The sequence below is a fragment of the Vombatus ursinus genome, unplaced genomic scaffold, assembly GCF_900497805.2.
Source record: "Vombatus ursinus unplaced genomic scaffold, bare-nosed wombat genome assembly UNPS02009173.1, whole genome shotgun sequence".
Taxonomy (NCBI): Eukaryota; Metazoa; Chordata; class Mammalia; order Diprotodontia; family Vombatidae; genus Vombatus; species Vombatus ursinus.
The window spans coordinates 3,918,617-4,061,040 of record NW_020948951.1 but is presented as its reverse complement, the minus strand read 5'-3'; the positions used below and the strand labels follow the sequence as shown (position 1 = coordinate 4,061,040).

Here is a 142,424-nt window from a genome sequence, read left to right as displayed (position 1 = left end):
TTACCACTTTCCTTCTTATTCTAGGGAAGCTAAGTGACACAGTGGATAGAGTTCGGGGCCTGCAGTCAGGAAGACCTGAGTTCAAATCTAGCCTCAGATACTTACTAGCTGTGTGGCCCTGGGCAAGTCATTTAACCCTGTTTGCTTCATTCTTCTTCTGTAAAATGAGATGGAAAAAGAAATGGGAAACCACTCTAATATCTTTGCCAAGAAAATTCCAAGTGGGGTCACGAAGAGTCAGACATGACTGAAACAACTGAACAACAGCAACTTTTTATCCTAGGTGCATTAATTTTGTTTGTTAAATAAACTCTGAAGTGCACAGTTTATGTAATATATAGAAGGCTAAAAAATGATGTTAAGAAGTATCAAAAAACGTTTTTTAAATTTGCTGAAGGCAAAATAAGGAAATTCAGAAGAAATCATAGACAAGCAGGACAATTTTGAAAGTAATATGTTCAATTCATTATATATATTATATATATATATGCACATATATATCAAAGAGCAAATTGTACACAATCTAGATTCTCATTTTCACATATAATTCTCTTTTTCTATTCTATTCTACTTTGTATGTGGAAATGTTCTCTCTTTGGAGATGTTCATTATATTCAGAATAAACATTTCTTTTTTTAAAAGAGGTAAGAATTTCCCCAGATACAGGGTGTGTGGGTAGTCTAAGAGCTTTGCCTAGTTTTATACTCAGGAGCAATATATACATATACACACACACATATGTATATATACATATATGTATGTATATATGTGTATATGTGTACATACACATATGCATATATGTATGTATGTGTGTACATATATATCAGCTTTTAGGCTAAAATTCAGAAACTGGTCCTTGAGAATTTTTTTCTTGCCTAGTCATTTGAAGCAATGCAGTATAGGCTTATGTTAAGAAGCCTATAAACTAGGCGGCAGCTAGGTGGTGCAGTGGATAGAGCACTGGCCCTGAAGTCAGGAGGACCTGAGCTCAAATCTGGCCTCAGACCAAACACTTGACACTTACTAGCTGTGTGACCCTGGGCAAGTCACTTAACCCCAATTGCCTAAAAAAAAAAAAAAAAAGAAGAAGAAGAAGAAGAAGCCTATAAACCAGGATGGGCTGCTGCTAATACAGCACCTCAAGTGCCAGATGGTTGTTGTTGTTCAGTCATTTCAGCTGTGTTCAGTTCTTTGTGACCACATTTGGGGTTTTCTTTGCAAAGATATTAGAGTGGTTTGCCATTTCCTTCTCCAGCTCATTTTACAGATGAGGAAACTGAGGGAAACAGGGTTAAGTGACTTGCCCAGAATCACACAGTTAGAAGTATCTGAGGCTGGATTTTTGGACCTAGGAAGATGAGTCTTTCTGACTCCAGTCTTGGCACTTGGCACTATGGCACCACCTACCTGTCAGTGCCAGATAAGGTTCCAGCTAAATGCATACACAGCCCATGTCAGGGGAACTGAAGTAATAATCATACACCCAATGTCTGAATTTTCAGACATTTTGAGGCAGACAGTTTTGCCCATGAAGCATCAATCAGATTTTTGTGTGGAGTAATGTGAAGTTTTACAACTGTATTTTATTTTTACAAGTACAAGATGACAAATGCGTGGCTAGACAGTGATTCAATTGAAAAAGAACTAGGGGTTTTAATGGACTCAAGATGAATCAACAGTATAATATGGTGACCAGGAAAACTAAGACAATCTTAGATTTCATTAGAAGAATTGCATCCAGGACTAGGCTGGTGATTCTGCCCTGTCAGAACATTCTTCTGCCCTAGTCAGAACACATCAGGAATGTAATGGTTAATTTGAAGAACCACATACTAGTAGTGACATTGATAAGCTAGAGAGCATCTAGAGGAGGGCATCAAGGATGCTGAAGATCCTAAAATTCATGCTATCTGAGATAAGCTGAAAGAATGGAGGATATTGACAATCTTAGTAAAATGGATGGATATTTACAAAAATATAAATTGCTCAGATTAACAGAAGAGGAGGTAAAATACTTAAATAACCGTATCTCAGAAAAAAAAATTGAAGAAGTCTTCAATGAACTCCTGAAGAAAAAATCTCCAGGGCCAGATGGATTTTCAAGCAAATTCTATCAAACACTTAAAGAACAATTAATCCCAATACTATATAGACCATTTGGGAAAATAGGCGAAGAAGGAGTTCTAATAAATTCTTTTTTATGATACAAATATGGTGCTGATACCTAAACCAGAAAGAGTCAAAACAGAGAAAGAAAATTATAGACCAATTTCCCTAATGAATATAGATGCAAAAATTTTAAATAAAATATTAGCAAAAAGATTACAGCAACTTATTATGAGAATAATACACTATGACCAGGTAGGATTTATACCAGGAATGTAAGGCTGGTTCAATATTAGGAAAACTATCAGCATAGTTGATCATATCAACAACAAAACTAACAGAAACCACATGATTATCTCAATAGATGCAGAAAAAGCTTTTGACAAAATACAACACCCATTCCTATTAAAAACTAGAGAACATAGGAATAAATCGATTCTTCCTGAAAATGATAGGTAGCATCTACCTAAAACCTTCAGCAAGCATTATATGTAATGGGGATAAGCTAGAAGCAATTCCATTAAGATCGGGGTGAAACAAGGATGTTCATTATCACCATTGTTATTCAATATGGTACTAGAAATGTTAGCTTTAACAATAAGAAAAGAAAAAGAAATTGAAGATATTAGAATAGGCAAAGAAGAAACAAAGTTATCACTCCTCACATATGATATGATGATATACTTAGAGAATCAAGTAAAAAACTACTTAAAATAATAAAGTTGTAGGATATAAAATAAACCCACACAAATCATTGGCATTTCTATATATTACTAACAAAACCCAACAGCAAGAAATAGAAAGAGAAATTCCGTTTAAAGTTACTGTAGACATTATAAAATATTTAGGAGTCTTCCTGCTGAAACAAAACCAGGGACTATATGAACACAATTACAAAATGCTTTTCACACAAATAAAGTCAGATCTAAATAGTTGGAAAAACATCAGTTGCTCATGGATAGGCTGAGCTAATATAATAAAAATGACAATTCTATCTAAATTAATTTACTTATTCAGTGCCATTACCAATATGAATCAAACTATCAAAAATTATTTTATAAAACTAGAAAAAACAATAACAAGATTCATCTGGAAGAACAAAAGGTGCAGAATTTCAAGGGAACTAATGAAAAGAAATGCTAGGAAAGGTGGCTTAGCCATACCAGATCTTAAATTGTATTATAAAGCAGCAATCATCAAAACTACTTGGTACTAGCTAAGAAATAGAGTGGTGGATCAGTGGAATAGGTTAGGTACACAAGACACAGTAGTCAATGGCTATAATAATCTACTATTTGATAAACCCAAAGACCCCAGCTTCTGAGATAAGAACTCACTATTTAACAAAAACTGCTGGGGAAACTGGAAAAGAGTATGGCAGAAACCAGGCATTGACCAAAATCTTATACCCTATACCAAAATAAAGTCAAAATGGGTACACAATTTAGATATAAGGGCTGATACTATAAACAAACTGGGAGAGCAAGGAATAGTTTACCTGTCAGATTTATGGAGAATAGAAGAATTTATGACCAAACAAAAGATGGAGAACATTATAAAATGCAAAACGGATAATTTTGATTACATTAAATTGAAAAGTTTTTGCACAAACAAAGCCAATGCAACCAAAATTAGGAGGGAAGCAGAAAACTGGGAAAGAATTTTTACAATCAGTGTCTTTGATAAGCGCCTAATATCTAAAATATATAGAGAACTGAATCAAATTTATAAGAATACAAGTCATTCCCCAGTAGATAAATAGTCAAAGGATATGAACAGGCAGTTTTCAGATGAAGAAATTAAATCCATCTATAGTTATATGAAAAAATGCTCTAAATCACTACTGATTAGAGAAATGCAAATCAAAACAACTCTGAAGTACCATAGCACACTGATCAGATTGGCTAACATGACAAAACAGGAAAATGATAAATGTTGGAGAAGATGTGGGAAAAATGAAACACTAATGCATTGTTGGTGGAATTGTGAACTGATTTAACCATTTTGGAGAGCAATTTGGAACTATGCCCAAAGGGCTATAAAACTGTGCATACCCTTTGACCCAGCACTTCTAGGTATATAGCACTTCTAGAGCTATATACCAAAGAGATCATAAAAATGGGAAAAAGGACACATGTACAGACATGTACAAAAAATATTTGTAGGTCCTCTTTCTGTGGTAGCAAAGAATTGGAAATTGAGGGGATGTCCATCAATTGCGGAATGGCTGAACAAGCTGTGGTATATGAATGTAATGGAATACTATTGTGCTATAAGAAATGATGAGCAGGTGGACTTCAGAAAAATCTGGAAAGACTTGTATGGACAGATGTGGAGTAAAGTGAACAGAACCAGGAGAACATTGTACACAGTAACAGCTGCATTGTGTAATGACTAACTTTGATAGAATTGGCTCTTCTCAGCAATGCAAGGATCTAAGACATCTCCAAAAGTCTCATGATGGAAAATGCTATCCACATCCAGAGAAAGAACTATGGAGTCTGAATACAGATCGAAGCATACTATTTGCTCTTCTTTTTTTTTCCTTCTGTTTTGTTTTGTTTCTTCTTTCTTGTGGTTCCTTCTATTGGTTCTAATTCTTCTTTAAAACATGACTAATGTGAAAATACATTTAATAGAAATGTATAAATAGAGCCTATATCAGATTGCAAGGAGGGAGGGAGCAAAAATTTAAAATTCAAAAGCTAATGGAAGTGAATGGAAAAAACTAAAAATTAATTAATTAAAAATTTTAAACAAAAAGAATAGGGGATATTTAACTTGTAGAAAAGAAGACTGAGAAGGGAAGGGAAGAGAAGGGAAGGGAAGGGAAGGGAAGGGAAGGGAAGAAGCATTTACATAGTACTTACCATGTGCTAGGCACTGTGTTAAGAACTTTTTACAAATATCTGACTTAGAGGGACAGAATTCCTGTTTTCAAGTATTGAATGACTGTCATATGGAAAGAGGGATTAAATTTGTTTTTCTTGGCCCTCAAGGAAAGAACCAGAAGTGGTGGGGTGGCATGGAGGTGATCCTGAGTCTCAAAGGCTACACTGTGGAAGCTATGATAAGGTTCTATTATTCTGGTAAGTTCTATAAGGTACGGTAGGCTCTATTATTCTGGAAAGACTTCCCAGTAGGGTCCCAACAACAACCTGTGTCTGCTTTCCAACAGTTGTTTAGCCTAATTAAATTCTAAGAGCTCATCTCTAAGGTGGTGCCTTGGGGAATGAATTCTTTGACCATGGCAACCCATGAAACAAAGAAAAGTACTAAATGGTCCCATGGGCCCCTCTTCTATTCCTATAGTGGCAGAGTGCAGAAAGCAAGACAGAGTGTGCTAAGAATCACTAAGTTATCTTAAAGTAAATTTTTATTTATATCTTTTGTTTTTACTTTGCTTAAAGTTCCCTTGGTATCAGAGAGGCATTCTCTTTTTTTTTTTTTTTAGGAAGAAGAGGAGGGAAAAATCAGCAAAACTGATGAAGACATTTTAAAAAAATCTGAAAATATATGTGATATTCCATAGCATTGAATCTCCTGCCTTGGCAAAAGAGTGTGAGTGAGTGAGTGTGTGTGTGTGTGTGTGTGTGTGTGTGTGTGTGATATCTCTACTTTGGGGCTTGTTCATAATTATGTAACACTTTAGATTGTTTTATGGTTGTTCTTTTTACTTACATCATTATAATTGTGTGTGTTGTTCCTTGGCTCTGCCTACTTCCCCTTGTATCAGTTCATGTCTTCTCATGCTTCTTTGTGTTCATCGTATTTATTGTTTCTTATAATACAGTAATATTCCATTACATGTACCATAATTAAGCCAGTTGATGGTCGTCTACTTTGTTTCTAGGTCTCTGCTACCACAAAAAAAAATTGTGGCTGTAAATATTTTGGAGTCCATGGGAATTTCTTATCAATGACCTCTTTGGGATATATGCCTATACAACATATACAGCATGTCCCAAACTGAACTAGTTATTTCCCCCCAAAAAAACACTTTCCCTTCTTCCTAACTTCCTTATTATGATTACTACCACTGTCCTCCCAGTCACCTGGGTTCACAACATAGGTGTCATCCTTGACTCTTTGTTATCTCTCATTCTGCATAGCGAATCACTCACCAATTCCTGTGGATTCTACCTTCATAACATCTCTCACATACATCCCCTTCTCTCCTCTGACACTGCCATGATCCGGGACTATTGCAACAGCCTGCATTCGATCTCCCTGTTTCAAGTCTCTCCTTACTCCAGTTCATCCTCTACTCAGCTGTCAGACTGATTTTTAAAATTTATTCATTCTTAACATTCATTTTTTTAAAAAAAAATTGAGTTACAAGTTCTTTCTCTTCCTCCAGTTCATTTCCTATCCGTTGAGAAGGCAAGCAATAGTATATCAATTATATACATGCCATCACGCAAAACATATCTCCATGTTGCAAAAAAACAAACAATAAAAAGCAAGAAACATAAAGTGAAAAAATATGTGCTTCAATCTGCACTCAGAGTTCATCAGTTTTCTCTCTGGGGGTAGATAACCATTTTTCTTCATGAGTCCTTTGGAACTGTCTTGGATCACCATATTGATCAGAGTAACTAAGTCTTTCACATTTGGTCACTACAATGTTGCTGTTACTATGTACAATGTTTTCCTGGTTCTGCTCACTTCACCACTGGTTTTCCTAAAGCACAGGTCTGACCGTGTCACACACACTTCCCTTCAATAAATTCCAATGGCTCCTGTTAATTCTAGGAGCAAATATAAAATCCTCTCCTTTATTTTTAAAGCTTTTCATAACCTGACCCTTTCCTGCCTTTCCAGTCTTTTTATACCTTATTCCCTTTGTGCAATTTGCAACTCAGAGACACTGGCCTCCTTGCTGCTCCTAGCATGACCATCCATCTCCTGACTCTGGTCATTTTTCTGGCTGTCCCCCATACCCGGAATGCTCTGCCTCTTCATCTCTGCGATTGGCCTACCTGGCTTCTTTCAAGTCCCAGCTAAAATCCCTTCATCAACAGCCTTTCCTGATCCCCTTTAATTCTAGTGTTGATGATCACTGTTGATTATCTGCAATTTATTCTGTCTATAGCTTGTTTGTAACATAGTTGTTTGTATGTTGTCTCTTCCATTAGACTGAGAACTCCTTGAGAGCAGGGACTAGTTTTTGCCTTTCTTTATCCCAGAGCCAGTACAATGACTGGTTGTAGGTGCTTAATAAATGCTTGTTGCCTTGACAATGGTAGAGCTAGGCTTCTAACTCAGATATTCTGTCTCCAAATCTAGCAACCTTTCCACTGCACCAAATTCTTCCCCACCTTCCCCACCACCACCACCACGACCACCACGGCAAAAAAAAAAAAAAAAAAAAAAAAAAAAAAAAAGAAAGTTTCTGGAAAGATCCATTTCATTTTTGTTGTTTTTGCATCTCCAGTGCCTAGAACATAATAGGCACTTAATAAATGCTTATTGTGTATTAGTGCCTGTAACCTTTATCTCTAATAGATTGTGAGATCCTTGAGGGCAGGAACCCTATCTTATCTATACTTTGTTTCTCCTCCATTGTTAACTCAGTATTCTCTACACAGTAATGGACTAATAAAAGTTTCTCATTGCTGACAAGGGTCGGGTTGGGGGGAAGAAAGTAGACCACAGGAGGTGATACAAAGCACTAGTTTCCTAACTTTCTTTTTCTTTTCTTTCTTTCTTTTTCTTTTCTTTTCTTTTCTTTTCTTTTCTTTTCTTTTCTTTTCTTTCTTTCTTTCTTTCTTTCTTTTTTTTTTTTTAAAGAAAAACAGCTCTTGTGGCTTCTCTGAGGCTGCCCTAGGAGGAAAATTTGCCCAACCAGCTGCATATGGCAAGAAGTCAAGATAGTTTCTTTCTGGAGGTACCCAGTTATCCCCAGGGAAGGGCCTAACTGTGCCAAGCTCAGTGTTGGGGGGCAGATCACTGGCAAAGGGCCAGCATTGGACCTTTGGCCCCAGCAATATGTCCTGATGTAAAATGTTGCCAGATGTGGTAGCTTTGAGGTTTCTTTGGTTTTGTGTTTTTCTGCAGACACTTCAGGCCTCTCACCTAACTCACAGAGGCAGAAGCAAAATCGTTTCTACTCACCCACCCACCCCAGAGACAAACGCATAACCTTCTTGAACTGGTCATCCGAGGGCTCAGGATGGTTCAGCAGGATCACGGGGTCTGATTAACTCCTGCCTCTATTGTTTTTTTTTAATTGAAGAGAAAGTCAATCACCCTTCTATTTGTCCATCAGAATCCCCTACACACATCTCAAGCTCACCTCCCTCCATCCCCCTCCCAGTGTATTCAGTTTTGTATTGCTGATGAGCGTAGGAAAGGAGCTCCCAGTCTTGGGAAGAGACAGAGGAGGAACACCCACACTTTGACTCCCCATCTCCTGGTGTGGCTGGGGAAACAGGACTCCCATGTGTAAATGGATGATTATTATGAGAATGTTATACATTGTGCACCGCAAGTAGCATGGGGGAGGATTTAAGAGAAGAGAGTTGAAGCAGCCAGACAAGACTTTCTGGAGAAGGGGAGCTTCTGGGAAGCTAGGTCTTAAAAAATGCCCTGGGCCAGAGTAGGAATCAACAAGTTATGTCGGGGAGAAGCAGCGGAGGAGAGGTGGAAGAGCCCAGGACCCCTCAGGCACAGAGAACATCGTCACATGTGGTTCAGACAGAATTACATGATTACTTTGCCTCTTCAGAATCTGGGGTAGAGGAGATGGTAGGAGGGGCTGTGAAAAAGACTTGGAACAGAGCCTGTGTGAACAGTCTCTAGTCTCTGAATGCATGTGGAACCTGACAATGTTAGAGTTGAAAGGGCCCTTAAGAGTGCAATAGAATCAAACACCTTGAAGACAGATACTGTTTCATTTTTTTTTGTCTTTGTATCCCCAGCATCTACTGCAGTAACACACAGTAGGCAACTAATAAATGTTAAATTGAATTGAACCTAGCCTAAAGCCTTCATTTTATAGAAGAGGAAACTAAAGACAGAGAGGAGGAAAAGCTTGCCGAAATTCACACAGCTGATAAGCGTCAGGGCTGAGATGCCAGCTCAGGAATTCTGACCATGCCAAAACTTTGATTCAATTATAAATAGCAGATATTTTATCCACTTAGCCAATAGTTCACAGGACATTACATACATAAAAAAAAATACCAGGATATTTATTTGTCCCAAGATTATTTCTATCTGGATCCCACAGGAAAAAAAAAAAGTGAGAGCAAGAGGAATAATGATAAAAGAACAGACAAGAGATGCCCATACTACAAATTCAGACCTCAAAATATCCATGATAATTGAACTCATCAACTATATTACAACAGGAGAATGATCACAAATAATGCTGCTGTCCTCAGTCATCAAGATGGAGCACTGTTCCATAAACATTTTAGACTAACATTTTAATTGATTTTGACAACCTATGTGAAATGAAAAGCTTTCAAAATAGAGACATAGCAAAAGAATCAAAACCATGTGGGAATGGGATAAGGTGCATATTACCCTTGTCATCCTATCTGCTCCTGGAGTTGTCCCACAGATGCTTTCAGCAAGCTCCTAGAAGAGTACCAATACCATTATTCAGTTACAAAAAGCAGTTACTTTATCCTTCTTTTCAATAGTCTGAAGAACATTTAATATAAAAGAATATTGTTCAGTCGTGTCCGATTCTTTGTGACCCTATTTGGGTTTTCTTGGCAAAGATGCTGGAGTGGTTTTACCATTTCCTTTTCCAACTTATTTTGCAGATGAGGAACTGAGGCAAACAGGGTTGAGTGACTGGCCCAGAGTCTCATAATGATTAAGTATCTGAGGCCAGATTTGAACTCAGAAAGAGCGCCACCCCGCTGCCCTTTAGTGAATAAGACAAGATTTTAAAATTGAGTAAATATTCATAGGCTGAGGAAACAAAATGATCACTTTTTGCCGATGACGTGTTTTATTGAGATAAGCCTAAAGATTCAGTTAAAACTCACTGAAACAATTCATAACTTCAATAAAATTATCACCTTTTCTGTATGTCACCAATAAAATCCAGTGACAAGCACCAGAAAAAGAAATTATTTTAAAAATAACTATGGAATCTATAATATAGTTGTCTCTCTACCAAGATACACACAAGAATTATATGAACACAAACACAAAACACTTCTTACAGAAATCAAGTCAGAGCTAAATAATTGGAGCTATATTAATTATTCATTATTAGGCTATGCTAATATAAAAATTATAATCTGAAGTTAACTTGCTTATTCAGTGCTAAAGCAATCAAACTACTCAATAGTTACTCCACAGAACAAGAAAAAATTATAACAAAATTCATCTGGAGGAACAAGTGGTCAAAGAATATAGCAATATACATATACTCTTTGGGTGTCCTTATTCCAAGTCTCACTGATAAGCTGAGTCCCCAGAGGGCTGGTTCACTATATCTCTCTTAAGGTTTTAGGGGTACCTTCTGAGGAATTATAGAGGGTCTTTCTGATGCTATCAGCTTAAGCCTCCATTCTGGTATACTCATTATCTTTCCCACTAAGCCCTCCCCTTTCTTTGACCTTTCTTATTATTGTAGAGGACAACATCATTCTCCCAGTCCCTTAGCTCACAATCTAGGGGTCATCCTGGACTCTTCACTATCTCTTACCTCTCCCCCACATTCAATCTGTTGCAAAGGCCTGTTGATTTCACCTTTGCAACATCTCTTAAATATATGTCCTTCTCTCCTTTGACACAACCACCACTCTAGTGCAGGCATCTCATTCCTGGGTTATTGCCATAGCCTACTGGTGGGTCTGCCTGCCTCAAATCTCTTTCCACTCTAAGCCAACCTCTATTCAGATACTAAAGTGGTTTTCCTAAAGCACAGGTCCAATACCGTCACTCACCTACTTAATAGACTCCAGTGGCTTCCTATTGCCTCAAAGATCAAACAAAAAATGATTTATTTGGCATTCAAAATGCTTCATAATGTAGCACCCTCCTACCTTTCCAATCTTCTTATACCTTACTCCCAACATATACTCTTCCATAGAGTGATATTGGCCTCCTGGCTTTTCCACAAACAAAACATTCCCCAAAACCCTTCATAACCTAGCCTCCTTCTACGTTTTCAGTCTCTCTCTCTCTCTCTCTTTTTTTTTTTTTTTTTGGTAAGGCATTTGAGGTTAAGTGACTTGCCCAGGGTCACACAGCTAGTAAGTGTCAAGTGTCTGAGGCTGGATTTGAACTCAGGTCTTCCTGACTCCAAGGCCAGAGCTCTATCCACTGTGCCACTTAGCTGCCCCAACATTTTTACTCTCTTAAACTTTACTCCCTGACATGTACTCTTCCATCCAATGACACTGGCCTACTAAATATTCTAGGAACAAGGCACTCCATTTCTTGGCTCTGGTCATTTTCTCTGGCTGTTCCCCATGCCTGGAGTTTCCTCTCCTCTGCTCAGACTGCCTTACTCCTAACTCAAATCTCATCTTCTATAGGAAGGCTTCCTCAATCTGTCTTCATCCTAGTGCTACCTCCTGTTTGTACCTTCCTCCTTTGGTAGAGGACCTTGTGAGATCAAGAATGGCTAGAAACCAGTAACAAGTCCAAGTCAAATAAAGTGCCAGCATAGGCCTAAGGATTGACCTTCAGGAGCTAGTCCAGTGTCCACAAGGCACTGTGTCCTACAGCAAGGGAACAACTCATCCAGAACCCGTGGTACATCTGGAGGAGAACCTGGTGACATGAATTCTTTCTAGCAGTCCCTTTAACTTTGAGTCCATTCCCACCAGGGACTACAGTGGTAGAAAGAATAGTGGGCTCCTGATGTTGAGGTCTGATAATTATTTCCTATTAATCTTGTGTGTCCATAATTAGCTTTGTATTTATTTGTTTGCATGTTATCTCTCTTACTAGACTGTAGGCTCTTGAGAACAGGGCATTGTCTTTTGCCTCTTTTTGCATCCCCAGTACTTAGCACAGTGCCTGACATATATAAATGTTTATTGATTGATTAATTGGTGTGTTCCCCCAATATCAACCACCAGTTACAGTTAGTATCTTTCTCATTGCATTAATTGATCCAATGACTAGTTTCCCTACTACCAAAATAACCAATTAACAGTTATCTTTCATAAAGGCATATTTGCTGAAAAGATATAGCAAAAACAGAAGTTATAAAGTACTTCCCTCAACATCAGGAGTCCACTATTCTTTCTACCACCGTAGTCCCTGGTGGGAATGGACTAAAAGTTAAAGGGACTGCTAGAAAGAATTCATGTCACCAGGTTCTCCTCCAGATGTACCACGGGTTCTGGATGAGTTGTTCCCTTGCTGTAGGACACAGTGCCTTGTGGACACTGGACTAGCTCCTGAAGATCAATCCTTAGGCCTATGCTGGCACTTTATTTGACTTGGACTTGTTACTGGTTTCTAGCCATTCTTGATCTCACAAGGTCCTCTACCAAAAGAGGAAGGTACAAACAGGAGGTAGCCTCATTACAGACAAAGGCTTACCTAAAAAGCTGTGTGCTTACTAGCTTCCAGGATACTCTAGGAGAGAATGGTCCCAAATCCCCTCTGCCACCTCAAGGCCCAAAGCTGTTCATCCTCCTCACTCAGATGCAACCAGAGAGGAAAAAAGATAGTTTTTCCTTTGGAATCTTTTGTATGCATCTTCATTTGAAGCTTAGCAACCAACAAAAAGGACCCCTCCACACAGAAAGCGGAGAGGAAACAGTCATAGAATACATGTGCATGCTCTGAAGTGGAGAGCAGAGCCCTCCACTACACATGCCTGGATGTCAGCTCATCAAACTTCCATAAAGATTGACTGTACATGTTCCCATGACTGGGCTGGCATTGGTCTTTTCAAAGTCCTCATTGCGAGAATAGCTGGTCAGTAGGTGACTCATCCCCGGACTGGTTTTTTTTCTTTCTGAACTCCATCAAATGAAATAAGAACAGAATACAGTTTAATAATAATAATAGTAATAGCAGTTTATATTTATATAGCGCTTTAAAATTTATAAAGCGCACCACCACACGTGTGTTCTTGAATTTGTGTGTAAATGATGCTGTAGGTCAACACTGATGTGAGTGTGTGAGCTCACGTATGACATCTGGAAGAAAGTGAATGTAGGGGTCATTTGGGGAAGACCTGTGGTGGGCGTGTGTTTTCTGTATTCTTTAGAGGGTAAGCTCCTAGAGGGCAGGGACCACTTTTTTGCCTTTCTTTGTATCTCCAGTGCTTAGCATAGTGCCTGGCACAAAGTAAGAGCTTAATAATGGGCAGCTGGGTGGCGTAATGGAGAGAATGCTGGGCCTGGAGTCAGGAAGACTCTTCTTCCTGAGTTCAAAGTCACTTAACCATGTTTGCCTTGGTTTCCTCATCTGTAAAATGAGTTGAGAAGGAAATAGCAATCCACCCCAGTATCTTTGCCACGAAAACCCCAAATGGGGTCACAAAGAGTTGGATACAACTGAACAACAGTACAAAATGCTTAATAAATGCTTATGGAAGGACTGACTATCTGATAGAGTACAGCTGTGGGAGTTGGGATGCAGGACACTTTCCCTAGACTGCTTTCTCAGAGGACATATGGCTACAGAGCTGAATTGATGGCGCCAAGAGGTTTGGGTTGGTATTGCATATAGATTCTACTCCTAGCTTTGACATGGACTGGCTTTTTGATGTTAAGGGAGTCTCCTCCCCTCTCTGGGCCTCAGGTTTCCTCCTGTATAAAATAAAGGGATTGGATAAAATGGCCTCCAAGGTACACTTCATTTCTGATATTCTGAGAAGCTAAGACAGTTCTCTTTGGAATTTTCACTCCCAGGCTATGCAAAGGAAGTTCCATTTAGGCCAGGGGAAGGTCAGACTCTCAGAGTTGCTGCAGCTGCCACCTTGTGGCTGTAAAATACTCAACACAACTGGCCAGTAGGAAGCATGTAGGATAATAGCATCATAGATGTAAAGTTTTAGAAGGGACCTTAAAGACCATTTTATTCCAGCTCCCTCTTTTTACAGATAAGGAAGCTGAGGATCAATGAGGTTAAGTGACTTGTCCAAGACTCCACAGTTATTAAGTATCTGAGAGGAAAATTGAACCCATGTACTTTTGAAGCCAAGTTGAACATTCTCTCTACTAAACTAGGCTGCCTTTTTTATTCTATATGCCTCATGAAGGTAGGGCTTTTGGAGCATCAAATTGGAACTACCTCTTCTAATTTCTGTATTATTTCATGTCTAGATCTCATCCTACCACCCTCCCTTCCTCTTGTATGTATGCATTGTGTATGTATATATATATATACATATATGTATATGTGTATATATACATATATACTTATATATGTATATGCGTATGTGTGTGTCTGTGTGTGTATACATATATCCATTTGTGGTAGAGCCTTTTTCCTGCTGTTGCTCACTCTTAAAAATATACATATATATGTAATTTCAAATGGAAACCATGCGGTATGGTGGAAATCACTCTGTATTCCTGGGCATTCCCTCCTCTCTATTACTTTTTTTCCTATTTTTCCACAGCCTTCCCATTCATATTGAGAAATTAAAGAAATTATTATTCCTTCTTTGGCCACTCATGGATGGGATAAGGGTACATCTGTTGTGTAACAGAGTTAAAGTTGTAGTGATTACATTATTTTCCAAACAAACACACAAAATGCAAGTTATAACTGATTAGTGGTCAAGTCTGCTGACAGGTCTTAACAAGCAAATGTTGGTGGGATAGTTAGCACAGTGAACAGAGCACTAGCCCTGGATTCAGGAACACCTGAGTTCAAATCTGACCTCAGACACTTGACATTTACTAGCTGTGTGACCCTGGGCAAGTCACTTCTCCTCATTGCCTTGAGCAAAAATAAATAAATAAATAAATAAATGAATAAATAAATAAAATAAGCAAGTGATGGCAGGTGAGCATGTTGCACATTGGTGGTAAGTCCAGCATGCATCAGCAAAAATATGTCTATATAATGACTTGTTTATAATACGATACTGTACGGTTACATAACGCAATATTATGTCATCACAACTTGAATTCAGGAAAGAAACCCACAAATTTACAAAATATTAAATTTAAGATGTGTTATTTTAAAAATATTTTATGTTTTGAAATTATGCAAAATTTTTAAAAACATCAAAAAGTTAAAGAAAGTAGATTTGGGCGGCGGGGGGAGCCTGAGTAATTTCTTTTTTGAAAAGGGGGCAGTAGGCCAAATAAGTTTTGGAACCTCTGGTCTGAGTAGTTTTTTTTTTTAATTTACTGCAACGTGGAATTGTTTTAAAAAGTTATCCTTCCCCCCCCCACCCAGGAGACCTAATATTTTTATCTCTCTGTATTCTGTCTTCAAGGCTAATATAAAATCCATGTTTTATCTAAAGTTATTGACTTTTGCTTCTCTTCTGTCAAATTTTCTTCCACTTCTGTATTTTTTTGAGTTTCAGATCTGTTGTTTTCTTTTTCAGAGTTTCTGCTTCCTTGGAGAGATTCTCCAATGTTTATTTTAAGTTCTCTACCCTGTTGTTTATTTCATTAATTCAAATTTCTGACCTAATTTGTATCAGACTGTCCTCTTTTAAATTTTTTATTTGTCTTTTGAACAATTCTTGAGTTTTTGCTGTTGCTCCATGACCATTTGGGGATTTACAGAATTTTTTTTCATTAATTTTTTACTTTATTTTCAATTCCAGATTTTCAATTTGTGTAAGGTCTTTTCAGGTAAATTTCCATTCAATTAACTTCATGAGCTTATAGAACAGGAAACCTTTGTCTGGGACTTCTAAAAAAGATCTCCTCCCCCATCCTTGATATGCGGGTGAGGTATAGACATAACTATTAGCACCTTGTTAAGAAGACAAAAGAGAACCCCAGGTTAAGTCTCAGTGACTGGGAGTTCTTTCAGTGACTGGGAGTTCTTTCAGTGACTGGCACTTACCCCAAGTTGAATTGAGTCTAAATGACTCTCTGGAAGACAAACTTCCTGCAAAGTCCTATAAAAGGAATCTTCATTGAGAACTCTGGGTTCCTTTTCCCCTTTCCCTTCTATTTTTCTTTTGCAGAGGGTGATGCAAGAATTTAAGAAACATTAATAGATATTTTGGTACTGTACAACATTGGAGTTAAATAAATATTCTTGAGCAAGCATATTTAACCCCAATGTTGTTGATAGCCAGGTCAACCATGCTGGAGTTAAATATGCTTGCCCAGTCTACCAGAGAGGAGAGCTCCTGGCTGATTTTTATCTTTCTTTTTCCCTTTCTGGATACAGGTAAAAAACATGAGGACCTGATATAGATTATCTTAGCTCAAGAGTTAGCAACAGCTGGAGTGAGTCAAGTCAACAAGCATTTATTAAGCACTTACTATGTGCCAGACATCATGCTACAAGCTAGGAATATAAAAACAAGCAGAAAGAAAGACAATCTCTTTCCTCAAGTTGCTTACACTTTAATGAGGGAAGGCAAAACATAAAAAAGGAAGCTGAAAAGCTTCAGGGTAGGTGGAATCCCTGGGTGGAATAAGTAGATTAAAAAAGCAATAACAAATAGTAGGAAAGTCCTCAGGAGTGTGTCTAGAACAGGAATAAAGAGCTATGACTGCCCTGGGCATCTTCTTCAGAATAGAGGTTCTGGGAAGAGCCATCTAGCTTGTGGAAGAGGTCTTAGAGACAGATGGTACTTCCAGTATAAGAAGTCCAAAGTGAACTTACAGGATGAAAAGATTTCTTTTTTAAAAATTTTATTTATTTTTAGTTTTCAACATTTATTTTTAAAAGATTTTGAATTTAAATTTTTCCCTCCCTTCCCTCCCCTCTCTCCAAGAGGGCATGCAACCTAATATAGGCTATACATGTAACAATCATATTACACATATTTGTACATTAGTCATGTTGTGAAAAAAGAATCAGAATAAAAGAAAAAAAACACAAGAAAGAAAAAAAAAAGAGCAAATAGTATGCTTTGATCTGCATTCAGACTCCATAGTTTTTTCTCTGGATGTGGATAGAATTTTCCATCATGAGTCTTTTGGAATTGTCTTAGATCATTGCATTGCTGAGAAGAGCTAATTCTATCAAAGTCAGTCATTGCATAATATTGCTGTTACTGTGTATAATGTTCTCCTGGTGCTTCTCACTTTACTTCGTATCAGTTCATGTAAGTTTTTCTAGGTTTTCCTTAGAGCATCCTATTCATTATTTCTTATACTACAATAGTATTCCATCACAATCATATACCACAACTTGTTCAGTCATTCTCCAATTGATGGACATCCCCTCAATTTTCAATTCTTTGCCAGCACAAAAAAAAAGCTGCTATAAATATTTTTGTACATATGGGTCCTTTTCCCATTTTTATGATCTCTTTGGGATACAGCCCTAGAAGTGGTATTGCTGGATCGAAGGTTATGCACAGTTTTATAGCCCTTTAGGCATAGTTCCAAATTGTTCTCCAGAAAGGTTGGATCAGTTCACAACTCCACCAACAATACATTAGTTTTCCAATCTTCCCACATCTTTTCCAACATATATCATTTTCTTGTTTTGTCTGTCATGTTGGCCAATCGGATAGGTGTGATGTGGTAGGATGAAGAGACTTCTGTGGCATAGTAGATGAAGTCTGGGGAGTCAAGAGGACAACCTGGAGGGGAGCAGCGCTAGGGTATACTGGAAAAGCATACAGTGGCTACCAGTGCTCACTCACATAGCCTGAAATGAGAAGTTGATGGTCAATATCTTCCTGAATCTTTGCCTCCTAGCTGGAGGAGGAGATACTGGGAATATCCAAGTCTACACAATCCCAGAATCTAGCCTTTCCTCCTGAGGAGGGAAATTTCCTAAGCAGATGTCTTAAAGAAGGAAAGATCACCCACACAGACCCCAAAGTTGGAGGATTAGTAAGGGATGAAAGTCACAACACTAAAATACAAAAGGCCTTGGCTTTGCCCTCCTCTATTTTCCCAAGTTAGTCAGGAAACAGATTGACTATCAGTTCCAAACTATGCTTCTTTTCTGAAGGAGGTCTAAACTATGGACTGGAATTGCATCTGGAGATTTATAAAACCCTGTGGAAAAGTAAGACTTGCCAGAAAAAGAGTACAATTGCGTTGATTGTTTGTGAGCTATTATTAATCTTCATATGATGTTTTTGTTGTTGTTTTACATTTGTTTATGGTCTACTGTTTGTGAGTTCTTTATGTTTTGTGCACTTTCTGGGAGATGAAATCCTGTCTATCATATGCATTTGTTACCTTGAGTCCTTGTATGAGAGTTGGATGACATCTACATTTATGGAAATCCAGGTAAGGACTATATAGATAATCTATAGGGGAAATAATGGATAGAGGCATAATGAGTCAAAGAGATGTAGACAATCCTCAACATTTGTGCATTTAACTTTCATGACTTTAAGAATTCACATGATTAAAATACTGAAGAAAATAACACTTCAAAAAATAGAATAGGCTAAATGGTAAAAGAGGCACAAAAATCAACTGAAGAGAACTCCTTAAAAAGCAGAATTGACCAAATGGAAAAAAGAAGTTAAAAAAAAAAGAATTCTTTAAAAAATAGAATTGGCCAAATAGTAAAGTAGGTACAAAAGCTCATTGAAGAAAATAATTCCTTAAATGAGGTAAAATATCTCACATGAAACAAACAAGAAAAGGCTTTTACAATGGAGGGGAAATGGGGGAAGGTGAGAGGGAATGAGTCAATCTTATTCTCATAGGATTTGGCTTAAGGAGGGAGTAACATACACAATGGGGTATGTAAATCTATCTTACTCTACAGGAAAATAAGGTGGGAAAGGGACAAGAGAACAGGGGGTTGATAGAGGGGAGGGCAGATTGAGGGAGGGGATAATCAAAAGCAAACACTTCTGAGGAAGGACAGGGTCAAAAGAGAGAATAGAATAAATGGGGGGTGGGATAGGATGAAGGGAAATATACTTAGTTTTTCACAACAGGACTACTATGAAAGTGTTTTGCGTGACTACACATCTATAACCTGTATTGAGATGTTTGCCTTTTCAATGAGGGTGGATGGGGAGGGAGAAAGGGAGAAAATTTGTAACCCAAACTTTTAAAAACACTTGTTAAAAATTAAAAAAAATTTAAATAAAGAAAATAATTCCTTAAAAATTAGAATTAGGCAAGTAGGAGCTAATGACTCCATGAGACGTCAAGAAACAATAAAACAAAGTCAAAAGAATAAAAAAAAATAGAAGAAAATATCTCCTTGGAAAGACAACTGAACTGGAAAATAAATTGAGGAGACATAATTTAAGAATTATTGAACTACCTGAAAGCCATAGTCAAAAAAAGAGCCTAGACAACATCTTTCAAGAAACTATCAAGAAAACTATGCCGATACTCTAGAACCAGAGGGTAATATAGAGATTAAATGAATCCACTAATCACCCCCTGAAAGAGATCCCAAAATGAAAACTCCCAGGAATATGATAGCCAGATTCCAGAGCTCCCAGGTCAAGGGGCAAATATTGCAAGCAGCCAGAAAGAAACAATTCAAATATCATGGAGCCACAGTATGAATAACACAAGATTTAGCAGTTCGTATGTTAATGGATTGAAGGGCTTGAAATATGATATTCCAGAGGGCAAAGGAGCTAAGATTACAACCAAGAATCATCTACCCAGCAAAAGTGAGTATAATCTTTCAAGAGAAAAAAAAGACATTCAGTGAAATAGAGGACTTTCAAGCATTCTTGATGAAAAGACCAGAGCTGAATAGAAAATTTGACTTTCAAATGCAAGACTCAAGAGAAGCATAAAAAGGTAAACAGGAAATAGAAATCACAAAGGATTCAATAAGGTTAAAATGTTTACATTCTTACATGGGAAGATATTACATCTAACTTCTAATAACTTTTCACTATTAGGGCAGTTAGGAGGACATGAGACAGAGGACGTGGCTGTGAGTTGAAGATGATGGGATGATATCTAAAAAAATGAAATTAAGGGGTGAGAAAGAAGAATGCATTGGGAGAAAGGGAAAGGGAAAGGTAGAATGGGGTAAAGTATCTCACACAAAAGAGGTGTGAAAGAGTTTTTACAATGGAGGGGAAGATGAGAGACATGGTGGAGAGGGGTGAGTGCTTGAATCTTACTCTCATCAGAACTGGCTTCTAAAGTTGGACAGGGTGAAAGGAGAGAGAATGCGATAAAAGTGGGGGATGGGATGGAGAGAAGCACACAGTAAATCATAACTGAAAAAAATTTTTACAGCAAGTTTCTCTGTTAAAGGCCTCATTTCTCAAATATATAGAGAACCAAGCCAAAATTATAAAAATAAGAGCCAATTCCCAACTGATAATGTGTCAAATGATATGAAGAGGTAGTTTTCAGACAAAGTAATCAAAGTTATCTATAATCATATGAAAAAGTGCTCTAAATCACTATTGATTAGAGAAATGCAAATTAAAATAAGTCTGAGGTACCCCTCCTCCCACCCATCAGATTGACTTATATGACAGAAAAGGAAAATGACAAATGTTGGAGGGGATGTGGGAAAATTGGGACACTAATGCACAGTTGGTGGAGTTGTGAACTGATTCAACCATTCTGGAGAGCAATTTGGAACCATGCCAAAGGGTTATAAAGGCATGCACTTTTAACTCAGCAATACCACTAGTAGGTCTGTATCCCAAACAGATAAAAAATAAAAAGAGAAAGGATCTATATGTACACAAATATTTATAGCAGGTCTTTTAATAATGGCAAAGAATTGGAAATGGAGGGGATGCCCATCAACTGGGGAATGGCTGAACAAGTTGTGGTGTATGAGTGTGATGGAACACTATTGTAATGTACAAAATGATGCGCAGGATGCTCTCAGAAAAACCTAGAAAGGCTTAGAGGAACCGATGCAAAGTGAACTGAGCAGAACCAGGAGAACATTGTATATAGAAACATCAATATTGTACAATGCTCACCTGTGAATAATATAGCTATTCTCAGTAATACAATGATGCAAAACAATTCTAAAGGACTTACAATGGAAAATGTTATCCACCTTCAGAGAAAGAACTGATGGAGTCTGAATGCAGATCAAAGCACACTTTAAAATTATTTCTTTATTTTTCTCATATTTTTTTTGGTCTGTGTTTCTTTTCCACAACATGACTAATATGGAAATATGTTTTGCATGACTGCACATGTATAGCCTACACTAAATTGTGTGTCTTTGCAATGAGGGAGGAGGGAAAGAAGGAAAGAATTTGGAATTCAAAATTTTTTTCAAAAAATGAATGTTAAAACTTATTTTTATATGTAATTGGGGGAAAATAAAATATCAAATAAAAATTCACATGATTTTATTAGTAACCTCATTTTCACATTTGTGTTGGCAACCAAGGACATTCATGGCTCTATGCAGTAGAGAAAAAAATGAGAGGCATGATATGTGTACATTTGTGTAGTGACTGGTGTCCTACTAGACACTTCACTGGTCTTGTACCATTTTAAAGAGCTCCCTGTGCATTCATTGCATATTTTCTTTGGTTGCCTTTAAAACTCAAGTTTTGTGTTTCGATTATGCTCCCAAAACATACTGCAAATTCTTTGGCCTCTGAGCCCAAATGTGCCAAGTCAGTGATGCAGCTTAGTGAGAAAATAAAGGTAAGAGACAAAGTTTGTACTAGAATGTCTGTGGCCACAAGTTTTGTATTAACTAGTCTGTGCATGAAGCAGATAGCTCTGAGGGATTATTTCAAGTTGGTACATCCTTCACAGTCTCCAACGGCATCCATCAGCTGTGAAGGACAGTGTCAGAGCTGATGTTGATTCCTCTCTAGTCTACACTCTTCCAACAGGAGTGACTAAAACCCCAGCAACTTCTCCCTTGGTTTTCAGAGGGCAGCCAAGGTACAGAGGTTTATAGGAGTATAGTATACACTACAGTGGCCTCACACCATCATATGACACAGTGGAAGGTAAGATTCAGGTTAAAAAATGTTTAGTTTGAAGAATTTTATTTGCTGTATAGTATTTATGATACTGTAGTTTACATGTGTTATGAAAAGTAAATATTTATTGCCTGAAATAAACTTTTAAAAATTGAGGTATTGGCACAAAAGATTACAAAATTCTAGCAAATTACTAGTGAGAAAAAATGTTTTGCTTGTTACTAAGTTTTGCATTTTAAGGGTTATTTCACAGTTACTGTGTTAGGAAAAGTGCATATTATCAGAATAAATGTTTTGTTATAAAGAATTATATGCGGGGAAGTGTATTTTCAGCAATTTCCAACAAAAGATTACAGTTTTCAGTGGTCACCAAAACCTAACCCCCTATTTCCCATAGGTTCAATGTATCAGCATTAGCATTTTGACTTCCACTCCATTTTCTAGGAACATTACCCCTACAAAAGTCAAAGGTTGATTATACTTATCTCTTAGGGCCGCTCTCAAGATTGGATGAGCCTGTATAAGCTCAGAGCTTGAGACCCATGGGACACAGGTTACAGTTGCATATTACCGAGGCTACACATTGCATAAAATGAGGTCATATTTGTAAAACACTTGGCAAAACTTAAAATGCTATTTTTAAAGACAAGCAATTATGATGATGATCATGATGTCAGCTTTACTTAGTTGATTCTGGTTATAAAAAAAATTCAATCGGTGGTGCAAGTGGAGAGCTTATATCATATTTTAGAAAAGGACTACAGGGTTTAGAACTAAACACATGAATAAAACTTTAAAAATAACAAATATAAATAACCGACATTTACATATCACTTAACACTTTGCAAAGCACTTTACATACATCATCTCCTTCCCTATTAAGTACCTTCTGCAGATAGTACTACTCTCCTTCCGTCTCCCATGTTCTAGACCTTGGAGTCACGTCTGACTCATTCCTCTTCTTCAGCCCTCATCTCCACAGCCTGTTGCACTACCTTATTGATCATACCTTTGTCTCTGACTTTGTCCCCTTTCTCCTCATAGATTGTCTATATTAGTTTGGGGTCTCATTCTCTACCTCCTACCTGGACAATAGACTCCGACTTGATCACTCTTTCTCTAATCTTTTCTCTCTCTCCAATCTATCTTCCACACAGCTACCACATTGCTATTTCTAAAATACAAGTTGGCGTGTCAACCACACCCTCAAAAATCTTCAATGGTCCCTGTGGCTTCTAGGCTAAAAGGCAAAATCCTCAGCCTGGCATCTGCAGTCCGGCTCACACCTACCTGTCCATTCTTGTTCCATCAATCAATCAGGTAGCACTTACTAAGCACTTATGAGCCAGGCATTGTACTATGTGCCGGGGATACAATGAAAAAAGTTCCTGCTCTCAAGGAGGTTACAATTTAGTGGAGGGGAATAACACATACATATCTAAAATACACACCAAGTTGACATGAGATGACCCTTTACAGGAACATGCTAGTAGCTGGGAGGACCTAGAAAGGCTTAATGCAGAAGGTGGCATTTGAGCTGAATCTGAAAGGAAGCTAGGATGAGGTGAGGAGGAGAGCATTCTAAGCATGGGGACTAGCCATTGCAAAGGTACAGAAATAGTAAATGGAGGCTTATATGTGATAAACAACAAGTACAACTGGATTGCAGAATATGTAGAGGGAAGTAATGCAAAAGATGACTGGAAAAATAGGAAAGGACCAGTTTGTAAAGAACTTTAAACACAAAACAGGAGTTTGTATTGATGCTAGTAGAAATAGGAAGTCATTGGAGTTTATTGAGTAGGGGAGGTGACATGGACCAGTGCTTAAGGAAAATTATTTTGACAGCTGTGTGGAGAAGATATGAAAGCAAAATGCATGGTTTTATAGCCCTTTGGGCATAGTTCCAAATTGCTCTCCAGAAAGATTGGATCAGTTCACAACTCCACCAACAATGCGTTAAGTGTGTCAATTTTCCCACATCCATTCCAACATTTGTCATTTTCCTTTTCTGTCACATTAGCCAATCTGATAGGTGTGTGTGTTGGGGACAGGGGGAGTCCTCAGAATTGTTTTAATTTGCATTCCTCTAATCAATAGTGATTTAGAGCATTATTATATGACTATAGATAGTTTTGATTACTTTGTCTGAAAACTGCCTGTTCATATCCTTTGATCATTTGTCATTTGGGGAATGGATCTTATTTTTATAAATTTGACTTAGTTTTTTTATATATTTGAGAAATGAGGCCTTCATCAGAGAAACTTGCTGTAAAAATTTTTTTTCACAATTTTGATTACTGTGTATTTCCCTCCATCCCATTTCTCCTCACCCCATTTATCCAATTCTCTCTCCTTTTTCCCTATACAACCTCAAAAGTGTTTTGCTTCTGACTACCACCTCACCCAATCCTCCCTTCCTTCTATCAGCCCACCCTTCTTCTCTTATCCCTTTTCCCTCCTACTTTCCTGTAGGGTAAGACAGATATCTATACTGAACTGACTATGTATATTATTCCCCCTTTGAGCCAATTTCAATGAAAATAAGGTTCAGGTACTCACCCCTGCCACCTTCCCCATCTTCTCCTCCACTATAAAAGCTCTTTCACACCTCTTTTATGTGAGATAATTTACCCCATTCTACCTTTCCCTTTCCCCTTCTCCCAGTGCATTCCTTTTTCTCACCCCTTCCTTAATTTTATTTTTTTAGATATCATCCCATCAAATTCAACTCACACCCATGTCCTCTATGTATACTCCTTCTAATTGCTCTAAAAATGAGAAAGTTATTAGAAGTTAGATGTATCATCTTCCCACGTCAAAGAACTCTTAATGATCTTTTAAAATTAGGTTTTTTTGGGGGGGTGGCTAGGCAATGGGGTTAAGTCACACATCTAGCGAGTGTTATGTATCTGAGGCCAAATTTGAACTCAGGTCCTCCTGACTCCAAGGCCGGTGCTCTATCTACTGTGCCACCTAGCTGGTTTGTTTTAAAGAATATGCCAGGGATTGTTCATCACAGTCTTTAGTTCGGCTTCTTTTTTCTTTTCCTTTTTTGGTAATTTTAACCTACCTCAGAGCTCCACCTAGGGAGTACACAAAAATAATCCTCAGACAATTACTGGGGAATACTTCCTTACCTCTCACCACAGAGGATCTCGAGCCCTGACTCCTAACTAGGTTGGGGTAAATAACTATCTCAGAGGCAGGCAATGCACCTTTCTAATTTATGTGAGCCTCTAGCTATGCCTTTCTGAGGCTAAGGATAAACTCTCTCTCTCCCCCTCTCTGTCTCTCTCTTACACACACACACACACACACAGACACATAGACACACACACACACACACACACACACACACATACTACCCCTTTGCTGAACCTTTTAACTCCCATGTTGTGGTTGACATATTTTGACCTTTTAATAAGCCTCCAGGAGGTGCCATAATGTTAATGAGGTGGGAGTAAGAGGCACCAGAAAACAGCCTTTTACTGATATCTTGTCATTCTTGGCAAGCCCTTATCTTTGTTTACTCAAAAAAGTACATAACATAGTCTGTACCTTCAGGGAAATTATAGTCAATTGGGAAGATGACATATACTGGTAAAAAGTTGATTTTTTTTTTTGGAGGGGCAGACAGCAGAGGGAAAAAGGGACCTAAACTGGGAACCATGACCTCTGGGTTCATATCTCAATCCCCAGTTCTGGCCTGTTTCTACTATACTCTCTACCCATCCAAAAAGATACATTTTAATAAATGAAAAAAATGTCTAGAAATATGATAAATCAACATCTGTTTTTAAATGAATGTACTGTTCTTTAATGGATGTAAGCAGGGCTTTGGTGCATGCTCAGATCACCTAAGATAGAGATGCCAATGTGGGAGATGCCACGGATCTTCTAGAGGACATTCTCCATTTGCCTCCCTGGAAGCCTCTTTCCACTGGCTGCACAGTCAGACCTGGGTGGTCTATTTGAAGACTAGCTGGTCTTTGAATCTCTCTGAAAGAGGCACAGTCATTCTCTCTTTGTAACTAGTGTGCAAGGGTGAAGGTCTCATTGACCCATAGCATGGGCACCATGCAGAAAGCTGTGTGGGGGAAGGGCCATCTTCCCTTTCCCCTTAAGCCCTGGAGCGCTGAGAAAAAGCTTGGGATTTTGTCTTTGTTCTGGTTCTCTTTTTCAGTTCCAAGTGAAGGGAATAGAGTCCCAGACCTGGAGTTCCAGCTACGGGAATCTTGGACCTCAAGATTCTAGTAGGGCAGAGATGTGGCAGAGAAAGAAGAGTTCAAAGAGGGCCACTGGAGCATCTTGGAGTTGAAGACTCAGGCTGAAGCTACCTGTTGTACCTACCTACCTCTTAATAATAGCTAGTAGCATTTAAGTACCGGGCACTGTACTAAGCACTTAACAAATATAATTTCATTTGATCCTCACAATCCTGGAAGAGAGGAGCTATTATTATCCTCAGTTGATACAGTCAAGGAAACTGAGGCACACAGAGGTTAAATGACTTGCCCAGGGTCACATAGCTAGTAAGTGTCTGAGACTAGACTGGAACTCAAGTCTCCTTACTTTAGATAGAGCTCATAGTCCACTGTACAACCTAGCAGCCTAGCTCTCCTCTTCAAGGACTGGGGAAGGTTCCAAGAAAAGGTCTGCTCCTCCCCCAGTCCCACCCCCCAGTCTATTAACAGATACTGTTTATTAACAGATATTGTAACAGATTTTACTTGTTTCTTTGCCCCAATGTTTCTTGTAACCCGATTTTTTTTTTTTTTGCCTTAACCACAAAGGAGTCAGAAGTTAGCTAGAGATAAATGTAAATTCAAATTAGAGCAGAGGTCAAGCCTCTGCCTAAATGTTAAGAATTTTCCTACCTGGGAGCTGTGATCATATTCCTAACTTTTCATTTAATACAAACTCCATGAAGCAGCTGAGAAGGGGGCAAATGTGGATTTGAGGGGCCATTTTACTGCCCCAGGTTGAAAAATGAACTAATTGTTGTTAACAAGATGTAGCCGATTACAATGCAATGATCTAAGACATTTCCAAAAGACTAATGATGGAAAATGCTATCCACACCCAGAGAAAGAATTATGGAGTCTGAATGTGATCGAAGCATACTATTTTCTTTCTTTCTTTTTTCTTTTCTCATAGTTTTTCCTTTTTGTTCTGATTCTTCTTTCACAAAATAACTAATGTGAAAATATGTTTAATATGATTGTACATGTATAGCCTATATCAGATTGCACACCGTCTTGGGGAGGGGAAAATTTTAGAATTCAAAATCTTATAAAAGTGAATGCTGAAAACTGAAACTAAATAAATAAATAAAGATTAAAAAAAGAAAAATATTGAAAAGTTAAAAAAAAGATGTAGTTATTCTTGGTTCTTCTCTGTCCCTGTCTCTCTCTCTGTCTGTCTTCCTTTCTCTCTGTCTCTGTCTGTCTCTCTGTTGCTCTCTCCCTTACTCTGTCTCTGTCTGTTTTTCTCCCTTTCTCTCTATCTCTGTCTGCCTCTCTGTTGCTCTCTCCCTTTCTCTGTCTCTGTCTCCATCTCTTTCTCCCTTTCTCTGTCTCTCTGTCTCTGTCTGTCTTTCTCCCTTTCTCTGTCTCTGTGTCTCTGTTGTTCTCTCTCTCTCTCTCTCTCTCTCTCTCTCTCATTCTCTCTCGGGCCACACCCAATCACTTGCCAACTCCCATTAATCTACCTCCACAGTATCTTCCTCATCAGACCCCTCCTCTCCTTACCCACTGCCAGCATCCTACTTTAAATCCTCATCATCACTCATCTGCATTATTATTATAATAGCCTTCAAAATGATCATCCTGCCCGCAGCTCCAGTGGATGACTATGTAAATAAATGTCACCTATCTACAAAGATCCCTTCTCTGTGTTGTCTTCCAACTAAAGTACAGACTCCCCATTTTGTCATTTGAAACCCTCTCCCATTTGGCTCCAATTGACCTTAACTCCAGTGCCCTCTCTCTGCTGATTGTTCCAATTTATCCTATATATAGTTTGCCTGTACATAGTTTGTTGTTTCACGTTGTGAACCATTTGGGGCCTCCCATCACCTGAGAAAGGCCTAAAACCTGGATTGGCCAATCAGGAGAAAGTCACTTTGGCCCACTCTGAGCTTAAACTACCATAATGCTTCATGTGCTCTGTCATAACAGACATGCTTTGCTTTGCTCTCTGACTTAACCCAAAATGCCCCTTCCTGTGTCATCAACTACAAGACCAGATGAAGCTGACCAGGAACATTCCTCTGTTTATGACTACCAAGCTCAAGGTGCCTCAAACCAGACACAATTTTGAATAATGGGACTTTTCTTATGTTATATTATGTCATGTTAATGATAAAAGAAACACAGCCATCCTGGATCTATAATTTCGATTGACACCTTGACATTCTCTTATCTTATTGTATTTACAACCTATCCCATTAAGAAATTCCTTTCTCAAATTATGGTTAAACACATATGGAGACTGTAATTTTAAGTTGGTGGAGGCATCCTGAGTTAGGATTGTTCTAAGGATATAAAGGGTCTCCTTCAACTTGTTTACCTCTGAGTTTAGAATTATTTTCTGACTCCATCGTGCATGATTCTCTCGCCTAGTGAGAATAAATAAACATGTTATAATACATGTACAGCACAATTCTGTTTGTTCCTTGTTCAAACCTTTGGTAAGGTGAACTCCATTCTGTTTGTTCTCGAACAAACCTTTGGTAAAGGGGGAACCTCATTGTGTTTTTCTTTGGACAAACCATCGGTTAAGGCGGAAACTGATTCTGTTTGTTTCTTTGGACCAAACCTTTCATAAGTGGTTGACAATGTTGTCTTATCCATTGAGCTCCTTGAGGGTGGGATCTGTCTTTTGCCTTTCTTGGATTTCCAATACTTAGCATAGTGCATAGCACATAGTAGGTGCTTAGCAAATGTTTACTGACTTCTTAGCTTTATCTCACATGATCTCCCTTGACTTCCCTCCATCAGCTGCACTCTTCCCCACCCCCAGTTCTTGTTCTGCCCTCTCCTAACTCTGTGCCTTCACTTACTCTGTCTTCCAGACTCAGAATGAACTTGACTCATCTGACAATGGAAGTCCCTTGCCCTTCCTTCAAAGCCTCATTACATGCTGCCTGCTCTGTGAAACCTTCTTTGGCCTTTCCCATCTTCGGTGAAAGTGGTCTCTCCTTCCTCAGATTTCCCATAGTGCTTTGCCTGGGCCTCTCCTTAGCTCCTATGCTAGTCTCCTTCGTATCATGCTCATTTGCATACATTTTTTAAAGCAAGCATTGTTATTTTTTATTTCTTTTTGTGCACAGCACTAGGCACAGAGCCTTGCTTAGTAAGTATTTGTTGAATTGAACTGAGAGGAGATATTGGGGAGCAAAGGGAGACATCAGAGAAAGGAGGGCACTGATGGAGAGAAGGGACACTGGGGATGGATGGAAACACTGAAGAGAGGGGGAAACTAAAGGAGATGGGGAACACTGGAGTGAGGCGGAACTCTGCATTAGACAGGAAAACTGAAGTGAACAGGACATTAAAGAGAGAGGAGACACTGGAAAAGGGAAGGGGAAACCTTAGGGAGATAAGAGTAGGAACATTTAGGAGAGGCCTAGTAGTTAATGAGTTGATGTCATCTTGGAGTGAGGTCTCTAGAAAAGTAGCCCAGGAGTTGTTCCTTGGCCATGAGCTGCTAATTATTTTTATTGACAGCTTGGATGGAGCACTTTACACAATGCTGGAACAGGTAGCTAATGTGCTGGACTGTAGAATCGGGCTCCAAGAAGATCTCAGAAGCCCAGAAGGCAGAATCAAATAAGATGAAAATGACTATGATATTCCAGAAGATCTGTCCATTCATTCATGCCAGGACTCCCTCCACGGAGGCAGGTTGCAACCATCCCTTAGTGGATGGTTTCTTTCACTAGTGTTCGTGACCAACATATTTGTTACCTGGTGGCCAACCTTTCAATGACCATATACGTTGCACTCTACTAGGCAGGTGCTCAGATATTAGGCTTGTACTTTCCAGCTTGGAATAGCCACCAGAGCTTGTACTCTACTGGCATGGCCTTAGAGGACCCGAGGTTCATATCACAACAAAGCATTGAAAGGGTTCTTTAGTAGGGGAACATAATATTTAACAAGGATAAATGTAAAGTTTGACATGGGTTGAAAAAGAAATATCATCTGTATAATCACTTGTTGGAGAGGCATTAATGAATGAATGGGTGGATGGATGAATGAATGAATGAACAATTTGTATAGAGGTTTTAATGCATTTTAAGTTCATGCAGCTGAAAAAACAAAGAAAGTTAAGGCAATATTTAACTTTAGTACAGTACTACTTCCAGAACAGGTATTTTTTGGGGGCAGGGAATGCTCCCACAAGGTAATGTATTGCAAGTCTTCTGTAACATAGTAGATAGTACTTAAGGTTTTTTGTGAACAAAACATGCATCACCTTACCACCCGGTTGGTGGTACCTTTTCCACACTCAGCCAAATTGGGTTCTCCAGACACATGTCCATTATTCCTGGGTCTGTCCAGGAAGCCTTCTTAGCTTGATAGGAACTGAGAGAACTTGTACTGTCCTGCCTTTGAGAGCCTAAGGATGCCTCTACATCATGAGGAGGCACCATAGGGTGACCAGGAGGAAGGAGTGCAACCTTATGCTGTCTTCATTGAAGAGCAGTATCCAGAGCAAGGGACAGCCACCTTGCTGAGCTCTCCCATCTGTTACATGGGATGCTAGATTGAAGGCTGATCATGACCTCAGGAGTCATCTAATTTAACTCCTTCATTTTATAGAAAGGAAACAAAGAAAAAAAAAGAAAGGAAACAAAGACCCAAGAGGGAAATGACTTGCCCAAGGTCACACAGATAAGACAGAGCCAGAATTTGAATCCAGGTCCTTTGCCTCCAAATCTCAGAACTCTTTCCACTGTTGTGTTCAATTCTGGGGCCTTCTTTTCTAAAGGACATTGACAAACTGGGCTAGGTCCTGAGGAGGGACCTAGGATGATAAAAGGACTGGAGACTCTGTCATAGGAGAATCATTTGAAGGAACTGAAGATGCTTAGCCTGGAGATAGGGAAGCTTTAGGAGGCACATGAGAGCCATCTTCAAGTATGAGATTGCTCCACTTGACCATTTACAGAGGAAGTAGGAGCAAAGCAGGGCCATCATTTCAAGGGAAAATTTCCATTCATTGAAGAGAAAAATTCCCAATACCCTGGGCTATCCCAAACTGATTCAGAAAAAGCTGGGTTCCTCATCTGAGGGGGTCTTCGAGTGGAGATGAATGGCCACTTCTGGGAACAATGGAGAGAGAATTCCTGCTCAGGTAGATGACCTTCTGAAGTTTGTTCCGGTTCCAAGACTCAAGGATTCCTGTGATGCTATGGTCAGGTACACTGAGGAGAGGTAGATGCTGAGGAGAGAAAACTGGATGAGGGACACAGGAGTCAACAAGAGAATGCTAGGAAGACAGCTAAGGGCCATTGAAGTTAAGGAACATCAGCCAGGGCCACCGGCTGAGTGGCAACTTGTTAGGGATGGCTTTCTTGCTCAGATGGCCTCATTCTAACTCTAAGATTCTGCAATCTTGTTAATCTGGGAGGGAGGGACATTGTGGGGGAGAAAGAGAGAGGAAGCCTGGAGGTCACTTCAGGGAGAGTGATGAGGAACACAGACATAGGTCTCAGAAACATAGAAGTAACTGAATGTTGATATGGAGGCCATGAAGCCCTCCGAATGACTGATCCTTGACCAACTCAAATACAGATGGATCCTCATCCAACTTCAGGCAAGGATCTTCTTGGAACTTGCAATTTCTCTTGTCCAGCCCCCTTCCCAGACTGCCCTCACCATCCAACATCTACCAGAATTAAAGGCTAAACAGTTGGAGAGAAGTATTAGGTCTGGAGGAGGGAACTGTATTGGGTAAATCTGAGAGGAGTGGGAGAATAGAAGAGAAAAGGGAGAGAGAGGAGATGGAGAGCTGGAACCATAAGGATCATTTCCCTGTTTTTAGTCAGGACCACAGGTAAGACCTCTGTAGGTACAAGGTGAGGATTTCATGAAACTGAGACTTCCAAGGGGGCTAAGAGATTTAGCCCAATCTACTTGTTTGACAGATAGGGATTCTGAGGCCCAGATAGGAGAAGGGACTTGCCTAGGGTCACACGGGTAATCAGTAATAGAACCGAAACTAGAACTCAGAGTCACCTGACTCCAAATCCAGTGCTTCTTTTCATTATCCCTATTTTGTCCCCTTCTCCTTTTGTCTCTGCCACATCTCAGAGAGATGAGGCTTTCCTCCCTAGACATTGTCTTCATATCACAGAAGGAGGAGGAAGATTTAAAGCTGGAAGGACCATTAGGGATCATTGAGTCTAACATTCATTTTATAGGTGGAGAAACTAAAACTTGGTGAGGGGAAGGGACTGGGCCAAGGTCACACAGTGAGTTGATGTCAGGGTTGAGACTCAACATTCATTTATGTGCATGCATATACAAGGCCTCAGGCTGGCTTATGTGTATGCATGTGTGTTTGTGTGTGTATGTAAGTTAGAGAAACATATGAAGCCAAGTAGAGAAAGAGCCTAGGGTCAGAAGGATGGTAATATTTGGCAGTGGAAGGAACCTAAGAGATACAACCTTTCTGAGGATCAGAGAGAGAAATCGACTTACCCAGGATGAGATGGTAAGTTAGCAACTGAGCCAGGATTCAGACCCAGGTCCTGTGAACTCAAGCCCATTTTCCTTTACGCTATACCCATAGACATCAGGGACACCACTGCTAGGGGACCCTTCCCATCTACAGCCTCCCCAGTTGTTTCCTTTCTGGAGGGGCTGGTTCCTGTAACACGGGAACAAAGTACTCCGAACCTCAATCCCGTTTCTTTCAGTGCCAGGTTCCTCACCCCTGAACTAGACCAAAAGCAGCCTGAGGTCTCTGTCTACTGGTAGAGGGTTCCTTCCCTAGCCCAGATGCTCCTACCTGGTCCCATTGGCCCCACAGACCTGCTGTTCCAAGCCCTGGAGCCATCAGCAGTTCTTGCCCCCTCTGTTGGCCTTCTTGCCCTTTAGGGTCACATAGGGCAGCCCCACAAGCCACTCGTCCTGAGGCCAGTAGTGGATTTCCAGAGAGTTATCCTGCATCTCATACTGGTCATCCAAAAGAACTAAGATAACCACTATATACGGGAACACCAGGCTGATAAAGATGTGCCTAGAGGAACAGGTAAAGGAAGTGAGGGCATTCCCAAACCTCTATGAATTCATCCCTTCCTGAAGATGACCCATCCCATAGGACTCCCTCCAAACTACCATAATCCCAGATCCTCCTAATTTCTCCTGAAACCCCTGAAACCTCACAAACTCACCCTTCTCCCAGCCTCTCCAGGAGACCCCCATCCCCGCCTATTTCTAGGGACTCTTCCATATTTGCCACCTCTCAGATTGCTGAGGCCTCTTAAGGGACTGCCCAACCCATGACCTTAGCCCCAGTTTGGCCCTTACCAGAAGCTGTGCAAATAGGTGAAATTGATTTGTTGCCAGAAGGTGCAGAATACCCGGTCACATATCCAGATGGACAGAGCCAATGACCACCAGGTCACAGACACCACGATCATATGATTCACTTGGGCGTTTTTCCTGGGGATCATATGGAGACTAGGCTATGTAGTATCAATTCCTAGAATGTAACCTCCCCCAACCAAAGGTAAAGGAGTGGGGTAGGGGGACCCACAGTGGGAGAACAGAACTCCTAGGTGCAGGAGGATGACTTCCTTAGGAGCATGGGTCAGCATTTGTGTATCTGCACAGATTTGTTTCTTTATGTGTCTGGAGGGGTGGTGGGAGAGGGGCATATGCATGTGTTTGTCTTTTTACCCTATCTGTAAAATGAGGGGTTTAGGTAAAATGACCTCTTGGACCCTTCCAACTTAAAATCCTTTGATCCTCCTGGTGGTTCTGTGCTTTGACAAGGTTAGTGTCTCCGTGTTGGTATATTGACAAGGTGGGGGGATTTCTGGGGTTGGGGTCTCAGTGGACACAGTGGTGACCACTCCCTTCCTTCCTTCCTTCCTTCCTTCCTTCCTTCCTTCCTTCTTTACTTCCTTCCTTTCTTCTTCCCTCCCTCCCTCCCTCCTTTCTATCCCTCCCCTAGTTATCTGGCTGGACCAGGCCTCACTCACTTTTTGTACTCCATCCTCACAAAGTAGCAAATGTGCAGCGCAATGGAGTTGAGCACATAGGCGTTGACAGTTGGCTTTACGAAGGCCAGGAAGGTGGTTATGATTGAGATGAGCAGGACCAGGCAAGTGAATTGGGACCTGTAGCCCAGAGGAGGAGGGATGAGGTCAGGCAGGGCAGAGGGCAAAGGCCCAGGCTGGCCATCTCCCTTTATACCTGTCCTTCTTCAACAAGGCGGGAAAGTAGCAGCAAGGAAACCAGATACAGTAGCATGTTGACAGCAGCCAGAGGATGGCCAGCTCATCCAGGATTTGTCCCAAGAAACTCAGCGTCATGTGGAAGTACACAGAGAACAGGCCTAGAACCAACAAGATTCAGAATTCTGGACTTAGGCACTTCTTAGTCCTCAAAGAAGTCTTTCTTGATTCCCATTCTTTTCCCCTACCAGGAAAGAATCAATAATTCCTATTCACTGGGAGGGTGGCATGGGGGAATGCTTTCAGACTTGCCAGATCCATAATATGGTTAGGATTTTAGGACTTAGAGCTTAAAGCTAGAAGGAACCTTAGAAATCCAAACTCCTTTTACAAATTAGGAAAAGAGGTCCAGAAAAGGGAAAAGTCATCAAGGCAATAAATGGCAAAGCTGAGATTTGAAAATAGGTCTTCTACTCCAGTTCCAGGTTTGTTTCCATCACAAATAACCAAGCATCACCTGTCTGGTTCCAGAGACCCAAGAAAATGAGAAACATTGACCAGTTGACTCCATATCCTGGGAAATTCTGATCTATGGAGAAAGAAGCATTGGAGTGATACTGACTAGGGGATGCCAGAGCCAGGGAGATATGGGCTGGGGACCTCAGGGTCAGGGAGATACTCACCATGGGACCCCAGGATAAAGGAGATGCTGACCAGAGGATCCTAGAGCCAGGGAGATACTGATCAGAACTAGAAGGATAATAGCCAGAGGCCCCTGTGTCAGGGAAACCTTAAGAAGGGGCTCCCTGGACTATGGAGACACTGATCAAAAGATCCTATAACCAGGGAGATGGCCAGAGTATCCAGGGGTGGGGGAGAACTGACATACCTACTAAAATGTAGAGGACCCAGGGTAGATGCATGATGAGGGAGCGTTTCTGGGCATAAGGATGCATAAGGTATATCATGAGGGGCCCAATGATGAAGAAGGAGACATTGCTGACCTGTGAAATAACAACCATGTCCAAGGTCAAGCTGGGAGGCCCAACTCAAAAATCCTTCCACTCACCTGACACAAAAAACAGAAATCTGTCTATCAAGCTGTCAGTTATGTCCCAAATCATGAGTCGCAAGCCCATCCATCAATCTATTAACAGGCCTGTCACTCCGTTCCATCTTGTTTGCAAGAGTAGTTAGCAATGGTTTGAGGTCAATGTGGCAGGAAACTTCCATGGAGGGCCTCAGGGACCTGCGCTTGGCCCTGCCCTGTTTAAAAAAATTTTTTTAATGCAATTGGGGTTAAGTGACTTGCCCAGAGTCACACAGCTAGTAAGTGTTCTGTATCTGAGGCCGGATTTGAACCCAGGTCCTCCTGACTCCAGGGCCGGTACTCTATCCATTGCGCCACCTAGCTGCCCCCCTGTTTAACATTTTTAACAGGGTAAGAATCCCCTCTTTTTGACTTGGAAGAACCAAGCTGCCCTGTCCCATTTCCAAGGTCCACTGCAAGGAGTTTGCAGCCTAACTGTCCTTCATTGCAATCTCTTTATGCTAACGAGAAATGACTTGCAATCAGAGCCTACTTGACCGACGGAGGAAATGGTCAAAAACATATTGTCAGAGAAAACTATCAGCCACCTGTTACCTCTCCCTGCTGTGGTTTGTAATAACAATAAAGCTTTTTTTTTTTTTCACCTGATCTGTACTCTAAAACTGTGAGCCAGGAGGAGCTGCTCTTTTTGTTGTTGTGATAGTTAATTGGCACAGTAGATAGAGGACCAGATCTGAAGTCACGAAGTCCTGAGTTCAAATCCAGCCTCAGACAATAAACTAGCTCTGTGATCCTGGGCAAGTTCTGTTTGCCTCAGTTTCCTCATTGGTAAAATGGGTATAATTACAGCACCTATCTCACAGGGCTATTATGGGGATCAAATAAGATAATAATTGTAAAGCATTTAGCACAAAACCTGGTACATAGTGAAACTATATAAATATTATCTGTTATTGTTGTTTTCCCCATGAAGGGATATCACTTAATGTCAGGCTAGAGCAGTGGGCTGAATTTAAATGGATGAAACTGAATAGAGTTAAATGTCAAGTCTTACATTTGGGTACAAAATACCAAATTGACAAGTATAGGATTTGGTAGATATGGTTAGAGAATAGTTTGTCTGAACAAAAAATCTGAGTTTTAGTGGAACACAAACTTAATATGAATCAACAGCATGATGTGGAATCCCAAAAGACCAGTGTGACCCTGGGCTGCATTGAGAGGCATTGGATGTCCAGGAATTAAGATGTAATAGTCTCTCTGTCTTTTGTCCTCCTCTTGTGTTTGGTTTGGGGCACACCGCGAAGCTGGGGAGCTTCTAGAGGAGAGCACCCAAGATGGCGAAGGGCCTTTAGTCACATTATATGAAGATCAGCTGTAACACTTGGACTCGCTTGGCCTGGGGAAGAGAAGACTCCGGGGGGCCACAGTGGTTCTGTATGAGTACCTGTAGGCTTGTTGTGAGGAGGAAAGATTCCACTTGCTCTCTTTGGCCCCAGAGGGCAGAACCCAGAGCCACAGGTGAAAGTTGAAGTGATGCAAATTTAGACTTACCATGAGGAAACATTTTCTCATCGTTCTAGCTGACTAAGAGTGGAATGAGTTGCCCCGAGAAGTCATGGGTTCTCCTTTTTGGAGGTCTTCAAGCAGAGGCCAGATGGTCACTCACTGTTATTGTTGTTTAGTTGTTTTTGAATAGTGTCTGACTTTCTGTGACTCCCTTTCTGGTTTTCTTGGCAAAGATACTGGAGTGGTTTGCCATTTCCCTCTCCAGCTCATTTTACAGATGAGGAAACTGAGACAAACAGGGTTAAATGACTTGCCCTGGGTCACATAGCTATAATAAGTGTCTGAGGCCAAATTTGAACTCAGGGAGATAAATATTCTCCTGCCTCTTGGCAGAGAGCTAATGTGCCAGAGATGCCAAATGACTCAGGCTTTCTGACATGGCCAAGTGTGTAAATTTGTGTTTGTTTGACCACAATTATTTGTGATATGGGAGGGAATTTTATTTTTTGGGTGGAAGGTCAGTTACAGGGGAAGAGAAAAAGAGGAGTGATGGTGATGACTAAAAAAAGTGAAGAAAGAAAAGAAATAAATGAATCAAACGTTTAAAAAACTATAACAAAGAGAACAGTGGAAGTTCAGAGATGTAGACAAGTAGAACCTTTTCGGAACTACTGTGTTAAGTTTACCAAGTTAAAAAAAAGAACTATGGCATAAGATACCAGATTTCTTATATAATCCTTTTTCAGCTCTTCTTTGTTTGAGAAATGATCATAATTGTTTTTATCTGTCAAGTTCATAATAATAAAAAAGAAAAGTTGTTTAGATATATTTCATGACAGGTGTGACCACAAAGATAGTTTTCTTCAATGTCCATTGAATTCCAACATCAAATGAGGTATAAAATAATTATATCCACAAAAAGTATTTCTCAGTGTCATGGAGAATGTTTTGCTCTGAGTCTAAATAAAAGAAATACTGTCTTTTGATAACAAGAGTCTCCAAGTACTGCTATTTGGTGATGACATTGGATGAATTGAGCCGGGCCCTGGAATAGCATGAAGCTTTACCAAGAAATTCATAATCATTTGAATGGCATTGCTCTAACCATTCACAGCGGAAAAACAAAGTGGATGAAAATACATATTTCCCATTTTATGACATGAAACCTACTGAGTTAGTCCATTAGGACACAGATCTCAAAGAGGCATTACCAATGGAAAATATGCTGGGTCTAGATTGAATAGAAAGAGATCAGGTTGGATGGGATGGCCCAGCACTTTCAGTGATCTCAAGGTGCTTGCTGCCACAAAAGCTCATCTCCTTAACCACGATATCTTCTGGTGATGCCATGTGACTGCAAGTAGTGGAATGCCATGATCTCAGAAGGATCATATTTACAAATTTTACAAGGGGCAATAAAAAGATGCATAGTGAGTTTAAGCAGGCTGCATCATGTTTCAAATGAAGACGTGTCATTGAGAACACATCTGTAGGATCAAAGCAGATGAAAACTGAGGAAACATACTTTCCTCCTTTCTTTTTCATTTCCTTGAAGAGGTCTATGAGTACAGAATATTGCATATATTGTCACGTTTGGTCACTATGTGGGCTGTTTTTACTGTAACTGGCTTTCTTTAGGTGGTAGGGAAGGGTGAGTGAGTGGAAAGGCAGGTATATTTGGAAATGAAAAAACAAAAGATAAAATATTAATTTAAATAGAATAATTAAATTCTAATATTTGTAACCAGAAAAAGAGGTGGGTTGGTTATTTAGTGAGACCAAGAGATAACAGATGGACTGCCTGAGCACTGCATTAGTATCCACAGAATTTGAAAGAACAGCAGGAAGCCCTGTAATGCATTGGGTAAATCCTCAATTAAGTATTTATGGGGAGATACAGACAAGAATCCCACATGATGAGATGTGGATGGGTTGGGATCTAAATCAGTAGAAGAAGCAGAGGCATCCATTGGATCCTAGGTCTGACAGAGTATTATGTGCTAGGCTCTGTGGGGACCCATATCTGTTCAGAGATGAACAATCCAGTTTCCTGCCTCTGGAATTTCATAGTTCTGGGATCCCACAGGAGGCCTGGGTACAGTCAGTGTTGGGGAAGGCCAAAGGACAGGCTCCCCAGAGGAGGGAGTGTGCTCAGAAAGGTTTCCTAGAGGACTGGACAAACCTAGCCATCTTTAGAGGCCCAGCTCAAGTTCCACTCTGGTCAGAACCTCATCTGCGGTCCTGTTTTGAATTCTGAGGGCACAATTTAAGAAGAATATTGAAAATCTGAAGTGTATAAAGAGAAAAGAATAGAGTGAAAAGAATAGAGACTATGACAAACAAGGATTCATTGAAGGAACTGGAAATAATATTAGCCAACATTCATACTGCACCTACTATGTGCTAAAAATTTCATAAATATTTTCTCATTTGATCTTCATAACAACCTGAGAGACAGGTACCATTATTATCCACATTTTACAGTTGAGGAAACTGAGCAGACAAAATTAATTGACTTGCCCAGGGTCACACAGTTAGTATGTGTCAGTGGCTGGATTTGAATGCATGTCTTTGTGACCCCAGGGCCAGCACTCTATCCACCGAGCCACCTAGCTACCCCCTTGGTAGCAGTATTCATCCTGGACTGGATTGGAGAGCCGTCACACAGCACGATAAGACTTATTCTACTTAGTCCCAGAGGATAGAATTGGCTGCAATGTTTCAGAGTGGAAGATTTAACTTCCTAGCAGGGCTGTCCAAAAAGGGAATAGGTGTCCTTAGGAGGTTGAGAGCTCTCTCTCACTGGAAGCATTCCAATGGCAGCTGGGTGAGTACTTGGGAATATTGCCAGGGCATTCCTGCATGAGTAAGAGGTAGACTGGACACAGTTCAAGGTTCCCTTGTCTTTTGTCTTTCCTTGTAATTCTAGCTTGGCAGACAGCTCCTGGCATATGATAAGCACTTAATCAATGCTTGTCGACTGACTGATCTGAGCACCAACTGCCCTGGGCATCTCTCCCTCACCTGCCTTCTCTGATCTTGTCCATGTGATCACAGATAATCATAGATGCCGAAAGACACCTTAGAGGTCATCTGGTTAATCTCATTTTGCAAATGAAGAAGCTGATGCCCAGAAGTTAAGTGACTTCCTCAAAGTCACACAGCTAGGAAGTGGCAGGGTTAAGACTGAAACTCTAGTCTTTCCACTGAACCAACACTGCTTCTAGTTGTCTAGTAGGACCCCTGGTTAGAATTAATCTAGCATCTGATTGAATAGGTTCTTGTTTTTTTTTTTTTGAAGCTATCCCAAAGTATTCCCAGTGGGTCATGTCTCCCTATCATGCTGGTGACTCCCAGACTCAGCACCCTCTTCTCTGCCTTCCCTTGTCTGTCCTGACTCAAGGCTGAAGGTGGGACTGGAGCAGCAGAACTGCCTCAAAGTGGAATAACCTATCTGGAACCCCCCCATCTTAGATGACCACTGAATGGGAATATAGTAGAGGGAATTGCTGCATGGGTGTGGGTTAGACAGCTAGGTGGCACAGCAGATAGAGCACTGGGCATGGAGTTAAAGATCTGAGTTCAAATCTGGCCTCAGACACTTAATAGCTATCTGAACCTGGGTGAGTCACTTCACCCTGTTTGCCTCAGTTTTCTCATCTGTCAAATGAGCTGGAGAAGGAAATGGCAAACCACTTCAGTATCTTTGCCAAGAAAACCCTGAATGGGGTCATGAAAAGTCAATCATGTCTGAAACAACTGAACCACAACAATGAGTTGAACCTGGATCCTGGTCCTATCTCTCTGCCATTAATTTGCTGTGTGATCTTGGGCAATCCCCTTTCCTTCTCTAGATGGAAATTCCTCAGACTGAGCAGGGCTGGGCTTCTCTCTTCCCAGTATGAGACGTGTCTGAGCCACTGAGAAACAAGGGTAGGAGAGCAGCTGGGCAGGGAGGCCCATCCTGGGATCTCACATCTGTGATGCTAACAGGCTTCACTGGGCCATATCCTAAGCCAGAGTTTCAGATCTAGGTCTGGGGTGGGCCATATCCTGATGCTCAAGGTATGTTCAAGTGGTTTATGGGCAGACATTTCATAAGATTGTCATTTAAAGTCCTGTCACCCTAGCCCTACCATCTTCTAACTCTTCTCTCACCCAGTCCCTCTATACACTCTAGGTTTAGCCATGCTTCCTCCCCACCTTTTCTCAGGTTCTATCTCCCATCTAGCACACCTCTATTCTCACTGATTTATAAGATCATAAGATTTAATGCTGGAAAGAATCTTAGAGACTATCTGGCCCAAGTTTTTCATTTTAGAAATAGGTAAACTGAGACCCAGAATGGAGAAATGACTTATCCAAGGTCACACTGATAATAAGAAGAAAATTGGGATTCGAATCCAGGTCCTCTACCTCAATATCTACTCTCCTTTCTATTAAGCAATGCTGCCTCTAAGAGCTAAAAGAGAATGACCTCAAGTGAGCAAGGTCAACCTTCTATTGCAGGCAGAATCTCCTCCACAGTCTTCTTGAGAAGGCAGTCAGCACTAGGTTCCTCAATGAGAGAGACAGCCCAGTCCACTGTAAGGCATCTCTGATTGGTAGAAATTTCCCCATAACTGTCATCATCCATGCCCCTCTACTCCTAGTTCTGTCTTGTGGCTGCACAGAATGGCACATCTTCTCCTCTCCAGCTTTCACCAGTTTTTCAAGTCTTTCCTCCTCCAGGAAGGCTTTTGTGACCACTCCAGCTTCCTGTGACCTACCACTCCCTATTTGAGCCCTTTCTGAGCCCTGCCCCTGGCCACTAGCCCAAGAAACACATATACATGGTCTCCAGGTTGCCTGGATGGCTGCTTCTCCAGGATGGAGAGAACCATTGGCTTCATTCTACCCATTCTCACTCTTGGGGATGTAGCTCATGCTATCACCAAGCTCAGTCCTATCATCTGGAACTTTGAGGACAAGGGAAGAACTGACAGGTGGAAGGAGAGAGACAAGAGGAAAGACAGCAAGAGGCCACAGAGGAGAGCTAATTCATAACTGCTCCCTTACTCTCAAACTTTAAATTTTAAAAGCCCTTGCTTCAACAACTCTGTAAAAGTTATGTAAAGTGATATTTTGTCCTCAGTTTACAGAGAAGGAAAATGAAGCCCAGAGAGGTAGTGATGTGTCCAAGATCCCACAGCTAGACTACATTCAGGAGTCAGGTCCTAGTATCAGGACCCCAACCCAAGTTTCCTGACATCCACCAGCCCTAAAGTGTCTCTGCTGCAACCACCAGGAACAAGGAGGACTGAGATGAGAAGCTGAAAGTTTTGGAGGTTTTCCCAAAGACCAGATAATAATGACAGACCCTTCTCAGGGCATCCCTGTGCACTGCCAATGGATGGAAAGGGATTTTGCTGGCTCCAAGTGGGGCTAACAGAGGTCCATGGTAAACACTAGGCCTAAGGGGCCATCATCTATCCTGGCCCAAAAGACTGGAAAAGAAATTTCTCCAGATATAACTGATCCTCTCTGAGTGGCTAGCTCAACTCCATCCCAGCCCAAGCCCCTGGTGTGCTCTGGTCTCAACAACCCTCACCCCACCCCTATTTCTCCCTTTCTGAACTGATAAAACTTATAAGGGCCATTCTAATGGTCCTTACATAAAATCATGTTTTATGATTTTATGAGGCCTGACTTGAGAGAGAGGAAGGGATTTCCCCAAGGTTACACAGCCAACAAATGGAAGAACTGGGATTAGGCTTCCTCATCCCATTTTGAGTTTTTCCCATATAACCCTCCCCCACACCCAGCTCAGTGTCCCCCTTACACTCAAATCATCCCCTCTCTGGTAAGGTACCCAAGAAATCCAGGTCAGATTGGGATGTCCCAGAGTCTCACCCAGACTTTCTATGTGGGTAGCATCCCCTATGTGGGTCCTATGCTGTGGCCTAGCACCAGAATGATTCATCATCCCCACCCGGCCTCACCGTGTTGTAGAACTCAGCCACCAGACTTGAGTGCAGGAAGTTGCTTTCACACCAGTCGACCTCGGAGCTCTGATACGAGAATATGCTGGCCATGTCTCTGCTGGGTTGCCTTTGGCCATGGAGGCAGGAGCAGGTGAGTATCTTACAGGTGAGCAGTCAGGGAGGAACCCATTGGGAGGGACCAAGGGAGGCGGGCAAGGATGGAAATCTGGGCTTGACAGACATTAAGAAGAAAAACCTGATCTTCTGGCTCCATCCTGAGTATACCAATATCTTAGAACCTAGCAGCTCTGGAACTATGGGATCTCACTATGGGATCAGTCAGGAAGCAGGACCAGGCAGTCACACTAGCAGCAAGGGGAGGTGCAAAGGGCAAATCACTGTGAAGACCCCTCAGATAGAGTCATAGAATTGGAGGTTTTATTAGAGCTGGAAGGGATCTTAAATATCTTCTAGTGCAATTCTTCTCACTTTATAGAGAAGGATACTGAAGCCCAGAGGAGTGACTTTCTCTCCATAGTCTTTGTTTTGTATGAATGTTTTGTATATATTTGTCTGTGATCATTTGTCTGTTATTTCTCCCCAATAGAATGTAAGCTCCTTGAGGGAAGAGACTTGGTTTTGTCTCAGTATTTCCAGTGCCCAGCATAGTGCCTGGCACATAATAGACCTTAAATAAATACTTTTTAAAAACAAGAGCGGTCAAAACAAACAAACCGCTAAACAGAATACTGCAAAATAATACTGTTATTATTATATATAATTATATATATATATAAATACATATATTATATATAACGCTGTTTCTTTATTCTTTGTTATAAGGAATAGCTCTTTATAGGAGGGAGAGATTTGGAGAGGGGGAAAGCCTAAAGGAAGGGAATGAGTTGCAACAATGCCCTATTCCCACAGAAGGGTTCAGAATGCAGAATGAAGTAGACATTTTTCACTGTGGATGATGTCAAAACTTGTATTGCTTGGCCACACATATTTTACACAAGGTTTTGTTTTCATAAGTGAGAGGGGGAAGAAAAAAATTAAAATAAATTTTATTGAGAAAAAAAAAAGGGAATGAATTAGCTGAGGCCACTGGGGTAGTAAGTGACAGATCAAGGATTCAAACCCAGGTCTCTCTGACTTAAAATGCAATTCTCCTTGCTCCAACCCTTGCTTAATAATACTCCCCCATAACTGGTGGCTGTGGTCATGGACTGGCTCTTCTACAATCTGTCTTCTCTGTTCTTTCTTCCCCAATGTTCTCCACCCTCAAAGAATAAACCCTCAGTCTCATTTCCTGGGAACCCTCCCCAGGAATGTAATCCTAGTTGGACAACTCATGGTTGCTTCTGGAGATAAAAGTGCTTTGAGGTTTATGTATTAAGCCCTTTGAGATCTTTCAATATATTAAAGTCCTAAGTTACCTTGAAATCCTAGGATCATAGGATTTTGAATTGGATAGGACCTTAGAAATCATTTCCCCTACCACCCTTATTTTACAGAGGAAGAAACTTAGGCTCAAGGAGTTTACCGAGAGTGTTCTAAGAGTATAGAGGTTCTTTTAAGGAGAGAAGGTCCAATGCTAGGCCCTCTTCCCCTCCTAGTCCCAGATGTCCCTTGTTCCTTGAAGGAAGAAGGTACTTCTCCCCCTTTTCCATAGTACTGCTGGCCTGAGTGATCTCCTGCCAGGCCAGACTCCCAACTTGGAGAGGAGAGACTGCAGAACCTATTACACCAGATGGTTTGGCCTTAAGGGTCGCCACTGCTTTGGGGTCTTTGATGACTTTGGTGTGGGTGCCATTCTTGTCAATCTCAAAGTCTAGTTTAAGAATTTTTGTTCATCTCAGTTCTAGCCCGGGGATCTCCAAGCACTTCCAGGACTTCTAGAAGGGGAGATTTCAAAGAATTTAGAACACTAGAGGATTATTTCATCTTAGGGCACTGAAGAAGACTTCTCTTAACTTCAGGAAACTTCTCTGCAAAATGATCCTGTGGGGCTACATAATTTCTAAGATCCCTTTCAGTTGTATATCCTATGATCTCAAGCCATCAGAATAGGATCTTAGAATCACTGTGACATCTCAAAGCACTTAAAGCTGTAAAGATCTCAGAGCTCTTTCTAGGGCTGGCATTGGGCACAGCCTGTTGCACAAGGTGCTGTATCTGCTTGGCAGAGAGGGGGTGTAGGTGAGAGGTATCTTTCCTTGCCCCAGGTGCCAGCTATTTGCCAATCTGCTTGGTAAGTGATTTCTTCCCTGGGATGGGAGCCCCACCCTGGACATGATAGGAGCAGAGAAAGGCATCTCCTAATTCCTAGATTTCAGGTGGGATTTTTTTCCATTGATCCAGTTGGCCTCCCTTGTCCCATTCTAGGAGCCGCTAAGGTTTCCTGGGTTCTTCCTCCAAAGCCCAACTCTACCTACCCTGAGACTTGGAGCTCCATCCTTTGCTGAAGGGGATGCTAAGGACTTTCCTAAAGCACTGTGGAGCAGTAGGAAGAGAATTGACATTAGGTTCATGAAATTAGGAGTCTTGGCTTTGTCAGCTACCTTTAGGACCCTGAGCAAATCACTTTTCTCTGGGCCTCAAGTTTCCTTCTTAGAAAAAATGAGTAAGATATAATGGAAACGGCTTGGAATTTGGCACTGAAAGACCTGAATTCAAGTAGTAACTCTTCAAATTACTAGCTCTGTGACCTTTGAAAAGTCTTCACTCTAGGCTTGAGTTGACCATTTGCAAAATGGGTTGGATGTGATCTCGAAGGCTCTGACACTATGAGATTCTTTGTTGCTCTTGGGAAGGAACTAGACTTTGAGACTAACAAGAAATCCTTCTGCACTGCCCTCCAAAGGAGGCACCAAAGGAACCCTTAACAGTGATCCCTTTGGTTAACTTTATGTTGGAGCAGGCTCCCCAACCTCTCCCTCCTTCTTAAGAAGCTGGATCTCTGACCTGGCAGGAGCTGGGCTTGCCAGAAGAGATCACCCAAACCAACAGCGGTAGGGAGGGATAGGGAAAGGCACCTCCTTCCTTCCAAGAAGAGACAAGAGACATGGAGCTAGAATGGGAGGAAGACCTCGAGATTGACCTTTTTCTCTTGCTTGGACATTGGCACCATTGTCGGGATCTCAGTGCCTGAAAAAAAAAAAAGCACTTCTATGTGCATGACCTCTAACCCCCTTTGCCTATGAATAATCCTCCTGGGGACACTGCACCCAGACTCAGTCAGGAAAGCAACACAAGCAGGATAAAGGACAGGCGGTCTCAGGCTCAAATTTGACCTATAAGAAAGGCAGGAAAGGTAGAAATATGCTGGACTAGAGGTATGGAGTGAAGCACATATTCTTAGACATGATCAATGTATGGGTTTGTTTTGCTTGATTATCCTTTCTTATTACTAGGGAGCATTTTATTGCAAGGTGGAGAGGAGAGAGGAAGTCACTGAGGAAGGAAGGAAGGAAGGAAGGAAGGAAGGAAGGAAGGAAGGAAGGAGAAGGGAAAGAAAAGAGGGAGGGGGAGGAAGGGAGGAATAGGAAGGAGGGATGGGAGAGAAAGAAGAGAGGGAAAGAAGGAAGGGAGGGAGGAAGGAAGGGAAGATATGGACATCTGCTTACCAGTGACCTTGAGTTGGACTCTCCCACTTCCTCAACTCAGAACTCTGTGCAAAACAACTTGCCAGCCCTTTGTCAGAGCATTTCTGGAAGGTCACCTCTTGGCCACCTGAACCTTTGGTAGCTACCAAGCCTTTCTACCCCTGTCCACTCCTGAGAGGGTGAAAAGATCTCTGATTTGATAGTTATAAAACCTGGTTCTTATTTCTGTCTCTGCTGCTTAACTTGGAAAACTTTGGGCAAGTTACTTCCCCTCTCTGGGCCTCAATTTCCTCACTTGTGTTGGGAGTGGGGTAGACCAGATGACCCCTAAGGTCTTTTCCAGGTCTGATCTTTGTTCTGAATTCCCTTCCAGCTCTAGCATTCCCTGATTCCACAGTGCTGTGATTCTCTAGCTTGATATACTAAAATTTGATTTTCATGCATTTCAATCAATCAAGAAGTATTTACTTTGTGCCAAGCACCTGCTAAAATACTGGGCATACAAATAAAAGAGAGGGAAAGGCCCTGCCTCTAAGGAGCTCACATTCTAATCACGGAAATAATTTAGAAATAACTAAGTGTACATAAGATATTAGCAAAGTAAGTGAAAGGTAATCTCAGTCTAACAGCTGAGAGGACTGAGAAGAAACTCCTGCAGAAAGTAAGCTTTGAGCTGAGCCATGAAGGAATTCAGGAAAACTGAGAAGCAAGGATGAGGGGCACCATGTTTGGCGGGGTTGGAGGGAGTGGAGTTCACCCAGTGCTAAGGCATGGCGATGGGAGATGGGGGATCATGTGTGAACCATAAGTAACCTAGTGCAGCTCTATGGTAGCATATGTCTGAGAAGACCAGAAGGGTAGAAAGGGGATGGTTTGGGAAAATCTTTAAATGCCTAGCAAAGGCATTTGCATTTGATTCTGAAGGTAAAAGGGAGCCGCTGGAACTGAGTAATGAAGCTATTATGTGGAAATGCTCTCTCTCTATACACATGTATCGTGATCCTTTCTAACTCAAGTCAGAATCATAGAATCTCCAAATGGGAAGGGATCTCAGAAGGCATCTACTCTAACCCATACTGATTAGGAAGCCCTAACAAGCAGTCATTTGGCCTCCACTTAAAGGCCTCCATTGATGAAATCACTACCTTCCTTGGGCAGCCCATTCCATTCTTGGACAGCTTTCATTGTTAGACAATTCTGCTGTATAGTTAGTCTATAACTTATTCTAATTCCCCCCCTCCCAATTATTGGGAGTGGTGGCTGGGGAGGGGAGGTTATTTCTGCCTTTGGGGACAAGCAGGACAATCCTTCTTCTATGGGATAGTGTTCAAATATTGGAAGACAACCACTGTGTCTTCCTTAAGTCTTCTCCAAGCCTCCCTTTGATCAATCCTTGCATGACCATCCCAGTCTACCCTCTTCTGGACACTGCCCAGTCTATCAATGCCCTTCCTCAAGTGTGGCACCTGAACTGAACAGAATATATCGGTGACCTGAGCAGGGCACAGCACAGCGGGAATTGATCGCCTCTTTTGTTTTGGACATTCTATTTCTCTTAGTTTAGCCCAAGAATGCATTAGCTTCTATGGCAATCATACATCAGCTGAGTTATCAGTCAATTAAAACTTCTAGGGTCTTTTTCCCAGGGCCCGTCATTTAACCACTGTTCTTATCCTATCCTGTTCTTATATGATTTTTTTTTAAAGTGAAGGACTTTACATTTTTCCATATTAAATTTTGAAGACAAAGGATGAACAACAATTAAATTTCATTTGTTAGATTTGGTCTACTCTCCTGGCCTATTGAGATGTTTTTTGAATTGCAGTTCTGTCTTCTAGCATGGTAGCTATCCTTTTAGGTTTCATGACATCTTCAAATTTGATATAGTTGCCTTCTATGCTTTCATCCAAGTCAATGAAAAAAAAATTGATTATCAAAGGGCTAAAGATAGATCCCTGGGGCATTCCACTTTAGGAAGAGATCCTCTTCCTACATTGATGCTGACCATTATGACCACTCTATGAATATGATCACTCAGCCAGTTGCTCTGAGAGCAACTTGCTCTCAGAAAAACCTGGAAAGACTTATATGAATTGATGCAAAGTGAAGTGAGCAGAACTAGGAGAACAATGTACACAGTAATAGCAACATTGTACTATGATCAATTGTGATTGACTTAGCTATTCTCAGCAATACAACAATTCAAGAAAATTCTGAAGGACTTACGATGAGAAATCCTATTTACCTCTAGAGAAAGAATTGATGCAATTTGAATATAGATCAAAGCATACTTTTTTTAAACTTTATTTTTCTTATTTGTGGGGTTTTTTTTAGTCTGTGTTTTCTTTCACAACATAACTAACGTGGAAATATGTTTTGCATGACTGTACATGTATAACCTATTAACAAATTGTCTGCCTTCTCAATGAAGGAGAAAGGCAGGGAGAGATTTTGGAATTCAAAATCTTAAAAAGCAAATGTTAAAGTTGTTTTTACATGTAATTGGGGGGAAAATAAAATATTAAATAAATTACTTGTGTTTTCTGCTGAAATTTGAGGGATCTGTCATTATAGAGCTCAGCACTTTGTGCAGATCTGGACAAATTTGGGAAATAATAGGGAGAATTATTTTTTCTGAGTGATGGAAAGAAGAGTGTATAACAATATGGAAAAATTATGTTCTGCCCCTTGAAAGCAAAGAAGGAAGGAAATAAAGAAGGAAGGATGGAAGAAGGAAGGATGGAAGAAGGAAGGAAGGAAAAGATGGAGGGAGGAAGGGAAGGATGGCAGGAAGATGAAAGGAAGGAAGGAAGGAAGGAAGGAAGGAAGGAAGGAAGGACTTATTAAGTGCCTATTATGTGCCTGGCACTGTGCTAAGCACTTTACAATTATTATCCTCTTTAATCCTCACAACATCCCTGTGAGTGAAATATGGTGAAGACCTCTCATAAAATCTAAATCTATAGGTCCCTGCCCAGTTTTACTGTAAAAACAAGTTGTTGAACATGAGATGCTCTAGGAATAAGAATATGGGCACAGGATATGATCACATCTGCATGTTTACTCAAGGTGAGGGGCCCGAAAGGGATAAGAATTGTACAAAAACTCTGGGGTAGGTTATCGGTATTGGCATCTGTTTGCCCTGTACTTGTCACTGTCCTCGGGGTAGATTATCGTGTTCCATATTTTACTATCAAGGTTTGTGATTTTGAGCTGAAAAGAAGGAGGAGGAGGTTGTGGTCAGGATCTATGAAAGAATCTGTCTCATCTGTGTTTAGTGCACTCTGACACTGAGAGAACACTTGGTGTGAGTCGCCGTTTCTCGCGAGATCGTAATAAAATTTTTTTCTACTTTCTACCTTGAGAAGCCTCTGAGTTTAATTTGGGTAAATATTGCTCACTGTTCCACACACCGGGAAGATAAGTGTCATTATTATCCTCATTTTTTAGTTGAGGAAACTGAGGCAGACAGAGTTAAGTGCCTTGCCCAGGGTCACACATCTAGTATCTTGGGTTCAATTTGAACTCAGGGCTTCCTAACTCTAGGCTCAGCTCTCTAACTACTGTACCACTTAGCTAACTTTCATAACAAAAGGACTTCTTGACTGAGAGTTAGCGCAGCTTTGTACCATGAACCAATGGGTATTCTTCTGGGTAGAATACAAACTCAGTTTGCAGTTTTCTAAAGACAAAAAAAATAGTTTGAATTGAGATGGTAAAGTTGAATAATTTCAAGTGGAGGCCTGAGGAACTTACCTGGCAATATGGTTAGCCCAAAATGGATCTAGAAACAATAGAAAGATACACTAACTTAATGCTGGAAAGGTTTCTTTTGATGGTCTACTGTAGTCTTGTGGTGAGAGGTCTGTAATTTATTCCTTTTCTCTCTTATAAGCAAACCCTTGAAAAATTATATTTGTAATCTTTATGGTACATGGTTCTACAATGATAGAAAAAGGGGAAGTGAGTCAAGGTACTCCAAATCTAGACAGATCCTTAAAACTTAGAACATGGACTATCAAAGACAGTAGGGCCCTTAGAACACAGAATGTCAGAGCTGAAAGGACTATTAGAACATAGAATGTCAGAACTGGAAGGGTTCTTAGAACATAGAATGTCAGAGCTGAAAGGACCTTTAGAACACAGAATGTCAGAACTGAAAGGATCCTTAGAACACAGAATATCAGAGGTGGGAGAGACCTTAGAACACAGAATGTCAGAGCTGGGAGTGCCCTTAGAATACAGAATGTCAGAGCTGGAAGGGACCTTAACACAGAATGTCAGAGCTGGGAGGTTCTTTAGGGACAATCAGCACATAATCGTACCCCACCCCTAACTCTATATTGCCCCACCTCCATTTTATAGATGAAGGGCAGCTAGGTGGCGCAGTGGATAGAGCACTGGCCCTGGAGTCAGGAGGACCTGAGTTCAAATCTGATCTCAGGCCAGATGCTTGACTCTTACTAGCTGTGTGACCCTGGGCAAGTCACTTAACCCCAATTGCCTGACACCCCCCCAAAAAAAGGTCTAAACCACCATTTTATAGATGGGGAAATCAAGGCCCAGAGGAGTAAAGATGCTTTCAAGGTCACATGGTAAGTCAGTGACAGAGCTAGGAAAAGAACTCAGCTCTCCTGATCTCTTTCTCCTATACGAGGTTCAGGGAGGTTACTAATAACTAAATATAGTTTGTTCCTTAGGTTTTTCCTGACCCCTACTAGGATGCGTGTTAATGGGACACTCTTGACAAGCCAAAGGAAAGGAGGAGGCAGTCAACATATAGTGTGAAGAATGCCAGATTCCAAGTGCCAATCTTAGCTCTTCAATTTCTTACCTATGAAACCTTGGGAGAGACAAATAATGATAATAATAATTTAAATCACAATCTATACATGTAATAATCTCATGTGTTGGGTCTCATAACAGCCCCACAAGGTAAGTACAATTGGAAATTACTATTCCATTTTATAGATGAAACTGGGCCTTTAGCGGGGTTAAGTGACTTGCCCAGTCAAAGAGCCAGTAAGTTTCAGAGGTAAAAGTCAAACCCAGATGTTTCTAACTCCAAATCAAGCATTTTATCCACTATGTCATGCTTCCTTATGCAGTCTTTACAAGTCAGGACCTGTTTCTTCTTCTGCAAAATAAGGGGACTGGACTAGATAATCTCTATGGTCCCTCAAGCTCTAAATCGCATGATTTGTTGGGGTAAGCTGACTTTATGTCTTCATGGTCGGCCGAGTGGGAAGGGCCTCTTAATTATAGTTAAGACCAACTCACTCAGGTACTAGTAACTCCTTGTCTTTCTGGGCTAGTTGGTAAGATTCCTTTCTTGGATTTCCTAGTCTCTCCTGTAAACTTCATAATAGTTAATGCCAGAGTTGGAGAGGAGAAATGAGTATCATTATCCCTTTCATAGAGGAGGAAATTGAAGCTCAGAAAGAGCTGGGGGAGGGGGAGAGGGGGAAGAGAGAGACTTGCCTAAGATCAGGAGCAGAATTGGAACTAGAATCTAGATATCTCTAACTCTCAACCTGGACCCTCAAAAGATGAGAATTGAAACCTGGAGAGTTCTGGCAGAAGGGACAAACCCAGTGGCAGCTCCCCACTGTTGCCTCGCAGGAAGTGTGGCCCTGGGGGCTTCTTTCTGGGTCTTGCTCAGTGGGTTGGGGAGCAGACGTGTAGATCTGATTTTGGGAGGCCCAGGCTTCTTCTTCTTGCCCCACAAAATTAGTGACACTCCCCACCTCCTACCCCCAGGCATTCAAGGAGACAGTAGTGTCTAGGGAGGCATTATGTGCTAATAGTTATGACACGGAGTCCATTGTGTTGGTCATTCTAAGGCAGCAGGGTTGGGGAACAGGTTTATACTAAAAAAAAAAAAAAGACAGGGGAGCTGGTCAGGGGAGGAAAGAAATGGAAAAAATATCTCTGCACATGGACTTCTCTGCACACGTATTCTCATGGGTAATCAGTTGGCCCATATGTCTGAATGTATGCATTATCCTTATCTGTGATCAGGTAAGGAGGGCAGAGACTGAGGCTTATTCATTCGATCTTTCCTGCCTCTCCTCCTCCAGTACCTCCCCCAGGGCTCTGCATGGAGGAGAAAAGTTTGTTAAATGCTTGCAGTTGAGTGAAAGAAAATAAAAAAGAAATGAAGGTTGAGGAGGGAGATATACTGGACGGGAAGGAGAAGAGGAAGGGGGGTGAAGGAGGAAAAAAAGAAGACATTAAAGAAAGAGAAGGAAAGAAGAAAAAAAAAAGGATGGAGATTAATAGAGGAGAAAATGGGAGGGACCAGGAGCAGAAAGAAGGCCTTGAGATAAGGAGGAGAAGATAATGTCACATCAGATGACAGTGGACTCCAGCCTCCAAGAGACAGACTATGCCTGTGGGAGAACTGGCAGGTCCTGTGTGCCCGCCTTGTTTGCAATCTTCTTGGCTGGGCGACAGCTGTGTTTAGTCATCATGGAATCTGGGGCAGCCTGTCCCAGCTTCACTTGCCCAGGACATTAGGCCTGATCTGGCACTACTGGAGTCTAGAAACTGGAGTAGGGAGGTGAGAAGGGGGAGAAAATACAAGCTCTAGTCTTCCTGTGGAGGAGTTCCCAGTTTGCTTGGAAGGCACGACTTACACCCTTGGCCCAGAAGTAATGCTGGACTGTGTGTACTCACGCCCAAAGAGGCGGACCAAACAGGCAGGTTGGGGCAGCTCAGAAGAAGAAGGAATTTCTGGGAGAAGCTGGGTAGAGGGGAGAGGTTAGAGAGAAGGTTTCTTGACAAAGGCAACACAAGAACCAGACCTTGAAAGATGGGGAAAGCAGTGAAAAGAAGGGCACTGAAGGCACAGGAGCACTTTGCCGCTCCAGTGAACCATGTACGTATGGATGCCTTGGTGGCCCCTGCCACCTTCTCTGCACCAAAGCATACTGCCTCCACAGTGGCTTCAACCATGGGGGCAACTGGAGGCTGAGAGACAAGAGAAGGCCCTAGAAAGTAGGAGCATGACCAGAACAGGTGAATAGCTACACTGGGAAGAGACTATAGCGGTTTCCCCTGTTTGGTGAGAACTGTACACACTCCCTCTCTGCTTCTTTCCTGATCTGGCTCTCATGCCATTCTTCACTTCTTTGAGGAGTGTGTTGACCTCTATTTGCCAGATGTTCTCAGAAAGTATCCATTTTCTCTAATATGTGTTCATTTTGTGCAGATGTGTTTTTAAGAGAAAAAAAAGTGAAAGCCCTAAGCTAGAGGCTTAGGTCATGCTGGGACAGAAAGAGGGAGGAGATTCCTGGCATTTCTACAGATGGAAGATTTTTATTGATAGACTATTATTAAATTCAACAGAATCTGAGCTCAAAATGAATTCAGAAAGGCCCTGGGATTCTCTTGGGCACCAATGAAGACACAATGTTCTGGAAGGAGAAAGCTTGGTAAGGGGAAGCAGGAGAAAGCTTTCCTCAGAAACACGAAATTCTTCTCCTTATACTATAGGTCAGGCTTTGAGAGCTCAAGGATCAGAGGTGAGGCTGGTGACTAAAATCAAAAAAAGCCACACCCATAGGGACCCCTGGAGGGAGTATAAGTCTGACTATCTATCCACATGTGTTTAGAGGTCAGAGAGAGGGAAGAACATGTTTTCCTCTTCATCCAACAAAACTAATTTTAAAAAACCCTACACACACCCCCAAACACTGTTTGGGTTTTTATTGTTGCTATTTTTAGCTTTTATAAACACAGACATATTTACTCAAAAGGTATAATTGTAGCTATACAAACTTACTTCCCCAACATGTGGGAAGCATAATTTCCTTCCCCCCACCTTTGCACCACCTCAGTCTCTGGGGAGGGGAAAGAGATTAGGTTCATAGCCGAGCTGGTTCCCTCTAGAGCACAGTCCAAGGTCCCAGTCCAACCTCCCCACCCACTTGAATCCCAGGCATCCCGGCTTCTCAGGGCTTCTATGCTGGCCTGACTGGTTGTGCCATCTTGCCTGCAGCCCTGGCTCCAAGGTCTCCCTGGCTTAACCAGACTCTGACACCTTAAGTTAGGGAGGAGAAACAGCAGGACAGAAACAAACATCCCCCAGGCCCATTCATCAGGTCTGGGGGTGAAAAAGAGGGAGCAAAGGAAGGGAAGGCCTTTCCCTCTCACCTGTTCAGTTCATGGAGCCCATGCTATGGGTGAACTGTGATCTTTACCTTCTGGATGCAACAAATTGAGATGCTGAAAATAGCAGCAGAAAGACAGTGGCAAAGATATCAAAAGGTTCTGTCTTGCCAGTTTTAAAGTCGCAGGCAGCCAGTCAAAGGAGGCTACCCCTACCAACATGGCAGGAGATGAAGTAAGGCAAAATGAGCATGTTCAAAGGCCCCTTGAGACGATCTCTCAGCATGTCCAGAGAAGCCCAGGATACACATTTTCCACTGTTCGAAATTTGCCATCCCAGGAAAATAGGCAGGGGTACAAAAAAATTTTTTTTCACAGTCCTCAACCCATAATTCTGAACATTTCTCGATGGTCTCTGAGGAGGCATAAGCCATGTCCTTTCACTTGCTTCCCCAGAGCCCAACCATCAAGTTTCAAATATCATATGCGAACCCACATGTACAGATGAAAATAATAATATTCTTGAAATACAAAGTTTTATGGATTCATAGTACAGGGAAGATTTCACGAAGTTCCCCAAATAAGCCAACAACACAAGAAGCAATTTTTGAAGTTTCCCAAATATGCTTGCTTAGCTTTAACTTTATAGCGCCTTTCTTACTCCTTAAACAAAAGAAAAAATAAAGACAAAGAAAACTGGCTTCCATCTCAAACCGAAACCTGATCCACAGTAAGCTTTCCAAGCTACATGGAGCTCTCCCCACAGGGATATGGACACTGGGGTCAACTTAGTGTTGTCCCTTTCTCAAATGAGAAAACTCCTGGACGGAAAATTTTCCAAAAATTCCCTCAGTGCATTAAGGTGATACAATCAGTGTCTGCGAAAACAGGGCACATTAAAATTGTCTAGGGGCCCATCTAGCATATTTGATCATCATAGAGGTCCAGGCAATTTCCTCTGAGCAGTCTCAAATCTGACCTGGATGATGGCCTAGGCTTGCTAAAAAGCATTCTTAGACACTGTGGACTATCTCTCTATCCTAGGGATCTCCACATCTAAAGCACTAAGCAAGACAAGTATTGCCTGTGGGCTTAGCCTTCACCCCAGCCCTCACCTCGAACCACAGTGGACTGAGATTGTTAAAGTAAAATAATAAAGCAGAGCCACAGAAGGTATAAGGAGAACTATCACCCAGAAAGGGAGAGTGGAAGAGTTTTCCAAACCATGAGCACACTCTAGTTGGGGTTATTGGGGAGGGGGCAGCCAGGGAGCAGTTAGACTTACTCAGATGTGGCATCAATGGATATTTTCCAATTTCACTTCTACGTTGACACATCTTTTTTTAATGAAAAAGTTCAAATCAAGGTCAACAAAAGCAAGATTAACAGAACAAATTCATTCTGATAGGGACTGCAGTAAAGCAATTATTTAATGTGATATTTACAAACAAAGTCAACTTTGGAATGGCATTGTGGAATTCTGATATGGGCACAGTCTGCCACGATCAGTCATTATTACCATCAGTCAGTGCATTGACTTCACACCCCAGATGAGTTGTATTGCTGCTTGTTGCATTAGAATGTGAGGTGTGCAAATCTGAAGCTAAAAATCTTTGTGCAGAAAGTGAAAATACCATAATATGGGTTATATTTCCCAAAGCCATTAATTTTATTTTTTACTTTTTATTAATTTATTTTGATTTATCAACAATCATTTCCATAAGCTTTTGAGTTGTAAATTTTTCTCCTCCTCCCTCTCCCCTCCCTCCCCAAGACAGCATGCAATCTGATATTGCCTATACATATATATTCCTATTAAACATATTTTAACATTAATGATGTTGTAAGGAAGAATTAGAACCAATAGGAGGACAAAGCCATTAATTTTAGTAAGGTCAATATAATAAATTGGTTTCCCTCCAAAGTGATGACTTCTTAAATGTTCAATTAATTTGAAAATGGTTATAGATAACCTTTTGGAATTCTCAATAACTAATCTAAATCTTTCTACTCTGTGCCAGGCACTGTGCTAAGCACTGGGAATAGAAAGGAAGGCCAAAAACAGTCCATATCCTTGAGGAACTTACAATATAATGGGGGAAGACAACACAGAAAAGAAGCTGAGAAGTAGGGGCATGAACAAGTCCTGTAATGGGTGGAAACTGATAAGCTGGCTGCCAGATCCTGTCATGAGAGCGAGGGGTTAAGGATGACAACAAGGTTGTGAACCTAGGTGACCAGAAGGATTGTGGTGTCCTCAAAGAAATAGGAACTTCAGAAGAGTGGATTTGAAGAGAAAGACAATGAGTTCTATTTGGGGTATTTCAAGTTTGAATTGTCCATGGGATATTCAATTAAAAATCTCTAATAGGTATTTGGTGATTTAGGACTATAGTGCTCAGGAGAGGGACAAGGGTAGAATATGGAGATCTGGGAGTCATTTGCATAGATATGTTATTTAAACTCATGGGAGCTAAGAAGGTCACCAAGAGAGAGTGTAGAGAGACAGGAAGAAAGAGGGCCTAGAAAACAGCCTTGAAGTATACCCACCACTAAGGGTAGAGGTATGGTGGGTGACCCAGCAAAGGAGACTGAAGAGTGGTCATACAGGAAGGAAGAGAACCAAGAGAAAACAACATCCTGCAAATCCAGAGAAGAGAGAGAACTATCCAGGAGGAAAGAATGGTCAACAGTGTCAATGTTACAGAGAGATTCAAAAGAATAAGAATGGAGAAGGGACCATCAGATCTGGCAATTAAAAGATCATTGGTAACTTTGGAGAGAGCTGCTTCAGTTGAGTGATGAGATTACAAAGGGCAGAAGAGTAAGAGAAGTGGAGGAAATGAGAGTAGACAACTTATTCTAGAAATAGGCTAATAGCTTGAGATAATGGCAGGGTTAAGTAAGGGCTTTTTAAAGTTAAGGAAGATATGGGAGCCAAGATGGCAAAGTACAGGCAGCAAGTCAGCTGAACTTTCACAACATTCCCCTCCAAACAACTTTAAAATAACTCCTCAGTTAGAATTCTGGAATGACAGAGTCAACAAAAAGGTCAGAGTGAGATGTTTTCCAGCCTAAGACAATGTAGGAAGTCAGCAGAACAGGTGTGTGACACCAGTGTGGGAATGTAAATGTAAATCATTAGCATTTCAATATATTACCAACAAAGTCCAAAAGGAAGAGATAGAAAGAGAAATTCCATTTAAAATAACTACAGACAATACAAAATACTTGTGAGCCTACCTGCCAAGACAAACCCAAGAACTATATGGACACAGTTACAAAACACTTTTCTCGTGCAAATAAAGGCAGATCTAAACAACTGGAGAAATATTAATTGTTCATGGGTAGGCTGAGTCAATATAACAAAAAATGACAATTCTACCTAAATTCATTTACTTTTTCAATGTCATACCAATCAAACTACCAAAAATTATTTTATAGGGCTAGAAACAAATAATAAAATTCATCTGGAAGAATAAAAGGTCAAGAGTATCAAGGGAGTCAATGGAAAAATGTGAAAGACAGTGGCCTCACAGTACCAGATCTCAAACTGTATGACAAAGTGGTAATCATTAAAACAATACAGTAGTGGAGCAGTAGAATAGATTGGGTACACAAGATACATTAGTAAATGACCATAGTCATTTAATTTTTGATTAACACAAAAATCCAAGCTTTTGAGACAAGAATTCACTATTTGACAAAAACTGTTGGGAAAAATGGAAAGCAGCTTGGTAGAAACTTTGTACAGACCAACATCTTATACCATGTACCAAGATAAGGTCAAAATGGCTACATGATTTAGACATAAAGGGTGTCATAAGCAAACTAGAAGAGCATGGAGAAGTTTATCTGTCAGATCTATGAAAAAGGGAAGAATTTATGACCAAACAAGAGATAAAGAGGATCATGGGAAGTAAAGTGGATAATTTTTATTACATTAACTTAAACCATTTATGCACAAACAAACCCAATATAGTTAAGGATGGAAGAAAAGCAGAAAATGGGGGAAAATTTTATAAGTTTCTCTGATAAAGGCCTCATTTCTCAAATATATTTTCTCTCAAATACAGAGAAAACTGAGTCAAATTTGTAAGAATATGAGTCATTCCCCAGTTGATAGATTGTCAAAGGATATGAACAGGCAGTTTTCAGAAGAAGAAATCAAAACTATCAATAGACATTTAAAAATGCTCTAAATCACTATTGATTAGAGAAATACAAATGAAGGTACCACTTCACACCTATCAGATTGGCTAATATGACAGGAAAGGAAAATGACACATGTTGGAGGGGATGTGGAAAAATTGCACTGTTGGTAGAGTTGTGACCTGATCCAACCATTCTAGAGAGCAATTTGGAATTACCCACAAATGGCTATAAAACTGTGGATACCCTTTGACCCAGCAATACCACTACTAGGTCTGTTTTCCAAAAAGATCAAAGAAAAAGAAAAAGGATCTATATGTAAAAAAATATTAATAGAAGCTATTTTGTGGTGGCAAAGAATTAGAAATTAAGGGGATGCTCATCAGTTGGGGAATGGCTCAGCAAGTTATGGTATATGTTTGGGATGAAATATTATTGTGCTATAAGAAATGATAAGCAGCATGGTTTCAAAAAAACCTGGGAAGACTTATATGAACTGATGCAAAGTGAATGAGCAGAACCAAAAGAATAATCATGATCCAAGACAATTCCAAAGGATTTATGATGAAAAATACTGTCCACTTCCAGAGGAAGAGGGGTTGGGAAAGGTTTCCTGTAAGTAATGGGATTTTAGTTTGGACTTAAAGGAAACCAGAGAAGTCACGGGCAGAGTTAAGGAGAGAGAGCATTCCAGGAAGGGGAAAACAGCCAGAGAAAGTGCCTGGAGTAGAAAGCTGATTTAGCAGCACATGTCTAGATGTGAAGAAGGTAGATGATGGGAGTAATCCAGTCTTGGGGTTCATGAAAGTGTGATAAGTCAACTACAATTGGCTTAGCTCTTCTCAGCAATACAATGATTCAAGACAATTCCAAAAGACTCATGAGGGAAAATGTTATTCATATACAGAGAAACAACTACAGAATCTGAATGCAGATAGAAGCATACTATTTTCACCTTTTTTTGTGGCTTTTCCCTTTTGTTCTGTTTCTTCTTTCATAACATGACTAATGTGGAAATATATTTATATGATTGCACATGTATAACCTATATCAAATTGCTTGCCATCTTGGGGAAGGGGGATGGAAGGGAGGGAGAAAAATTTGAAACTCAAAATCTTATAAAAAATGAGTGTTGAGGCAGCTAGGTGACATAGTGGATACAACACTTTTGTAGAGGTGTGAAACTTCAGAAGATGCAATAATGGGAGGTCATGATCAGATAAGAATGTCAAAATGCTTGAACTTTGAAGTTGGAGCACTTGTGAGTACTCGAGCTTGTGAGCTCAAGGGTGTGATTAAATCTATATTTAGTTCAGACTAATTAGAGAAGTAGGTAATAGGAACTGAGCTGATTGAAGGCCTAAGGATGTTAGGGTATGAGAGGAAATATCAACAGTTATATTGAAATGAAATAGAAGAAAGCAAAGACACAGCTTCTTAATTGCTTGGCCATTCTACCGAAGCAATTCTCCTTTTTGTTGTTGTTGAGTCATTCAGTCATGTCTGACTTTTCATGATACCGTGGACCACAGCATGCCAGGCCCTTTTACCCTCCTCTATCTCCTGAAGTCTGTCTAAGCTCATATTCACTGCTTCCATGACACTATCTGTCCATTTCATCCTCTGCTGTCCCCTTCTCCTTTTGCTTTCAATCTTTTCCATTGTGTCCTATATTCTCATTGTGTGGCCAAAGTGTTTCAAATGCAGCTTCAGTATTTGACCTTCCAGTGAATAGTCTGAGTTAATTTAAGTATTGACTGATTTGATCTCCTTGCTGTCCAAGGACTCTCAGAAGTCTTCTCCAGCACCACAATTCTAAAGCACTGATTCTGCAGCCCTCAGCTTTCCTCATAGTCATTTCTCACAGCCATACATCACTACTGAATAAACCAGAGTTTTACATATGTCAGCAAGGAGGTGTCTCTGCTTTTTAGTATGCTGTCCAATTTTGCCATAGCTTTCCTTCCAAGGAGCAAGTGTCTTTTAATTTCATGGCTGCAGTTGCTGTCAGCAGCGATCTTTGAACTCAAGAATATAACATCTGACACTGCTTCCGTTTCTTCTCCCTCAATTTACCAGAAAGTGTTACCATGATCTTAGTTTTTTTGTTTTTTTGTTTTTTTTTTTTACGTTAAGTTTCAAGGCAACTTTTACATTCTCCTCTTTCATCTTCATTAAGAGGCTTCTTACTTCTTCACTTTCTGCCATCTGAGTAGTATCATTTGAGTAGTCATATCTGAGATTATGGCTATTTCTCCCAGTAACCTTAATTCTGGCTCTTGATTTGTCCAGACTGGCATTTCGCATGATGTCCTCTGCATGTAAGTTAAATAAATAAGGTGACAATGTCCGGCCTTGTCGTACTCCTTTCTCACTCTTAAATCAATCAGTTATTCCACGAGCGGTTCCAACCGCTGCTTCTCGACCCTCGCACAGGTTCCTCAGGAAAGAAGGAAAACGATCTGGTGCTCCCGTCTCTTTGAGCACTCGCTACATTTTGTTGTGATCCACACAGCCAAAGGCTTTAGTGTAGACAATGAAATAGAAGTAGATGTTTTTCTGGAAATCCCTTGATTTCTCCATAATCCAGCTAATGTTGGCAATTGGCACTCCAGTTCCTCTGCCTCTGCAGAAACCGATCTGCGCTTCTGGTACTTCTCAGTTCACGTATTGCTGAAGCCTCGATGGCAGAATCATACTTAGAACCTCGTTGGCGCGTAAAATGAGTGCAATTGTTTGGCAATTTGAACATTCTTTGGCATTGCCCTTCTTTAGGATTGGGATGTAAACCGCTCTTTTATAATCCACTGCTGAATTTTCTAAATTCATATTCCAATTTGAAATTCCAAATGCATATCGAACGCATCGCTTTAACAGCATCATATTTTAGGATTTTAAATAGCTCAGCTGGAATTCCATCACCTCCACCAGCCTTCTTGTTAGCAATACTTCCTAAGGCCCATTTGACATCATTCTCCAGGATGTCTGGTTCTAGATCAGTAACCACACCATAGTCGTTATCAATGATGTTAAGATCTTTCTTGTATAGTTCTTCTGTATATTCTTGCCACCGGTTAATCTCTTCTCCTTCTGTTAAGTCTCTACCATTTTTGTCTTCTATCATGCCCATTTTTACATGAAATTTTACCTTGATATCTCTAATTTTCTTGAGGAGATCACTGTTTTTCCCATTCTATTGTCGTCTTCTATTTCTTTGCATTGTTCATTTAAGAAAACCTTCTTGTCTCTCCTTGCTATTCTCTGGAATTCTGCATTCAGTTGGGTGTATCTTGCCCTTTCTCCTTTATCTTTCACTTTCCTTTTTTTCTCTCTTTTTTTCTTTCTTTTTTTTTTTAAAGTGACTTGCCCACAGTCACACAAGTAGTAAGTGTTATGTGTCTGAGTCCGGATTTAAACTCAGATCCTCCTGATTCCGGGGCCGGTTCTCTATCCACTGTGCCACCTAGCTGCCCCTTCCACTTTCCTTTTTTCCTCAGCTATTTGTAAAGCTTCATCAGACAGCTGTTTTGCTTTCTTGCTTTTCTTTTTCTTTGGAATGTTTTTTGTTGCTGCCTCCTGTACAACATTGTGCACCTCTGTCCATAGTTCTTCAGGCACTCTACCTACCAGATCCAATCTCTTAAACTATTCATCACTTCCATTTCATATTTGTAAAGGATGTTATTTAGGTCATGCCTGTACTGTCTGATGGAAAAGAAGCTCATGATCTGAGGTACAGTCAGTTCTAGGTCTTGTTTTAACTGACTGTATAGAGCTCAACCACCTTTGGCTTCAAAATATAGAACTGATCAACTTTGGCCTCTTCAGCATCAGTAGTTGGAGCATAGACTTGTATTACTGTGATGTTGAATGGTTTGTCTTGGATTCAAAAATTTATACTCCTGTACTGCTTTTTTCACCCTTTTATTAACTGAGGGCTACTCCATTTTTTCTTTTTCTTATTTTTTTTTGCTATGTATTTTTTTAACTCATTTTAAACTTAAATACAAAACAAGAAAAAAAGAACATTTCCATGTACACAGCAGGACATAAGAGAGGATTCAATATAAAACAAATTTCCATTTCAAATGGTTTACTTAAAAAACCCTTATGTAATAATTATTACATATTGTTTTCAAAGCTACCCAGCTTTGACCATGATTAGATCATGATTGTTATTCCTGTTTTTTAATATATTTTTTAATTTATGGAATAAAAAAATCATTTCCATAACATAATACAATTTTAAAAAGATGATTGTACATGAAACTGCAAATCTACTACGCACAACTTGCTTTTTCTTTCAAATATACACCAAAATTATCATGCAAATTTTTTTTCTTTTTTTCTTCTTTCCCACCCCTCCCACCCTAGAGATGGCTATTAGACACACACACACACACACACACACACACACATATGGGTGTGTGTATGTATGTACGTGTGTATATATACATACATATACATGTCTATATATACATATGGAAAATTATTCTATACATACTTCTATTTATCAGTTTTTCTCCAGATGCAGATAATGTCTTTTTTCTCATGTCTTTTATAGTTATTTTGGGTATTTATAATAGACAAAATAAATTATTTGCTCAAAGTCATTCTTTAAAGAATATTGCTATTCCTGTATACAATGTTCTCTTGGTTCTGCTCATTTCACTCTTCATTATTTCATGCAAGTCCTTCCAAGTTTTTCTAAAATTATTGAGTTCATCATTTCCTATGGCACAGTAGTATTCCATCACAATCATATACCACAACTTGTTCAGCCATTCCCCAATTGATTGGCATCCCTACAATTTCCATAAAGGAAATTTTGCCACGACAAAGAGAGCTGCTATAAACATTTTAGAAATATGGATTCTTTTCCTTTTTCCCTAATCATCTTTGGAAATAGACCAAGTAGTGGTATTGTTGGGTCAAAGGGTATAGGTAGTTTAATAACTCTTTGGGCATAATTCCATAGTACTCTCCAAAATGGTTGGATCATTTCACAATTCCACCAATGATGAAATAGTGTCCCATTTCTTCCACATTCTCTCCAAGATTTGTTGCTTTTCCTTTCTATCATTTTAGCCAATCTGGTAGGTGTAAAATTATATCTCAGGATTGTTTTAATCTGCATTTCTGTAATCAATAATGATTTAGAGCATTTTATATGACTATAAACTGTTTTAATTTCTTCATTGGAAAACTGCCTGTTCATACTGAACATTTATCAATTGGGGAACAACTGGTATTCTTATAGATTTGACAAAGTTCTTTATATATATATTTAGAGATGAGACCTTTATCTGATAAACTGCCTATAAAAAAATTTCCTCCAATTTTCTGCTTTCCTTCTGATCTTGGCTATATTTGTTTTATTTGTACAAAACTTTTTTAATTTCATGTAATTGAAATTATCCATTTTATACCTAACTTTGCTCTCTATCTCTTTTTTATTCATAAATTGTTCATCTATCCATGAACCTGATAAGTAATATGTTCCATGTTCTAATTTTCTTGTAAGATCTCTCTTTATGTCTATGTCATGTGTCCATTTTGACCTTATCTTGGTAAATGGTGTGAGATATTGGTTCATATTAGTCCCTGCTTTCTTTTTTTTTTTTTTTGCTGAGGCAATGGGGTTAAGTGACTTGACCAGGGTCACACAGCTAGTGAGTGTTTTGTGTCTGAGGCCAGATTTGAACTCAGGTCCTTCTGACTCCAAGGCCAGAGCTCCATGCACTGCACCACCTAGCTGTCCCAGCCCCTGCTTTTTTAACATAATAAATTCTACTTCAGCCCTTTCTTTTAACTCTTGTGTGTATCTCTCATTTTTATTGCATTTCCTGAAAGCAACATATTGTTGAATTCAGATTTTTAGTCCATTCTGCTATCCATTTCCATTTTATGGGTAAATTCATCCCATTCACATTTAAAGTTAAAATTACTTACTGTATATTTTCCTCCATCCTATGTTTCCTCACTATCCTTCTCACCCTATTTACCCTATCCCTCCTCACTCATCTAATTTACTTCTACCCACTACCTTGACCTCCTATCCCTCAAAGATCCCTCCCTTATCTCCCTCCCCTTCACCTTAATCTACCCACCTTTCCAAAAGTTTCTCCCTTATCCCCTCCCCCTCCTAATTCTTAATCTATAGATATCCTTCTAAAAGGCCCTCCCTTATCCTATCCCTTCACCCTCATTTCTTTCTAAATTAAGAAGACTTTTATACCCTTGTACATGTACATGTTGTTCCATCTTTAACCCTTTTGTGATGAGAGTAAGGTTCCAGCACTACCCATCCTCTACCCCTACTTGTTTGTTCTGTATAAGTTCTTCCTTTCATGCCACATTTATATGAAATAATTGCTCCTTTTTATCCCTCCCTACCCAGTTTTATTTTTTAGAATCACCCCACCATATACAGCTCAGCCCAAGCTTTTCTTTCAAACTACCCAAATAATGATGACAGTCATAAGAGTGCTGATAACATTGTCACATATAAGTAGTAAACAGTTTGACTTTATTGAATCCCTTGCAATTGGTCTTTAATGTTTACCTTATATTTCTCCTGGATCTTACATGTTGAATTTTCTATTAAGTTCTGCTCTCTTTGTCACAAATACCTGAAAGTCTTTCAATTTGTTAAATATCCATTTTTTTTCTTTCAGGATGCTACTTAACTTTGCTGGGTATGTTGCCCTTGGTTACAGCCCCAGTTCTTTTACTGTACAAAATATAGTGTTCCAAGACCTATAGTCCTTCAATACAGAAGCTGCCAGGTCTGTGTGATCCTGATTGTAGCCCCATAATATTTAAATTGTTTTTTTTTCTTGTTGCTTGCAATATTTTCTCCTTAACCCAGGAGCTTTGAAACTTGGCTATAATATTCCTGCAAGTTTTCTTCCTAGGACCTCTTTCAGGTGGTGATCAGTAGATTTTTTTTTCCTGTTTCTGCTTTGGCTTCTTGTCCTAAAACTTCAGGGCAATTTTCCTTAATACTTTCTTGTAATATTGTATCAATTCTTTTCTTGAATGTAACTTTTGGGTAGCCCAATAATGCTTATATTGTCTCTCCTTGATCTGTTCTCTAGAACAGTTTTTTTTTTTTCTGATATGTTTTACATTCTCTTCTATTTTTTCATTCTTTTGATTTTATTTTGTTATTTCTTGGTGTCTTATAACTTCATTAGTTTCCCCTTGTCCAATTCTAGTTTTCAATAAGTTTTCTTCCTTAAGTTTTTGATTCTCTTTTTCCATTTCTTTTCATAATTTTCTTGATTTCTTGGATTGCTCTTATTTTTTCCCCTAATTTTTGCTAGATCGCTCTTATTTTATTTTTAAAGTCCTTTTAAAGTTCTTCCAAAGACTCTTTTGGGGCTTGTGACCATTTGGCGTCTCTTATTAAAAAAGGAGTAGTTTTTTTTTAGCTCCACTATTTTCCTCTGAATATGAACCTGGATCTTCTCTATCCCCATAGTAGCTATCTATGGTTGAGTTCTGTCTCCTTTGCATACTAATTTTTATTTTTATTTTGTTCTTAACAGCTTATTATTATAATTAGGTTCTATTCTCAAGGTGTGGGAAATGATACCCCAGGCCTCAGGTCCTTCCTATTGTTATTTTCTGAGCTCTGTCCCAGGGCCCAACCTTGGGCCCTCCTCTCCACCCCTAAGCCACAGCTAGGGTCCCCAGCCACACTGTCACACAAATGCTCTTGAGAATGCTCTCTTCTCTATACTCCTTTTGTAACATTCTTGCCCTCTACAGTTGGAACCATCAACTTCCGGATGATATATATATCAACCTCCAACTGAGTCTAAGGTCTCTAGCCCACTGGACCCGGCCATGGGTCAGCCATACTCTGAAGTCTGCCCCCTTAAATGAAATGGGACCCAGTGAGGCAGGGACAGCTCTACGCCCCTTGTCAGCAGGAAGCAGTTTCAGAAGCCGAGACCATCACCCTTTACCCCAAAAGAATTTGGGCCCCATTTTTTGAGGGGGGAATGATGGAGTATGGGCCCAAAGTGAGATCTTTGTCCCAATTTGGGCCCCATTTGTCTATGGGCCCTAGAAAACCCTTGGACTGTCCTTGAATTCTCCCACTTGATCAAAGAGATCTCTGGCATTCCCCTGAGGCCATAATTCCATCAATTGGCCTTTAATTTTGGCTACACCCAATCCCCCAATTCTGTTATCCTCAACCTAGCCTAGCCCTCCATTGTCTTGCCTCCCCTTGGCCCCAGCCACTTCCCACCCTTGGTCCCATCTAAGCTCCATTTCCCTGGAATTCTATTACCTCATAGACTACTTGGCCACTTCTAGATCCCTCCCACAGGTTTTCTGTATATGAGGTCCATCTTGTCTCCATTAATATGCTCAAATTTTTACAATCTAGCCAATAGTTCACAGACACTCAGATTCCTTAAGAGTCTGGGTAATATGGTGAATCTCCAATAAGCTTTGTTTTTGGCTGAAAGAAGGCTTGGGTCAAATTCTTTCGGGCAGGACCTGCATGTTGTGATTTTGGGATTCCAGGACCCCTGACCTCTAGACCTCATCACTCTTGCTCCCTATTATTATCCCTCCAGCGGCTGCAAACTTCAGTTGCCCTCTCTGCCCTGGAACTGAAACCAGAGATTCTGCTCTCTTGCAAGTGCCCACAGCCAGCAGGGTCCCTTCCTTCTGCTATTGCACTCACCAGGCATGTGCTAGCTTCTTCTCCCCCAGAGCTTCAGCCTAGGACTGTATCTGGTCAGCACAAGTATGCTGATGTCCTGAGGTTTTCTCAAATTGTCTTAGGAGGATAACTGCTTTACCCTGACTTTTGTTTATTTCTGCTGTTCTATATTGACTTTGAGATGATGTTCTGTCTTTTGTTTCTGGAGGAAATTTGGTGAGCTTGAAGTTTTCTGACCCACTCCACTATCTTCCCAGATTTCTCTATCTCCGTTTTTTTTCCTAAGGGATTTTTGCCTATGCTAGTCTATGTAATGATCACCTGAATTAAATTCACCCATTTCTGTTCATTTAAGTTCACTGACACCCAAGATGTTATGTTTGCTCTTTCCATCTCGTTTGACTACTTCTGGCTTACCTTGGCTCATAGATCTTACATTCCAGGTTCCTGTGCAATATTTATCTTTACAGCATCTGACTTCCCTTTTGTCACCAGACACATCTGCAGCTGAGTTTTCTTTTGTCTTTGGCCAGCTGCTTCCTTTTTTTTCTGGAGATATTTGCAATTGTCATCTGCTCTACCCCATAGTGTAGGATACATTCTAACCTGAGAGGCTCATCTTCCAGTATCATATCTTTTAACATTTTAATACTGTCCATGAATTTGTTGTATTTCATTTTGACAAAGATACTGGAGTGGTTTGCCGTTTCCTTCTCCAGTGGATCACTTTTTTGTCAAAACTTTCCACTATGACCTGTCCATCTTGGGTAACTCTGCACAGCTTAGCTCATAGTTTCATTGAGCTATGCAAGCCCCTCTGCCTCAACAAGGCAGCGGTCCAGAAGGGGAATTTTCCTTTAATTTAATTTCAATTCATTTCTTAAAAGTCTTATGTCTGCCTTTTAGTATTACTGTCTTTTCCAGAATTACCTTTGCTCCATTAACCTATAACAAAAACAAATAGTTAAGCAAAGTCAGAATAGCTTATGCAAAGTTCCACACCTACAATCACCCATCTTAGCAATCAAAGAACAGAGATGTATATATTATAGACACACACACATGTATGGTGCTGTCATGAATATTTTGCTATGAATATATGTGCATATATGTACATATATACACACGGAGCCATGAATATCAGCTTAACACAACTTTTCTTAAAAGTATGTGTTAAATTTAACAAAGTAATTTTAACATTTCCTAATTGTTTGTGCCCCTTTCTATATTTCTTCTTCCTCTCTTCTCTGCATTTTTAAAGATTTCATTGACATTTCTTTCTTTTCTTCTTTTTTGCATCTCTATAACTACCCCTCCAATCCCCCTCCCCCCAAATATCATCCCATTCCAAATAAAAACTCTCTCTTGGAACAAATAAGTATAATCAAGTAAATCGTATTCATACATTGGCTGTGTTTGAAAATGTTACAATTTATTCTGCACTTGTAGTTCATCATTTCTCTGTCAAGAGGTGAGAGGAATGTTTCATCATCAATCTTATAGAATCAAGATTGGTCAATGCATTGACCGTAAGTTTTTCAAAGTTGTTTTCATTTATAATATGCAGTCCCTGTAAAAATTGACTCAAATCCTTCTTCTGATCACTCCGCTCTGCATCAGTTCATATAAGTCTGCCAAAGTTTCTATAAATTCATCCTTGTTGTCACTTCTTAGAAGACAATATTTCATTATATTCATATACCATATTTTGCTCACCCATTACCCAACTGGTTGGTACTCATTTTGCTTCCACTTCTAGGTTCCTCTTGACTCCCATATTTGTGTTTCAAAGATTCTATTCAGCTTCAGTATTTTTTTTTCTTTTTGGAGTAATTAGGATTAAGTCACTTACCCAGGGTAACATAGCTAATAAGTGTCTGAGGCTGGGTTTGAACTAAGGTGCTCCTGACTCCAAGGCCAGTGCTCTACCCATTGCATCACCTATCTGCCCCAGCTCTAGTATTTTCATTAGAAATGCTTGATACAAAAAAAAAGGAGGCGCAGCAGCTAGGTGGCACAGTGGATAGAGCACTGGCCCTGGAGTCAGGAAGACCTGAATTCAAATCTGGTCTCCAACCAGACACTTGACACTTACTAGCTGTGTGACCCTGGGCAAGTCACTTAACCCTAATTGCCTTGCACAAAAAATAAATAAATAAATAAAGGAAGACAATATATATGGGCAAAAGGTTGTCAGGGAAAAGAGTTTTGGGGCAGCTAGGTGGCGCAGTGGATAAGCTCTGGCCTTGGAGTCAGGAGGACCTGAGTTCAAATCTGGTCTCAGACACATGACACTAGCTGTGGGACCCTGGGCACTTAACCCTGATTACCTCACCAAAAAGGCAAAAAAAAAAGCTTGATAATCCTCTATTCTATTAAAGATACACTTTTCCCCTGCTGGATTATATTCATTTTTTCAAGTAAGTCATTCTTAGTTATAAGCCTTTATACTGTGTCTTTTAGAACATCATAAGTAGCAGCAGTATAGACTTAAGTAATTCTGACAACGTTTCCTTGGATTTACCAAGGAACCAAACTTTACCAGATTTACCAAACTTTTTCTTTCTGACAGCTGTCAGTATTTTTTTCTTTGACTTGTAAGTGCTGGATTTAGGCTATGATATTGCTGGCTGTTTTCAGTTTGAGGTTTCTTTTAGAAGGTGGACTCTTTCTATATTTGCTCTTCTTTTTGGTTCTAATTGAAATGGGTAGTTTTCTGCTACAATTTCTTGAAATAAGCTTATAGGTTTTTTGTTTAGGAATGTTTTTTGGAAAATCCAATGATTCTTAAGTTATTATTCCTCAACCTGTTTTCTAAATCATTTCTATTTGATCATAGAAATTTAACATTTTCTTCTAAGCCTTTAGTCTTTCAAGTGTTCTGTTGTTATCTCATGGAATCATTGAGTTCTGTTTGCTCCATTCTGTTTTTTAAGGAGTACACAACTTGGGTAAGGTTTTCCACCTTCTATTCTAAACTATTTATTTTCCTTCCAGTTTATCTCTCCAAAGATTTGATTTCAATTTGAACTCCATTTTTAATCACTTTTTTTTTCATTTTTTTTCCAGTCATTCTTGGAACCCTTGTGACTAAGCCATTGTTTTCTCTGAGGCTCTACCTGTACTGGCTGGGGAGTCATTCTCTTCTCCTGGGCTTACCTCTTGGGCTTCTCCTAACATAGAACATTTTTTTAAATTATGCTTGATTTTTTTCTTATATATCCAGTCTCAGTTCTGGACTGGGACCTTGCAAAAGCTAGGCTTTGTCCCCTACTGATGGGGAAGACAGGACCTATTTGGTTGTGTCTCCTCTGTAGTCTGGATGCTATTGTCACCTCAGTTATGGATGGAGTATCTGGTACTAAGCCCTGCCCTCTGTCACAATCCCTGGCTGCTGCCCTATCTCCTGGTGACCCAATAGAAAGGCTAGCCTCAACCTGCCTCTGCCTCTTTCTCTTGGCAAAATCTTCACCTGGAAGTTAGTTCTGCTCCCTGCTGTGGCCCTGACAGGCTCCAGTCCTACAGAACTCCCTAGTATGCCTGCGCAATCATTAAGCTGGCCCTGTCATCCACTATGGCTTCAAGGAATGCACTGCTCAGCTCAGTTTTCCTGTATAATAACCTATGGGGTCTGGCTGTATACCCTACTACAGCTGATGGCTGAGATTCTTCGACTTTAGGTTCTGACTACTAAAACTGATGCTTGCTCGTGACCCAGCCCCTTCCCCTGGAACATCCCCACTGGGCCTGCAGACTTCTGCCTACCCTGTCCTGATCCTTTCACCAGTGCCTATAGGCATCTGTCCATCTTCTTGTGCAGTCCTAGACTGGATAGTATAGTCTACTGTCTCTGATGATGGTGATGGTGATGATGATGATGATGATTAGCATTTACATAGCATTTTAAGGTTTGCAAAGTACCTTACAAACATTATCTCATTTTATATTCATGACAACCCTGAGAGGTAGGTGTTATTATTATAGTTGAGAAGACCTCAGACCCCAGATGTGCTAGTGCCCTGAACCTTCCATCCCCAGCTGGGTTCAGGGCGTTCCCCGAGGAAAAGTTGCTAGAGACCAGGCCAGGCATCTTCCATTAACCCCAAAGCAACCATTTCTATCTGTGCCAGAACAAGGCAACTTCCATGTTCTGCCTCTAGCCCAATCTCTCAACTGGGATGTGGAAAACCTCTGATGCAAAGAAAAGCAACTGATCCTTCAACTTCAGGTCTCTCACTTCATATTGGTGCCCGTATTTTGAAGGTCTTCCACTAAATAATGAACATTCTCATGCCTGGTCATACCCTTTACATTCTAGTGAGTCTGAACTGTAGATCATCACCCAAACCCCATTTCCCATCCCCTACCACCTTATTCCTTACTCCCAGCCCCCTTAGTCCTCCCTCCAAACTTTCATCCAAACTCTACCTAGTCTTTCCACTGTGCCCCCCGCAATGTCTATTCCATAGACAATAAACTACCTTTTATGTTCAATCATTTCCTCTCCCACTCATTCCATCTACTAGCTCTTATCGAAACCTAGCTTGCCCCTGACAACACAACCTCCCTTGGCACTACTAGTTCTGGTTGTACTTTCGCTCATTCTCTTTGACTTACTGGTCGAGACAGGAAAATTAGAATACTCCTTGCTCCCTATTACCGCTTCCAGGTTCTCCCTCTTCCTCCTTCACTCAGTAACCTCTCTTCCTCTAAGGTTCATACTATTCATATCAATTGCCAGATGAAAATCCTAGTAGTCGTTGTCTACAGACCTTCTCTCCAAAGTTACTAATGATCTCTTAGTTGCCAGATCCAATGGCCTTCTCTCTGTTCTCATTCTTTTTGACCTCTCTGCAGCCTTTGACATTGTTGACCATTCTCTCCTCCATGATACTTTCTTCTCTCTAGGTTTTTGGGACACCTCTCTCTCCTGGTTCTCCTCCTACTTATCTGATTGCTCCTTTTCTGTCTCCTTTGCTGGATCCTCTTCCAGATCATACCCTCTAGCCATATGTGCCCCTCAGGATTTTGCCCTGAGTCCTTTTCTCTTCTCCTTCTATGCTACTCATTTGGTGATCTCATCAGCTCCCATGGATTTAATTACCATCTCTAAACTGATGATTCTCAAATCTATCCATTCCGTCCTGATCGCTCTACTGACCCTCCAATCTCACATCTCCAAATATGTTTCAGACATCTCAAAATGGATGTCTAGCAAACATCTTAAACTCAATAAACTTAAACTCAACGAATGTTTCCCCTTAAACTGTCCATCCCTCCTACCTTCCCCATTACTGTAGAGGGCAATACCATCCTTCCAGCCCCTCAGGCTCACAACCTGAGTCATCTTGGACTCCTCACGATCTCTCACTCCCCATATCCAAACTGTTGCCAAGGCCTATTGATTTCACCTTTGCAACATCTCTAGAATAAGCCACCTTCTCTCCTCTGACACTGCCACCACTATAATGCAGGCCCTCATCATCTCATGCCTGGATTATAGCAATAGCTGCCAGTAGGTCTGCTTGCCTCAGTCTCTCCCCACCCCAATCCATCCTCCATTCAGCCACTAAAGTGATTTTCTAAAGCATAGGCCCAATCATGTCACTCCCCTACTCAACAAACTCCAGTGGTTTCCTATTGCCTCCAGGATTAAATACAAAATGCTCTAGTTGGCATTCAAAGCCCTTTATAACCTAGCCCCCTCCTGCCTTTTCAGTCTTCTTACACCTTACTCCTCAATACATCCACTTCTACACTGGCCTCCTGGCTGTTCTAGGAACAAGACACTCCATCTCTCAGATCTGGGCATTTTCTCTGCATGTCCCTCATGCCTGGAATGCTTGCCCTCCTCCACTCCAACTACTGACTTCCCTGGCTTCCATTAAGTCTCAATTAAAATCCCTACTACAAGAAGCTTTCTCCAACCCCTGCCCCCAATTCTAGTGCTCTCCCACTGTTAATTATTTCCTAGTTATCCTGTATATAGCCTGCTTTGTATATATTCGTGTGGTGAATAAAATCCCTGAGAGACAGAGTTTCTGAGTAATTAATAATCAAGTTATTAATTAGGCTAGCCTGTAATCAATAAATTGATCATCATTGGTTTCTCTCAGTAACCAAAGATGCAAAGGGAGGCTCTGAATCACCCTGAATTGGGTGTGTGCCTTCTGACAGGGAACTCCACGGACAAGTGAAACTCAGCCCTAATTGGTGGACATTTAATGAGGAGATGGGCTAAAAGTCTTCAATTCTTCCTGCTGAGAATATGGCTTGCTCATGAGACACATTTCTCCTTCATGAGCTGTTGCCCTAAACTCTAATGGAGGGGACCAAGGATTGGGGGTTGCTCCCCCAGGCAAAAGCCTGTCCAGACTGGATTCTGTTAATACTCTCTATAGAAATTAGGTTTCCCAGTTGGGTGGGGTCCCACCTAACTTAGTTAATAAGCTTGTGCCTTGGGCACTAGGAGTAATCTCATCACTCAGCCATACCCTTCAGAGACTGACTGACCTTTTAAAGAGCTGAGTGTTGACAGAAACAGGAGGAAAAGGGTGGATCACAAATTAATAACTAGTTATTAATGCAATAGTATAACATTACTTTCTCTCATTTGTTTGCATGTTGTAAGCTCCTTGAAGGCAGGGACTGTCTTTTGCCTCTTTTTATGTCCTCAGTGCTAAATGCCTAGCATATAGTAGGCATTTAATGTTTATTGACTTGATTGAGTGAATGTATGGGTTCAGAATCATCACGGTGCAGCAAAAAGAGCATTAAATTTCGAGTTAGGAGACCTGTGTTTGAAGACGGGTTCTAATTCTTACTGTGTAGGTGCTTAATAAATGTTTATTATTATCCCCATTTTATGGATGAGGGAACTGAGCCTGAGAGAGGTTGTGACTTACCCAGGATCACACAGCTAGTAAGTGTGTGAAACTGACTTTGAGCTCAGGTCTTCCTGACTCCAGGCCTAGCATTCTATCCACCACACCACTTATCTGGTATTTTTGATCACTGGTTCTACTGGTACTATTTTAGATTTTTGCTGGGGTGTATGTGGGAAAGCTGGGCTTCTCTATAACTTTTCATCGCCATCTTAAATGGAATTCTGTTTTTATTTGAAAGACTTAGATATTTCTAAATAAATGAACAAGAAACCCATTTGCCATGGTCAAATAACACACATTTGACTTTATTACACTTGAAAAAGAATAGTTAAACAGTCTTGTTTTGTGATGGTATGTTGAAAAGACCATTTGAACATGAAAATCTTATTACATTTTGACTACAGGTGAGTAAAGAATTCTCTGATTAATCAAATAAAATGAATCATACTTTACAATAGTTTGTAACATCTTATTTGTATAAAACAGGGTTTTCTGCTGTGGGTTTATAATGGCAAAATATTCATCTCTATTAATGGCTGAAAAAATGATTCCAAGTAAAAATACCAATAGCACTATGTTTTGAGAAAGTCTGAACCCAAAAAAACCCCCAAAAAACAAAAAAACAAGGCAATCTATGGTAAGAGAGATATCCATTACCAGTCTTTCTGGGATTATCTCTCCTCCCCATCTCTGCTAAACTCCTTGAGAAAGTCATCTATACTCATTGCCTCCACTTTTTCTTCTCTTGCTTGATTCTGAACCCTTTGCAATCTGACTTCAGGTCTCATAATTCCAACTGCAACTGCTTTCTCCAAAGTTACCAATGCTCTCTCAATCACTGAATCTAGCAGCCTTCTCTCAATCCTCATCTTTCTTGGCCTCTCTGCAATCTTTGACATCACCTTCTTCTCCTCTTTCTTTCTCTCTTCTTTCGAGGTTTGCACAACACTGCTCTTCTGGTTCTCCTACCTATTTGATCTTGATCAGGATGAAGACTGCTAATTGTGGGTGATTTCTAAGACTCTGTCTCAGGCCATTTTCTCTTCTCCTGCTAAACTATCTTGTTTGATGATCTCAACTCCCATTAGTTCATTCATCATCTCTATGTAGATGAATTCTCAGATTTTTAATATATCTCTAAACTCTCTCCTGAGCTCCATTCTCATATAACTAACTGTTTTTTGAACATCTTAACTGGGAGTGCCATAGGCATACACAGTTCTACATTTCCAGAATGGAACTCATTATCTTATCCCCCAAACCCTACCTTCTTCCTCCAAACTTCCCTATTGCTGTCAAGAGCAACACCCCACCCCCACCTCCTTTTTAAAACTAGTTTCTCAGGTTGGAAGCCTAGGTGTTATCCTTGACTTTCCTCTTGCACTCAATTGTTACTGTTGTTGTTATTGAGTCATTCAGTCACGTCTGATTCTTCATGACCCCACTGCTTCCATGACACCCTCTATCCATCTCCTCCTCTGCTGTTCCCTTCTCCTTTTGTTTTCAATCTTTCCCAACATCAGGGTCTTTTCCCATGAGTCCTATTTTCTCATTGTGTGGCCAAAGTATTTCAGCTGCAGCTTCAGTATTTGATCTTCCTGTGAACAGTCTGAGTGAATTTAAGTATTGACTGATTTGATCTCCTTGCTGTCCAAGGGACTCTCAAAAATCTTCTCCAGCACCCCATTTCAAAAGCACCGATTTTGCGGCACTCAGCTTTCCTCATAGTCCAACTCTCACAGCCATACGTTGCTGCTGGATATACCAGAGCTCTACATATATTAGCAAGGTGATGTCTCTGCTTTTTAGTATGCTGTCCAGATTTACCATAGCTTTCCTTCCAAGGAGCAAGTGTCTTTTAATTTCATAGCTGCAGTTGCTTTCAGGCATGATCTTTGAGCCCAAGAATATAACATCTGACACTGCTTCTGTTGAGGTTTAGGGATGCTGGGACCCCAAAATCACAACACGTGGGTCCTGCCTGAAAGAATTTGACCCAAGCCTTCTTTCAGTCAAAGACAAGGTTTATTAGAATGTCTGTCACATTGGGCCAACTCTTAAGGAGTCTGCATGTTACTGAGCTATTGGCTAGATTTTAAGAATCTGAGCCCCTTAATGGAGACAGGATGGACCTTGTATACAGAAAGACTGTGGGAGGGATCTAGGAGTGGCCAAGTAGTTTGGGGTGATGGGACAAGGTATCTGAGATCTGGATGGGAGTGGCCAGTCAACTGGGGTGAACAGAACACCTGGGACCTAGACCACATGGCCAAAGGAGAATGGAGCCTGGTTAGGATTAAGGTTGGGAAATGGCCAGGGGTCAAAGGTAGATAAAACAATGAAGGGCTAGGCTAGGTTAAGGGTAACAGAGAATTGGAAGATTAGGTGGAGCCACAAAGAAAGGCCACTTGTTGGGATTACAGCCTCAGGTGATGGCCAGAGATTTGGCCACGTGGGAATGTCCAGGGTTTTTCCTTTTTGGAGTCTAGATTCCATACTTATCACTTCCATTTCTTCTCCCTTTGTTTTCCTGGAAGTGTTGTTAGGAGCTTAGGTTTTCGGTTTTTTGTTTTTTGTTTTTGTTTTTGTTTTTAATGTTAAGCTTCAAGGCAGCTTTCACATTCTCCTCTTTCACTTTCATCAAGAAGCCTCTTAATTCTTCTTCACTTTCTGCCGTCAGAGTAGTATCACCTGCATATCAGAGATTGTTGATATTTCTTCCAGCAACCTTAGTTCTGGTTTTTGATTTGTCCACGTTGGCGTTTCACATGATGTACTCTGCATATAAGTTAAATAAATAAGGTGACAATGTCCAGCCTTGTCATACTCCTTTCCCAATCTTAAAGCAATCAGCTGTTGCATGTTTGGTTCTAACTTGCTTCTTGACCCTCAGGAGACAAGTAAGGTGATCTGATACTCCCATGTCTTTGAGGACTTGCACTCATTCAATATGCCTAATTTTTGCCAAGCCTTGACCATTTCTACTTTCACAATATCCCTCTTATTTGTCTCCTCACACACTCCTACCACACTGGTAGAATTTCTCATTAAATGAGAACATATGTAAAGCACCCGGAAGACCTTAAAGTGCTATACAAAAACTAGCTTTATTATTATCACTGTATGCCTGGAGTATTGCATTAGTCTTCTAAGTAAGTATGCCTGCCTCAAATCTCTTCCCACTTCAATCCATCCTCCATTCAGCTGCCCAAGTAATTTTCCTTAAGCACAGGCCTGGCTATGTCATTCCCATGCTCAATATTAGTTCCAGTGGCCAAGGAACTTTAAGATCAAACAAAAATGCCTATGTTTGCCATTTAAAGCTCTTTACAATCTGGTCACCTTTGGCAGGTCTGACCATATCCAATAAGCTCTAATGACTCCCTATTACCTCCAGGATGCAATATAAAATCCTTTGATATTTAAACCTTTTACAACCTGGCCCTTTCCTACTTTTCAAGGCTTTTTACATGTTAATCCCTTTCTTACTTGCTATTTCTTGAACATAACATCCCATCTCCCATCTTTAAGCCTTTTCACTGGCTAGATATCCATCATTCTTGGAATGTTCTCCTTCTTCCACTACTATGTCTTTTATGGATTTTTTTCAAGACTCCAACCTTTTTTCAGGAGGCTTTTCCAGGCCTACTCCTCTCAGTCCCAACTAGATTTTCTTTTTTCCCCTATTCCCTTTGAGATTATCTTCCATTTCTACTACATGTACACACACACACACACACACACACACACACACACACACACACACACATGTATCTTGTACATATAAACATTTGTATAATGCCTTCTCTATTTGAATGTGAGCTCCTTGAGGGCAGGGGCCATGATTTTTGTCTTCTTTGTAACCCCAGTGCTTAGCATAGTGTCTGGCATACAAGTACTTAATAAAAGCTTGTTGACTGACTGTATGAACTGATAAAATGAAGTGTGTGAAGTGAACAATAGACATGATCACTGTAACAAGGAAAAACAACTTTGAAAGACTTCAGAGCTCTGATCAATGCAGTGACCAATCACGACTGATGATAATACATGCTGCATACCTCAAAGGGGCTTTGTAATGACCAACCTTAGGTGCAGAAAAAGATATACATTTACAGATACAACTAATATGTTTATTTATTTAGCTTCATAGGATAATAATAATATTTATTTAGTACCTACTACATGACAGGCACTATGCTAAGTGCTTTACAACTATTATCTCATTTGATCCTCAAAACAAATCTGCAAGGTAGATGGTATTGCTATTCCCATTTTACAGATGAAAAAAGTGAGGCACAGTTTAAGTGATTTGCCCAGGGCCACACAGCTAGTAAGTGCTGAGCCCAGGATTGAATTCAGTCTTCCTGACTCCAGGGATGGTACTCTATCCATTGTGTCACCCACCTCTAAAGCTGGAAGCGACCTCAGATGCTATACCTAGTCTGATACCCCTTATTTTACAGATTAGAAAATGAGGCCCTGGAATGCTCAGTGACTTGGCCAAAGTCACCCAAGTAAGTGGCAGAGATGAGATTTGAATCCAGGTTTTCTGACTCCAAAGCCAGTGATTTTTCCATTTGACTTTATTTGCTGATTACAAAAGTGAGTTTCTATTTGGGGTGGGGGTGGAGGAGAGGCATAGAGTTGACAGGTAATGAGAATGATGTGGGAAGAAAAAGAGAAAAGAAAGAAAAGGGCACCAATGAAACAGAAGAGCAGAAGTATTGTGTTGAATAATACACTTAAAAAATAAATTATATAAGTTCATAGTTTCAAATATAATCTTTTCTCTTCTTTGTCCATTGAAATGTCAATATTTGTTAAATTCACAATAAAAAATTAAATTAAGCATACTCATGCTAACAAATCCAGGAGCCAAACGGCAGAAGCTTGATGGAAAGCATTTGGGTCAAGTCCAGTAAAGGAAGAAGCAAAAGCAATTGGATCTTCTGAGTAGACTGTAGGCTACCTAGACCAAAGTAAGAAATAAATGAGTTCTAGAAACATATCACAAGCCCAGCACCGAGGCATAATATAGCAATGATGGTCAGCATCAATCATCCACAAGTCTCTTGGAGCTGTCTCTTTGCCCAAAACACAGAAGCTAATATTTTCTTGCCTTTCCTCAATGTCTTCACATTGCTTCAATAGCAGAGGAAAAAGCAAGGGAAAAATCTACTCTGAATCTGATTTTTTCACTGTAACGAAGATGTAGTGGCTAGAATGGAAATGGTTGGCTGTTGTCTTTCCTACTCAGAGGACCAAAATGACATCACTACGTCAGGGTCAATGTACAGTATATCCAATTGTGGTTGACCAGAACAATAAAAACTTGGAAGGCTCTACCAAAAGTTGGGCACAAATAGTCCATATGAACATCTGGAATGGAGATGTCTCTAAATTTGTGCATCTCACTTTCTTTTTGAGCTACTGCAATTTTGCTTTGTTTACAGAGCACAGAGAAGTCTTAAGCTATACTAGGCAGTCCTGTGCCAGTATCTCCTATGTCTCACAATCCATTCCAAAGTTCTTCAGAGATAACCTTGAAAAGTGTCCTTGTTTCGCTTTTTCTGACTGCCATGTGAGCGCTTACCTTGTATGAATTCTCCATAAAAGTCTTTTAAGCTATTATTTAGGCTATTTCCATTTTAGGATAGAAATAGTGGAAGCCTGAATGGCTTGCTAAATAAGTTACAGTGGGTAATCTTTTTTGATTATGAGTTCAACTAGATTAGAGGTTCCCAAACTTACTTGGCCTACCACCCCCTTTAAAAAAAATTACTCAGTGCCACCTGGAAATCTTTCTTTAATCCTTTAATGTTTTTTTTTTAAATTTGCATCATTTCAAAAAATATAAAGCATTTTTTAAAAGTGATGCATCTTTAATTTAATCATTTATTGTAAACTTGGGGTTTTTCCTGCATTGAAATTTTGATAATGCAATATTGTGTCATGTAACCACGTAGTATTGTAAACAAGTCCTCATACACACATATTCCTGCCGACACATGCTGGATGAACCAATAATTTGAGATACATTTGCCCTCTAACACTTGCTTATTAAGCTCTGTCTGCAGACTTGACCAGTGATCAGTTATAACTTGCATTTTGTGTTTATTTATAAAATAATGTAGTCACCACAACTTTAACTTACACAGCAGATGAAACATGATGAATGGTTTTTCAAAATTTTCTTCTCCTCTCTTCTTTCTTCATGCTTCCACGGCCCCCTTATTTTTGTTCAATGCCCCTCCACCCCAGTTACACAGGAGACTTCTACCGCTGCCCTACATCATGCCAGCACACCCTGGCCCTATTCCCATACTGCCCACTTTGGGAACCTGGGTATTCCAAATCTATTCTGTAATCCAGTTGTGTAATTAAAAAAAAAAAGACAGCTAGGTGGTGCAATAAATGGTTTCCCGAAAGCCAGAAATACTCCTCTTCTTGAGTTCAGATTTCGCCCAAGACACTTACTAGCTGTGTGATCTTAGACAAGTCACTTTGATGAGGATGGGATCTAGATCCCAAAAAGGAAAAACCCTGGACTTTCCCACATGGTCAAATCTCTGGTCTTAGCCTGAATCCTATCAACTGGCATTTTGTTATTGCCTATTCCCAATCTCCTAATTCTGTTACCCTTAACCTAGCCTAGCCCTCCATTGCCTTACCTCCCTATGGCCCCCAGCCATTTCCCACCCTTAATCCTAGTTAGGCTCCAATCTCCCTTGGCCAAGAGGTCCAGGTCTCAGGGGTTCTGTCCACCCCAGTTTACTGGCCACTCCCATCCAGATCCTCCTTAGACCCCCTCCTCCAGTCACCCCAAACTACTTGGCCACTCCTAGACCCCTCCCACAGTCTTTCTGTATAGGAGGACCATCTTGTCTCTACTAAGGTGCTCAGATTCTTATAATCTAGCCAATAGCTCAGCAATGTTCAGATTGCTTGAGAGTCTGGCTAACATGGAGGACCTTTAATAAACCTTGTCTTTGGCTGAAAGAAGGCTTGGGTCAAATTCTTTCGGGCAGGACCCACATGCAGTGATTTTGGGGTCCCAGCACCCCTAAAACTCTAGATCGCATTCACGCTGTCTGCCTCAGTTTCCTCCTCTGTAAAATGAGCTGGAGAAGGGCATGGCAAACCATTTCAGTATCTCTGCCAAGGAAACCCCAAATGGGGTCAAAAAGAACTACACACACGACTGAACAACAACAAAAATGGGGCAAAAAACGAGGCCCAGATCCACAAGGCTCTCCCTGGCCTAGGGGCTCAGGTTCTGGGTCTAGACCCAGGAGATGCCGGCAGGGGTTGGGTAAAGGCCTGGGCGCCGTCCTTCTTTTTCATCACTTCTCCTCTGCTCAGGCCTCTCCTCCCACGCCTAGGACTCACGCGCCTGCCTCCCCGGGAGCTGAGGCCCCACCCCTTTGAGTCCCGCGAGGCACGCTGGGACATGTAGTCCAGCCGGCGGAGATAAGAAGCTCTCCCCGCCCCCGCCCCCCCCCCCCCGTCCCCGCTCCCGCCAAGGGGAAGATTGCTTCCGGGTAGCGGGCGGCGTGCTGATCTGGCGTCACCGTCTCCTCTATCTCCGCTGCTTCGGAATGTGGCCCCGGATAGCGGTTCGGGGGCTCGGGGTAAGGGGTCACAAGGGAGGGCGGGAACCCTGAGCCCGGGGAGAGCAGAGGGGCCGGGTGAGCAAGGAGGGGAAGCCCGGGCTGGTGGGAGGAGGGAACCGCGGGGTGTCCGGAAAGCGTCCCGCTCACCCCGCTCTTGTCCCCCCGCAGCGGCCTCTCCAGCTGCGCTCCTGGGCGGGCCTGGCCTTTCGGAGCCTGCACGGGACCCCGACCTGGGCGCGGCCCCTCATCCCCATCGTGGTGGAGCAGACGGTAACTCTCCCCTTCCCTGCTCCTCCTCTCCCAGCCCCCTGCACCTCTCCTTCCCCTTGCACCTTTGCGCCCCGGCCCCCCCCCCTCGCCCCCGTCCTCAAGCCGCCCTTTAATGCCCGCTTGTATTCCTTTATCCCTGTTATTTTCTGTTCCCCACATCCCATTCCTCTTCTCTCATCCTGTCCAGTCGATCAAGTATTTGTTATGTACCTACAGTGTGCACGGCACTGAGGATACAAGTGCAGAGAATGAAGGGATCTCCTACTTGACATGATGGTAATCCCTAGCGTTTGCAAAGCTCCGTACATCATATATTAACTTATTTGATTCTCACAGTCACCCTGGGACGGTAGCTGCTATTATCCCCCCACTTTACAGTTGAAGAAACAGAGGCAGACAGATGAAGTGACTTGTCCCGACCACTAAGTGTCTGTGGTAGAATTTGAACTTAAGTCTTCCTCACTCCAAGGCCCAGCCATTTTGACACTTGGCTACTTCTGTATACAGCCACATAAATAGGGCTTTAAAAGCTAAACTAAGCAGTTTATATTTGATCTAGAGGTAATTTTGTTATTCAATTGTCTTCAGTTGTGTGTCTCATGGCCCCATTTGGGGTTTTCTTGGCAAAGATACTGCAGTGGTTTGCCATTTCCTTCTTCAGCTCCTTTTACAGATGAAGTAAATCAGGTTAAGTGACTTGCCCAGGATCACACAGGTTAGTAGGTATCTGAGGCAGGATTTGAACTCAGGTCTTCTTGACTCCAGGCCCTGAATTTTATCAATTATGCCACCCGGCCTTCCCCTCCTAGAAATAATAGCCACTGGAATTGTTTGAGTAGTGGAGTATTGTGGTCAGATCAGTGCTTAAGGAAAATTAGTTTGGCAGCATTGTGTAGAATGAATTGGAGAAGAGAGACCAATTATGAGACTGTTTGAAATATTCTACTTGAAAGGTGATGAGGGCCTGAATGCCCCAATAAATAGCTAGGAGAACAGTGGAAAGACCACTGGCCCTGGAGTCAGGAAGACCTGAGTTCAAATCTGACCTCAGACCCTTACTGTATGACCCTGGACAAGTCATTAAATCACCATTTGCCTCAGTTTCCTCAACTTCAAATGCATAGTGACTGGCACATAGTAAGCACTTAATAAATCCTTATTCCTTTCCCCTCTTTGTCCCTACCTGGCTGCCCCTTGCATCTCGTAACTTCGCTTTTCCCCATATCATTGCCCGACTTTTTTGTCTCTTAACCTCTCTTCTTTGCCCCATTCCTCTGCCTCTGCCCTGTTCCTTTCTACTCCTCTCTCCACCCCAGTGCCTTACCCTCTTAACTCCTTCCCCCCCAGCTTCACTCTGCTCTCCTCATGTAGGGCCGGGGAGAAAGGGCCTATGACATTTACTCTCGTCTGCTTCGAGAACGGATCATCTGTGTTATGGGACCTGTGAGTATGATGTCTGTCGCTCCACCCTGTTGCCCAGCCCATGGATTCCTCCTGATGTTAACTGTCCCCCTTGCTTCTGTTTCCTCTCTATGGCCAGATTGATGACAGTTTGGCCAGTTTAGTCATTGCCCAGCTGCTTTTCCTTCAATCAGAAAGTAACAAGAAACCCATCCACATGTACATCAACAGCCCGGGTGAGTAACTGCCCTTCCCCTACAACCCCTACCTAGCCCCCTCATAATAATCTAGTAGGGTCAAGAGCTGAAAGGGACCTTAGGAGATAATTTTACACATGGGGAAACTGAGGCCCAGAAAAGGGAAGGGATTTGCTGAGGTTCCCTTAGGCAACATAATGTTGTAAAGAAAGAGCATTGGAATTAGAATGAGAAAATCTGGGTTTGAATCCTGGCTCTTCCATGTAATAGCTCAACCCTTCTGGGCTTCAGTTTCTTGTCTCTAAAATGAGGGGGTTGAATGAGACCTTCAAGAAGTCCTGTGAAGGAGTGGAGCTTCATTTGTATGGGTGGTGAACCCACCATGAGACTTAGTCCACAGCTGCTCTCTGGGGGGATGCTGTAGATACTGATGGAATGGGAAGGGCACCTCTGCCTGTATGGAGGTAGGGCTTGGGCCTGGCTTTGAACTAGGCCAGGAGCCCCAGAGGGCTTCTGAGAATCCCAGGGTGGCGGAGGGAAGAAGATGAGGCCAGGAGGAGGGAGGAAGAGAACGCCTGGGGGGGTATTCTGTGGGAAGGACATAGGCAAAGGCAGGCTTCCTAACCTTGAGCCAAGAGTTCAAAATGGGCTAGGTTTGGGTTGGGGAACTTGGAGTCAGGGGCATGGATCAAATTTTCTTAGTGACTGGAAGGTGGCTTGGGGTGGGAGTGGAAGCCTGTCTTCATCCTATCCTTGTCTGCTGTGGCAGGGGGTATTGTGACTTCGGGCCTGGCCATCTATGACACTATGCAATACATCTTGAACCCCGTCAGCACTTGGTGCGTGGGCCAGGCCGCTAGCATGGGCTCCCTGCTGCTTGCAGCTGGCTGCCCTGGCATGCGCCACTCACTGCCCAACTCTCGAATCATGATCCATCAGCCGTCCGGAGGGGCCCGGGTGAGTCATGTTCTAGCAGCATAGGCAGCCCTGCTTCATTCCCACTTCTCTTCCCTGTCCTTCCTCTTGACTCCTATTCCTTGTACTGTCGTTCAGCCCTCTCTCTGCCCCGCACTCCCCTGTTCGCTCTTCTCCCTCAACCTCCCCCATCCCTCCCTGTTCCTAAAAACCTTCCTTTCTCACTCCCTTCCCACCACCTTTCTCTAGCCCTCCCTGCGTTCCCACTCCAGTCCCATTCTGCACCCTCCATCAGTCTTCCTTCTCTACCTCTACTCTCTTCCTCCCTCTGCCCTTGCACAGTAGAATCTTGTGTTTACATGGTACGTTGCACTTTACAAATTGGTGTCCCATCCATAGTAGTAGTTTTTATTTATGTAGCACTTTAGGATTTATAAAGTGCTTGAAACTCCTTAACAGCCTTGAGGTACTAAGTGCATCATTATCCTCATTCTACAGATTAGGATACTGAGGCTCTAGAACCTAGGCTTTTGACAGTGTTTGCTCCAGTGTTATTTCAGGGCAGAAGCTTCTGGGGAGGGACAGGGTAGAATGTTGCAGGAAAGAGTTAAGATGAACAGAGGCTCTACCTTGTACATCCTTCCCCCTCCTTTGATTTCACACACTTTTAAAAGCCCAATTCAAATGCTGTTGCTTCCATGAAACCTTCCCTGATCTTCCCAGTTGGCAAAGAGGCGCCCTCCCCCTCTCCAGTCTCTCATTATTGCCCTTTGTATTTGGTACTTATATAATGCATAGCCTAGGGATAGACATAGACCTGTGATTTCATTTATATAGGTACCTCCCAGGTAAGGAAACTCCCTCCACCAAGTGCAGATCAGCACTTTCTCTGCGACTTACCATCTTACTGTATAGAGCAGAGGTGTCAGGCTTGGAGCCCACACAACTCCCAAGAGATTAAAATGTAATTGGCAAAGGTTTGACAAAATAGACCACAGAATGTTGGTTTGTGGTTTTCTAAGTCAGTCTGGCTTAGAGCACTGAGAGATTAAGTGATTTGTACAGGATCCCACCTGGCTGAGGACTGGCTCTCTGACCTGATCATGCATTGTCTTATGTTAGGGTTTATAGGTTTGCATCTTATACCCATACCAGCTTCACAAAGGCAAGGACTATGTTATGGAAACCTTGTGCTTTTCTCAGTTTGTAATAGGCAGCTTTATGTAGGGAAAGGTGCTGGATTTGATATCAAGAATGACTAGGATTTGAGTTCTGGCTATTAAGCATTCTGCTCAGCATTCAGCACACAGTTGGTGCTTCATAAACGCTTACTGATCATGGCTGTGGCAGTACCTTTGTGACCCTGGCCTAGTTAATTCCCCTTTGTGAATATCAGTTTTCTAATGTGTAAAATGAGGGTAACAGTCCTTTGCACTATGGTTCCTCACAGAATTGTGATGAGGGACCACTTCATAAATTTTAAAACACAATATGAATGTGAGCCCTTATTAAGCACTTAATAAGTATTTATTGAATCATTGACTGCAGGCTGGGCTCCCTGCAAGTTGGGAAGTGTCCCCTGTGTGGGCCGTCCCTGGCTGTTCATCCGGTCCCCTCCTCCCCCATCCAGGGACAAGCCACGGATATCGCCATTCAGGCTGAGGAGATCATGAAGCTAAAGAAGCAACTCTATGGTATCTATGCGAAACACACAAAGCAGCCTCTGGATGTGATTGGTGAGTGTGCCCCGGGCTTGGGACTCTCTGGGCCTTTCTTAGTTTTCAACATTCACTTTCATAAGATTTTGAGATTTAAATTTTCTCCTATTCCCTCTCCTTTAACAGGTCTGTTTGGCTGGGGCTTTTGGTTTTCCCTCTTAAACACCAGCCTTAACCGCAAATCACTCTGGTCCCAAACCAAGCCCCACTTGGTCACTGTTTGGGCCATGATTGGCTCAGAATGAATGTAAATAACAGTTGTTTCTGTTTTTGCCAAAAATCCTGAGGGTCTTCCCCTCTCAGATCTATTTTTTTTTTTTTTGAAAGAAGCCATTCTTTGCCGTTTTATTAAGCCTTGATCACTGAATGGGCACTGCCCCAATCAAACCGAGACCTGTTAAAGACCTTAGTTTGAAAAGGCCAAGGTCCCTCACTGCATCCTGGGCCATCTCCAATCATCCTGATCTATATCTGGCCACTAGACCCAGATCGCTCCTGAGGAGAAAGTGAGGCTGGTGACTCTGCACAGCCCTGCCCCACTTAATCCAATCCACTTGCATGTCATGGCATCACCTCCCTCATGTCATGATCCTCTTCAAGAACAAAGCACAAACAGCAGCAGCAAATAAAAATAGCTCACATTTTAGTATTTAGTGTTTAAAGGTTTACAAAGTGGTTTCTCATAATAACCCTTTGAGATAGGAAGTTATTGGCCCCATTTTACAGGTAAGGAAACTGAGGCCCAGCAAGGTAAAGTGACTTGCCCAGAGTTACACAGCTAGTAAATGTCTAAGGCAAAATTTGAACCCAAGTCTCCTAAATTCCAAGTCCAGTCCTGCTATGGCCTCAGTGAAGAAAATTGTAGGTTGCTGGCCAAGTGTAGGTTCAGGACTAAGCTCTTTAAACAGCTGCCTCTGATGGTCAGGCCCTTGGTGGGGGTGAGGGGAATGTCCTGGGTTCAGATGACCATTTGTGTTTGGTGTCTAGGTTCTGACTACCAAAAGTGTAGGGAACCTCTCTCATTCATCACTGTGACTCTACCCTCTCACAGAGGCTGCCATGGAAAGGGACCGCTACATGAGTCCTATGGAAGCCCAGGAGTTTGGCATCTTGGACAAAGTGCTGGTGCACCCCCCACACGATGGAGAAGATGAGCCAGAGCTGGTACAGAAGGAGCCTGTGGAAGTCCCTGCTCCAGCTGGGCCCTGAGGATGGACGAACCTACACCTCCCTGTGGACAGTGAGGAGTAGATCCCTCAAATGATACCCCCCCCCTTGTCTACACTGGTTCTCCCCTGACCTTTGCACTGTGCTGCTCTGTCCCAGGACTCCTGTTGTAGCTTTAGATTTCAGGGGGTTCCGGGGACCCATCTGGAGGTGAAGCAGAGGAGTAGCGGCTGAGCTGGGCTACTGCCCCAGAACTGACTTGCCAGAGAGCATGGATTTTAAATTAAAACTTTGGTCACTTTTTGGTCCCTGCTGTCTTCCTTATTTTTCTTCTTTAACCAAGGGAAAAGAAAGCTTTAGGTATTCCTTCATTCAGCAAACATATCAAGGCAGCTAAGTGGCTCAGTGGTTAGAACACCGGCCCTGGGGTCAGGAGGACCAGAGTGGAAATCCGGCCTCAGACACTTACTAGCTGTCTAGGGATCTTGGACAAGTCCCTTAACTCTGACCACCTCCAAAACAAACAGACACACCAACTGTATGATTCTGGGCAAGTCACTAACCTCTCAGCTTCAGTTTCCTTGTCCATAAAATGGGGATGATGATAGCACCTACCACCCAGGGTTGTTGTGAGAGGACACCTAAGTGCTGTGCAGATCTTTGTAAGTTCGATATGATGCTCTTCCCTCAGTTTTTGTGTGACCTGAACTGCCTGATGCCCATGGAATGAATTGCAGCCCTTACTCCTGTGTATATGAGGCCCAGTTCCCAAGCTGTACACCCCTGTAAAATAATAAAGATGATAAGCCTTTCACTATCCACCACACAAAGCTGTGAATGCTACAGTCACTTAGAGTGCTAGATTAGAGGACGCCGAAAGATTGCTGTCCTGTGACCTTGGGCCAGTCATTTCTTCCCTGGTCTGTTTCCTCTTGTCAAATGAGGGGGCTGGACTAGAAAGACCTCGAGGGCATGCTTCCAGCCACACCTTGATGGCAAACCTGGACCCAGGACAGTTTAGGGGTGGACATTAGAGGCCAGCCCCTTCCTTTTGTAGGCCCAAGACTCGTGCTAAAAAAGCAAAGGTGGGGTTTGGATCCAGGTCCTCCGACTCCTCATCTGTCATTTCCACCGGACACCTTGTCCACGTCCTGAGCTTGCCCTGGACTCTGCTCCCCTCGCTCCCCTCCCCCCGCGGCTGCCCGGAAGCAGGACGGGCCAGGCTGCCCATGGAGCGGAGGCGCCCCGGTCGGAAGGCTTCACGTGGGGGCTCCTTCCCGGGACTCTGTGGGCCCACGTGCGATAGGCGCCAACGCCGCCTCCACCTTGGAAAGGCCCTGAGCCAAGAGCCGCCGATGTACCGTCAACATCGCTGCGCCTCAGGCTCCGCCCCCCGGGGCCTCTAGCCCTCGGAGGTCAGCAGGACGGGGGCGGGGCCGTGATAGTTAAGATGCTCGCGGCGCCCTCCCAAAGCTGGGGGCGGGGCCTGGAAGCAGCCAATAGCGTCAGACCTCCGGGAGGTCACGAGCCAATCGCTGACGGGAAGGGAGGGCCCTGGCTTGGCTACCCCTGACCCGGCCGGGGCGGCCGGATCATGGTCTGGAGCGGGCACCTGGCCCTGGGGGCGCTGCGGGCCCCGGGACTGGGAACCTGGCCCGGCTGGCTGCGGGGGTCCGGGCCCACCGTGCTTCGCCGCCTGCGGGGCGCGGCAGTGGTGCGTCCTGGCTTCTTGAGCTCAGTGGAGGAGGAGACGCTGAGGCGGGAGCTGGAGCCCGAGCTACGGCGCCGGCGCTACGAGTACGATCACTGGGACGCGGTGAGTGAGGGCGGCCGGGGCCCCCAGCTGCCGCTGCCCCTCCGCTCTCCTCCCAGGTGCCATCATCCTCTCTACTTACTCCGTCTCCCCAAGTTCCCTATGCCTCTACCCACCTCAGTCACCTCTGTCCCCACAGCTGCGCCCCCAGTCTTCACTGTTCCCTCTCCGAGGTTCTCCCGGTCCTGTGCCCTGACCCTCCTGTTCCTCTGTTCTCATCCCGCCCCCCACCCCAGGCCTCCCTGTTCCCGCTGCCCCCGCACCTCGTTGCTCTCTGTCTCCTTCATACCCTCTGTCCCCTAGCCCGGAAGCCCCGACTTCCCACACTCCGGGCTGTCATAGCCCCAGGGCCTCTCAATCCGTTCATTTCTTCTGCCTTCTCAGTCCTTCATTTGCCCAACCCTTGAACTCCCCAGTCCCTCAGTGACCCCCCATTCTCTTGCCCTCTGCATTCTTCTGAGCTGCCCTAGACTTCGTATCAGGGCCACTCTGTGTTCCCTCTCCCTTTAGCTTAGCGCAGTGCTTGGCACACAGCAGGCGCTTAATAATTGTTTGTTTATTGACCGGCTGAGGACTGCCTGGTCTTTAGTCCTCTCAGTACTAAAGCTCATTTATTTATCTCTCAATTTGACTCCCTCCTCTCTTCCTCAGATCCCTCTCTGCCCTCTCACTCGTTTTCTCAACTCCTTCCTAGGTCCATTGACGTCAGAGTAGCTTCCAGGCTTCCCTGAACTCGGAGAGCTAACCACTGTTTCTTCATCTCTGTAGGCTATCCACGGCTTCCGAGAGACAGAGAAGTCCCACTGGTCAGAGGCAAGCCAGGCCATTCTGCAGCGGGTTCGGGTGGCTGCCTTCCCCCCAGCTCTGGCCCAGCTTCCAATGGTTCACGTCCTAGATCTCCACCAAAATGGCTACATCAAGCCCCATGTGGATAGCATCAAGGTGGGCAGAGCACCCGGCCTGTGGGCTGAGGAAGGGGAATGGAGGCTTCCACAGTAACAGGAGAGGCCTGTCCTGTATGATGGCTGCCTTTCTCTGGTATGGTAGAAAAAGCCAGGAGATCCAGGTCCCTCCTTGCCCTTCCCCTTATTTGTGTGACTTTTGAGGAACCCATTTCCCTTTCTTGGAAGGAGAGAAGGAAGCAAACGTTTATTAAGCAACTACTGTGTGCCAGGCACTGTGCTGAGTGTTTTACAAATATTCTCTTCTTTAATCCTCACAACAACTCTGTGAAGTAGGTGCTATTATTATTCCCACATTAAAGTTAAGGAAACTGAGGCAGAGATTAAGTAACTTGCCCAGGGTCACACAGCTACTAAGTGTCTGAGACCAGATTTAAACTCAGGTCTTCCTGAGTCCAAGCCCAGCTCTCTTTATCCACCAGCTTTGTCTTGGGCCTCAGTCTTCCAGGACTGAAATGGGATGATCTCTAGATTTCCACCTCTCTCAGTTCTGACATCTTGTGGTTCTAATTCTCTGGCCAGTTCTGTGGCGGCATCATTGCAGGCCTCTCCTTGCTCTCCCCCAGTGTCATGCGACTAATTGACACTCAAGATCCTCAAGAATGGCTGGAGTTGCTACTGGAACCTGGGTCCCTCTATATCCTCAGGTAGGAGGACCTTAGGGCCAGAGGGGCAGAGCTTCTAGAAATGGGGTCTGGGGCTGTATCTTAGACTCTTTGGGTTCTCTTTGTGATTGACTTCATCCCTTGCCCTTGTCAGTCCTAGTCAGTGGAATTATAATGCTTACTACCACTCCCAAGCAGCATTGAAAGAGCACCATGGTGGGCAGCAAGCCTGCCTCTCAGCTACTGACCCAAGCCTTTCTTGCTCTCTACACCAGGGGCCCTGCCCGATATGACTTCTCCCACCAGATCCTTCGTGATGAAGAGTCATTCTTTGGGGAGCACCGGGTCCCACGGGGCCGACGAATTTCTGTTATTTGCCGTTCTTTCCCTGAGGGGGAACCAGGCCCTTCATCTAGATGACCTCAAGTTCTACAGTCACAGGCCCTCTCAGGGAGTCCAATGGCTTGTGCCCAAAGTTTTATATAAAGTATTTATGAATAAAATTAGAGAAATGGTATTTGGCCCCTGGGTCTGGATGATGTTGGACAAGAGAGAAGGGAATGCCCTCCCAACTGAGTGGATAAAGGGCTATTGCAGTCAGTCCTAAGGAAAAGAAGAGCTGAGCCTAGCACACAGCTAGTGCATAGCAGTCATAGCCTTTTTATTAACAATGTCCCTCTTCCACAAAGTCCCCGTAGTTTTCCATCACACCCACTCTGGAGAATGGACTTAACTTCCCCTCAGTTACCAAGTCAATAACTGTGTATTCCCACATGTCCATGGGCAGGCCAGGTGTGAGGCTGCAGGATGCTGATAAAGTGGACACATTGGGCCCTGGCACAAAGGAGCCAGAGGAGGAATGCATTTTACATTCAACCTCAGAGAAGAGAAAGGAGGGCAGTGCTGGGTGAGAGGTAGGGTGGGTCTCAGCACTGCTGCACAGCTTGGTGAAGGGATTGGTGGGCTTTGTGGACTGGGTTAGCAGGCCTTTCAGATGCCACAGCTACAGGCAGCAGCGGAGAGCTGGGGCAGATGATGCCATTGCTGTTTGTTGTCCAGGAAGACCACATCTTCATATTGGGTGGGATGGCAGCAGATTTGGGTCTTCACTTGGCCCTTACCTGAAAGGTTGGCCAATGTCAGGCCATAGTGGGTACGGGGACTGCGGCAGCTGCCAGCACAGTAGCGGAAGGCAATGGTCTCATCAGAATTGTAGCCAAGACCTAGCTCGGTCACTGACAGTATCAGGCTCTGCAACTGACATTCAGGTGGTGCCCTGGATACCCGGGCTTCTGAAGCAGATGGTAATAAGTGGTCCTCTAGAAGAAACAAGAAGAGCAAGGCCTGAGTTAGAGGGTAGTTGCAAGTAAAAGGTTAATAGGAGACCTGTTCTGGAGAACTGAGATGTCATATCATTCTGTCTACTTAGAGAACACACCAATAGCCCCCTTGCCTGCCCTACTGGGGAATCCTTTACCTAGCCATGACTTCTTGGTCCCATAGGTTGAAGGCAGCTTTCCAGGTCTGAGGTATGCATCTGAAGCTCCAGGAACCAGCCTCAATTCCCCAGATGTGGGCTCCTCTTCCAGAGGTGAGCCTGGAGGTCTGGAGACAGAAGGCAATTCCCCAAGGCTGGGAGGCAGGAGCAGCAAGAGAGTGAGGAGAATCAGTGCCCGGGCCATGCTGAGCTGTGGATTGTAGGAGAGCTAGAGACTCAAGGGTTCCATGCACTCCACTATATCTCCCCCACCCCCAGCAGGAGGAGCTGGTCATAGCTGGGTGGGTGGCCCAGAACATTAACCCTTGTCACACCAGAGCCAGAAGACCTGAATGTTAACCCAGCGTCACTACCAGTTACTTCACAGCACTTGTCCTATCCGCTTTGGGCCATCAGTAGTGGTTAGGGAAGAAAGAGTACAAGCTTCACGTGTGGACTCTTCAGGGAGAAAGTTGCTCCCACCACTATCCCCCAACATCTAAGTCAGGCTGCTCCCTCCCCCAGCATTCCAAAGCTCTTTTTCCACTATCCCTTAATTTATGAGACTTGTCATGAGGAAGAGTAGCAGCATCTCTACCTTGGGCTGGAGGTGACCATATCTCATTGCCTAAAATTTAGGGGAAGGAGGCTTTCCCCAAATCAGGATGGCCAGAATGGACAGTGTTGACACACCTCTTTTCTCAAGCTGAGCTGGAGGGAAAGGCAGAATAATCAATGATGGGAGCATGGTGAGGACAGCCACATGTTCAACAGATGGTGGGAAATCCCTCCTCAAACCTTTCTAGGATACAGGGGATTAAGGCATCATGCCCCTGTCTCCGGGCCTGGCTGCTCCAACATCAAAACAGGAAACACCCATCAGATCCCATATTATCCCTTCATCATTGAGCCATCGATGGGACCAGGGAACTTGGTGCTCTTCCACAACTGTCTGAGGGGTAAGGCAGAGTGAGGCTGGGGTCCCCTCCAGCCCTTCAGGGTCCCTGTCACTAGGAAGAGAACCAAGCTGTCCAAGCCCGGTCCCTGAAAGCATGGCCTGTGTGAAGGAGGGGGTGGGGGGATGAGGTGAGCCGGGGGTTCAGAAGAGCCCACTTGGACCTTCCCATATAAGGTGTGGGTGAGGAGATGGGGGACAGGAGAGGCCGCTCCTGGGAATGCCAGGCATTTCCCCAGAATTAGCCTGACATCCCAGATATTCCCAGCAGCAGCCAAGTGCAGTGTAGAGAGGGGAAGTTTCCACACCTGGACTCAGGACTAATTCCCCTGATGGAAGGCTATCCCTGTGGGAATGGGGAAGGGGAACACTGGATTGACAAGTCCCAAGGTCTGAGCTCCATTCACTGCCTGTGTTGACACTAGGCCAGGCCCGTTCCCTCTGTGGAGCTCAGTTTCCCCATCTGTAGAGTCGGGGAGATGGTTCTCAGGCCACTCTGGCTCCAAATCCATAACCCTGTGAGCCCTGGTCTCCCCACCCCAAGAAGTCACACAGGGCCAGAGAGAAAAATCCCAAGCAGCTTTTATTCCCCCCCAGGGGGTGGGGGACAGGTCTGGGCATCTCCTGTGTCCGGGCTGAGCCCTGTGGCCCACACTGGGCCTGGGCCTCACTCCTTGAGGGAGAAGTGCATCTTGTCATTGATCATCTTGCGCTCGGGGTTGAGGCGCTTCAAGATCTGGGCCAGCACATTGACCGTCTGGTCACTGCTCAGCCCCGTCTTCTTGGTCTGGAACTTCTTCAGCAGGTCTTTGGTGGTCATGGGCTTTCTGGTCAGGTAGCGTCTCACTGCATCCTCTGTCACCTGCACGTCACTGTGGGGAGAAACAGTGGCGTCAGGGGGCTGAGGTTCTTGTGCCCACCCCGGCCCCCAGACCCCCAGAAACCACTCCTGACTCACCCACTGCTGGGTGTGGATTTGCCAGACTGGGGCTGGGGGGTGGATTTCCCCGAGATGCTCTGGGGCCCAGCATCTAATCTCAGGCGCTTGGCGGCAGGTGTATCACTGGGTGCCGTCTGGCGCTTCCCTGCAGGAAACCATGCAAACCACAATGTCAAAGATCAGGCTTGTCTACACCTGAACAGAAATCCCCTCTTCAGTCCTCCTCCTGAGTGGTCTTCTGGTCCCTCTCCAAAGACTCATTGGGAATAAGAGCATCAAGATGGCAATGCTAGCCCTTCCACTACAGACCCTCTCTGGGCCTCAGTGTCCTCATCTGATTCCTTATAACTGATTCCTGTAGGGCCTTGTTTCCACGACCTACACCATGCTGGTCATCTTCCTCTGGGTGCGTTCTCCCACAATGTCAACGTGCTTGTAACAGTAAGGTGTTGCAGGCTGCACAGCACTTACAATTTGTTTCACAGGTTCGGATCTGTACCCACAAAAACATGTTCACACTTTTCCTAGATTATAAATGATTTAATAATAATAATCATAAACATACATGCACATAAATGTGATTACATATGATTATACAATCTTAGAAACAAAGACTGTTAACAGAAAGAGAGAGAGATAAAGAATAAGAAATACATCACCAATCCAAGGAAGCACCAACTCCTGAACATCTGGCTGGGGGAGTCCTGTATCACAGCCGTCAGGGTCTCAGTTGGGAAAGTCCCTATGGCCAGAGCCTCCTCTCTGAGGGGAGACTCCCAAAGCCCCCTTCCCAAGAGAGACCCTTTTTTATCATCCTTACACAAAGAAGGCAGAGAGCCAAGGAACAGGTGATTGATCTTAAGGTCCTGAGAGTTTTGGCCAAAACTCTCCGACCTCAAGGACAATCTTTATTATGTCAAAAATGTCTCCGGTCAATACCCAGGAACTGGCCAAGTCCCTGGATGTTCACCTCAAGACCTGCTTTTAAGGAATAGTTCCCCAAGGTGGGTTTGGCATGGAACAAATCCCAGAACAATATGTGAGGCAAGTTCCTTGTCCCTTGGCTTAAGCTGTGGATAGGGAAGATCTTACACATTAACCCTTCAGTTGGCCTCTAGATCTGACCTATCCATGGATTGGGAACAATTGGGGATAATAAGGTATATGATAAATCTATTCTATATTATGATATGAACAATAGTGGTCTATTTCTTTTCCCTTAACGTGTGTTCCATTGTCACTTTGTATTTGTAGAGGGGATTCATAATATAAAGTAATGATATCTATAGTCCTACAAGTATTTTTTCTGAGTGGCATTCTTATATGGGCATGCTACCAATACTGCAGAATAAGGATCTACACAGGTACAAATATATCGGCAACCTCTGTCCATTGGTAAGGGACCAACATAATCTATTTGCCAAATTTGGGCAGGCAGCCTTCCTCGGGCTAGTTTACCTTTGACAGTGTGGGGAATTGGTCTCTCCTTTTCCATTTGGCATATGGAACACTCAGATTGTATTTGTTTTAATAGTGATATTGGGAGGGAAATTCCCCTGTCCAAGGCCCACCTTTGTAAGGCTTGGACTCCAAGGTGTCCCGCTTGTTGATGTGCCCATTGTGCTAATGAATAATATTCCTGATCTTCTTGCTGTATTGTTGCTATTTTGGCTAGTTGATCCCCATGTACATTATACTCACGTTCCAGGGTGTTCGTCGAAGTATATGCATCTACGTGAAAAACTGAAACGTTAGAATTATAAGACCAATTCCATATATCCTGCCACAATTCTTTTCCTCATATATCCTGCCCATGAATTTGTCAACCATTTTCATTCCATATGGCATCCAAGTAGTTAATGCATTAGCCACAGCCTAGGAATTTGTAAATACATAGCATTCTTTCCCTTGTTCATTCTTAATAGCTGAATGCACAGCTATTAGCTCAGCTAATTGGCTACTTCCCCCTTGTCCTGTGTTTTCCAGAGTAACTCCTGTAGTGGGGTTGCATGCCACCACTTTCCATGTCTTACTTGTCCTCTATATTTAGCCGATTCATCAGTGAACCATGCATGTCTTTTTCCTGTCATATCCCTGTCCCCATTCTACTAGTGAATTCCTGGTGGCTTTTGCCGGTGGTATCTCATTTTGTGTCATTCCCAATTCTGAAACTTTTTCATGTAATGTAGAAATTCCTGCCTTCCCACTTTTTAATCTATTCTGAATATACCATTTCCGCTTAATAATACTAGCTTCTTGGACATACCCTATTTTATGAGAGACAGGGATGCTCATTATCCAATGCATTATAGGAATTTTGGGTCATAAGACTACTTCATGACCAATTGCCAATTGTTCTGTCTCTACCAATGCCCAATATGCAGCTAAAAGTTGTTGTTCCAAAGGGGAATAATTTTCCCCAGCAGAGGGCAGCTTTCTTGAAAATCCTAAGGGAACATTCCTGCCCTGTTGTTTTTGCCATAGGCTCCAGTCAGCATATCCCTCTTGGACAGATACTTGTAATTCTACAGGGCCGTTTTCTTCTTCTTCTTTTTTTTTTTTTTTGGCCATTTTCCATAGGCCATAAATCTAACATGGTTTGGATTGCAGCTTTGGCTTCTTCGAACACCTTTTTTTCCTCCTTGCCCCAAATGAATTCATATTTCTTCCTAGTCACCTTATAAAGTGGGCGCAATATTTGTCCTAAATGGGGAATATGTGTTCTCCAATATCCAAAAAGTCCTATGAATTTCTGGGCCTCAGTTTTATTAGTAGAGGGAAGAAAATCTACTTCTCTGTGCCCCTTATTCCAGTAAATCCCTAAGAATTTTACTGCGTGTGCAGGTCCCGAATATGTTCTAATAAAATATGCAAATTTTCCTCCACCGTTTGACAAACTTCACCTTGTATTAAGATGTCATCAATATAATAAGTTATCTGCACTCCTTTCATTTTCAACTCATCTAGATGTACCACCACTATCCCATGGCAAATAGCGGGGCTATGTAAATATCCCTGTGGTAGGCAGGTAAATGTATACTGTCTCCCTAGCCAAATAAAAGCAAACTGATCCCACTGAGCTGGATCTATTGGTATAGTAAAGAAGGCATTAGTCAAGTCTATCACTGCATACCAATGTCCTGAATATTTTTGAATACGTTCAATCAAAGTAATGGTGTCAGGTACTGCTGGAAACAAAGGAGGAGTAGCTTTATTCAACTGCCTATAATCAACAGTCATTCTCCACTTCCCATCAGATTTTTTTTTTTTTAAACTGGCCATACAGGGTTATGCCATTCAGTAGTAGTAGGGATCGGTACTCCTACATCAACACATTCCTTAACAGTAGCAGTGATTTCCTCCTGCCCTCTGGGTATACGGTTCTGCTTTAGGGTAATGGTCTTAGCGGGTGGTGGTAAAGACACAGGCGGCATTTACTAACACTGCCCTTATGGTTAGAGCACTAACAGCAAATTGATATCATCCATCCAGTAGCTGCAAAGTCATTCCTCTTAAAATGTCTATTCCAATTATATATTCAGGAATGAGTACTACTACTACAGTATAATCTCGACAAGGTAATTGTCCTATTTTAATGGGTATAGTAACTTGTTCTCTTGTATCTCTTTTCCTCCTAATCCTGTAATTATCATGGGTCTTCCTTGTTTAAATTTATCAGGGTTCCCATAAATTAGGGAGGCCTCCTCTCCAGGGTCATTTAGAGCTTTTGCCACAGTTGTAGAACCTTTTTATATGGGGCCTATAATCTCTATGTTTTACTTCCCTAATTTGTGCTGGAATTTTGCCTTTATCCTAATCCCCTTTCAAATGCTGAAGGCTAGGGTATAGTGTCCAGAACTGGGGATGCAGTTAACAAAGCCCATCCTCTTCTACTTATTCCCCCTATCTCTTTCCCTTTTTCTACTGGGATATCCTCTAAACATCTAATGACATTCAATGGTTCAGTTTGTTTGAGACGGCTCCCCCAATCCTCACAAGGGCCAGTATTCTTAGCCCACTCTTTAGCAAGGGAGGAATATGGGAGTCCTTCCCAGCCAGGGATTTCCTATTCTTTAACTTTAACTTCTGATTTTTTTAGCAATGGCATTGTGACACAGATCCTGTTCCTGATGCCAATTTGTAAGAGTAAGGTGTTACAGGCTGCACAGCACTTATAATTTGTTTCACAGGTTCGGATCTGTACCCACAAAGACACATTCACACTTTTCCTAGATTAGAAATGATTTAATAATGATAATAATGTGTGAGATAGATGAAGTTTCCTCAGTACTAAAACTCACAAATCGGGGCAGCTAGGTGGCACAGTACATAGAGCTCCAGCCTTGGAGTCAGAGGAACCTGAGTTCAAATCTGGCCTTAGACACTTGACACTTAACTAGCTGTGTGACCCTAGGCAAGTCACTTAACCCCAATTGCCTCATTAAACACAAAACAAAACAAAACAAAAAAACCTCATAAATCCCCTTTGTGCCCCTAAGGCAGTAAAACTTGCAAGAAGTAACCTGTACTCCAATTCCTCTAGTAAGGTAAAAATTTCTAAAGACTGCTAGCTTAACCACCAGGGGCTTCCTGCTTATCTGTCTCCAGGCGGGACTCCATTATTGAAAGTCTTCCCCGGCCTTTGGCTCTCCGCAGAACTTCTAAATGGTTATCAAAAGTCTTCCCAATCCTTTGCCTCCAGGCAAATATTTCCAAATAAGGATATTGCACTAAGGTTCCGAGAAAGTGGCATTTAGATCGTGCACCCTGAAACCCAGCCAATGGGAAGAAGGGTTCAGGAATGGGGAGGGGATATCCCTTTAAGACTATAAAACTTTGTTCCCCACTAACAGACTTTGCACTCCCTGGTTGTCACTGGTCAAGCGACGAGGGCTGTGCCCTTTCTCATGAGAAAGCATAAAACCTTTTCTGATCTCTGACTCAGCCTCCGAACTTTTAATTCTAGTGTGGCCACTGTCCCACACAATTATCATAAACATACATGCACATAAATGTGATTACATATGATTATACAATCTTAGAAACAAAGACTGTTAACAGAAAGATAGAGAGATAAAGAAGAAGAAATACATCACCAATCTGAGGAAGCACCAACTCCTGAACATCTGGCTGGGGGAGTCCTGTATCACAGCCGTCAGGGTCTCAGTTGGGAAAGTCCCTATGGCCAGAGCCTCCTCTCTGAGGGGAGACTCCCAAAGCCCCTTTCCCAAGACAGACCCTTTTTTATCATCCTTACACAAAGAAGGCAGAGAGCCAAGGAACAGGTGATTGATCTTAAGGTCCTGAGAGTTCTGGCCAAAACTCTCCAACCTCAAGGACAATCTTTATTATGTCAAAAATGTCTCGGGTCAATACCCAGGAACTGGCCAAGTCCCTGGATGTTTACCTCAAGACCTGCTTTTAAGGAATAGTTCCCCAAGGTGGGTTTGGCATGGAACAAATCCCAGAACAATACGTGAGGGAAGTTCCTTGTCCCTTGGCTTAGGCTGTGGATAGGGAAGATCTTATACATTAACCCTTCAGTGCTCCACAAAACGTGGCCCCAGAACTGAACACAATATTGTGGTGTCAGAGTACAGTGGGATGTCCCCTTGCCAGGTCTGGGCACATGTCCTGCACCTCCCACAGTAGCACAGAACCAGGTGAGCTTTGTTAGCGAGCAGGTGGCCCCAGGAGAAGGAAGATTCCTAGACCAGCTGTGTCTAGTCTGGGCCCTGCCACCCATTCCCTGGGTAAGTCTGGCCTGTCCCTTGCTCTCTCTGGGCCTCAGCCTCTGCCCTCACATGGGGATAACAGAACCTGCTCTAAGAGAAAAGCTGGGAAAGTGGTCTGAAAAGGTGAAGTTGCAGGCATCGAGAAGCCTACCGTGCCTATCAGAAGACACAAACGGGGGCAGAACCAGCCCCAGCCGGGGACACGGGCCTGTGAGGAGAGGGGATGAGGCCTGGACCCCATCTCACCTTGCTCCAGCTTGTTGGCAGCTGCCCGGAGGGTGGAGGACGTGCTGCCACTGTCCACGCTGGGCGTGCTTGGGCGGCTGTCTCCCCTGGAGCTGCTGCCTGAGGCCTTCCTTTCCCTCTTGGGGGGCGTCTTCTTCTTCTGCAGAGATGGGATGGGGAAGGGCAGACTGAACCAAGGGAGAAGACAAACACAAGCCAGCCTTTGCGTGGGCTGGGGGTGGAGGAAGTCCCCTCACTTGTGTCCCACTGGGCCATACTCACTGTCATGAAGAGGGCCGAGGATGCCTCGTTGTCAATGTCACTCTCCTCAGAGGTGTCTGACTCCTCACTGCTGTCTCCTGAGGGGTCAAACAGGAGCCCGAGCACTGTGCCCTGGGGCCCTTTGCCCTCCCCACCCCCAGCTCCCTCTTCCCTCAGTCCCCAACAAACACTGCCCGTGCCAAAGGCCCACCTCTCCTGGGCTCTGCCCTCAGGCAGCTAGTCTAGTGACAGACACCAGACTCTGACATGTAAAGAATCAACAGTTGTCTTCAACGTTCCCAAGAATTAGCCTCAGTAAGTGTGTGGCACTGAGCTCGTTGCCACTGCTCCCCCCAGCCAGATAAAGCTGGAGGCAGAGATGCCTGGGAGTGGGGCTTCTCAAGGAGGAGCTGCTAGTGAGGCAGAGGGGCTCAGGTGGCCTCCAAAGAAAGCCTGGGAGCAGCTCAGGGGAGAGTGGAGAGGCTGCGCTATGACTAAAAGCACAAGGGCAGCAATGAGTGCAGGGTGCCTGAAGGGAAGGTGAGGCACTCCCTTGACCCACAGAGGGCATAGAGGAAAGGAGGAAACAAAGGTGGAGAGGGAGAGGCAGCTTGGGCCACACTGAGGAAGGTCCCCAGTGCCAGGCAAGTTCCTTCTCCCTCGTCACACTCACCTTTCCTCCTCTTCTTTTCCTGGGGGGTAGGTGCCTTCTTCTCTTCCTCCTCCTTCTCCTCCTCCTCTGGGGGTTTTTCCTCCTCACTCTCTTCACTGCTTTCACTTTCTTCATCGATGCCTGGGAGGGACGCAAGAGCTCTCCACTGCGCCAGTGACCCCAGGCCCTCCTGACCTGACCCTAGCCTCTCTCTTCTCAGCCACTGGCTCTCCTTCCCTGCTGCCTACCAACACACCCCCACCTACCCCAATCCTAAAGCAACTTCACTGGACTTGACCATCCTCTCCAGCTTCAGGCCGGTATCTCTCGCCTTCCTTTCCCAGCCTTCCTCACAGAGAAAGTCTGTCGCACTCATTGGCTCCACTTCCTCACCCGCCATTCCCTTCTCAACCGCTGGCAGGGGTCTGACTTTGGGAAGCCAAACTGACTCAATCTTGCAACCACTTTCATCCAGGTTACCAGTGATCTCTTAACTGGTAAACATCATTGCTTTTTCTATTTCCTCAACATGACTAAAGTACACATCCCCCACATCACATCCCCCCAAACCCACTTCTCCATTTTTTTTAAATTTTCCCAAGTTCTTTTTAAGAGTTCAAGTGCTCCCAGATGTACAAGCTTCAAGGCACATTCCACTCTCTCCTCTCCCTCACCACTCACATCCACTCAGTTGTCAAGTCTTGTCTTATCTACCACTCTATTTCTCATGTCATTCTCCTCTCCATTGCTAATTCAGATTCTCATCTCACCTGGACCACTGCAACAGCCTCCTTATTGGTCTCCTTGCCTCCCATCTCTCCTCTCTCCTTGCCACCCTCCAGAGAGTTGCCAAATTACTATCCCTAAATCATAGGATTTATAGAGAACTATGTCACTTCCCAGACTCAACAAGCTTCAGGAGTTTTCTCCTGTTTCTAGGCTGAAATATGGGCTCCTGTTGGCCTTTAAAGCCATTTCCAATCTGGTCCCTACCTACATTTCCACATGTACTTCACATGATAGCCTTCAAAAGCTCTTGTTCTTTATACACAACAACTGAGCCTCTCCACAGGTTGTCCCCCAGGCCAGGAGCCCTCCTCTTCTTGACCTTTCCCTTCTGGCGTGCCCAGCTCTGTTCAATACTCTACTGAAGCAACCCTTCCCACTGGAGACCTTTTCTGATCACCACTGTCAGCACTTCCACTCCCAGCCTATCCCCCTGCTTCCCCCTTCCTAAAGTGATTTTTTTTTTTTTGCTTAGGCAGCTGGGGTTAAGTGACTTGCCCAGGATCACAAAGCTAGTAAGTGTCAAGTGTTTGGTCTGAGGCCAGATTTGAACTCAGGTCCTCCTGACTTCAGGGCCGGTGCTCTATCCACTGTGCCACCTAGCTGCCCCCTAAAGTGATTCTGAATCTCCTTTGCACCTCTCTGGCTACATGCTTTCTCCCCCAAGTAGAACGTAAGCCCCTTGATGACAGGGCTTCCTTCTCTCAAACACAAGGCTCCTCAGCGGATGGCACTTAAGCAACACTGGCTGAACCAAACTGGACTGTGACCAGGGCCCTGCTCTTCACAAGGGGAGACAAAGTGAGAGAAGGGTCCTGCTCCCAGGCCACACCTACCTTTAGGGCCATCCTCCTCCTGCTTGACCACCTTGGGTTTCCCCACTGCCTCCTCCTCAGAGCTGCTGTGAGGGAAAGAACAGGCTACAGGTGAGCAGGTTGTGGCAGGCGAGCAGACCTGGCCTCCAGGTCTGAAAGGACGAAGTGGGGTGGCCTGTCTCTCTCACCTGGAGCCATCTGACATGTAGTCCACCTCCTGGCCCTCAAAGTCCCCATCATCACTGTCCTCAAAGGCCTCATCATCAGAGCCCTTCTTCTTCTTCTTCTTGCCCCCTCTGGAGGGCGCTGCCTTCTTCTTGGTCCTGGGGACCTTCTCCCCTGGGGAGGGCAGATGAGGTCAGGGCCTACCCTGTGCTGGTCACTGATCCTCTGGGGGCGTTTGCCCTGCGTACACACCGCCCACCCCCGGCCCCGTCCTCACCCTCCTCTCCACTGCCACTGCTGTCATCAGAGCTCATCTCCAAGTCATCCTCCAGGTCATGGATCCGGAGCTCACTGGCCTTCTTCCGGCTCTTCTTCTCTTTGTGCTCCTCCTCCTCCTCATCGTGGTCCTGGTCCTTCAGCCGACGCTGCTGCATGATGCTGAAGTGGTTCAACACTTTGTTCCTCCTACAAAAAGGGGTACGGATCACGGAGGGTCTCCAGGGTGGACAGGAAGCCTTCCCAGACTGACCATGCCCAACTCAGATCTCTCTCCCTTCCCTTCAGGGCTTACGGCTCCTTTGTTTGCACTGGGGTGTGTGTGCGTCTCCCACAGCCGTGAAGCAGTGGCAAGAGCCCTTCATATGGACTTAGGAGAGCTAGGTAGGATTCTGCTTGTGATACTGACCACAGATCTAGAGGTGGAAGCAAACTCAGAAGCCACCCACGCCAACGCCCTCACTGAACCGCTAAGGAAACTGAAAGAAATGAGGGTAAGGGACTTATCCAAGATCTCAAAGGCAATAAGATGATTTTTCCAATTACTAGCTCTATGACTGAGGGCAAACTCTCAGGCCTCCATTGTCTTTGTTGAACACAAAAGATAAATGGACCAAGGCCCAGAAGGTGTAGGGAGGTGGTTCTGTGTCACTAGGAGGTAGACGACATATAAAGGGATCACAAGAACTCATGCCGTGACGTGGTAAGTGCACTAGAGAGGCACACAACTAGCATTAGGCAAAGGCTGAGAAGGGCAGGACAGCTGGAGACCTGGAGCTGTCCTTCATCTATGCTGTGTACCCAGTGATTTACACGCTGTCTCCTCCATGGGAATGTATACGCCTCTGAGGGCAGGGGCTGCCTTGGCCTTTCTTTGCATCCCAAACCCTTAGTACAGTGCCAGGTCCAGAAGAAGTATTTCAGATGCGCTCTCTGACAGAATGAATGACTGCTACCCCCTTCCTCCCTCCTGCTCACCTTTCCCATTCTTCCTCAGCCTCCTCTGCAGTGAGTGTCCGGTGCCGGGCCACAGGAGTGAAGTTGTACCAGTTGTGCACAGGGAAGGCTTCGAAGGCCCCATCGGGGCACTGGGTAAAGATGTAGTAGGAGGTGTTTTCTGTCACACCACCCTTCTTTACTCCCTTGAACCTGCAGCAGGCAGGAGGAAAGGGGCCCTAGCCACTCATCCAGGGCCTGCTCCCCTCAGAAGGCCTGGCTGCAGTTCAACAGGGACAGGGACAGAAATCTCAATCTCAAGGCACTGACAGATTTAGGAAAGTGGCCCAGGATGGGGGCCAAGAGCCTTGGGTCCTAGCCCTCAGGCAGACCAACAGCTCCCTGAGACCTTTTCTGGTCTTGTATTTTTCATCCACCAAAGGATGAAGAATGCCCCCTGCCCTGCTTTCCCTCCCACGAAGGGCAGAAGTCAGCCCTGAGGAGCCTAAACTGGGGGCCTCCAAAAGGATCACTCACCTCCTGCCTGTTTTGCCATTGACTTTGAGTAGCCAGGGCTGGTCCTCGGCCTTGAAGGCCTTGAGAATGATGCCATACTTCTTCCTCCTGGCCTCATCCCTGAGCTTTCGATTAAACTCGCTGCCGGCCCCAGACTCTGGCATCTCCTCTTCCTGATAGATCTTCTTGTTGCTCAGATCGCGTTCCATCTTGGCCTGGCGTGTAGGAAGCAACCTCATCCCAGAGCCCCTGGCAAGGATGGTTGGGGGGACACCTTGCCTCACCTGCCGCAGACCCCAGATGAGCTGGCTTGTCTGGCCTCATGCTAGTCACCTCCATTGTCCAAAGCTCTGCTCAAGCCCTGCCTTCTTTAAGAAGCCTTTACTGAACAATTACCTCTATGATCTACAGTCCTGTCTCAGCTTTCTAATGTAATATTTACTTAGTTACATTGTTTGGTATTAAAAAGAGATCTTCCTCTTATGTTTCTCTTGTGTCCCATAAGACACAATGACAAGCTGAGCAAAAATAAGTATCTAATATATACTTGAGGGAGTGGCAGTAAGATGCCCTCATCTCTGAGCCTGGAGGGTACCAACCCCCACTCTTTGATCCATACTCAGTTTCCTTTACCTTTTTCTTAAGGCTCCTAGGCTATGCCAGGATTCCAGAATTTTACCTGGTGCCAGGTGGAGAAGTTGACTTTGTCAGCTGCATTGAAAGCCATGATATTGTACCTCTTGAGATTGTTCCTGCAGGAATAGAACAGTCAGTAGGAAAGTTATAAGTAGGAAGGAAGCTGTACCTGGGCTTTGAGCACTCCTCCACATCCCACCACACCACACCACACCACACCACACCACACCACACCACACCACACCACCCCATCCCATCCCCAAAGAACTCACTTGGGGACTCGAACAACATATTCAGTCACAGTCTGGCTGCTGGTCCCCTGGAGAGAAAAAGAGAGAAACACAGAGTCATAGAGCATTGGTTAACAAGTATGACAAACACTTTAAAATACAAGGTCCATGGTCAAAAACAGAAGTGCACATGGGCAAAGGCACAGACACTAGTAGAAACATAAGGGCTGGCACACACCCATGGCCTCTGGCACACACTCTCATGAAGACTTACTCATGGGCACAGAGCTGCAGACAAACCAATGGAGCCATCTGTGCAGATGGCTTACAATACAGAACTGTGCAAAGTTCTCTGCACGGTATCTCCCTCAGAAGAATGTGAGTTCCTCCTGGCTTTAGGAGGAGATCATAGGTCTAAAGTTAGCTAACTGGGAAGTGAAATTTTTTTGACAACCAGGATAGTGACAGTTCAGATCTAAAGGCTCTCCATTTTTAGTCTTTAAATTATGCACCTTCCAGGACAACCACTGGTGACTTCAGGAGGGTTACTTAACCCCAACTTAAAATTCCTCTGATTCTCTAAAAGGGTTTTTATTTGCATGGCCGCATTTTCATTGACACTGACATTTTCTTCTCCCTTCCTCTCCCTGGGGAGGTGTGGAAAAAAACCACACAAAAGAAAATGACGCACGTGCTGTTCAATATTATCATTCCAAATCTTCACGGACTGTGGCCTGTTCTTAAAATATTTGAAACTGCACTCAAAGCTACATCTCTCTGTAACTTTTCTTTTGTAAATGACCTCACATGTAAACTCACCAAATAAATATTACATTCAAGTTAAAAGAAAAAATAAGAATGTGAGTTTCTTGAGGACGGAGACTATTTATCCCATGCTTTGTATTTCCAGGGCTCAGCTCCGTGTCCAAGACATAGTGGGCGCCTCAGAAATGCTTGCTAACTGATACATGCACAGGAATGAACACACCCACCCACTCGTGCACGCAAAGACACAGGCAGCAGTGGGGGGCGGGTGTGGTGGTGGAGGGGAACCAAGCCGCTCCCACTCCCCTGGGTCACACACACGTCCTCACAAACTTGCACGCGCATAGACGGGGATGGGGGCGCTCCGAAGCCGCTCCCACGACTCACCAGGGTCACACACACTCTTGCATGCACACACCCACACATCGCGGGGGCCGCCCACGCTGTTCCCACTCACTAGGGTCGTCATGTTGTCCAAAGCTGGGCACGCAGCGTGGCCGCGGGGAGGGTCGAGAATCGTCGCACAGGCCGGGCCCTGATCTCCCCACTGAGCCCCGAAACTATTTCGATGCTGGCTCGGCTCTTATCTCTAATAAGGAAGAACTACCACTACAAGCTTGGAATCCCAGCAGGCACCGCGGCCTGACCCGGAAATTAAACTTCCCGCGTCGTCGTCTTGACAACCATTAGCGGCCTTACGGGGTACGTCGATTCCGGCTTACCCGGCGAGCGATTGCGCACTTCCTGGTCGGTTCAAATACCTTTGCGTCTCCAGAAGGCCCAGGCCTTTTCCCACGACAGAAGCAAGCCTGGGTGCAAGCGATCTGGAGATGGAATGGACCTCTTTCCCATCTCTCCGCCCTGGGTTCTCGGTTGGGGGGGGAAGGGCAGGGTGCGAGAGCCAGTGGCCCTTTATTAATTATTCATGAAGGTACAAATTTCCTGCGCCGACAGGACCAACCCAGGTGTTTCCTGTGCCGTCATCCTGTAGAGCCGTGTACGGGAACTCGAAGGATAGTCCTTCTCGCGCGGCGCACCTTGGGATTCGTAGTTCTCGAGTCGCCTGGGCATGCTGAAGGACCTCGCGCAGGCGCTCACGCACCGCACTGTCTTTAACGGCTTGCAGTGGTTCTCGTGGCCTCGTTGTCACGGCAACTGCGAGGCCATGGCAACTGCAGCCTAGACTCCCTTCCCCCCTCCAGGAACCGTAGCATCCACCTCTTCGGAGCTTGTGTGAACCTTAGGGGGCCTGATCCAACCCTCTTTGAGGCACAACCTGTGACAAGTACTTATCCAGCCACAGCTTAAAACCTTTCAGTGGGGGAAGTTGCTGCTGCTTCCAGAGGGAAGCAGCCCGCGCCACTTTGGCATAGCTCTGTCAGGAAGTTTTCCGTATAGCAAGCTTTAATTTGCCTCATTGATGCTGCCACCTGTTTATCCTCTTTGGGGCTAAACAGTACGAGTCTAATCCTTCACATGACTAGAGAAGAAGTATCTAGTCCCCCCCCCCCCCAAGTCTTTTCTTCTCTTGGTTAAAAATCCCCTTCTCCTTCACCTGCCCCTCCACCACGCTGATTCCCCTCTGGATCACCTCCAGCTCATCAATACCCTTTCTAAAATGTGGAACCCAGATCCAAACACAAACAGCATTCCAGATGTGCTCGGTACAGCAGGACATTCACCTTGTTTGGGGGAGCTGCACATCTCTCTATGCAGCCTGAGGTTGAATTAGGTTTTTTGACTGCCGTATCACACTGTTCACTCATATTAAAATCGAAGTCCAATAAAACCACCAAAGGGTTGAGTTTGTTGGAGGGGGGATGGGAGGGTCAAGGAGGGGAGGCTGTCTCCCCATCTTGCCCATAGGCTGAACTATATTTCCACTCAAATGAGACCTGGTCCTGTTGCTGATCATCACAGAAACTCTGACCTGCTCCATTTTTCCTGGTTAGCCCCTCTGCTTCTAGAGACGCTCACCATATTGGGTTGGGACTTAAAGCTGACACCTGATAGCTTTAGCCTTGCAGCACTAAACAGTTGTTTATTGACTGACTGCCCTTCCCAACTTCCAAACTCAAGCAATCCACCCGCTTCAGCCTTCCAAAAAGTAAGACCTAGGGGCACCATGTCTGGCTCCAGATGAACTATTGTCTTGTAGCCTCCCACCCTCTACTTGTAAAGATTTTTTGAACTGACATATAAGATCTGACTTTTACCCTTTTAAAATTCATCATTTCAGAACCAGTGTAGTATAGTGAATAGAGAACCAGCTTTGGAACCAGGAAGACTTGCCTCTGTCACAGACTTGCTATGTGATCCAGGGCAGTTTATTTAGCCTCTTGGTGGTCTAGGCAATTTTTTGGGACTATTGCAGAGAAGATGCTGGCTGACATTGGTAGAGGGAGTTTCCTCATTTATGATTTCCCTATAACAATGAAATCACACACCCAGACTCCATTCCTATCCCTATTCCTTATCAGAGCAGACCATAAATTCCACCATCAAGCTGTTTTTTTTTTTTTCTTGTTGCTTACTTTATCTAGTGTTCTAGCTGCAAATGGAACAACTGGAACCCTTGTCTTGGATGAAGGCTGTTATGATTGGTCAGACTTTACTATATCTAGTCAGCCCTAGACCCTATTTTATCCTTCCCATTCTTCAACCTCCCATTCCCCTTTAATTATTTTTGAAACTCTACTAGTCAAACCAAAACAAACCCTACCTACAGCCCAGATTTCACAGAGACTTATATGAACCTACATATGGGAGAACATGGAAATTCATTTTCTCTCTTGTAGGGCACTGAATCCAGAAGGGAACACACTTTAGATGAAGAAGCATGGTGGAAGGACCACTGGATTTGCAGTCAAAAGACCTGGCTTAGACTCCAGAATCCACTCCCCACTAAGCTGTGTGTTCTTGGACTTGGTCAAGGCACTCGATTGTCTGGACCTCGGTGTCCCCATCTGTAAAATAAAAGAAGGTTAGACTACATTAGGAGTTCTTAATCCAGGGTTCATGAACTTTAAAAAAAATTAGCTATTTCAATATAATTGGTCATATACATACATACAGCCTGGAATTGGCATCTGCCCATATACATACATATGTGTGTATATATGTATATGCATATACATATACTTATATATTTTTTGCATTTAAAAATATTTTCTGAAAAGAGTTTCATAGGCTTTACCAGACTGCTCAAAGGAGTGAGCCCTTGACACAGATAGGATTAAGAACTCCTGGATTAAATTATCTCTAAAACTTCCTCCAGATCTGTGTATACTCCCATAGTCCAAAGCTACTTACTCTCTTTTCCCTGGCCCCATACATGCCTCCTTTCCCTCCCCACCCAAGGGAAGGGCAATAGTAGGGGCCCCGGAGTTCCTTATGACATCAGAAAGCTAAGGGAGCTGGGGTGGGAGGGTAAAGAGGGGGAGAAAGGCTGGGCTAAGGCCAAAGGGGGTCTGGAAATACAAGATCCAGGAGGGAGAAATTGGTGGGCAGGGTCACTAAGCCCCCAGGGCTACTGGGAAGATGGGCAGATGCCATTCCAGGCTGCCCCAGGTGGGAAAAACCCTGAGGCCTCAGCAGAAGGGTAAATCTCTAGGAGTCCCCCTGGGAGCCCAGCATCTCCCCACCTAGTCACAGAGCCAGGACCCTACAGGCATTCCAGTGGCAGAGGCTGAGGGGGCCAGGATCCACACAGAAAGGGAATCCCTTCTCTTGAGGGGGAGGGAGAGAAGAAGTAGGGGACGAGAGAAAAGGTTGGGAAAACATAGTTTGGAGCCTTCTTTTCTCTTGTTTTAGCAGTTCTCCTTACTTGCCAACAGGCACCAACATATGCCAACAGATGTATATATTGGCTCAAACACCAGGGCAGTCAAACATAAACATGTGAGGGAGTAGAAACAGTGCCAGACTTGCAGTCAGAAGGCCTGGATTCAAATCCTTGGTAAAGTCTTTTCCCCAGTCTAGGCCTTAGTTTCCTCAACTGTAAAGCAATGGGATTAGATCGTATGATCTCTAAGCCCCTTCCAGCTCTGTATCATGTGATTCTGTAACAAAAGATCACACTCACACACATAAATACACACACACACACACACACACACACACACCCCTGTATGCAAGCACAAGAGAAAGCATGCACATACATGTGCCGACTGCATACACATGCCAACTTACCACCTTCCTTCCCACGTGCCAGATCTGCTCAAATCCCTCCGGATCATCTTTGTAATGGGAGGACCAGGCTGTGGCAAGGGGACACAATGTGAGAACATGGCAGCCAAGTACGGCTTCTGCCACGTGGGCCTTGGGGAGCTATTGAGGGAGGAGGCAAATCAGGCCACTGTGCGGGGCCAGCAAATCCGGGACATCATGCTGAAGGGCCTTCTGGTGCCCACGGTGAGGACCCAACCGACTCATTCTGCTCTCCCACAATGCTACCTTCATGGCCCTGATTTTTGCCCACTGCTAGAACCCAGAGGGGTTGGCTGGGGTCTTGGAACTCTCAGGAGATGTTCATCCTCATGGCATCTCAAAGGGCCCTTACTTGGCATGTAGGAAGAGAACGGGAGATTATTCCCATTTCACAGATTTGAGTGGCTATATCCTTAAGCCAGGGTAACTGGGTGGGATGAAAAACCAGTTTCCTCATTTTTTCAGATGATACTGAAGCAGCTGTGGAAAAAGCTGGGTGTGGAGTAGTCAAATGCCTTGGGTTTGAATTATGACTTTGGAGTTTGCTAGCTGTGGGACTAGGCTTCAGTTTCCCCAGCTGCAAACACTGTAGTTCCCATGATATTAAGGCACAGAAAAGGCTTGTGACTCCCCCAAAGTCACTTTAGCAAATTAGTGCAAGACCAGGTCCGGAGCTTCCTAATGCCCAATCTCTGCCCCTGTAGGGTGTGATTCTGGACATGGTGAGTGACAACATGCTGTCCCGACCAGAAAGCAAAGGCTTTCTCATAGATGGATTCCCCAGGGAGCTCAACCAAGCCAAGGAGTTTGAGCGCATTGTAAGTATACTCTTTCCTCCCCAACCTTACCGGCTCAGCCATCTTCTCCAACCCCACCCCAAACCCATGGCCCTACCCTGGAATTTTAACAATCCTAAGAAAAACCAAGGGATCCCAGAGCTCATCCTCAGTCTCTGGATTCCTGATGCCTTCTTCCCAACCCATGGAACGCATTATCGGGTCATCTCCCTCAATCTTTCCACATTCTGGAGAGATCACGTGGATGAGGTCTGGGACAGAAGCTGGAGTGGGAAGAAGGGGCAGGTCATCCAGATGACCGAGGAACTGAATCAGGCCATGAAGATGTAGCCGGGGCAGAATCTTACTATTTCAGGTCAAAGAACAGGGAATTACAAAACTGAAAGACCCCCTTACTCTTTGGAATCTTCCAGCAGCCAGTCAGTCGACAAGTATTAAGTGTCTACTGTGTGTCAGGCACTATACTAAGTGCTAGGAATACAAAGAAAGGCAAAAAATAATCTCTGCTCTCAAGGAGTTCATAATCTAAGGGGGGAAACAACATGCAAATAGGTACAAATAAACAAGCTGTAAACACAATGAATCAAAGGGAAGGCACTAGAATTAAGAGGGATTAGGAAAGCCAGCAGAGAATGCTTAGTTGAATGATAATGAATGAATGAATAGAAAACTGGGAGAAAGGTGATCTTGGAAAGGGGATGTTGTATATTAGAAAGACCACTGGATTTGGAGTCAAAGGAACCAACTCTGTTACGAAGGTAAGTTATCTTCTATCTCATGACCTCAGCTTTCCGGTCTATAAAATGAACCAGTTAGACTTAATGATCTCTAAGATCTCTTCCAGTCCCAAAGTTTAATTTTTTTTAATTTTTAAGCAATTGGGGTTAAGTGACTTGCCCAGGGTCACACAGCTAGTGTCAAGTGTTTGGTCTGAGGCTGGATTTGAACTCAGGTCCTCCTGGCTTCAGGGCTGGTGCTCTATCCACTGCACCACTTAGCTGCCCCCAACCTAAAGTTTAATTTGATAAAATTAAGGCAAAATGCAACCAATTTGGATTGAGTTTCTGAAGGAGAAAACAGGTTTAGAGCCTTGGACTTAAAAGACCAAGGTTTGAACTGAACTCTGAGTCTCCCTAGCTATGATGTGGTCTTTGGCAATTAAAAAAAATGGATAGCTTTTGTTTTTCCATCACTTTTATTTCCAAATCTAAGCCTTGTAACAAAGAGTTTTTTCAAAAAAGGTAGTAAAGAGAAAAAAGTCAGTCTGCAGAAGACCTCAGGTAAGTTGCTTGCTTTCTTTAAACCTAAGTTTGTTGTTGAGTTATTTCAGTTGTGTTGGACTCTCTGTGACCCCATTTGAGGTTTTCTTAGCAAAGATTTTGGAGTGGTTTGCCATTTCCTTCTCCAGCTCATTTTTACACATGAGGAAACTGAGGCAAAGAGATGATATGCCTAGGGTCACACAGCTAGTAAAGGGCTGAAGTCAGATTTGAACTCAGGTCCTCCTGACTCAGGTCCAGCACTCTTATCCACTGTGCCACCTAGCAGCCCATAAAACCATAAATTGCCCCCTTTGTAAAAATGGATAGAGATACACAACCTATCACAGAGTTGTTATGAAAAAAAACACTTTGTATAAAAAATTAAATTTTGATATAACCTATAATAACAACAGCAATAACAATAGTTCGTATTTGTATGGTGCTCTGCAGTTGACAGAGCATTTTCCTCTCAACAGAACTTTTGGCAGGGGCTGGGGGATTCCCATTTTCTCCCCATTTTACAGATGAACCAGGGCCCAGTAAGTGGAGGTAGGTGACTTTAATTAATGGTTAAGCAGAAATGTATTTCATAGTTTTTTGAGATAGGCAGAATCTAAGAGATCATTTAGCTCAACCTATTCCTTTTACAAATAGGGAAACTGAAGCCCAGAGAGAGGTCAACACAGCTAAAAAGGAGCAGGATGGAACTTGAACCCAAGCACTTTCCCCTGCAGCCAAGCTGCCCAGTGTTCCATTCAGTGTGTGAAAGGGGTTGTCCCACCAACTGTGATGTGATTCCTTCTTTCTCACCTTCCTCCACAATATATCAATGAGAGAACCAAGGCCCAGAAAAGGAAAGAGCTGGGATCTGAACCCAGGCCTTCTGATTCCCTGTCCACCACTCTTCCTTTGATATTCACAGAAGCAATCTCAGAGTTGGAAGAAACAAACAAAAAACCCAACAAAAACCTCAGATATATATTAGAGGCAGTTAGGTGGCACAGTGGATAGAACACTGGGTCTGCAGTCAAGGAGACCTGAATTCAAATTTGGCCTCAGACACTTACTAGTTCTGTGACCCTGGGCAAGTCATTTAACCTCTGTTTGCCTCAGTTGCCTCATCTGTAAAATGGGGGTACTAATAACACCTACCTCCTAGGGTTGTTCTGAGAATCAAAGAGATAATAATTGTAAAAAACTTAGCACAGTGCCTGGAGTGTAATAAACACTATATAAATGTTACTCATAGGCCAATCTGTACCTGAGTAGGGACGCTCAATCTGGCATCTCAAAACGTGATCATCCACTCTCCTCTTGAATACCACCAGTGACTGGGACCAGTCTTCCTTGGGATGGCTCTGCTTCTTAGGAAGTTTTTCCTCATATTGAGTCAAAATGTACCCGTCTGCCATTTTGATGAACTGCTCTTAGCTCTGTGCCCCCACTGTTCCCTTGGTCACTGCCTCTCTGAGATTGGAGAGGGAGACAGAAGGTGGCCCAGGGGGCCTGTAATGGACCTCTGCAGCCGCTTCTTCCCTTGCCTCACCCTGCCAGGTGGGCCGCTCCCCCAACATCGTCATCGTCTTTGACTGCTCCACGGAGACCATGATTCACCGAGTGCTGCTTCGAGGCCAGAAAGGACACCGTGAGGATGATGCTGAGGATATTGTACGACAGCGGTTGGAGACCCATTACACCCTATGTGAACCCATCTTGGCTTTCTACCAGCAAAAAAACCTTCTTCGGAATGTAGGTGTTCATATGGGCCTGGCCTCCGTTTCCTCACCTGTAAAAATGAGGGGTTGAACAAAACTGTCCCAGATGAGATGGGGTAGAGGGAAGGGGAGGGTATATGTTCCCATTAGCAGGAAAGTCTGGGTAGCAGCAGAGTAAGAAACAAAAAAAACCCCTCAATACTGGGTCCAATGCTGGTTCTGCCACTTGGTATGTGACCTTGGACAAACCATTTCATTTCTAGTTGATAAAATCAGGGGGTTGGGCTGGATGATGTCCAAGTTCCCTCTGAGCGCTGATAGTCTGTGTACTATGATCTAAGGTTTTTAACATTCTGCATTCTGTGGTCTGAGATTTCTTCTAGCCCCCCTGAGTCTGAGTTGTAGAATCTGAGTTGGGAGGGACCCCCAAGGTTCAGCTCAGCTTCTCCTTAACTACAACCCACTTGAAAAATGCCACAGACCTCTAGTGGGAAAGTCACCTAACCTCTGTTTGCCTCAGTTTCCTCATCTGTAAAATGAGACAATGGCACCTACCTCCCAGGGTTGTTGTGAGAATCAAATGAGATAATAATCGGGAAGTACTTAGAACAGTGCCTGGCACATAGTAAGTGCTATATAAATGTTTATTATTATTATTATTAGTGAGGCACAAGTCACTGGTCTAGGCATCCCATCCCATTCTGGGATAGCTCCAATTATGTGGCAGTTTTTCATCACCTCCAACTTAGATTTGTCCATTTACAACTTCAACTCATTGCTCCTAGTTCTGGGACTTGCCCTTTCAAGGACTCAGTTTTTCCTTCTGACAAATGGGAACAGTCCCTGATCTAGCTCTTTCACCTTTGACACCAAAGGAACTGGCACTCTTAGATGTCAGATTTCCTTAAAGCAAAAAGTAATGACATGGTTACATGGGTATTGGATTTGAAGTCGGAGGACTTGGATTCAAATCCTAACTCTCATATTTATTCCACTCCTGTGACCTGGGCCTTAGTTTCCTTATCTGAGAAATGAGTGTGGTTGGTATCTAAAGTCCTTTCTAAATCTGCCTCCTATGACAAGCGGTCCTGATTTCTGGGAGTGGGGTGGTGGTAATGGACTTGGGGGGAAGTAAGGATAGGGGTAGCACCTCCCCCCTCCCCTGGGCCTCGAGCTGACCCCTTGCCCTCCATGCCTCCCACCTCCCTCAGATCCTGGCGGAAGATGCTGCAGAAAACATCTTTGCCAAATGCTGCTCCGTCATCGACAGTCTGCAGTAGAGCCAGAGCCCTCCCAGACCCCCCACTGGAGGCCCAGAGCTCCAAGATGCTGAACCTTCAAGACAGCCTCGAGCCTCAGCACCTATAGCAGTCGCCATTTCCTGGGGACCCCTATGAGGTAAAAGGGAGGAGGGCTGGGAGATAAGTCTCTCTACCCCTCTACGGCAAGGTCAAGCAATGGAATGGAACACCCTGTCCCCGAGAATCATGGGCAGTTATGGGTACTCCAAAATACCCAGGTTAGCCAGGGGTGGGTAAAATCCCCAAAGGCTGGTCCTACCGCTAACCTTTTGTTCCTACCCCCCTCTGGGCCCGTTTCACCCTCTCCAAAATAAGAGGGTTGATCTTTTCCAGTGCTGGTGTCCCATGACTCATTGTCCTCTTCAGTTCTTGATCAGAATTATCAGAAGACTGCCCGAGGTAGTGGAGTGAATGCTAGCCTTGGAGACAAGAGAACTGGATTCCAATCCTGTCTTCACCTCTTACTTATTGTGTGTCCTTGGAGGAGTTGTCTCTCTGAATATCCTTTCCCATAAAATATGACGAGCAGCATTGGGCAGCTGGACAAGCACTAGCCTTAGAGACTGAGGGACCTGGGTTTAAATCTGGATTTGGATGCCTGCTAGCTGCTGCATGAGCCTGAGCGTGTCCTGGTACCTCTGGAGCCTCTTTCCTCAACTATAAAACGGAGCTAATATAATTCTCGTGCTATCTGATACTTCAAAATGCATTATAAATCCTAAAGGGCTATAGAGATGGGAGATCTTCCTTTCCCATCCTTGGGGAATAGAGATGGTGACCTCTTTTTCCAGAGTTAGAGGGGGCATAGAGAGAGTTAGAGAGAGTTTGAGATGGAGAACTAGGATATGTGGTATAATGGGAGGAACAATGACTTTTCCTAAGATCAGGGTTTGAGTATCAGCTCTCGGTGACTGCGGACAAGTCACAACCTCCCTTGGGTGCTCAATTTCCCCTCTGTAAAATGAGGGATTTAGATTGCATAATCCCTAAAGATACCCTTGGCTCTAAACCCTATGATGCTCATGTAACCAGTGGCAGATATTGTGAAGAGCAAAGTTGACTGACTTGTACTCACTCACTTCTCCGTCCCCTTCCTCCTTCCTTCTGGGAAGGATAGAGCTCTATCCTCCAAGATCCCACTGTGTCTCCTTAGAGGGCTGAGCTTTCGTGTTCCTCAAATCTCTCTCCTTCCCTCCTTCATCTCTCTCTCTCTCTCTCTTTCTCCTCCCACCCCACCCCCTCTTTCTCTCTCTCTCTCTTTTCCCCCACCCCCCCTCTCTGTTTTTCTCCCCCCCACACTCCCTTTCCTCTCTTAAAGGCAGCTGGTGGTGCAGTAGAGTGCTGGGCTGGAGTCAGGAAGACCTGATTTCAAATTTGGCCTCAGATACTTACTACCTGTATGACCCTGAGCAAGTCACTTAACTTCTGTCTGCCTTGGTTTCCTCAACTGTAAAGTGGGGATAATAATAGCATCTACTTTCTAGGGTTGTTGTAAGGATCAAATGAGATAATATTTGTTTAAAAAAAAGGGGGGGGGGAGGGAACTCAGCACAATGCCTGGCTGCTATATAAATGTTTATTCCTAAAGAATATATAAGTAGGTGCTATATAAATATTTATTCCTAAAGAATAAAACAGAAAAGGCAGATGATGTCTAGCCCCAGGTTACCCAAGTTCCTACTGTTCTGCTTTAGTATGGAGGGGGTTCAGTTTAAAATCCCCCTGTTTGGAGATTTGTCAATTATTAATAAAAATGAATAAAAGCTCTTAGACCCCAGATAATTTCTAAGATCTGGTCATTAGAACAGAATTGATTCTTCTGATCTTTCTTTTTTTTTTTGTACTTTTATTTTAGCTAACTGCTGGCATCTCCCATCAGCCCACTTTGCATTCCACTGATGAACAAACCGGCAACCCACAAATGTCATGTTCAACCATAGCTTTTATGTGAAGAGAAAGCAAAATCACAAAAAATAAACAACTTGAAGCTAGCAAGGAAACAAGTCAGAAATGGATGCCAGCTAGTGCCTCGCCATGGGGAAGGGAAATTTGGAGAGAGAAAATTTTTTAAACCTTTCTCAGCTTCTCATAAAGAAATAGCTTAGTTCAGCCTCCTTTCTTAAGGAATCACACACATAGGGGCAGCTAGGTGGCACAGTGGATAGAGCACCGGCCCTGAAGTCAGGAGGACCTGAGTTCAAATCCAGCCTCAGACCAAACACTTGACACCTACTAGCTGTGTGACCTTGGGCAAGTCACTCGACCCCAATTGCCTCACTGAAAAAAAAAAAGGAATCACACACACATATACAAATACACAGACACAGACACACACACACACACACACACACACACACACACACACACACACACACACATAATGATCAGAGATATAACCATAGTGCTATATTCCCAAACTAAGAAAAGGGCAAAATCCTACAAGTCTCAGGATTCTTGGCAAAGTTTTGAACGACTTCCTCTGTGAAGGTTTCAGGCCTCCATCCTGCCCATGGGGGAGACTGACTGACTGAACACCCTATTTCACTAAAGAAGGACCTTTCTAAAGGGATAACTGTTACTTAGTTGGCTCTCCCTCCAAACCTGTGAAGGGGGTTGGTAGAGAAGTCATTGACAGCATTTTCCAGACGAGGAAACTTAAGGTCAGGGAAGGGAGATATGAGCAGGTGACATTTCTATCACACCTGAAGGTTTGCAAAGCATTTTCCAACTATTATTCTGTCATCTCAGCCTCCTGTGAAGCAGGTACAAGTGATTTGTTTTCTTGTCACCTAGGAAGTAAGAGCAGATTTGAACTCAGGTCCTTTATAAAGATCAAGGGATATTTCTGCTGAAAGATTCAACCCTCTCTTCCAGGCAGTGTTATGAATTCTCCTTGGGCGGCAAGTGCCATGGGAATATTGGGTACTAGATATTAGTCAATGACCCATAGTTTCACAACCCCCAACCCCCAAGGCAAAGTTCTCTTAGTTCTCTAGTACAGGAAAATAACTGTACAGGAAGTCTAAACAGAAACCAGCAGGTAGTTGGACCTCCTAGAATGAACAGAAGGACAAAGGAGTGAGGGAGATGAGGTCTGGAGCTCCGCTCCTGTTCCTATTTACCCCCAAATAGCACTGTCTCCCACTCCAAAAGAGTTTTTAAGCAAAAAAGTGGGGGGGGGCAGGAGAAAAGAAACAACAGACCTGTGGGAAACGATCTGTCTCTCTCTCTTTCCCTCTCCCTCTCTCTCTCTCTCCCTCTCCCTCTCTTTTCTTTTTCTCTCACCTTTCTCTCTCCCTTCTCTCTCTGTCTCTTTCTCTCTCTCCACCTTTTCTTTCTGTCTCTCTCACTCTCTCCTTTTTCTTTCTCTCTCATTTCTTTCTCTCTCTTCTCTCTTTCTCTCTGTTTTTTTTTAAACAGGAAAAGCATATTTTCCAATCACCATTATCAGGCTTTTACAACATCCATACTGAACAACATCCACTTCAAAACCCTATGGTCACAGACAGCAGCCAGCGGACAAAGGGGGAGGTTTTGTTCTCATTTATTTGTGAAGTTCAAGACGAGCAATAAAAAGTAAAAACTGCCATATTTTTTATGTTTTAAAGGGTTCCCCCCATTTTGTTTCAGTTTCAATCTCCTTTAGAACAGATGAAATATAACAAACCTCTCAAGATTTTTTTTGGAGGGGTTGCATAGCAGATGCTGCTACTCACAGAGAGCAGGAAAAAATGAGGGAGAAAAGAGACCAAAGTGGTTACAGTAGGCTTTGTTACTTTTGGTTGGTGCAAAAGAGATAATTTTCAAATCTTTTTTTCCTGCAGCCCCAACACCTACTTCAAGTAATGTTTCAAATCTTAAAAAAAAAAGCACTCTTTTTTTTTTCCTTTTGAAAGGTTAGGTCTGATGATGGTAGTGACATGTCACTGGTAGGAGAAATAGACTCTTCTTTTTTGTTTTTGTTTTTGTTTTTTTTTGCTAGGCAGTGGGGTTAAGTGACTTGCCCAGGGTCACACAGCTAATAAGCACCAAATGTCTGAGGCCAAATTTGAACTCAGGTCTTCCGTACTCCAGGGCCGGTGCTCTATCCACTGCGCCACCTAACTGCCCCAATAGAGTCTCTTAACACTGAAAAAAGGCTGTTTGAGAGAGAAAGAGAGTGAATTTTTTATAGGTTTGGTTTGCTTGCTTTTTCAGCAGAGATTTAGTTCTTACATGGCCAGCTCAACATAAACAACTTTGAGTTTTAGAGGAAAAATTTGTGAGACACCTAGAAAAAAAGAAAGTGTAAGAATGAGAAAACACAAAACACCCAAAACACCAACAAGTGCTTTCTCTATGGTGGCCTGCTTCCCCTTCCCAAGGTAGCCATTGTTCTCTTGCCAAAAATAAATGTAATCAATGGACTGGGCAATGAAGGCCTGATCCTTGAACCTGCTGTTCTCTGTCTGTTGCCAATCCAACCTATGGAAGTTTTGAAGCTGATTTTGACTGCGATATCTTGGGGTTAGTATTTTGCTATTATGCAAAGCCTTCGACTTGCCTTTGGAGCTTGAAGAACTGATGACTTAGGAGAGGCTTAACTGAGACTGAGTGTACAGTACATACCAGAATTACAAGTGGTCAATCTCTCTCTCTTTTCCCTGGCAACTCTCCAATGAGGACTGCTCGCAGCTGACAGGTAGGGGTAGACACGTGTCTGGGGACTCTCTTTCTTTTGTATTTATTCTTTTGTAATGAGGGACTGGGCAATAAGCCCAGTGCTTATGAAGCCTACACAGGGACATTAGAGTACTTGACTGATGCAGTTCCTGTGTGGAAGAGGTTGGGAAGCCCGTTTGTGAGGGAGTTGTGACAATTAGTAATGGAAGTGGAGAATTTGGAGCATGCATAGACATTCTGCAGACATTCACCACATTTTGTTGTTGTTGTTGTTCAGTCATTTCTGTCATGTTTGAGTCTTCATGACTCCATCTGAGATTTTCTTTGCAAAGATACTGGAGTGGTTTGCCATTTCCTTCATGGCAAACAGTAACATAATTGGTCGCAACTTTAAAACCTAAAGTGGAGGCACCATCAAAAGACTTTAGTCGCCCTCAGCCCTCTCTCAGTAAATCTCTACTCTTGGTTTTACTCTTTTGTTGATGGTGCCTGATAAGAAACAATGCTATAAGGGAAGAAGCCTTGGGCCTTCTCTCTTGGAGGCTGACATGTAGCTCCATAAATACAGGCTTAGGCTCTTTACTTTGGTGTTTGTTCTTTTATTTTAGATAGGAGATTGGAGGCTATAACCTTGAGAGTTGCAAAAGGTCAGGAGAATGAGACATCTGAGTATCTAGACATCCAGGAGTCCTAGGATTCCTGGGAGTCCAAGAGGATATCCATGATGGGTTTTCCAAACAGCTCACCATTCCTCAAGGTGTCTGTCTTGATTTATAACTTTCAAGTTCTCCCACCTAAACAAATTGATATGTGAGTGTGAAGGTGGTTGAAGTGGGGTGGTGGCTATGGGGTCAGAGCAGTAGACGGAATAGAAAGAGGTCTGAAAGAAGGGGAGCGAGGTGATCAGTAACACTTAACCTCTTATGAGTACAAATTCATGAATCAGAATGGAAAAGGCTATCCTACTACTGGGAGGTTCCTAGTTCTCCTGGCTTGAGCTCCTGTCTCCAGGAGGCATGCCTGGACTGAGGATGTGGGGCAGGAGTTGAAATAAAGAAATAAAGACCATTTGAGGACAGCTAAGCAAATGGTGATCCAAGTATGCGGCAGGAATTCTGGGTTCAAATCCCAATTCTGCTTCTTCTCCTGAAAATCATTTTACCTTCTTCTCTGGACTGATTGGCCCTATTCCTATGGCAACGGCCCCTTCAGTGAGAAGATGGAAAACAACACGCAGAGGAGCAAACAGCACCTCCATCCTTATAGGACTCAAGCTCTACCACATATGCTCTGTTTTCCTATTGTTTATAGCTGCTCTGATCTCCCAAAACGACACTGTACAAATGAACAACTCTCATGTCTCTCAATAGTTCCCAATTTACTAGAATGTGCTCAGTGAAAACCTTTCCTTGAGAACTCTGAAGAATCATCCATTAGCAGCCTGGGCTCCAATCACTGGGAAGAATTCTCAAAGAGAAAGCTTGTTGCCGGGTTACGAGATAGGACAGGCCATTGGCCAGGATACCTTTTGTTACCAGGCTAGAGAATGCTTCCATCCTGAAAAGAAATGATGGACTATAAGGAGAGAACTCTACCATTTCTATAATACAGTATTGTCAATTTAGCTTTCTTTATCAGGATGGAAGCATAAATTATATGTATATACATATATATACACACATACATACATATACCCACACACACATATATGTGTATATTATACATATATGTGTGTATATGTAGGTGTATGTATATACACACATGTACAGAATAGACTCTTATAGGTCACCAGTATAAACCCCTTATTTTAAGAAGGAGGAAACTAAGGTCCAGTGAACTGTGAGGGTTAGGATTTGGTGGTGGTGGCAAACTATACTGTTTATTAACTGGATAAACCCAGGCTAATTATGACAATGCCAAGGTCTTCACAAGGTTCCAGTTCACCTCTCAGTTCATCCAAATGAATAGAATATGCCAAATTTCTACCTGCTATGCAGCCTTCTCAAGGTTTGCTATGATGGGTCTTGAGGGAGACAGAAGTCATCTGGGTAACTAGGAATAAGGATCACTCAGTTATTTTCTTCCCTGCCCTCCTCCCACTGTCCTCTGCCCATTTGCAGCTAAAAATCAATCAAATGAGATAATACATGCAAAGTACTTTCCAAACCTCAAAGTGCCATATAAATATTAGCTATTATTTATTATTTAAATGGTCATCATTATCAGAAATTAACCAGTCCAACCCTTCACTGAAGGAGAAATTGCCTTCTCCCAGGAAATGTCCCTTTCAGTGCCATATGCTCTGTGTTAATGAGACCCAGAACACTTTTGCCTCCAAAGAACTAAAAATGGACATCACGCAGAAGTCCATGGAGAGAGCCATGGTGGATGTGAACTGGCTACAACCTGTAACCAATGAGTGCCTGAAGGAGAACAGGAGTAAAGGAAGTTATTGAGTTATTGTGTGATATGAAGAGAAAACTGTCAGGAACGTAAGGGGGACAGCCAAAAGGCTCCCCTTGTACGCTCATGATGCCAGGAGAATTCAAGGAAGGTCTTCAATATATTGGGTGGACCACCTATGGTGGACTTTGGTGAGGGCCATGGACGAGAGTCACACAGGGTGGGCAGGCATGGATGGGTTTTAATCAATATCATCGAAGGGAACCCATGAGTCACTAAGATCACAAATCCATTTCCCTGGTATCCCAGGGAAAACACAGGAAGGCAATTAAAAAGTTCTCACTGACTCAAGTCAGGAAAGACTCTTCTTTTTTTTTATCTTTTTCTATTTAATAGTATTTTATTTCTTCCAATTACATGTAAAGATAGTTTTCAACACTCACTTTTATAAGGTTTTGAGTTCCAAATTTTTTCTCCAGCCCCTACCCCCTCCTCAAGACAGCACATAGTCTAATATAGGCTACACAGGTATAATCATATTAAGCATATTTCCACATTAGTCATGTTGTAAAGTAGAATCAGAACAAAAGGGAAAACCACAAGAAAGGAGAGAGAGAGAGAAAGAGAGAGCGTAGTATGCTTCAATCTGCATTCAGACTCCATAGTTCTTTTTCTGGATGTGGATAGCATTTTTCATCATGAGTCTTTTGGAATTGTCTTACATCACTGAATTACTGAGAAGAGCTAAGTCTATCAAAGTTGGTCATAGCACAATGTTGCTGTTACTGTGTACAATGTTCTCCTGGTTCTGTGCATTTCAGTCAGCATCAATTCATGTTAAGTCTTTCCAGTTTTTTTCTGAAATCTGAGGCATGGTTTTTTTACACAAATGGCTGGTTCTATGGAACCAAGACCATGACCTAGTCTAGACTGGCTCTCTCAGTTTTCTAACTACACAGAAGACCAAAGACAGATAGAAAGACAGTAAGAGAATTAGCTCATTAGCTGCAGTGACATGAAGAAAAACAGCTTCTTTGAAGATTGAATGTACCGTTGCCCCTAGGGATCATTTAAATGAGAGGAAGGGGGCACCAGACTGTGGATGACAAATGAACAATAAAGGGTTTATTATTTATGTAGCCACCACCTGTGACAGTTTAAAGAGCTTTTCCAATCCAATCTCTTAATCTTGCTCTCTATGTTTCTTCAGATAAGAATGATTCCTGAAGATAAAATGCAGTCAGTCCAAGTTAATGTGGGACAAACTATGGGACTGTACCCTGAATAGCCCCAGTAGTGAGAAATCTGGTTGAGTATCTCCCGTTCTCCTCTCCATTCACTCATCACCCATTATCTTAAGGGTCAGGTTTTCCATCATTACCGAAGGAGTTGTGTTTGCCAGGTACCATCAAGGGTAGAAGGTTAACTGACTAACTGACCAACCAATACCACCATGTGGAATAATTCATGGGCTTAGCATTAAAATACTGATCTAACAACTCTGTGTAGTTCAGGGGATTTGAGAGGTCCTACAGAGCCTCTCCAGAAGGGACATGTTGTGTAAACCATATCCTGTATAGTGAGGATTCTGGAAGATGCCAGCCCAAAGCCTATCACTGGCTAGACACAGTCATGAGCAGGAAGCCCAGTCCCAATTCAAGCATGATGGAACAGTCTGCTACTAGGTCAAGTCATTCCTCAAAACACAGGAGGGCCTCTGATACTGTGAGTATAAGAATTACCCAAAGAGTATTGGTGTGCTTTGTGTAGCACATTTTGGCGTGGATACTGCAGGAAAAGTGATAAGGGGATTTCTGATTATTATTATTATTATTACTACTAATAAAAATATATAATTAACATGCATGGTGCTTTGCATATGTTTTACATATATTACATATTTTTACATATATTATTTCATTTGATTCTCACAATAACCTTGTGAGGTATGCAGTGGCATACCTAGCATATTCAGCACTCAGAGTAGATCATTTTTAATATCTCCTTCTCCTATATAACAACATTATTTTTAGTAAGTCATGAAATGAAACAAAGAAAAATAATGGCAAGAAAAGAAATGCAGGAGGTGAAACTTTGTTTATGTAATCTTGCCAGGACAAGTATAAATAAAATTTTTAAATGTCACAGTAATTTTTTTAAATGTTAAAAATTGTTTTTAACATGTAATTGGGGAAAAAATAAAATATTATTTTAAAAGTTACTTTTACATTGATCAATTTAAAAAGCAACCATAAGAACATCAATAATAGAAGAGGAAAGTAATGAATTAATACTATTTAATATGTTAATGTAGTTTTTGAAAAAAAAAAGAAGCAAAAAACCTTGCAGTTCCATACTGATCTGTCACAGTAATGAATAATAACATTTTTTCAGTCTTTTCAGTCACATCTGACTCTCCCTGACCCCATTTGGGGTTTTCTTGGCAAAGATATTAGAGTAGTTTGCTATTTCCTTCTCCAGCTCATTTTACAGGTGAGAAAACTGACCACCAGAGTTAAGGTACTTGTCCAGAGTCACATCACTAATAAGGGCCTGAGGTCAGATTTGAACTGCGGAATTGAAGTCTTCCTGACTTTAGAGCAGGCACTCTATCCACTGTGCTACCTAGCACCACTAATAACATTACAATTTATGTTTTTGAAAAAACTTTAACACTTGAAAATCTTTTAAAAACTTGGTCCAAATTGATCTTCACATATTTATGTTCAGTAGACACCATAGGCATATTTGTATATTTATCTTTGTTCATAGTTTATCAAAGAATACTTTTTTATTAATTTTAATTTTCAAAAGTTTTTTTTCCCCCAACATGGAACAACAGATAAACAAACAAGAAAAAGTCTTAAACATGAGGATAACGTTGGTCAAAATTCATAAAAATCCCATTTCACAAGTGAATTCTAATAAAACTAAAATGTATACAGATGGTACAATTTAGGCAACTACTAAATCTTGCTACTGATGTAACATTTTCTTGATTTGCTCTTTAGTTTTAAAACAATTCACAAAAAAAGAAGAAATTTTTATTTTAAAGATATTTTTCAAATTCAGTAAAATACCTCATTTTAGAATGAAAATCTGCACTTACCAAACAAAAACATTACTTACAGTCACAACTCACACTATTTTGCTGTTTTAAATCTCAAACACACGAAAAGATACTTGCCTGGGAATGCTTAGATCCTAATACCGTGCCCTGTATGCCCTACCATGTAAGTGAGTGTAGCCTCCTTTGATTGGCGGCTTAGAACAGGCAGACATCTAAAACCCAGCCTAACCAGTGGAAGTAAAGATTTCTCTGTAAAAACTCGCCTGACTGTTAGTGGTTAAATAGAACTGGGGTGCAGGTCACCCACCCCTCTACAGTCAGAGGGAACATTTGTAGAGAGCCTAGATGTTCATAATCCCTTTACAGGTACCAGAGAACCCTGTGGGAGGGGTGAAATATGACACAACTGGACCAGGGTGACCAGTGCTATCCCCAAATAACAATGCAAAGGTGTCATGTAGGATGACATAATTGAAGTAATTCGAATTCTCTTGTCTTTGAACAATCACTTTGAGATGGGAAAGTTTACAGAAATCTCCATCCCAAATGTTCACACGGATTATTTGTATCTGACCTGTCATTCAGTCTTCCAAGCTCATAGATCGGCCACAGTCAGACACATTCTACATTGACCCCAACATCAGGATGTTATTTTGGTCTTCTTTGAATACAAAGGATAATGACGACTGAAGGATTTCTGTGCTATCCTTGTTTATTCCAAACCCAGGATTTAAACACAGGAATGGAAGACTACCAGGGTTGGAGATAGAAACTGTCTGAAGTGAGGTTACGAACTTACTCTCAAAACGAACACATGTAGCTGAGTTTGTGTGTATTTGGGGGCTAACTATGGTGTTCTCTCAATTAGCCTCCAAGGAGAACACAATGTTTATTGTTTTTCTATTCTCTACCCACATTGCCTGTGCCCTGTGCATGCTCCTCCCACCACCCTGCCCTTGGTATGCCAGAGGAGGTAGGTGTTACTATTATCTCCACTTTGCAAATGAGGAAGACAAGATTGGGAGAGAACTTTTCTTTGCTGAGCTTTGCTTCTCTTTTTTTAAATTGAAAGCACAATTTGGGAAGACAGTGAGAAGCTAGATAAATACTAGCACAAGCAGTACTAGGCATCTCATCAATTTTTGCAATTATTTAAATTTGTGATCCTTTTTTGGGGGGGGATGCATTAAGGGTGGATCTCACTTGGTGGTGATCTGTTATTTAAAATTCTGTCGTTGGTTTCCTTATTCAATTATGCCTCTACTACCTTAGTATACAATATCTGGGAATTATCCAAATTAGTAAAAGTCACCACAAACTCTATTAGTTTGATTTTTAGTTTTGATTCCTGAAGGACTCATCCTATGCCAAGTTCACTATTAGAGAGGAGTTCATACTATTCTCTTATCTCTCTTGGCCTGGGCCACCATAAGAGGAGGTTCATTGAAATTTCACAGTTAGGACTCAGTCAAAAGGCTGCACTTGAAGACTTAGAGAGCCACATGTGGCCTAGAAGCCACAGGTTCCCCACCCCTGCTCTAGTGTCTCAGACTGTATTTGTGGACAAAAAAAATGACTCAGTATTGTTGACTCGACATTATCTGAATGCCCTCTCAAAGAGGCATGAAGGCAGACAGAAGATCTCTCTGTTAGCCTAGAGTGAGACAAACAAAACTTCTTTACGGGGCAAAGCCCTTCAAAAAAGTGCCAGTATTGTTGGGATTACTGATTCTAAAAGTTGGTTTTAAATTGGAGTATGTCACAGTTCCCTGTAGATGTTTCTTATACTCTTTAGTAGTGTCAAATATTACCTACGATGCACTGGCCGCATTGTTCGAATGCAAAACTTATGCTTGTCAAAAAGACTATTTCATGGAGAACTTACACACGGCAAGCACTTACATGGAGGTCAGAAGAAGCGATACAAGGACATTTTCAAGATCCTCTTAAGAACTTTGGAATTGATTGTGGGACATGGGAGACACTGGCACAGGACTGCCCAGTGGTGTGCCCTCATCAGAGAAGCATCTCTGTTCTATGAGCAAAGCAGAATTGAAGTAGCTCGAAAGAAATGTGAGATGCTCAGATTTAGAGAGCCCACCCCAAATGTTTCCATGGACTATTTGTGCTCGACCTGTGGTAGAGCATTCTGAGCAGCCACAGTCAGACGCATTGTAACTTGATTACATAGTGATGTCATTTTGGTACTCTTCAAGAACAAAGGACAACAACCAATCTGTTCTCGACGTTTTCTAATGTACTTGTATCATTCTTCATATCGCATGTAAAATTTTGGGAGTGGAGGACTTATCTGATGCCTAAAATCTAGTCTTTTACAGTTAAATGCTTCTGCTAAATGTGTGCAGATGGACCCCAAACCATAAAGCCTCATATCACCCTGACCTTGCTTGGGTGGTAAGCAACCTGATTTTCAGATAAAATAGTGATAACTGAGAAACAAAGAAAGTATTAGATGACTTGTTCAAGAGTCATATAACAATCCTGAGATATAATCAGGAAAGGAATCTAAACCCCCAGATCCAAGAAGGACACTGTAGCTGCTTTTCTCTGCAAATACGTAATTCCTTAAAATAAGTTTGGGACAGAATAGGTCTTCAGTGCTCTCCTCCAAGAGGAGATTAAAGACACTGAAGGATCTCAGGGGACCACACCGGTGGGGGCTCCAGGGAGATCTGCTCTCCCTCCAGCTTCAAGGGGAAGTTTGCCATGAGGGCCACTATAGGCAAAGAAAGTTGAAAAGGGCAGGCCTGGTGACCTGAATTTGTTCTAAATTGAAGAATCTGGGTCCTAGCAGGATGTACAATAAAAAGACCAGAGGCAGCCTTTTTAGAACTTCAGTTAGCCAAAGAAGCATTAATTACAGTCTACCTGTCACCTTAAATTACATGGTGAGCAAAACTAGTAAATTTAACCAGGGAAGCTAATCTGAAGGAAGAAGTACTTACGAGGAGGGGGCAACTACTCAGAGGGATGTTTGGAAAGAAAGCACGTAGGGTCTTTCATACCAATCATATTGAAAACTGTAAAGCTTGAGGCCAAAGTGGGTAATTGGAGCATGTCTGACTATGAAATTTATGACAGAATCACAAAGATGGTTTAAAAAAAAACCAACTGATCCACTGGCAAAGATGAGATTATTAATTTGCAAGAGAAATAGAAACAGCGGAGAAAATGATATTAAAACAGCCCAATTGAAATACATGAACCATGATTTAGAAGCAAGGAAGCATAAGGGGGAGGGGCATCATATTTCAGACTTGCAAAGAGAAATGCAGTAATTTGCAGAGAGTTAGTTTAAATTGCAATAAATTTATTTGCTATACATCTATTGGAGATTCATATTAAAGTCAGGAGCTGAAAACCAAGTATAATGAAGGTTTGGAAAATGTTTCTGTTCCAGGTGCCAGGAGTGGAATCTTCATCTTTGGGAGTTTCAAAAACCAGGAGCGCAAGTCACAGGAATCCAGGAGTCAGGGCAGGGGGTTGCAACCACCCCATGGCTCCAGGACAACAAAGAGTTGATCATGTGAAATAACCTTCAGGACAGCAGTCCAGCTGAAGCTTCCAGCCGTGTACCTTTGGATGTGAACTTGGTACGACGATGCCATGTAGAAAGTGAGTTAAACTACGAGCCTATTCCCAGCCATCCCTCTAGACTGAGGAAGTGTAGGAGGAAATTATGTCCCTAAAGGTGTTAAGGGACATGTTTGTACATTCGCTCTTGCTGTGTTTGAAGTAAACATCCCTTTGTAAAAAGCTGCCTGATGGTAAGTGATTAAATGGAACTGGAATCTTGTCATTGGGACCCTAAAAATAGGGGAAGCGCAGCATGGGCTTAAGTGATTGGCAGAGAAAAGAGGCAACCATAAAGCCTTTAATCTACCTGAGAATGCTAAGGTGGGATGCATTCAACCCCCAAAAAGAGTGGGGCCGGACCAACACATGCCTTAAAGAAAAATTATAAAGAAGTTTGAATCAGCACAGTGAAGCCCTGAAATTCAATTAAACATTCCTAGGAACTTTAGGGATATGTTCTGGACACTGGAAGAAAATCCTACGTATAAATCAGAGATTGAAGTAACTTCAATTCCTGATTCTCCAAGAGTAGGAAGAGCAATCAGGACTTCTTATTAACATGGGGACCTATGCAAGGTCCTTACTAAGCTTGAAAATAAACTGAAATCAAGAAACCTGTTGAGACTTGTATGAACTGATGCAGATCAAAGTGAGCAGAACCAGGAGAACAGTTTACACAGCAATGGCATTGAAAAATTACCGACCATGACTTGCAGAAGACCTTTGAAGAAGCTTTGTATCCACCTCCTGACAGAGGAGTGATGGACCCAAGACGCAGAACATCTGGGCATATGACAAATGTGGGAATTCATTGTGCTTGACTACATTTATTTGTCACAAAGATTGTGGGTTTGGGGGGGGCAGGGTTTGGAGTGGTGTTTTAGAGAGTGGAGGGAAACTAGTGGTTGAATTGCCAAAAAAAAAAAAAAAAAAAAAAAAAAAAAAGAAAGAATCGTTGAAACTTTTCTTTTTAATGCACAGAAGAAAACAGAAGGAAGTTCTCAGGGAAATACAGACTAGAAGGACAGCTCTAAAAGGAATGTGTTGAATTTATTACACACTTTTAAAAAAAGGAAAACAAGCTGTACATGATAGAAATTCATAGCTTTTACATAAAATCATCTTTTTCTGTTCTACTTTATGTATGGAGATATTCTCCTTTGGGGGGCAGGGGTTGTTTGGTAAATTCAGAATTCAAAAAATTTTTTGAAAATTAAAATCAGAAATGCCTTATATTTTAATGGTCCTTTGAATATGATAATTAGAAAATTGCATTTGGACTTTTAATTATGACTAACTGGCTATGTGGATCTTACAAATTTATATATGAGATTATCTGCACAAAATACTTGAGTGTATCTGAGTGCTATTAATCGCTTCTCACCAGACAGGAAGCAATTTACTAAGAGTTAATTTGATACTAACTTCATCCAGATTTCCTTTTTTCTTTTGCAGCAATGAATCTACAAGGCCACTTTTAAGAACGTAAAGAGCATATGGCATTTTGTTATGCATAGAACAGTTTGTAAGAACCAGGACTATTTGGAATATGATAAAGATGTGAAATAGGTTGCCTGTGATGTATTTAAATGATGAATTTGGAGATTTGTCTCCTGGAAAGCTAAACTCTGAGTGAGCCCTAAAGGTTGTCACGTATTCTCTTCCAACTGTCAACCAAACCCAGTTTCTGTTAGTATTACTACTAGATGATGATTGCATTCTGCTTTAGTTGCAAACACTGAAACTTGCTATATGAGATGGAAGCCCCAGAATGGTAAAATTTGCCTTACTTGTTGCTTCTGATGTCAGCAAGTCAGCAGACACTTATTTATTCAGTTCTTACTATCTGCTAGAAACAGTGCTGAGTGCCGGGAATATAAATGCAAACAGAAAGAAAGAACATCCCTGGCTTCAAGGTGCTTCCAACTTATTAAAGGGGTGGGGGTGGGGGAGTACGGCAATGCCAGGTCTGGGCTATTAGAGAGAAAGATTTCGAAGTTGAGAGTGGAGCCTCAAGAGGAATGAAGAAGTCACTTTGTCCCTGGTGAAAAATGCTTACCATGATAAATCGTCAGTCCACTGATTGGTCCTCCTTGAGAATGAAGGACCACCACCACCACCACCACCAAAGGGTAATGAAGGACTTCCAGAGAACATGGTGTTAGTGAAACCTTGGTCACATATATTGTTACATATCTGCCTCCCTACCATTATGGTCTAAATTTAACCTTATTCCTCCCATGGATGCTGTGTGTACTTGTGGGAAGGAGTGAACCAAGTTTTTTTAGAACATTTTGTATTAACTGCCTTTACAATGCTATCTGAGAATAGTAGCAGCTGTCCTCTGGCAACCTGCCAATTTGAGCAGAAGCTGAGAATGCTATTTCTCCTCCTCTTCCTTCTTCTCCCTCTTCTTCTCCTTTTCCTTCTTCTCCTTCTTTTTCTTCTTCTTCTTCTTCTTCTTGTCCTCCATCTTCTCCTCTTTTTCCTTCTCTTCATACTCCTCCTCCTTCTTTCTCCTCCTTCTTCCCTTCTTATTTTCCTCCTCCTTCTTCCTCCTCCTTCTTCCTGCTTTTTTCTCCTTCTTCCCTTACCACATGTGGTCCCTTTCCTTACAAGTGTATGCTCTGTCTACAGGAATATAATTTTTTTTTGTTATTTTCATTTTTATTTTATTTAACTTATGGAATAAAACAAGCATTTCCATAACATAGTGCAATAAAAAAAGATGAATGTACATGAAACTGCAAATCTACGCATAACTTGTTGGAATATAATTTTCATTGCTTACATTTTATAGGACATTTTAGGGCTTTTGGGCTAAATTTTAAAAAAATTTTTATTTCCATTAATTTAATTTATTATTATTATTTTCTTTAAAAAACTGAGACAGTTTACTTTTTGTCCTGAGCAATTTAATTTATAATTTCTTGAAATATAGCTCTGGAAAAAAACAGGCTTTAAAAAAGCCCATTGTGTTTCACAGGTTGCTACTTGACTATGTCTTTAAACACAAATCACTCTGGCTTTCACTGAATGGCCAATAATAGCTCCTAAATCAAGTCTCAGTAGCTAATTGTTTAGGTTTTGGTGGCTCAGAATGAATGTAAATAGCAATTGTTTTCTGTTCTGGCCAGAAACTCTAAGGCTCTTCCTCTCCCATACTGATAGCTTTTGTGATGGAAAACTGGGCCATCTTTTGTCTCAATTCTTACCTAGCCCTTAGTCATTGAATGGGCACTGCCTCAGATAAAATGAGACGGGGCAAGACCTAATTTAGAAAGGCCAAAGTCACCCCCCCCCCCCCATCCTGGGCCGTTGCCAGTTGTCTTGACTTTTGTCTTGCCACTGGACTTCAACGACTTTGGAGGAGAGAGTCATACTGATGATGTTGTGCAGTTCTGCCTCACTTAAATCCATTTCACAAGTAAGTCAAGATGTTATCCCCAAGGACAAACAACAATCCACCAAACAAGAAAGAAATGCCGAGAGCTGCCAATGAGGAGTAAAGAATAGAGTATCCATAATGAAAACAGTTCTAGCTGAATGTAAATTACTAGGAAGGTCAGAGTGATAGTCCTTTTTAGGCTTTTTGAATGGAAGGTTTCCCTCCTGTCAGACCACAAGTCTGGCTTTTATATATGCCCTTAGGGGAAGTCTGATACACAGATTGGTGGATTTCTGATTGGTTAACATAAACACTTTCAGAGAACAAAGTGAGACCAGAGGCAAGACCAGAGTAAAGAAAAATTTCAGTCTGAAGTCCTCACACATTGCTTTCTAGTCCTCACGATAAAAGCAGGATGCTGTCATATTTTAAAGTTAACATCAATGTAAGCAGAATTATTTATTTTTAAGGAACTGAAGGAAATCACACTAATGAGTTGCCCAGGTATACTACTCATATATGTTATCTAAACTAAGCTGGACCCCCATTGCAGCAAAGCAATTAATTTTGGGGGCAGTTAGGTAGTGCAGTGGATAGGGCGCTGGGCCTGGAGTCAGGAAGACTCAACTTCCTGAGTTCAAATCTGGCCTCAAACACTTACTAGCTGTGTGACCCTGGGCAAGTCATTTCACCCTGTTTGCCTCAGTTTCTTCATCTGTAAAATGAATTGGAGAAGGAAATGGCAAACCACTCCAGTGTCTTTGCCAGGAAAACCCTAAATGGGGTCATTAAGAGTTGGGCACGACAGAACAACAACGAACCGATTGATTCCTAATCCCAACAGCCGCTATTCTGCATCTTCTCTTCTCAAGCCTTCCATATCCTCCCTACCCCCACCCTCTCAAGCAATCAGTTTCACCTCTTACTTGACTGAAAAAATTGAAATCATTTACCACCAGCTTCCCTTCCCTTTCTCTTCATCTCAAAATCCTTTGACACAATCTCTCCTTTTCTTCAGGCTCTGATAATACAGTGGACCTACTTCTTGCCAGTGCTAATCACTTCACATGTACCCTTGACTTTTCCAGATGATTGCACCCCTGCAATCATCCTTTCTGTCTTTCTAATCTTTTGTTTCTCCCTATCTACTGGATCCTTCTCTGCTGTATCCAAACACGCCCAAGTCTCCCTCATTCTTTCCCCTGTGTGTGGGGGTATGTCAGGGCTCTGTCCTAGGCCCTTCTTTTCCAATTCATGTTTTTCTTGGAGGTTTTAGATGTGGGAGCTTTGACTTTGTTGTCTTCTTCTGAGTGTGTGTTTTGACATTCCTTGTCGCCATAGTAACTTTCTATGGTCAGAATTTTTTCTGTTTTTTGCTCATTTCTCCAGCCTATTTCTTAACTTTTAATTCTTTGTTAAAGTAGGGCTCTGCTTCCAGGGTGGAGGGCACACTGTCCTAAGCTTCAGGAGTTTTGTGCAACTGTTTTCAGAGATATTTCTGTAAGTTTTCAGTTCTTCCAGGGTGGTATGATCTAAGGAGAAGTATGTTTACTACTCTCCTGGCCTGTGCTCCGGTCTGTGAGTGACCACAAGCACTCTTTTCTGCCCTGGAACTATGAGGAGGGCCCCTCCTCCATTGCTCCTCCTTACCCTGGGACTGCCACCCAGGACTTAGACACAGATCCGAGTATGGGCAAAACAAAAGAGTCCTTCCTCAGTGCTAGCAAAGAGATTCCTGTAATCTCCTTCTGACCAGTTGTTTGATCTCCTTACCGTCTGTGGGCTGAGAGCTCTAGAAGTAGCTGATGTCACTGCTGATTCAATGGCTCCCAAGGCTTGCTCCTGGTTTGCTGGGGCTGGGTCTATGCTGGCATGGCCTGCGCTGAACCGTGCCCCACTCTTACCCAGGTGCGACAGGCCTTTCCTGCCGACCTCCTAAGTTGTTTTTGGCTGGAAAATTATATCATCCCGTCCTTTTGTGAGCTCTGATGCTCCAGGAATTGTTTTATTGCATTACTTAAAGGTGTTTGGAAGGGTCTGGAAGAGAGCTCAGGAATTGCTGCCTTTTCTCCGCCATCTTGGCTTTACCCCCTGGGCCCTTCTTTTCTATCTCTATTTTTCTCTCATCAGCTCCCATCATCTTAATGAAAGTGATTTAGCCAGCCCTCACTTCTCTCCTGAGCTACAGTTCTGCATCATCAATTGCCTATAGGACATTTTGTACTGGTTGTCCCATAGATTTCTCAGAATCAATATGTCAGGGCATCTAGGTGACTCAGTGGATAGAGTGCCAGTTCTAGAGTTAGAAAGACCTGAGGTCAAATCCAGCCTCAGACATGTACTAGCAGCATGACCCTCGGCAAGTCACTTAACCCTGAGTGCCGCCCGTCCCAAGAATCAATATGTCCAAAATGGAATTCATTATCTCTCTTCCCCCCCCCCCCCCCCCCCAAAAAATCAGATGCCAAACCTCCCTATGTCTTTGGAGGCTGCTAGAAGGTGCAGTGGTGGGGCTAGAATCAGGAAGAACTGAGTTCAAATCTGACCTCAGATACTTCATAACTATGTGAAGCTGAGCATGTCATTTAACCTCTGTCTATCCCCATTTCTTCAACTGTAAAATAGGGGTCATAATAGCACCTACTTCATGGGGCTCAAATGAAATATTTGTAAAGCACTTAGTACAGTATCTGGCACATCGTAGGTGCTTAATAAAACTTATTCCACCCCGGCCTCCCATTGAAGGCAATATCATCCTTCCTTTCTCCCAAGCTCATAACTTTGGCATCATCCTCAACTCCTCACTCTTTCTTACCTTGAATATCCAATCAGTTGTCAATCCTGCCAAGTTTACCTCCAACACCTGTCACATCTACTCACACACCCACCACCTTAGTCCAAAAGGCATCACCCCGTAGCTGTATTATTAAAATAACTTCCTAATTGGTCTCCATTTCAATCTATTCTCCACTTAGGGACCAAAATACTTTCCCTTACATGCAGATCTAACCATGTCTAACCCTAACTTAATAAGCACCAGTGGCTCCCTGTCGCATCTAGGATGAAATATAATCTTCTTTGACTTTTAAAGCCCTTTTCAACACAGGTCCCCATCTAGCTTTTCAACATCATTGTATATTGCTCCTCTTTACTCACTCTACAATTAAGCCAGACTGGCCTCTTCATTCCACACACATGGCACATCATCCCTCATCTCTGTGCCTTTGCACCGGCTGACCCCCATGCCTAGAACGCCCGCCCTCCTTTCCTCTGAGAATTCCTTGCTTTCTTCAAGTCTTTGCTGAAGTATCACCTTCCGCACAAAGCCTTTCCTGATCTCCCCAAATGCTAACACCCTCCATCCAGAACTGTCTTGTTACGGCGCATCATGCAGCATTTTGCCCGTACTGTTAGGGAGGTAGGTGAAGCGGATGAAGCCGCCTTGTGACACAGAGTCAAAAGCCAGAATAGAAGAGCTCAAGAGAGCCCACAAAGTGTTACACCTCTCCTCTCTCCTTCACTCCTCCTCTTCTCCCTGCCTCCCCTCTCTCCCTTTCTCCCTCCTCTCCCTTTCTCTTTCTTTCTCCATTCTCTCTCCTTCCTTCTCTTTTCCCTATCCCTTTCTTTCTCTCCTTTCTTTTTCCTCTCTCCCTTTTTCTCCCTTTCTCCCTTCTCTCAACCTCTTTTTCTCTTCCATCTCTCTCCCTCTCTTTCTTTCCCTCCCTTTCTTCCTTCTCTCTCTTCTTTCTCCCCTCCCTCTCCTTCCTTCTTTCTCCCTTTCCTTTCCCTCTCTTTCACCTCTACCTTTCTCCCTTTTTTCTCCCTCTTTCTCTTCTCCCATCTCTCTCCCTTCCTCCTTCTCTCTTTCTCTCTTCCCTCTCTCTCCCTCTCTTTCTTTCTCTCTCTCCCTCCCTTTCTCTCCCTCTCTCTGGCTAGTTAAGGAATAATAGGTCTAGAAAGTATTTATGGTTTCTAAATAAGGAATAAGACATAGAGAGAATTTATGGTTTCATGTAACAGATTATAAATCATCTTCTCTGGTCTTTATTTTTTCCTCTTATAACCTTGGACCAACGTAGAATGAGGTCAACGCCAGCCCTACAAAGTTGGTGAGTTTCCAGGCAGGGTCCATTGTTTGCTGTGGGCGAGGACTGCCCGAGGTCAGTTTCAACACTCAGCTGAATGCTGGATGCTTGATTGTGTTTTTTTCAGATCAGTTTTTTTTTTCTCCCATCTCCAGTACTCTTGGAATAATCACACAAGCAAGGTTAGTCCCCTAAAATAACTTAACACATCAAAGAAGACCTACTAGGACATAAGAGGGAGAATTAACAAACAGAACAGTGAATAGGGGTAGGAGCTGATCTGTACAGACATAGCAACCACAGCAACCAGTGAGTTTCCGACTGCAACAAACAGAGACTTCTTGATTAAATATGGGGTGGGGGTGGGGGTGGGGGTGGGGGTGGGGGTGGGTGGGAATTCACCAGCACCTGCTTCCTCAGCTGGGAGCCCCAGAGAAGAGGAAGTGTCTCTAAGAGGGCAGTCTCAGACCTGATATTGATTGGCTGTGGAAACATTCGAAATGATTTGTCAAGTCCCAGCTATGGTTCCTTTCTTTCATTTGCTTTTGTGGGATCTCTGTGACTCTGCTCATGGTATCTGGTAAAAAAGAGTATATAATCTCTGATCGTGGGAGTTTTGAAAGGCCTGTAAAATAAATCTGAAAGGCATTGAAGACCCAATATTTTCACTGCTCATATGACCTGAACCTACAGAAAGATCAAATAAAATTAAAAATAATAATAAAAAGTTAAAATTTGTGCTGATCCTAAATTTCATGGACAAATATTTTGTCTTCATTAGCTTGTGTTCTGTTACCAATGGGAAACCCACACTCCTTCAACATAAGATCATAATGGGCAGCTGAGTCTCTGGCCCCCAGCTGGTTGATGACATCGGCTTGAATTTTTTTATTAATTAATTTATTTTTAGTTTTTAACAATCACTTCCATAAGCTTTTGAATTTTAAATTTTCTCCCCCTCCCTCCCCAAGATGGCATACAACCTGATATAGGCTCTACTTATACATTCATATTAAGCATATTTTCACATTAGTTATGTGGTAAGGAAGAATTGGAACCAATAGGAGGAACCACAAGGAAGAAGAAACAAAACAAAACAGAAGAGCAAATAGTATGCTTCAATCTGCATTCAAATTCCATAGTTCTTTCTTTGGATGTGTATAGCATTTTCCATCATGAGACTTTGGAGATATCTTAGATCCTTGCATTGCTGATAAGGGCTAAGTCTATCAATCTTAGTCATTGTATAACTTGACTGTTACTGTGTACAATGTTCTCCCGGTTCTGCTCACTTCCCTCAGCATCAGTCCATACAAGTCTTTCCAGATTTTTCTGAAGTCTACCTGCTCATCATTTCTTATAGCACAATAGTATTCCATTACATTCATATACCACAACTTGTTCAGCCATTCCCCAGTTGATGGGCATCCCCTCCATTTCCAATTCTTTGCCACCATAGAAAGAGCTTTTATAAATATTTTTGTATATGTGTATCCTTTTCCCATTTTTATGATCTCTTTGGGATACAGCTCTAGAAGTGCTATTGCTAGGTCAAAAGGTATGTACATTTTTATAGCCCTTTGGCCATAGTTCCAAATTGTTCTTCAAAATGGTTGAATCAGTTCACAACTCCACCAACAGTGTATTAGTGTTCCAACTTTCCCACATTTATCATTTTCCTGTTTTGTCATGTTAGCCAATCTGATAAGTATAATGTGGTGCCTCAGTTGTTTTGATGTGCATTTCTCTAATCAATAGTGATTTAGAGCATTTTTTCATATGACTATAGATAGCTTTAATTTCTTCATTTGAAAACTGCCTGTTCATATCCTTGGACCATTTATCAATTGGGGAATGACTTGTATTCTTACAAATTTGACTTAGTTCTCTATTTTAGAAATGAGGCCCTTATCAGAGACACTGGTTATAAAAATTCTTTCCCATTTTTCTGCTTTGATTTGAATTATCGTAAGGCATTGATGAAATGTGCCAAAGCCTTCCATACACAGGTATAAGCCACCTTGCCCAAAGAACCAGAGGAGCTATGCTATCTCATGCAAGCTGGTAACTGGGTTTGAGTAGAAGTCCATTGGTGGAAGGCTTCCCTGAAGTCCTGCTGTGTGAGTTCCTCATCACTAGTATTACACGAAAGTACCAAGACCCTCCCATGTGGATCTATGCATCACACTGTAAGAGGACATTGGCTACATGAGACTCCAACTGACAATTACTCATCTTGCCTGGAAATCCTCTGCTGATTTGTGGCAAGTCAAATATTGACTGGCAGGGTCATTTAAGTCCATCAGTACATCTATATTGTCTGCAGGTGAAGAGGACCTGCTATCATTCCTTTCTCTCCCAAATGAAGAGGAGGGGTTTTTGTATGTGTTGTCAAGAGTTTCTTTGGCAGTCTGGCAAAGTCTATGGACTCTTTTTCAGAATGACGTTTGAGGCAATGGGGATTAAGTGACTTGCCCAGGGTCACACAGCTAGTAAGTGTCTGAGTCTGGATTTGAAATCAGGTCCTTCTGTCTGCAGAATCAGTGCTCTATCCACTGCGCCACCTAGCTGCCCCTTAGAATGATGTTTTTTAAATAACTGAAGGAAATGCTAAATTTCAGGTAGAGGTTAGAGAAAATAAGGGTCAAACCATCCCTCTATATAGCTGAGGTGGATCGAAGGAGTAGGTCATGGGAACTGAGTAGATGTAGGAATTGGGAGGGACTTCAACATTCAAGTTGATAATTCCTTCAAAAATCCTCTTCTCCCAATTTCTACATCTAGTTGGGATATAGATGGACTATGAACCAGATACTAACCTCCTTGAGGAAGTAAGAAGAATGAACTTCTGGGGGTGGGGCTTATAGAGAGTTACCAGGATACGGATTTAGTGATAAAATCTGGACCCACAGGAGAAGATCCTGACTCATGGCAGCAGAGGGAAGCAAAGACTCATTCATTAAGACAAGGGTATATGGGAGGAGGTAGCAGCAATACCAGGAAGAATGACTAAGAATTCCAGTGTCTGCTGGGGGAAGGAAGCAAGGTGTCCATGAATGCCAGGTGATGAAAAGAGCACAAGAGGTCTAAAAATGATGGAAAGTTTGTATTAAATACATCGTATTTAACCGCTCTGTGTGTGTATGTGTATCCTAAATGCTCCCCAAAGGACTGAGTAGAGGAACATTGGGGAATTTTCTACCCACTAGCAAGCAGGCGCTGGTCTCCAAGGTTACACCATCATAAACTCTTATTACTGTATTTGTACTGTAAGGTGGTGCTTCTTTCTTATTTGGACATTATTTATTGAAATGGGGAAGAAAAAAGGACATTTGTGTGAGAAACACTGAGAAAAGCAGCCTTTCGGTACGTAAGCAGAAACACAAGCAACACTGAGACCTGAGAGAAAGCACCCTCTCATGGGAAAAGGACTTAGTGAATATAAAGATGGTCCAAATGTTCCCTAGGAGCTCATTTACATACGACAATTGTGTGGCCTTTGAGGCTGATAGCTTGGACACACGGATAACTAGGACTGTTTGGTAATTTTGGGACAACTGTACATTGCCTGCCTGTGGTGGGTCTGACAGAAATGTGCATTTTGGTTTTTCACCCTATGGTAGAGGTGGCACTTCACACCAGGAGATCCTGCTTTGAGGCAAGAGTCAGTCACTGAGGAGAAGTGGGGAGAATGGAGAGGGGGTGAAGGAGGGGGAACAAGGAGGAACAAGGAGGAACGGGGAGTTGAGTCTTACCTTGGAGCATCTCATCATCATCATTGAATTATTTCCAACTGAGCACAAGGAATATCTACCTGCTGCTGGGAGCTGATCTGATTGTTGGAAGGCTCTGCTTTTTAAAGCTGATTGGAGAAGAGAGGACTCTTCAGTTGTTTGAAGGGCTAGCTAGGAAAAGAAAAGGCTTAAACAAGTATTGACTTTTACCACCACCTGCATACAGCTTCAGATCCAGGAAACCCCTCTGAGCTTACGTGAGAGAGCTGACCCAAATACCTCTTCAGATCCTAGGCTTAAGGGAACTGCTTTTGTTGAAAGAGCGAACACTGCCTCAGAGTCTAGCCATAAAGAGCAGATCTGAATAGTTCTGTGGACCCCAGGCTTAGGGTCTCTGCTTTCACTAAAAGAGTTTAACACTGTTCCAGTTACCTAAGAGCAGCAACCACTCAGCCCAGCAGGTGAGTGGAGAAGCCCAGAAGAGGAGTAGCTCTTTCCAGTAGGTGACAAGTAATAGACTTTTCCTTGAAGGAATCAAAGCCTCCAGTACAGAGCTGTGAGTAGCCCTGGGCACAAGGTTGCATAAACCAGACAAGGAGGAAAACTCACGTACCCAGTGACACTCACAATTCTGGACTGTGGCTGAGGAGCGTACACCCAGCCATGGCCTCTCAGTCCTTTGGGTTGGAGGTAGGTAGCTATGGTGCTCTGAGATGTGGATCTAGAATTCCAGGAGCTAAAGGTAATTAACCAGGTGTGGGCCCAGAGTTCTAAGGACAGAAAGCAGCTCCCTAAGACTGAGACAGGATCAGTGGGAGGGTGAGCAGAAGAAGCACCAGGTCCAGGATGGGTTGTAGTCTGTATGAAATCTAGAGACTGGAGGGTTCCTTCTTATCCCCTTCACAACATGCTGGTCATTGCTGAATGGGTGGCCCAGAATATAAACCCTTGCCTGGCCAGCCCTTCCTTCCTGAAAATAGACCTAGAGACAAGAGGTGACAGGTTGGGAACATGTAGCCAGACTTTTTCCCCCAACCACCACCATCAATTTAACCTGGCACTTAATGCCCTCCCAGACCATCAGTAATGGCTGGGAGAAGAAAAAGGGATGAAGTAGTTTTCTCTATGGGTTAGGCAGTTGAGAGAGATGATAGATCCCTCTGGTATTCCTTACTTTCAAAATCAGACTATGCCCCTCCTTGTAGGAACCCTTCTCCTTACCAGGCTGGGACCTTGTATCCCCAGCATCATGGTGGGGGTCAAAGGTTTGTCTACGGTAGTCCCAACCTCTTTCCAATATCCCCTAAATTATGTGCGTGAAAGCTCAAAGAGGGGAATTTAGCCCTTGCATACTCCCTACTCCTCACTACTGGGGCTGGAGTCCAGGCAGCCCTTGGCTATCTAAAATTCAGGGTGAAAGACTTCTCCCCACAATTTGGGATAGCAACAAAATTAAGGTAGAAAGAGGACTGTCAGAGGGAATTTCCTCCCTACCACTAACCTAACCCTTAACCCACCATTAGTCACTCTTTACTGATCTTCCCTTATTCTCTCAAGGAGGGAGAACTGGGAGTTCAGGAACCCCAGACCTGTGAAGGAGAAAAGAAAATGTCTGGGGAGAGGCATAGAGGTGGAGCAGAAAGACCACATGTTCAACAGATGGTGGGAAATCCCTCCTCAAACCTTTCTAGGATCCAGGGGATTAAGGCATCATG

At 42.8% G+C, this 142,424-nt stretch overlaps 6 protein-coding genes across 11 annotated transcripts; 3 read left to right on the top strand and 3 right to left on the bottom strand.

The window, feature by feature from the left end:
• Positions 1-31,005: 31,005 nt before the first annotated feature.
• ACER1 (alkaline ceramidase 1) lies at positions 31,006-43,174 on the bottom strand. Of its 4 annotated transcripts, none has more exons than XM_027851357.1 (7): positions 43,026-43,174; positions 35,374-35,488; positions 34,504-34,645; positions 34,290-34,427; positions 33,613-33,747; positions 33,115-33,322; positions 31,006-31,533 (listed from the first exon to the last, which is right to left on the bottom strand). In XM_027851357.1, exons 1-6 carry the CDS (start codon positions 43,116-43,118, stop codon positions 33,139-33,141), a joined length of 807 nt encoding a protein of 268 aa, XP_027707158.1. In that variant the 5' UTR covers positions 43,119-43,174; the 3' UTR covers positions 31,006-31,533; positions 33,115-33,138. The 4 variants fall into 4 exon arrangements, with proteins under 4 accessions (XP_027707158.1, XP_027707156.1, XP_027707157.1 ...); XM_027851355.1 differs by having other exon boundaries at positions 31,006-31,519; XM_027851356.1 differs by lacking the exon at positions 31,006-31,533 and having other exon boundaries at positions 33,092-33,322.
• A 38,812-nt stretch (positions 43,175-81,986) lies between these two features.
• CLPP (caseinolytic mitochondrial matrix peptidase proteolytic subunit) lies at positions 81,987-88,045 on the top strand. The gene is made up of 7 exons (XM_027850785.1): positions 81,987-82,086; positions 82,237-82,338; positions 83,710-83,781; positions 83,879-83,975; positions 84,706-84,893; positions 86,482-86,587; positions 87,621-88,045. The coding sequence occupies exons 1-7, from the start codon at positions 82,054-82,056 to the stop codon at positions 87,776-87,778; spliced, it is 756 nt and encodes a 251-aa protein (XP_027706586.1). The 5' UTR covers positions 81,987-82,053; the 3' UTR covers positions 87,779-88,045.
• A 1,285-nt stretch (positions 88,046-89,330) lies between these two features.
• ALKBH7 (alkB homolog 7) lies at positions 89,331-91,633 on the top strand. Its single transcript, XM_027851243.1, has 4 exons — positions 89,331-89,552; positions 90,318-90,491; positions 91,034-91,158; positions 91,392-91,633. The coding sequence occupies exons 1-4, from the start codon at positions 89,331-89,333 to the stop codon at positions 91,534-91,536; spliced, it is 666 nt and encodes a 221-aa protein (XP_027707044.1). The 3' UTR covers positions 91,537-91,633.
• A 128-nt stretch (positions 91,634-91,761) lies between these two features.
• Positions 91,762-94,005, bottom strand: PSPN (persephin). 2 transcript variants are annotated; one of them, XM_027851050.1, is made up of 3 exons: positions 93,192-94,005; positions 92,594-92,804; positions 91,762-92,435 (listed from the first exon to the last, which is right to left on the bottom strand). In XM_027851050.1, the coding sequence occupies exons 1-3, from the start codon at positions 93,216-93,218 to the stop codon at positions 92,107-92,109; spliced, it is 567 nt and encodes a 188-aa protein (XP_027706851.1). In that variant the 5' UTR covers positions 93,219-94,005; the 3' UTR covers positions 91,762-92,106. The 2 variants fall into 2 exon arrangements, with proteins under 2 accessions (XP_027706851.1, XP_027706852.1); XM_027851051.1 differs by having other exon boundaries at positions 92,594-92,721.
• A 108-nt stretch (positions 94,006-94,113) lies between these two features.
• LOC114035082 (general transcription factor IIF subunit 1) lies at positions 94,114-107,403 on the bottom strand. Of its 2 annotated transcripts, XM_027851048.1 has the most exons (13): positions 106,944-107,382; positions 105,764-105,810; positions 105,535-105,607; positions 104,877-105,070; positions 104,382-104,552; positions 103,405-103,592; positions 103,151-103,301; positions 102,984-103,048; positions 101,383-101,502; positions 100,731-100,807; positions 100,470-100,608; positions 94,507-94,633; positions 94,114-94,420 (listed from the first exon to the last, which is right to left on the bottom strand). In XM_027851048.1, the coding sequence occupies exons 1-13, from the start codon at positions 106,953-106,955 to the stop codon at positions 94,216-94,218; spliced, it is 1,569 nt and encodes a 522-aa protein (XP_027706849.1). In that variant the 5' UTR covers positions 106,956-107,382; the 3' UTR covers positions 94,114-94,215. The 2 variants fall into 2 exon arrangements, with proteins under 2 accessions (XP_027706849.1, XP_027706850.1); XM_027851049.1 differs by lacking the exons at positions 94,114-94,420; positions 94,507-94,633 and adding an exon at positions 98,906-99,629 and having other exon boundaries at positions 106,944-107,403.
• A 2,623-nt stretch (positions 107,404-110,026) lies between these two features.
• LOC114035043 (adenylate kinase isoenzyme 1) lies at positions 110,027-115,749 on the top strand. The gene is made up of 6 exons (XM_027850969.1): positions 110,027-110,087; positions 110,700-110,899; positions 111,400-111,513; positions 112,734-112,772; positions 114,309-114,503; positions 115,681-115,749. The coding sequence occupies exons 1-6, from the start codon at positions 110,027-110,029 to the stop codon at positions 115,747-115,749; spliced, it is 678 nt and encodes a 225-aa protein (XP_027706770.1).
• The last annotated feature ends 26,675 nt before the right edge of the window (positions 115,750-142,424 follow it).

Bases quoted from the DNA above. Each gene is read 5' to 3' on its own strand.
- ACER1 (XM_027851357.1), bottom strand. From the start codon at position 43,118: ATGGCCAGCATATTCTCGTATCAGAGCTCCGAGGTCGACTGGTGTGAA. The intron at 34,428-34,503 runs GTATAAAGGGAG...TCTGGGCTACAG, and splicing joins GCCTTGTTGAAGAAGGACAG to GTCCCAATTCACTTGCCTGG. The intron at 33,323-33,612 runs GTAAGGGCCAAA...CTGTTCCTCTAG, and splicing joins ACCTATTTGCACAGCTTCTG to GCACATCTTTATCAGCCTGG.
- CLPP (XM_027850785.1), top strand. From the start codon at position 82,054: ATGTGGCCCCGGATAGCGGTTCGGGGGCTCGGG. The intron at 82,087-82,236 runs GTAAGGGGTCAC...GTCCCCCCGCAG, and splicing joins TAGCGGTTCGGGGGCTCGGG to CGGCCTCTCCAGCTGCGCTC. The intron at 86,588-87,620 runs GTGAGTGTGCCC...ACCCTCTCACAG, and splicing joins GCAGCCTCTGGATGTGATTG to AGGCTGCCATGGAAAGGGAC.
- ALKBH7 (XM_027851243.1), top strand. From the start codon at position 89,331: ATGGTCTGGAGCGGGCACCTGGCCCTGGGGGCGCTGCGGGCCCCGGGA. The intron at 89,553-90,317 runs GTGAGTGAGGGC...TCATCTCTGTAG, and splicing joins AGTACGATCACTGGGACGCG to GCTATCCACGGCTTCCGAGA. The intron at 91,159-91,391 runs GTAGGAGGACCT...TCTCTACACCAG, and splicing joins GGGTCCCTCTATATCCTCAG to GGGCCCTGCCCGATATGACT.
- PSPN (XM_027851050.1), bottom strand. From the start codon at position 93,218: ATGAGATATGGTCACCTCCAGCCCAAG. The intron at 92,805-93,191 runs GTAGAGATGCTG...TACAATCCACAG, and splicing joins ATGGTCACCTCCAGCCCAAG to CTCAGCATGGCCCGGGCACT. The intron at 92,436-92,593 runs GTAAAGGATTCC...TGTTTCTTCTAG, and splicing joins GACCAAGAAGTCATGGCTAG to AGGACCACTTATTACCATCT.
- LOC114035082 (XM_027851048.1), bottom strand. The intron at 103,302-103,404 runs GTGAGGACGGGG...TGCCCTCCCCAG, and splicing joins CAGTGGCAGTGGAGAGGAGG to GGGAGAAGGTCCCCAGGACC. The intron at 103,049-103,150 runs GTGAGAGAGACA...TTTCCCTCACAG, and splicing joins TACATGTCAGATGGCTCCAG to CAGCTCTGAGGAGGAGGCAG.
- LOC114035043 (XM_027850969.1), top strand. From the start codon at position 110,027: ATGGGCAGATGCCATTCCAGGCTGCCCCAGGTGGGAAAAACCCTGAGG. The intron at 110,088-110,699 runs GTAAATCTCTAG...CCCACGTGCCAG, and splicing joins CCTGAGGCCTCAGCAGAAGG to ATCTGCTCAAATCCCTCCGG. The intron at 114,504-115,680 runs GTAGGTGTTCAT...CACCTCCCTCAG, and splicing joins AAAAAAACCTTCTTCGGAAT to ATCCTGGCGGAAGATGCTGC.